Here is a 144,179-nt window from a genome sequence, read left to right on the forward strand (position 1 = left end):
AGTTCCCAATTGCTCTTAAGAAATGAAAGAAGATAAAAACCCATTTCTCTCTCTTTTTTTTTTTATAATTAGAAGACTCTATCTTCTATAAAATATGGACAGCCAAAAGTTTCATAAAAGCATGTATATCAGGCTCTTTTCTTACAAAATCTCAACATGGCATAATTAGCCCATGAATATAAATATATATACCTTATAAGTATCACATTTTTCTTAGATATTCAATTTAGTGTCAGAAGAGAGTTCACAGCCAGAAATCAAATAAAATCCTCAAGAAATCTCTTAAGTGTCTCTTTGAATTTAGAAGATTTAGTTTGCTTCTTCACATTTCACTGGTAATTGTTACAATTTTGTATTGAAATGTCGATGGAGTAGCCATCAAGTATTGAATGCTTACTATACCAAATGCCATATTTAGTATGGCAAAGTGAGTGATATTATCATAATATTACAGATGAAGAAATAGAAGCTTACAGAAATGAAGTAATTTTCTCAAGTTCACTAAGTTGGAAAGTGGTGAACGTGGGATTTTTTTTTTTTTTTAATTGGACAGAGAAATCACAAGTAGGCAGAGAGGCAGGCAGAGAGAGAGGAGGAAGCAGGCTCCCCGCTGAGCAGAGAGCCTGATGCAGGGCTCCATCCCAGCACCCTGGGATCATGACCTGAGCCGAAGGCAGAGGCTTAACCCACTGAGCCACCCAGGCACCCCAGTGAACGTGGGATTTAAACCCAGGTCTGACTGACTTCCAGACATTTTCCAACATGTCACCCCGACTCAGCACAATTATGTGAATGTTTTACCTATACTCCTCAGATAAACAGAATTGAGTCAGTGTGAGAATTATAAGATCACCACCCACACAAATATACATTTTTCACTTTACTCTTTTGCATATCTTTAGTATGAGAGCTTGAATACAGAAATTTGTTTTTAACTCATTCATGCCACTCTAGGGAGTATCACTGGGTTATCTCATTTTCAAAAAGTTAAGAGGAAATGAAATAACAAATGAGTGTAAGAATAGAAAAAGAAAACACTTTGCATGCTAACACCTAAATCTCAAATGGCGCATCAGTTTGAAAATGTGTTAAAGTAGATTAGCTTTAAAAGGTTTAGCCATTAGGGATTTTTTTCCATTGCCAGTAATATGGTCAATTGAAACTAGTTAGAATATTTTAATAGAAGTTTTCTTTTCATTAGAATTATTTCAAGCCTGGATATAGTCTCCAACTAATAAAGATAATCATAAAATATTTTAGGGCCCTATTTAAGAAAATGGGAGTGAGTAGGGCAAGTTGCAGATTTTATTCTTGACTGAGAAGGGAAAGAAGGCATTATTTCTGCTTTATATGGAAAATTAACTGTCCAATTGTGATGCCAGCATGAAAATAAGAGCACAGAGCAGTAACAATCTGCATCTCATGGGGAATTTGTGTTCAGTTCTCCCTGAGCATAAAATGGCACAGGCTTTCTTTGGCACACAGCAAGTCAGAGGAACGTGGTCTCTGAAGAAGTGAAAAACAAAAGAGCATAATGATACACCCAGCCACTCAAAGCCCAAATAGCAACATGATTTATCTTCGTACATGGGAAACCTCAGTGAACTTGGAAGCATTCTTTCTGTTAGGTCAAGAGCAGATAGCAAAATGATGGTGTACATGCCCAGCTTCTAAATGAGACCAGTTAATCTAAAGAAATTAGGGAATGTGCACATGTGACTTGAATCAGCTTTTCTTCTCCTTGAGGTTTTTCTTCTGAGAATATTAAATAATGTTGCATGCACACATGCAGAAAATCTTCTTTCAAAAAATTAGGATGTATAAATTATAATTTTGGACCCAACCAAAAATGGGTTGTGAGCCAGGACGCTAATTATGACACCTTTGCCTTTAATATCCTCCACCTAGGAAATAGAGATGATGACATCTCACCATATAGGACACACTACAAGGTTTTGCAGGTGACCATGTGCTGAATGGTTTTAACCCATCTGCACATTCTAAAAGTGAGGAGGAACAGGCTCATTCTGCAGGGAAACAGGGTAACAGGAGTCTGAAGGGTTGAAGGACTCCCCATAGATAATAGCGACATTGTTTCCAGCCCCAGAAGTAAGGTTTGTGTCACAGTGTTGGCCTGGATGTCTGGGCTCACTGGCCTCCCTGGCCATGGCACAGGCACCAGAGAGCATCCTCTGAAAGCCCCTGGTTCTGCCTCTGTGGGGATCAGAGGTCCCTGTGGCTGAGTTCCCCGGACTCTGCAGCCACATGGCTGCCCACTAGCTGCATTTGCAAGCGAAAGGCTCTTTTTTTTAAAATAATATGTCTATCAAATTCCTTGACAGTATGGTAAGGATTGATTGATGCATCGAACTGGATGATCTGAAGAAACTCAAGAAACTGTCTTTTATTTTCAGAACATTTCAGAGTGCATGCCTTCTCCATCCCTAACCCCCTTTCCTAAGTGGGAAAGGTCAAAGACAGAGGAGATGTAGCCTGGTTCATGAGGACTATGGCATCCATTCTAAGAGTCCTACAGAAGAAATGATGGGGCGGGGTGGGGGAGTGGATTGTAGTGCACATCTCAGGTTTAGGGATCGTATGCCAGAGTGATAAAATTCAGGATGTCTTTATATCATTCCAGAACCAAAGTCAGGTGAAGAATGGCTTTAAGTGGTGAGTTGAGAATTAAATGACAAGAAATTAAATGTAACACAAAATAAAACATAGAATGATCTTGATGGTCAATGCTATTTATGCATTCATACTTTTTTTGTTTTCGGTCTTTACGCCAGGAAATTCTATGGGACACTGTGCCTTAATTTGTGCTGGCTTGTCACAGGCCAGATGCCGCTTGTATTCATTTCACCCAAGGACCTAAAAATCTGTCAAAATTTAATAAAGTTGACTAGAATGCAGGCAGAGTTACAGTGAGAATGTGTTTGAAAAATTCAGCATTGTAAGACTGTATCTCACTTTGGTCAGGAGGTTATAAAATAGCTAGGCTACCTTTGCCTGTGGCTTTGTCTCAGAATCTAGGGCCTGCACACCTTATAGCACATGTGAGCCTTAAACCCAATGCAGAATAAACATGGTGGGACAAATGTGCATTCATATGAGTGTGCAACCACTTTGATTGTTGTTTTGTTATGTTCATCTAGTAATGTGCAGCAGAATCAGTAGCAGTTAGCAAGGAGTTTTTAGTCTGGCTGATGAGATACAATCAGTTAAATATATCTATTGATTTAAAGCTACTGAGGAACTTATAATTTAGTAGATATATTCAGTGCTGGTTTATATCATTATTCCCTCCCGTCTGAGTGGAGCATATTAGTTTGCTGGGGCTGCCATAACAAAATACCACCGGTGAGTGGGTTTTAAGAAGAGTTTATTTTCTCATGGTTCTGAAGTCCACAAGTCCAAGATCCGTGTATCAGCAGCACTGGTTTCCTCTGAGGCCTCTCTCATTGGCCTGCAGATGGCCACTGGCTTGCTACCCCTTCGCATGGTCATCCCTCTGTGCATGTGCACCCCTGGTATCTCTTTGTGTGTCTCAATTTCCTCTTCCTGTAAGGATGCCAGTCAGATTGGATTAGGTCTGCTGAAATCGCCTTGTTTTAACTTAATTACTTCTTTAAAGGTCCTATTTCCAAATACAGTCACGTTCTGAGGTTCCTGGTATTAGAGCTCCAATATACAAATTTAGGGAGAGACACACCATTCAGCCCATTACAGTAGTAAGTGAAATGAATTAATTAACATGGCTGGATCTGCTGAGCACAAGGGAATAGAAACAGGAGACTATAGAACTACTTGGGGAAAGTGCCTGTTGGAGTGACATGTATGGTGTTGATTTTATGGCCACAGAGTAAATAAAGATTGATAAAAGCAATATGAAAATCATAAAAATTGTTGATGTATTTTCTTCCCTAGAAAATGGTAGCTTCTATTTTTTATTCAATATTTAAACCTGTTCTGGAAGGAGTAATAGAAATATCATGAGAACTAATGAATCAGTTTTTTAAAAAAAGGAATTGTTGTATAATGCTTTAGAAAAATGCATATTTTTCTCATTTATAGATAATAACTTTAGCATTCCTATTATTTCTCCTGTAGATCATGGATTTCTGTTTGTTTAAACATTTAAAAATTATGGAAGTTATTTTGTATTTCAGGTGCTAAGTTCTATCTGAAGAGACATTTAAAAGTATTGGCGGTAAAGTTTTGGTTCATCATGTGTAAATTTTGTTTTCCTTCTCTACCCAAGGGAGTTAGCCTGTTTCCTTTATGTCTGCCCCTTTCACTCTTTGAGACATGTCTTCCCCATCTTTGGACATTTTTAGATTGTATTTTCTTCTGAATGCTTTACGTGAATATAAAATCCAAGTTACTTGAGTCCATTCAACAAACATTTAGTAAGTATCTGCAGTGTTCAAGGAAAGCAATGTGTTAGATTCCATGTGGGCTATAAAGATGAATAAAGTATGTTCTTAATGAGCTGACAGTGTAATGGGTAAAACAAGATGTGTCAAAAAGGACTAGCATACAAAGCAGAATGGAAAAAAGGCACTAAAGAGACTGCAAATGCTTGAGGAGTTTTGACATAGGAGGGATTGATTACTTTTAGCTGTGGCATTACAGGCAGGCTTCCTAAAGCAAGTGGCCCTTGAGCCTCAAGGGAAAAGACAGTGGTAATTTCTGTAGAAAATTATGGCAAGTGGGGTCATTGGAGAGTGCTCTTTAGACAAGTACACATGAGCACAGGAGGAACAGAAAGTGCAGAGATGATTCAGGGAACACTAGGTGTTGTTTGAGAACAGCTAGAGGGATGGTCCCTCACACCAGTGGGACCTGGCAGAGCCAGGTTAAAAGGTTCTAAATGCCAAGTTATTGAGAAGTTCCTGGGAAATGAGGCAGCCCAGTTAACCCAGCAGCTAAACCCCACATCAAAATTCTTTATCAAGTGTGCTTAAAATGAGGGAGTGGTTTCTCTTGGTCCTTCTTGGGTGACATGCACCTAGAGTGTGATCATATTTGTGACAACCATTATGATCTCCCCATCTAGTTATTGTATTGGCCTATTTCCTTTGCTTCTGGTCCTGGATGCTATGCAAATATAAAATGTCATGAGATTTTGAAAATTTAGCTCAATGTTTCTTAAATGCTCACTGTGTATAAGGCATAATGCTGAGTTATGAAGAGGAAGAAGACACACAACAGTTACAGAGCTGATATTTCACCTGCCATCCAATTCTAACCCATATTACTTCAGTTTCCAGGACAAATTATACTAGATAAATCAATAAATTACACTAGCAAGACACGCTGATGTGGCAATGAAAAATACTGACTTAGAGCCAGGACAGCTTTTGAGACCTAGGTTTATCTTTTCCTATTATATGGCCTTGGGCAAGTCACTTAAGCTCTTCAACCTTAGTTTCTCCACTATAAAACGGAGGTAACTGCCTCAAGGTACACTTAGAAGTATTAAATAAAAACGATGTACGTAGAGCAGAGCAATCGCCACAAAGTAACATTAAAGAAATGCCAGCCTTGGGGCACCTGGGTGGCTCAGTCGGTTAAGCGGCCAACTCTTGATTTTGGCTCAGGTCAAGATTTCAGAGTCCTGGGATGGAACCCCATGTCTAGCTCTGTGCTTAGCATGGAGTCTGCTCCCTATCCCATTGCCCCTCCCTTGTCTTCTCTCTCTCTCTCTCAAATAAATAAGTAAATCTCTAAAGAAAAGAAAGAAATGCTAGCCTTTATGATTTCTTCAAGGAATATTTTTTCTTCATTTTCTTATGTCTGAGTAAAAAAATGAGGGCCACACAAGCTGAACAATAGGATATGAACTGTGTAAGGATAATATTTTCTGGCTATTTTTTAATTACATAACAAGCCACTCCCAAAATTTGGTGACCTAATACAATTTATTTGTATTTCTCCTGGTTGTGTGGGTTGCCTTGACTCTACTGGGCAGTTCTTCCTGGGGATCTTCCCTGCAGTTTCCATCTAATGTGGGCTAGGGCCATAGTTCATAGTTATCTGAAGGCTCTACAGGACTGAACAGCCAAAGTGGCTCACACACCCTGAGGTTTTGATGCTCCTTTCACCTGGGAAATCAGTTGGGACTATAGAATGAAGCACCCACAAATGATCTGTCCAAGTGGTTTGAGCTTTTCAAAGCACAGTGATAGTGTCTGAAAGGGAGCATTCCAAGAGACTTGGCTGGAAGCTGCAAGAATTCTTCATTTGCATATTGCATGTGCTGCCTGCTTTCTCTCCTCACTTTTCCTCTCCTGTCCTTCAGGGCTTTTACTCCATGGTAGTCAGTTGTAAGCACACCTGCTGTACTCATTAGGGAAAGCGGCCACAGGGACTACCCTGATTCAAAGAGGTAGAGCACTAGACTACTTCTCCACAGGGGAGTGGAAGGTGACATTGCACGTGAGCATGTGAGTGAGGACTACTGTTGTTGCTTTGCAGAAATTCCTGTAAAAGTCTGTAAATGGGGGTAGATGGTGGTTGTCTTCATTTTTCTGATGAGGAACCTGAGGCTCAAGGATGTTAAGAGTTGGCCAAGGTGAGTTTGTTATTAAATGGAGTAGCTTCACATTGAACTCTGGCCTTCTGAATCCAAACTGAGTCTTATGGGAAAACTACCGTCTGCCTTTCCTCACATAACTCATCATGAGCTTTCCTCAGAAATGAGAAAGACCACTAAGGCTCATAGCACTGATCTCGTTCCCACTCCGTACACATCTCCGTATCACCTTCACCTTCTATGCCTTTGTCCATCCCATTCTATGAGCCTGAGTGTCATCAACTTTAAAATGGGGTAATAGGACCTTCTCGTAAAGTCGAAATGATGATTACGTGAGTGTAATACATGAAAAGTGCTTAAAACAGTGCCTGATATGTAACGAGTATTCAATATTCTCCAGCTTTTATTATTATTATGAAAATTCAAATTCCACTGGATTAGGATAGGTATTTATATCATTGTCTCTCTTCATTATCAGTCCTTTCTAGACGATCTACCTTATCTAGTTTTCCTTCTTTGGTTTTTACCTAGGTCACCTCATAATTGCCCAAACCAGGGGATATGGTTGGTTCATTGATTATTTTCCTCTAAACTCCCTGCTGCCTTTAAAAATGCCCTACATGCTTGGTGTTCATGGTGTTTACTCTTCCTTGAAGAGGGTACATATACAGTTGTGCAGATTGTAAGCTACCCAAGGTCACACATCTGAGGGAAAGAGGTGCACGTCAAAAATAAGTAGTGGCACTTCTAGTAGAGCAATCTCCAGCAGGTGGCAGTAACATGTTCTGATCTAACAAAATCAGTCTATTGTGACAACTTTCTGAAAGACAAGAGTGAAGTGTCTTGACGAAGAGGCATCTTTTTACTAATTCACACAGAGGCACCATGTGGGCTGGGAGTGGCCCTGCTTCTGACTCTTCCTCCTCATTGCCTCCCCAGATACTCTTCCTTTGCCTGTCCCTTGAATGCCACTGAGCTGCTTTTCTCAGCTCGCTGCACTTATTTTACATGCTCTAATTGAGTAATTTAATAGACTCTTACTATTATAACTATCACCTTCTTGCTAATGAATCCCAAATCTTTCACTCCGACACAGACTTCTCTTTTGAGAAATCTAACTGCCTCCTGGGTGTCTTCATCTAGATGTCTCATGGAAAACTCATATTCAGCGTGTCGAAAACTTCATTCACTGCCAGACCCTCAACAGTGAAACCCAGGCATCATTTTTAAACCAAGAGAATGTGGTGTTCTTTATCAGTGTTTCCAGAAAAAGGTTCAGCTTCACCTTCATGTGTGAAATGTATATTGGGAGGAACAGAGGACTATATGTTTGTGAGACTCCTCCCCCTATGGCTCTCAACCAGAGTAGTACTGTCACAAAACTGATGTCCCAGGGTCCCTGCTAGATCACCTGACACATTGTCATGGGTCCAGAAGGGAAACTGAAATTGACTTCACTCACTGAGGCTCTGATTGTTTGGGGGAAGAGATTCATCTTTATATATTAATTTCAAAGATCCACCAAATTAGAACATCTATGAGTTATGCTAGAATTTTTCCACTCCTCCTACAAATTACTTTATCCTACAAATTACTAATTTTATGTTCACATATTTTTTTAATGTGTTCTCTCTCTCTCTCTCTCTCTCTCACTCTTACTCTCTCTTCCCTCCCCTACTCAGTATTTGTTGTAGGCTTTTTCTGTTTCCTCATTGGAAATTTTAATAAATTCCTTACTACACTTAACTCTACACGATGTTGCCATCTTATCCCATTAGTATATAGTTTTTGTATAGCTGACAAATATATCTATCTAAAGTATAAATATAACCCTGTCACCCCTATTTAATTCATGTTCAAGGTTTCCTGTTACAGGATGGAGTTCAACTCTAGCCCATGATTCAGCTCTGATACAACTTTCTTTAGGAAGTTTTCTCATACCCAGAAATCCTCCTTCTGTGTGTCCATGTCTCCTTATTATTGTATGTGTGTCAATGTTTCCTTATTATGTGCCTATGTTTCCTTATTATTACACACTCATTTTTGTACTATAAGGTTCGGTCGGTACATCTGTCTCTGCCACTAGACTATGAGCTTCTTGAGGACCCAACATGCACCTTAATTATCTTTGTATTCACGGTGCCTCAAGCAGTGCTTGAGACATATTAAATGTTAAAAAATGTATTTTGAATGAATGAAAGATGAGTATAGAATCAAATGATTAGAAGAGCTTCATAGAGGAGGCTTCACTGGGTTATGAAGGAAGGGATACTTTGAGTATGAAGAAGGAGGAGGCAAAGTCTTCCAGGAAAGGGACTGGGAAGAAGGAAATATAAAACAGTCTTCTTGGGGTGCCTGGATGGCTCAGTCAGTTCAGCATCTGCCTTGGGCTTGGGTCATGATCCCAGGGTCCTGGGATGGAGCCCAAATCGGGCTCCCTGCTCAGCATGTCTGCATCTGCTCTCTCTCTCTCTCGCCCACACACTCTATCTCAAATAAGTAAATAAAGTATTAAAAACAACAACAACAATCTTCTTGTTCATTCATGCATTGTTCAAGCCATGATTAGAGTCCTCCTTTTCCCCACAGTGTAACAGAATTCATTATGAAAAGATCTCTTTTCTTGTACCTTGTATTTTGGTAATTTCCCTTTCTTTCTGTCTTTCTTTCTGCCCTTCTCTTTATATCGGCATAAAACTTCCTACATTTGCCTTGTTCAACATTTTTATTTCTCTAAAGGCAAGAACGCACTGAGTTTGGGAATGTGCATGAACTAGCTCAGCATTTTAAGTATAGACAAGTCCAAACAGTTTCATTTTATTAGTCTGTGTTCATCTTTCACCTCCTCCCTCCTCAGTGACTTCTTCACTCAAGGATCCAAACTAAGATGAAAAAATATAAGGTAATAAAGCAAACCGTTTTCTTTTTAAATGCCTGGTAAGATGTTCTGAATATTTTAGATGATCCTACACAGCGCCACGATCTCTTGTGAAGTAAATGGTAGCTCATAATTAAAGGTTGTCATTTTCCATTCTCATATTATAAAAAAATACATAATTTATCTTCTAAGATTATAATTATACATTATGTTAAAGAAAGAAATGTACATAAATAACAAAGAAAAGTTATCTCATTCTCTTTTAAGCTTAAGTTTTCCATATCTTCCTGGTTTCAAGATGTCTTAAAGCTAGAAAAAATTATAGACATTATTGAGAAATTTTATTTATTTAGATATTATTTAAGCCAGAGCTTCTACCAGTGCTTCTGGTATTACTTCTCCATAATCAGCAACTTCTTCTGTATCCTCCAATTCTTCTCTAAGTGCTTCCTCTACCTTCATGCTTAAAAGAAACATGGCTATCCCTGAAAACCTCACTATCCCTGAATCCTCATGTAATTTGAGACCATTGTCTTCTGAGTTTTTAGCTTTTCTCCTGTTTAATGACTTTCTCCTCTATCCTCTCAGCTTCCATTTTGGTGGTCACAACCAGATCCTAGCCATTGTAACTGTTCTACTACTCAAGTCACCAAAGCAGACATCTTGGTTTCCTCTCTTTCCAATTTGCTTTGCCAAGTATTCACAGTACCAGCAGTCTTTAAATTCACCATGATTTCACCCTGTTGATCCTTTTACAGTCTACCCTTCCTTTACTTTCTTCCCTTTTAACCATCTTACATTCCGTGGTGTATCATTCCCAGTCACTCTCTCAACTGTCTTAACAGGAACCTACATTCTCTTGTGCCTGCCCTCCCATGTGGACCTTAGCCTACCCTGCACCACACATTTTCTTTTCATTTTTTCCTCACAAAACCTCTACCTGGCTGAAGTCATCTCCCTACTTCGTCATCCCCTGAAGTAGAACTGTGGAGAATTTTCAAACAAAGTCACTCAACAGGATCTTCATGTAGCCCTGTAATTTTAATATCATCAACTCCAAATGAGTTCCCAGTGCAGCATTACCCATGGTCATCTCTGTCTGCTCATCTCACTTCTCCATTCCCCACAGCAATGAAATTAAACTTTCTTTATTCTTTACAAATACTCCTCCCACTTTCATCAGACCTCACACCCTATCAGAGAAAATAATGTCAGACATGAGTGTACTTATCTTGAGGCTACTAAGCATACAGATTATATATATACATTAATGTCACTTTCCTTCCCCTCAGTGATAACGAGAATGCCTTATGTTCTCTATCTTTGGGTTATATGTCTGTCTGTGCTTTGGGTTCCATCTTCTTGCCCCTCTCAGGACTTTTACATTATTAGTTTTCCATCTTTCTTCTGTATAGCCAGAAGTCTGTTAAAATTAGTCTCACTAAATCCTTCCAGTTGGTTTTTCAACATACACAGCCTCTCCCTTTAAAATGAAACTATACAAAATATGTCTTTCAAGTTATTGCTCTATTTCTCCTTACCACTTTAACACTAATTTATTCAAGAGCTTATCTACACTCACTATCTCCCAGTCAATCCTTCACCCACTACAATCTGCCCTCCAACCTTTTTACTTCCCCAAAATCATTTTGCTCAAAAGTTTATATCCAAGTTGTTAAACGCAAAGGACATATTTAAGTCCTTACTGAATTTACACTCTTAATAAGAGTTCAATATTGTTAAAGATATCCTTTCCTTCTGATTTTCTTGTTTCTTCTTGTCTGCTTTTGCTCCTCTACTATAAAATTAAATGTCAGAATTTTTCAGGGCTTGGTCCTGGACTTGTTTCTCATCACACTCAAAGCAAGTTCATCCATATCTGTTGTTTCCATTACCACTAAGAGACAGACGACTCACAAACTGCTAGTTCAGTTAGGACCTTGCCTCTAAGCTCCAAGGCTATACATCCAGATGCCATTTGGACATCTTGATGCCCAACTCATGATCTGTCTTTTATCCCAAACCAGCCTTCTTCCGGTGCTTTGAGTTGTTTAATAAGACTATAATCCCTTTCATTGTATTTGCCAGAAAGAAAAATGAAATTCTCTCCCCTCAGACTTAATCCATTAGCTAACCTTGTCAGTTTTGCATCATAGCTTTCCACTTAGTTCACTCCCCTCTATCTCCATCACCACTCTGTCCAAGATGGGTATCACTTGCCTGGAGCACTGTCATAGGCTCCTCACTGATCTTCCCATGTATAATTTGACCTTCCTCCAGTCTATCCTACTCTAGAACTATCCTCAGACAGGAGTGATTTTGCTCCCTGCAGAAGATTTGGTATGACTGTGAGGGGTAATGCTACTGGCATCTAGTAGGTAGAACAGGAAATGTGTTAAATATACTGCAATGCACAGAATAGGCTCCCATAACAAAGAATTGTTTGTTTCAAAATGTCAATGATGCCAATGTTGAAAAAACCTACTCTAGGAAAAGACTGAACTTTTCACAATGCAAACTTAATTATGTCGTGTGTGCATATGCATGTGTGCAGGCACGAACACACACACGTGTGCATGCACATACTTGTTTAAAATTCTTCAGTAATTCCCCATTTGATTAGGACCACAATAGTTAATTTGGCCCTCTAGATCATACTCTAACCTCTACCTACCACTGCAGGTCATCCAGTATCTTGTTCTCTTTCAGGCTCCTTGCTTCAGTCTCATCTCTATCCACTGAGCTTCCTCCCACCCCAGGACATTTGCACATTTTGTTCTCTCCACCTGAAAAGTTCTTCACTTAGTTAAGCCCCACTTCTTCAAATATCAGCTGCATATATTTTCCCCAAGGGAGTTTTACATGACCTTTCTCAATAGGTTAGTTCCCCCAGTTTAGACATTCACTGTTTATATACCTCTTTTCTCTGATCTGTACATAATTGCATATTTACATTGATTTATGTGCTATATTACTGTCTCCCTCACTAGAGTAGAAGCTACAAAAGATGAATAATAACCTTTTATTTTGTTTTATTTCAGATAAAAATGCACTACAAATGGTTGGTTGTTGAATGTTAGATATTTAGTGACTCAATCTCTTTACAGAGCATATGAGAAAGCTTAGTTCCAGATACATCAAGGAACCCAAACAAGGTCACACAGCTTCATAAATATTGAGAGGGCTTGAGTCCACGTTTCTCATCAAGTGCTGCATATTTTCCCTCTAAAGTGGTGTTTTGTGCATTTGTTTAAGCGTGTAGATTTTTACTTAAAGTAAATCTTTTTGTGGAAACAGTGCGTAAAACAGATTAAAAGAGATTAAAGCAGATTGCTGCTGTAATTAGAGACAACCCAGTTCAACCTTATTTAAGATCCTTTCTGTCCCTACACAAACCTTCCCTCCCACTTGACTTAAGGAATTTACTCTAAGGAACTTGCCACAGAATGACTTGGATCTGAAGGTCAAGGCTTGGAAAAAAGGTCTATCGTGTTCATATGTGGACTATGGGTCTTTTACCACCTTGGCATATGATGTATCCTTGGCATTTGTGAATTTGAAGTTGAGAACACCAATATAGCGTAAGTTAGTGTCATCACTGGCTGAGATATTTTACTGAACAGTTTCACCAATTCACATTACCATATTTCTATATTAAACAGAGAGGTGATCTTTTTATGTCAAGAACTGAGTCCAGGGACCATTTTTAGCATTCCACCCTTTGTCAAAACAAAATTTTCTGAACAGGAATCACTGCTTTTTAGGCATCTTCATTTTCTTTTTATCGTCTTTTATTTTTGCTTGTGCTATGAGTTGGGTTAAATTGCTGAAACAAAGGCAAATGAATACTGCATCCATTTTGTAGCATTCAGTTTACATGACCGTGAGAGAGGATACCAGAATGAACTGAGGTGAGGATTCTGCATGTTCAATAGTTAAGGAGCTCACACCCCCATGCCAGGCATGTCTGACATTGTGTCTCAACAGCATTAACGTCACTACTGTTATGGAACGTTGGGTTTTTTATAGTAGTTGCAAGCACAAATGTTAAGGGCAATGCCCTGAAAAAACGGAAACCCCTTTTCCTCTGTTTTTCTCTTGTGAATGTTTTTAGTTCCAGACCAAGTTCACAGTAATGAAGATAGTATATATCATGTATTTGGAGGGTATTTGAAGATGAGATGATTAAATGCATACCACTATTTTCTAATTATGTATTGATATATACATTTGATATGATGATATATGTAAATGGATGTGAAAATTAGAAAACATAAGCATGCTAAGAAGTTATTTTCCAAAAGCCTTGCCTTTCCATCCTATCATAGACATAGAAAGTGTATATCTATTCTAAGAGATATTCTGGAGTTTATAGCAGTCTCTTAGACTTAACTCATTCCTTCCAGTATATTTTAGATGTAATGAACGTGAAGAGCAATTTGTCACATCATTGTTTGAATTGCTGTTGTTTAGAAAATATAACTTCATATACAAAAATCTAAAATGTATGAGTAGCTATTGAGACAATTTAACTATATTACGTGATTTTTTAAAAAAAATATATATATACTTTTGCTTTTCAAACTGTCTTAGCTCATTTACAAGCTTTTTACAGTTTTTTATCTGAAATAATTAATCTGATTGATGTGGTTTGTTTTATTAGATTCTGTTACTTAATCTATAAAATAAAGAATAGTAGATTCCCTCTATTTGAAATATTCTTTATCCTTTTTTGGGGGGCGGGACTTTTATCGCTTGGATTTTAAGTCACTATCTTGAAGAAGTAATTTTACAATCTTTATGAATTGCCAGACTTACTTACTTACTATGTGGTGGCTGAATGGGTTTGTAATTTGGGAGCTCTATAATTGCTAAGATTATTATTACATGGTAAGCATGGCATTTAAAAAAAAAAAAAACACCTCATTTCCTTCTCTTTTAAGCATTTAATGTCAATATATTGCTATTTTTTTGAAGTCCCTCATGGACATTTCTCATGTCTTGGGAAGTTGCATCTATTAACATATATTACATTGTATTGTGACCTTTATTTCCACTTTCTCTCTTTTATGAGAGTAAAAAAAGGCACATGAAAGAAAAGCTAATTCAAAAGTAGAACTAGTGGCAGAAAAGTAAACTAAGTGTCAGATATGTGTTTGCAATTCTTGGCTAAGTTCTAAAAATTTTACCCGAAGCATATTGGAAAATATCAGTCATGGGACCCCCCCCCATTCCTGCCTCTAAACCCCCTGAAAACCACATCTGTTTCCCACTGATAGCTTTTAATATGCATCCCTTTAATGTCTTCTAACAGGAAGTGGAAATTGAGAGAAGTTTACGTTCACCAACATTTAAGAGTTACCCGGGGAGCCAGTCCGATGATTCTGTGAATGATTCAGACAAGAAAGGCAAGGAAACGTCCTTTGACAAGATGTCACCTGAAAGTGGTCACAGCCACATCTTTGAAGGTTAGCACAATATTTTGATGTGATTTCTTGGGATTGTATATTGTACAACATGAGTGCTTAATAAGAAAATATTTAAGGTTTTGTTTTCAAAATTAAGAAGAAAAAAATGAGAAAATATAGCTCGAGAAACAATTTAGGAAAAATAGAGTTAGATTTAAATACTTCTATCCCTATTATATTTACTTTAATTTTTAAGGCTAAATAAAATATATTTTAATTGATTCTAAACTAGCACAATAAGCATTTTCAGTATTAGACTTTTTGAACAATCATTTGGCCATCATCTGACTGTTTCTTCTGTGAAAAGAAAGGAAACGTATTTGTCTCTCTCTCTGGGATAATAAAAAGATAAAATATAAGCAACTGTCAATGACAAAATTTAAAAAAAAATTAAAAATGCCTTCAGCATCTCTTTTTTCAGACAATTAAACTAAATGTGCCTAATGAATTTGGAATAAAAAGTGACATGAGAGTGTCACAATTTAAGAGAAAACCTCATAAATTAGATTAATCTTTTACAAATGTCATTAAAAAGTTAATAGCTCATATGTTAGAAATTGCATGGTTAATAAAGTTTTCAACTATGACAGAAGTGCAAAATACAAATAATTTGTTGGAAATTATATCATTTATTATTTCTGAGTAGTTGCATTTTGCTTTCTTTTCATTTCAGCCAACTAATGCATATTATAGTATTTGTGATATTTGTTAAAGGTCATAATCAGTACGACTTTTAGGAAGTCAAGTTGCCAGTCAGCATGGACAGGCAGTTCACAATTTGGGAAAGCTAATAATGCTCAGCTTTAAACCTTTGTATTCAGAGTATCAGCATCACCTGGGGGCATATTAGAAATGCAGAACTCTGGGCCTCAGACTAGTCCTGTCAAACCAGAATCTGCATCTTAACAGGATCCTCAGATAATTCATGTGGCACATTCAAGTCTGAGAAACTTTATGCACTTCTGGATAATTTTATATATGATTCAGCCCATTCTGATGCTAATTGATTGAGTATTGTAATTTGGAGTGGGAGGTGGGTATGGGAAGACTAAAGGGGAGTTTGCCAAAGATGAACTGGACGGACATGGATTTCTAAATACAGGTGATTTGGGATTTCAATTTCTAGCTTTCATTTTAAGTTCATTTATGTATGCCCATTTGATATCCTCATACGATTAGTATCAGTTTTATGGAATTTACTCCACATATTTAGGGCTTGTGATTCAACTTTATGGGCATTTGGCTGAATGCAATAGAATTAGATTAGAAGAGGCCAAAAAAGGGAAGCTTTAGGAATAATTTATGTTCAGATGCTGCCCTGTGGAGATCTTAGCATAGGGAGGCAAAGATGAGGTTGGCAAACTGACCAGTGCCACACGACATAAACACCTTGAGTCAGCCTGCCTCGCTTCTCTCCTCTGTTTTCTTAGATCCCATGCAAAGACTTTTTCAAAAGCCTCTTTATTTTACACACTTAAAAAGGTATTCTGGAAGGTAACCATTATTGAGTGTCAATATATGACTTAAATTTAAGAGTGACCTCAGGTTTCAATTTCCCAGTATATTGAAAATATCAAGAGCTAAACTGAAAAACACTGGGTGGGAAAATGGCACTAAGGATGAACATGGCAGCTAACTTTTATTTTATCTGCACAATGCACAAGCACTGTAATTTCTACATGTCACTGCTTGTAAAAGAAAGAAACTTCCTTCATTATAGGATCCTTTTAACTCTTCCAAGGTGCCCCAAATTCCTATCTTTGGTGGGACAAAAGTATGGGCCCTTTTAATACTTGTAGTTAGCTTTGACAGGCTTTGTATGAGCTTGACAAAACCTACACAACTGAAGAGTACACTGATGTTGCTGTTCTGCTGCAAAGAGAATTTGTTCCAAGAAGATAAACATGTGTGTCTGAATAAAAAGTGGGAACAAAGATGTCAGAGTGTAGGATCAGATGAGTAATTGTGATAGCTCACATGCTAAACATCTTAAGTAACCTCAGGGGTTTCATACTTGAAAGCAATATTTATTTATAGCTCTTTCATAAACAGTAGAATCTTAGAAAGAGACTTCAATAGATCATCACAACGTAGCTACCTAATGACCTGCGTTCTTAGAATTAAGTCAAATCAATGCAAATGGTTCAAAGGATTCATCTCAGGACTCAGGAATAGCAAGGGCTGTTGGATTAGTTCCCACTGCTTATCCTCAACCACAGGTCCTGGGTAGCTGCACAGAAAGGCACTGGGAACCCTCCAGATTTCTTTCTATGCTTGATAATCCATCCACTCCCAGGTTGTGTTTAATTGCTTCCACTACCCTCTATTATGTTTGCTCCATTTTCCTTACAGATACACGTGTCGAAAAAAATCATAGTGCTTCATGTGAATGTTGGTGCATTCCATTCACATTTACTTTGGGATGTACTCTAATTGTTAGCTGTTCCAGTGATTCTAGGAAGACTCGGCTCACTTGAAATTAAATGTCAAGCATGACAAATCCATAATTTGACAAATCTGAGTGATGTAATAGATACAAGAGAAACAAACAAATTCATATAAATGGTTTGACTAACTGTACCACAGTGATATAAAATCTTATCTGTGAAATTTCTTTTAGATATTTTAAAACCAGTAAGTTGGAGAATGAATATTGGGAGTCTTAGATAAATAAGTATCTATTTAAGTATCTATCTTATTTAAGTATCTATCTTATTTATATGGTTTGATCTACTTCAGTTTGATCTACCTGTATGTAGAGTGAGACATTTATTTTTTCTGCAGAAAAACTCTGAATCAAAGGGGGCTTCAAACAGCATAGGTGATTGGGTAATGTCCATCAAGTTTAAATGTTTTAATATGATAATTACCTGCTTTTCACTTTTAGTCCCTAAACCATAATTTTAATATTAATCTTCTAAGTCATCAACATGTAAAATGCTAACAGATAAAATATACAAAGTCTTTCTTTCAAGGCTTTTGTAATAAACCTTAGAAATTACCTGTTTCTCTTTCATTTCTCTTTTTTACTTCTCTTTTTATTCTGCTCCATTAAAGCAGATTCATTCTTTATTCTAAGAATGGCCATTCATCTTCTCTGATAGATTTTACAAATCAAACTGAGGGCTCTGGTTTTTCTTTTTTTCAATTTTCTACTGCTCTATAGGTGGTGGGATCCTTTCAGTTTTCAGTGTTTTTGAAATACTGATATATGTGCAATACATGTGTTTATGTCTGTTATTGTTTATATATCTTATTTTTTCAGTTAAAATCATTTTAGAGACATTTTAGAGAAATGCTTTTGTATTATAGAAGTGCTCCATATGTTTGCTTTCATATATGTGCTAACCACTAGCCACTAGCACACTGTGGCTATTAAGCACTTGAAAAATCACTAGTGCAACAAAGCAACTTGTTGATTTTATTGAATCCTAATTAATTTAAATGGTCATTGTTTTGGACAGCCTGCTCTTTGCAGATGTCATTTCTCCAAAGAACTCGTCCACCCTTTTCATTGGAAGGGATTCAGATGCTAGTTGTTGATTTTAAGTTACCCTTTCTCTGAGATTTACCTTAATTAAAATGTATGTGGATATGTGTAAAGATAATCCATGTTTGTAAAATAAATCGGTATCAATAATCCACATATTAAAAAGATTGCCTTCAAAAGCTAGTGATAGTCTCCTCTCTGTAGTATTTCCTAGTGATAAAATAAAGGAAAAAACCAGTTCACCTCTGTTTCCTTTTCAGCATACTGAAAAACAATGTTTTTACCATTGGAACAGAAATATCTACTGTGAGGTTATGCATTTTTCTGTAACGTCTTTTCTAGGGCTTAATTTTCTTGGGAATATGAATCCTCTCAGGTCAGGAAGCAAACCATGTTCTAAATACCTAAAGTCAACAAATTTAAAGGAAATGCAGTAATAGGATATTTTAAAATTAACAGAAATATTCCTTTACTAAAAAAAAGGACTTTGTTTGGAAACATAAATAAATCAGACATTTAGTCACAGAGCAGCTCCACTGAAGGCCATCGGCTCTGACTGATTTGTTCTGTCTAATGAGACTCAGACAACAGGCTTTAGGCCTAGTCTCCATACAAATACCACGGTGGACCCAAGACTCCCAGCACAGGCTCCATATCTTCTTTCATGCTCCAGACAATCTCCTATAAAACACCCTTGTCGTTTTAATTCACATAGGAGACTTTTCATTAGTAAAAATGTTGTCAGTGAAGCACAATTTAAAATAATCCTGAGGGGGGTGCCTGGGTGACTCAGTTGGTTGAGCATCTGCCTTCAGTTCAGGTTGTGATCTTGGGGTCCAAGGATCAAGCCCCATGTTGGGCTCCCTGGTCAGTGGGGAGTCTTGTTTCTCCCTTTTGCTCTGCCCCTCCCCCTGCTTGAGCTCTCACTCTCTCTCTCTCTCTCTCAAATAAATAAATAAATAAAATCTTAAATAAAATAAAATAATCCTGAGATAACACCCTTTACAAAATGAAGAATCCTTTTGTCATATCATAAGTATTTGGTATGTTTCATGTGTTTATCAGATGGTTTCCCCCAACCCCCTCTTTCTTAAAGTGGGTTTTGCCTGCAGTTTTTCAATGACTCCCACATGTTCCTTTCAGTTGCTTTTATAGTCTGTGAGTCAAAACAAATTCCAGAGTTAAATCATGGGCTCTACTGGAAGGGGCAACTGGGAGTTTGCTATTCTGAGGAAATTGTAATGAAAGGTCTATTCATGAGGTCTTTCACATGGAGGCTATAAATCAGCACCTTGGAATGCTGGATAATTTCCATTGATTAATAATCAAAATCCCAGGACCTCATTTTGAGCTTGTGTATGGTCATACTTAATTTTAAAACATGATGCCATCAAAGAAAGAGAACAACAAATATAAATATCCCTCTTAAAACTCACTCATTCATTTTACCTCTTTGCAACTGGAAAGAACTGTTATTTTTAAATATTCTGATTATAGAGTCAGAATGTATATCTATTCCTAGAGAACATTCTTGATGTGGTATTTTTCATTTGCCCATTTATTCATTCACTCAGTAAGTATTTTTTGACTGTCTAAATCTCCCAGGTACTAGTCTAAGTAATTGGGGACATCGATGAATAAAACAGACCAAAAAGAGAGAGAGAGAGAAGAAAAGAAAAGCCCTGCTTTTGTGTGACCTGTATTATAACAGGCAGAGACACACCCTAAACAATAAAATAATGAAGAAGTAAATTACACACCAGAAGATAGTAAGTTCTATAGAAAAGACAACCATGATAAAGGGAACTGGGCATGGTGAAGATTTGCATTTTTTTATTAGAATGGTTATGATCAGCCATAACACAAAGATGACATTTAAGCTAAGACTTGAAAAAAATATTTTCCCTTTTCTTTCATTCTTTTTTTTTTTAAAGATTATTTATTTATTTATTTGACGCAAAGAGAGAGAGAGATCACAAGTATGCAGAGAGGCAGGCAGAGAGAGAGGGGAAGCTGGCTCCCCGCCGAGCAGAGAGCCTGATGTGGGGCTTGATCCCAGGACCCTGGGATCATGACCTGAGCCGAAGGCAGAGGCTTTAACCCACTGAGCCACCCAGGCACCCTTTTCTTTCATTCTTAAAAGCATACAAAGTTTTATTTTGATGATATTCAGGAAGATTTTGAGCAGAATCCTCCCTCAGTGATCTTCTTTCCCATCAATAGAGCAACTATACTGCTAGTTTCTACCTAGTAACTTGAAGCAGAGGAAAGATATACATCAATAAAACCCTTATACTTTATCGCTATTGCCAATGCAAAGTGTATGGAACTACTTCTCCCTTTGTTCCTCAGTTTAGGTCTTGCATATTTGAGGTATTTTTTGCTCTCTTGTGGTCTCCAGAGGACAGATCCAGATAGGAGGCAAGGAGTACAGGCAGAATCACAGAGCTGGCTTGAAGAGGTGGAGTCCATACATGGGAGCCAAACAAGGAATTGGTTATTCTAGGGAAAGGGACTTGAGAATTACCTAATAGTTTGGAATTAGAATGTTAGCGCAAAGGTGAAACACAAGAACCCAACATCTTAAACTGAGTTTATGATTCAATGTGTTTATCCAGGTTGGCACAGCTCATATAACAATCAGTGTTCCAAAATAAAGGCAACGTTAGAGGTTCATGAATGCAGAAGGTCCATACTGGACACGTTTGGTGACAGGTGTTGGTGATGCAATCCTAGTTGGGTTTAAGGAAGAAAAGCTCTGTCACTAAGGATTAGCACATGACTAAGAGGATGCATTGGGGCAATGGTTTTTAATGAAAGGAAAGAAGGAAAAAAGAAAGGAATCAAGAGTGAGAGGGAGAGAGGAGAGGACAGGGAGGGAGGAAGAGAAAGAAACAAAGAGAGACAAAACAAGAATGGAGAGAAAAAATTAAGAAGAGAATGGGAAAAAAAAAACCAAAAAAACAGCTCTATGAATCTTTTGAGAAGTAGCTAGAGTCCAGTTATTAAAGAATTATTTGTTGTTATTGGTGGTGGTGGTGGTGTCAGAAAGAAACACAGAAAGGAAGTAGTAGCAATATCCATAAATTCAATAAACATTTACTGAGAAAGAAAGGTGAAAATTCCAGGTAGATCTAGCAAAATCATGAAGGAGCATTGAAAGTAAGAAATCTGGGATGAAATAGGGATGCTTTTATATGTTTGATGCATAGAAATTCAATAAATGTCTTTCTATCCCCATGAGGTAGGGCAAGAGAAAGTTCTAGATTCTAAGCTTATAGTAAAACAATTTAGGTTAATTATACTCAGCTGTCGCATTAACAAGGATATTAGGTTTAAATGAAAAGGTTTAAATAAAAGCACTTTTGTGCTTTCAGAGTTGATTAAAATGTTTGTTGACATGTTTTAAAAATGTTACAAAAGTAAAGGAGAGCAGTATTTGGCTATTTTTCACTACGATAAAAAACTTAACATTCTAGGGGCAATCCTAAACTCTAGATATCCCCAGATATGTGAAGAAGGCAAACAGCCACCCAGAGTATTCACTAATTAACAATTTTTTTAAAATCCATTTTTCAAAATACATGAAATTTGTGATGTAATTATATTTTCAGATTTGGGGCCAAATATATTTATTAAAAATGTGTATTTTCCCTGTAAAATTTGTATGGATATTTAATATTAGAAATTCCTTATTTACTTGAAATTAAAATTAATTACCAATACTTAACTTAAAACTTCTTATTCCTGGTTAATGCAGATTCATATGCCCTTTAAAATATATAGAGTCTGTGATGAATTCTAAGAATAACAACCTATTAATAATAAATGTGAAACACAAATAATAATAGCACATGAAACTTTCTCTTTGTGAAGAAATACATGATTCTATATTTGACTCTTTTTCCACATCTATAAATATGGGGATGGAGCTAAAATAATGTTCTATGAATAAATTCTGCAGGTCACAGTTAGGATTCTTATTTGCAACACCAAACTGATGAAATAGTATATGAGGCCTCAATTAGAAGAGTACACAAAGTCCTAGCCAGAGGGTCTCAGAAATTCTTAGAGAATACCATAAACTTTGTATTGCCTAAGACAAAGAACCAGTTGTTCCATTTGTTTAAGAAAACAAAAAATCCTTTCTTGCCAAACTCATTCTGTTTAATAGTTATTTGGTCTAGTATTTCAGTACTTAAAATTCTAGATAGTTCCAGATTTATTAGAGGATATGTAATCACTCTCTTGTGACTTGGTAGGACCATTGCTTTTCATAAACATCAGGGAAGAATTGACACACCACCTTCAAACTTATTTTATACCAACAAGTCATAATACTTTTGACTCATTGCTTGACTATCTTCATTCTCCATTCCTAAGGCTGACATACTGTACTATGGGAGATGGTATTAGAACAGGTAGTCCATTAGTTTTATTTATATTACAGACAGGAAACTATTAAGGAATTTTAATATTAATTTATAATGGATCCAATTTGGTAAATGACTAATAGAAGCAAAATATAAATCCTCTCTGGAGAAATGTAGCTTCAACTGGGGCCTCAATAAAATACCAAAGACAAAGTTCCAATGAACGTGAGCTCACAATAAAAAATCACAATATAGATAAGAAAAAGGGCTACATAAGAGCCAAAACAAGTAGGGGTTCCTGGGTGGCTCAGTGGGTTAAGCCTCTGCCTTTGGCTCAGGACATGATCTCAGGGTCCTGGGATTGAGCCCCGCATCAGGCTCCCTGCCTGCCTCCCCACCTCTCTCTCTCCTTGCTTCTGCCTACTTGAGATCTGTCTCTCTCTGTCATATAAATAAATAAAATCTTTTAAAAAAAAGAGCCAACAAGTATAATAAAGTATAACTATACCTACATAGACATCAGGTATGAATCAGATTCCAGAAGGGGAACCCTGTATCCTATAGAATTTAGTTTGTAAAGCATTTAGCATTCAAGTTCTTGAAAATGGATAGACTAGCACTGAAATAGGACTTGGATAATTGTCTGTCAAAATAAATAAATAAATAAATAAAATCCTGCATTTCATCATACACAAAATCCCTTCCAGATGTTTTAAAGTGCCAAACATAAAACTCAAAACTCTAACATACATTAGAACAATTATAGAAGGTCATATTTATTAAGCCTTCAGAGGGGGAAAATAATTCGTAAGAAACACTAAAAACAGAAACCAGAAAGAGAAAATATGAGATTGATATCACAAAAATAGTTAAACTTCTGTTCTATGAACAATATATTAACTAATTTAAAAACTAGAAAAAAAGAAAGAAAATAATATAGCACATATAAGTAACAAAACATTAATGTCCAGGATATCTATATCTATATCTAGATATAGATATAGATATATGTCCAGGAAGCATATAGAAGACACAAGCAAATTTAAAATTGGAGCAAAGTATGTAAACCAAAGCAAAACTACAAATGGGTAATAAACATATGAAAATGTGAAGAGCGTTACAAATAATTGAAAAAATAAAATTAACATAATAAGCATAATATTTTTCATCAAAATGAAAAAAAAGTTGTGTAACAATTCACATTTGTATCATATATAAAGAAATAGACCCTGTCATATGTTGGTGGTGGTAGAACAGAAATGGCATGCTCTCTTGGAGGGACAATTTAATAGTTTTAATTAAAATTCAAAATATCAGCCAAAAAATTCCATGTCAACTTTTATCTATTTATGTAAAAGAAACATTATGCATGAGTACAACCAACAATGATGGAGGGTATTTATTGCAGTATTGATTTTATAAGAAAAAATTGGACAAAACTTATGTGACTATTAATAGAGGAATGAGTAAATTGTGGTTTGTTCATATCACAAAATATTATACAGAATTTTAAAAAAGGGATAGTTCAGTTGGTACAGATAAGGAGAACTTTCTAAGATGTATCATTTAGGTTGTGGTGCTGTTATAATTCTTAATAGCAAGAAAACACTGTTCATGTATTACTAACAAATTTTAAAATAGAAAAATCTCTAAGAGTGTGACAACATTCTAAGTAAATTCATTAAAATTTCTGTAGTACTATGATACTAAAAATTTTATAGCCTATATACCCATGAGCTTAAGAACTGTAAAAAGCTGTAAAAATTTTTGTTTAAATTTTTTAATAATAACATGAACAAAAACTATCATATTAAAATATGGTCACTTGGGCAATGAAACTGTCCTTTTGTTGTTTAATTGCTCATATTTTTAGATACCACTGTTTTAATTTCTGTTCAGTTTTGTGAAAGATTATTAGAGATTCACAATTTTAAAATAGTAGTGAATAAAGTATTTTAGGAGAGTTAATATAAAATCATTTAACTTGAAATAAAATTTATTTTTAAGAACATTTCAATTTATGACATTGCATTATCTGACAAACAAAATCTAGATTCTTCTGCTGGTTTGTAAAGGAGTGAATTCAACTTTTATTCATTTGTCACTAAGCAGTTTGGATGGGTCCCAGTGGCTATAGGACTTTGCCTAAGTTTTTGTGTTCAACTGACTCTCAATAAATAATTCAGATATCTTAAGTGACATTGGAAGTTGCTAATGGTGTAAAGAAGGCTCTTATTAAATATAAGTCAATAGGTTGAATTTCTATTGTGGCCAAGCCAAAGCATAAGACAAGAAATAATAGGAACTGAATTCTGTGGCAGAAAGAGTTTAACAAAAGAAGATATATCATGAAAAAACAGATTGCCTAGGGAGCATAGACATCTACATTTTAAGGGAGGTTGTAAACACCAATTATGTGTCAGACATAGGCACTGACAGTGCAAGGTTGCATAAAACATCCTTTTTAGACTCCCAACTCATGATCTGGCCCAGAGGTTCTCAAATCACCCTCCTAGCATGATTATTAAAATTCAGATTTCTCTGTGCAACCTATAGTTTAGAGCAAAATGTGGCTTACTCTCAGTGATTTAGACTCTCTGAGTATCAGTGCATTTTTATAAACTTCCCAAATGATTTCTTGCACTCTAGTCTAGTAAGCTATTATCTTGGATTTTTGTTTGCTAAGGGAAATACCACTGAATTCTCATTTGTACCAAGATCTAGCCTGTGTTTGGAGAGAGGCTGGAGTGGGGCTGGAGTGGGATCAAACTTTCAAGATTTGGGTACAGGTCAGTCACCATGGAAGTGACTAACAATATAAGGCACATAAACACAGAAAAGTACAATAAAAATTCAAATTAACAAAAAGTTTCTTTAGATGGAAATAGACAAAACTATTTTCAGTAAGTCCTGGGATCTTCCCTCTCTCTCCACTATAGTCATTTGATGAAGTTTTGTCTTGGAATTGTCTGCATCAGTGAAGCAATGTTGCAACATCCGGGGGGAATTAACTCACCAAACCCTAAATGGTTGAGTATCTCTTTCAGAAGACACAAATACAAGTTAAGATTATAATCTGGTTCTTACGGATGTTCTTCTCTTCTTTTGGAGAAGAAGGACATGTATACAAAAATATTGAGTAAATACTAATAGAACTATGAAATCACTATTCATTTTTTTCAAGCAGCAAATTCATGGAATGACCCTGTGTATCAGGTACCTGCTAGACCATGGTGAACAAAAACATGTCTCCTGCCCAAATGGGACTTTCATTCTGATGGAGAAGGTAGACAGTAAATACATAATCCCGTACAAAATAGTCAGTTATGAACTGTGAGAGTAAAAGTAAAAGAAAACTGGGTCCCCTGAGTGGCTATGAGATTATTAGGGACAAGGGAACCATTTAAACATAATTTTTAAAATTGAATTTCTAACTGGATTTCAATAGAGTTAGCTCTTGAATCTGGCAAGATATTTTCTGAATTCTTTATGTGCTAGTAGGCTGTCAGATGATTGTAGAAGTGATATCAATCCTCTTTTCCTGTTGGCATATTTGTAAATCAATCTACAGCAGTTCCTGAAATAGCTCCTGTGCCTGATACTTCTTTCTGTAATAGAATTGTTCCAACCATCTATTTTCTTTCTTTTTTTTTTTAATTTTATCCATTTATTTGAGAGACAGTGAGAGAGAGCATGAGCGAGGAGAAGGTTAGAGAGAGAAGCAGACTCCCCATGGAGCTGGGAGCCCAATGTGGGACTCGATCCCAGGACTCCGGGATCATGACCCGAGCCAAAGGCAGTCGTCCAACCAACTGAGCCACCCAGGCATTCCCCCATCTATTTTCATTTCATTCAGCTCAAGCTTACTTTTTTTAGTCCTGCTATTATTGCTTTTTTTAATACTCTTCATTTATACATTTATAATCATTTACTTCCTCACAACAATAGATTTGGTATGTCTTCTATGCCCAGCATATCCTGGACTCAAAAAGCAAGACAAGTCAAACTATCATTAATCAGGACTGGAAAGACAGTATGGTAGAAACCTCAGCTCTAGATATGTGAGTAGCTGTTTCAATAAGAGACATTAGTCTGTGGAAAATTGTTCACCTCTTTGATGTCCCCCTATGTAATCACTTTGAGAAGTACAGGATTCTACAAAATAGAAAATGCTGAATGGCTTAAAGGGAAGTTGGTGTCCTGAGCCACCGGCATTAGAGTGACAGATGACGTGATCCCAGGATGTCTCCTTCTGATGCTTCCCCAAATGCAGGCCCTCCTTCAAATGCACCGTCATCCTTTACATATATCTATATGATGATTCTGGTATGTTCTACACTGTGTTATGATTTATTGTCTGTGTTATTCACAATTACATTACAGTATGTGCCCTGTGTGGAGTATATATTCAAAATACTTAATGAATACATTACTTAATTTTGAAATACTGAGAATCACTGAACACAGCTATAATTTGTGAACATATGAGAGTATCCTTTTTCATATACAGACTCGTGTGATAAAATTTTTGAAAATATACTTTGGTGGGGCGCCTGGGTGACTCAGTGTGTTAAAACCTCTGCCTTCGGCTCGGGTCATGATTCCAGGGTCCTGGGATCGAGCCCCACATCAGGCTCTCTGCTCAGCAGGGAGCCTGCTTCCTCCTTTCTCTCTGCCTGCCTCTCTGCGTACTTGTGACCTCTGTCTGTGAAATAAATAAAATCTTTAAAAAAAAAAGAAAGAAAGAAAGAAAAGAAAATATACTTTGGTGATAGGCAAGCCCAGGCTAAATCTTGTATTTGGCATGTAAAAATTGTGCAATCTAAGAAAGTTAGTTCAATACTCTTGGCTTTAGTTTTCTACTTTTTAAGATAATAAAGTTATTAGTAGTATCTCTTGGACATGTTGTGAATATTACCTGGAATAATTACGTGAAAAGTATGCTGCATAGCATTCAAAATGGCAGTAGTTTTAATAGAAATTTAAAACAGAGTTTTTGTTTGCCAACCAGGGCAAGTGCATTCTGTAAACCTCTATAAGATACATTTATAATCAGAGTGAACTATTTTAAAACATCTCTGTAAGATGTTTGTTTCCAGGGGCGCCTGGATGGCTCAGTGGGTTAGGTTTCTGCCTTCTGCTCGGGTCATGATCTCAGGGTCCTGGGATCGAGCCCTGCATGGAGCTCTCTGCTCAGCAGGGAGCCTGCTTCCACCTCTCTCTCTGCCTGCCTCTCTGCCTGCCTCTCTGCATACTTGTGATCTCTCTCTCTGTCAAATAAATAAATAAAATCTTCAAAAAAAAAAAAAGATGTTTGTTTCCAGGTTCTTTGAATCAATAAACAACCTTAAGTTCATCAAGTGCAAGACAAGTTGTATTTGCCTACTCTGTGCCTAGCACACAGGCAAGGAATATTGTTTGTGCGAATACATGATTTCCCACTTTGAGGCAAGGTAATCAACTGTGGACTGTGCTTCTAATACAACTGAAATGATGAGCTCTCAAGAAATTTTGTGTTAAACAGAGCTGCCAACACCTATGTTTTTATGACCTGTCAATAGCATATTGTTTTTTTAAATGACTGAGGCCTGAAGAGTAAGAGAAACTGACCTATCAACCTAAAATGATAATTGAAGCAAAACATGACCAGCTGTTTGGCTAGTCAATAAACACAGATGAGGAAACGATGTTCAGTTAAAGCCTCAAAGACTCTGACACCAGCTGTTCTGGATTTCCCTCTTCCATGCCCAGTGACTTTTTGTTTAGAGTTTTATTTCTTCTTGCTTATTTTTTCAATTCACTGTCTAAAATGCCTATGCTAAGCCATTCTTACATATTCTCCCAATTCCCAATAGAAACAAACCAAATATTACTTAGAAATGTTGACTATGCTTTGTTATTAACAATAACAAACGCAATGAAAGATGCAAACGTTCTTAATAGACACACAAAGCAGTTTATGACATTCTTGGAAAAAGTGGTCAATTCATGAGAGGGCCCAATGTTCCTAGTTATGTGTTGCTAAATCTGTCCCTCAAAAACTGTCAGCTTCCATTTATTCATCCATTCATTCATTCACTTATCTATTTATTTATTACATATTTCATAAGACAAATATGTGTTTCAGGTGTGTATTTGATTTAATTCATTATTCTTGTTCGGGATAGCATGAGATTCTAGAACATTCAGTGGGATGTTGTTAAATCACAAAGTCAGTATCTCCTTTATACAGATGTTGTTCTTAATTTATGTGAAGCAAAAGGGAAACGTCTACACATATATTACACTGTGTAAATATAAGCATATGATGGCTCAGAGGTTTTCCTTTGTCTCCTTTCTTTTTAGAAACATCACAAACACACGCACGCGCGTGCGCGCGCGCACACACACGAAGTCCCCTAAAAATAAGTAATTTTTTATTACTTTGAGAAAAAGTGTTTGGAATCCAGAATCCTTGCTTTTCTTTCCTCTTTATAATATGTGCAGCTTGTAAAATGTTACTAATTCTACACTCTTAGGGAAAAAACAAAGAACAATGAAAATCCTTGACAAAGCTGCTGGAGATCATTAAGAAAAAAATGTTACAATGGAAGGAACAAACAGTGTATATGTACACAAACCCATGTACTGATGAAAGAGGGAAAAATTATACTATGGCTTCCTCTCGGCCATAGTGACATATTTTAGCTTGATATCTGTCTAAACTTTTTGGTGAAAATATTGTAGGAGAGACTATTGAGAGTGAAAAACAATTTATGAAAGTAATTTCTCTTCTCCCTAAAAATAAAGGGCATCAAATCTGAAGTTATTTATCCACTTAATGAATGCCTTAAACAGTTTTCAAGGTATGCCATAATATAAACAGTTAGCCATCAGAAACTATCATTTTCACTTAAAGATAACAAAAGAAGAATTATAGTCAATTATATGTGTCTTATCAGGTTGCAAAGAGTGAATAACATTACAAAATGCACCTGAAAATAGCTAATTAAATTAAACAGTGCACGAAAGTTTTGGTCTCTGATCACATAGTTTGCTCCATATTTTTTATCTTTGTTTATAACAACATATATGTTTGAGGCAAGATTCCAGAAGACTTTGGGATATAGTTGAATAATATTATGTATATTTTATGATATAATATTTACCTTTTGCAAAGTTGAAAGCAGTTGATTTATGTGACATTTTTGAAATTCAGTTCAAATAGATCTAACAAAAATGAAACGAAGTAATAGAGATGTGTTTATACATCTGTCTACCAAACCAACATGTAGTGAGCACCCACAGTGTGCCAAGCCCTGTGAAAGACAGTGGGTACTGACGAATGGCAAGATAGAAATGGGCCCACCCTCACAGATGTTACTCTCTCGTAATAATAACTTGCATTTCTATTGTGCTTTCACACCATGTAAGCATTTTTACAAACATTTGTATTATCTACTCCTATCCTTGAAGATAGGTGTTATTGTTTCTAGCATATAAATGAGACTATTGAAACTTGAACATTTTAAGACTGGGAGGTTCAGGAATAACCACAAATACACATACAGGATATTCAACCACAGAAATAGCCATTTGTATTTTATAGCATTTAATGTTTTTTGTTTTTGTTTTTGTTTTTCCAGTAAGAAGTCAATGAGGAGGCAAGAAACATAGAGTAAATCTAAAGGGGGATGTTTAAAGAATCATTAGCTATAACAGGAGATAAGAGTGATGCGATTGGGTACAAAGGCCTAAATAGAATTCTAAGAAATGTGCAAAAAGCAGATTACAGAGAGCAGCTATGACCTCTAGGGAAACACCAAGCACCCAAGGAAGAACCAAATATGGAAACGGATCCCTAACCTGTAAGTGTGAAAGTCAGACTGCACTGGAAAGGGCGTTACTATGCCCACTGGATGGCGGACAAATTCACTGAGGGGCTCCACTGAAAAACTGACCAGGAAATCACCTTCTCAGGTGCTAAGAGAGGTCCCGTGGAGAGGTGCCATGTGCTGCTGGCCACAGAGCACTACAGGAGCCTGCCAGTAGAGAGGATGTGTAGAAACCAAGAACAGTTTCTCCGCCAGGATCCCTCCAGGGTCCTCCACTCATGAAACTTACTGTCTTGCCAGCTGGCAAGGGAGAAATGTTCCAGTATCCCAAGCAGAGCCCACAGAGGGTAGATCTGCCGCTTAGAGGAATAGAATGATAAATGCACACTGGTATAGCAAGAATATTTAGATAAATTATATCACATCATTTATTTGTTACAACTACACTATGGGGATGTCTATTTTATTCTTATGGGTGAAGTCATTTAAAAACATTTTATGAATTATTTCTAAAAATATTATTTCTAAAAGATAAAGAATTTTGATATTAAATGTTTTGCCCATTATAGTAGAGAACAAAACTTACAACCTGGCAACTGAAAGCATTGAATTTGGCACCAGACTGTTTGGGTCTAATTTCTGACTGTTTGGGTCTAATTGCTGACTGTTCAGGAAAGTACGCTGGGAAAAATATTAAACCTCCCTGTATCTGTTTCTTCATTCAAAAATAAACAAAAACAACAAAAAAAGCAAAAAGGGGGCCTTTTTTCATATATTTCTTATGAATACATTGGAGGATGTTTGAAATGTGTTGGAATTTAATTGACTTATACATACACATACTTACATATACTTCCTTATACATATACTGACACATACTTATTTGTAGACTACTGTTGTTATTATCATATATTATATACTTCTTCCATTAAAAAATCTGAAATATCTAGGATAGAGAATAAAAATCTACAAGCATCCTGGAAAGAAAAATCTGTCATATACAAAGCAACAAAAGTTAGCTGCCCAGAGTATTTCTCCAATCTATAAAAATGCTAGAAAATAGTAGAATGACATGTGCAGGTTTGGCGTAGAGAAGATTGTTAATAAATAATCCTGTAAACAATCTAGTTGTTTCTTATGTATATAGACAACAGAAAAACAAGACACATAATCTCTTGCCACAAAAAGTTCATCTACTTATAAATACATATTGTCTGATGGCAAATGACAGCATGTTTCTTATTTGAAAAAATGTAAAGGGGGTTTATTGTTTGGTTCTTGTTATAAATCCACTATGTGGTTTTCTATTAAGAGATAGAGAAAATTTAAAGAAAATAAAAAATGATTGATATTCCCACTTAGTGAGAAACAGGTGTTTTTCCTCCCAGTTTTTGCTCTACATATGGACCTGTGTGTGAGCATACAGAAATACTCATTTTTTAAAAATGGTGTGCTGCTAAATGTGTTGTAGTATTCTACATTCTACTAGATGTGTGGTGGTATTTGATTGTGCTTCTACTAATTATAGTAATTTTTGGAGTATTTAAAATACATAATTTTGTTATCTATGAATAATGATAATTGTACTTCCTTTCTCATGATTATGTCTCATATTTCTTTTTCTTGTCCTATTATACTGGCAGAACCCTCCAGTACGATGCCAAGATAAGGGAGCAAAAGGAGACATTTTTGTCTTCTTCTTCTTCTTCTTTTTTTTTTTTAAGTAAGCTCTACACCAGGGGTTTAACCAGGGGTTAAACTCATGACCCTGCCATCAAAAGTCACACACTGTATGAACTGAGACAGCCAGGTGCTCCCATATCATTCTTATTAAAGATAAAGCATTCACTTTATTTTTTTTTTAACTTATTTGACAGAGAGAGAGAGAGATCACAAGCAGAGACAGGCAGAGAGGCAGGCAGAGAGAGAGAGGGGAGGAAGCAGGCTCCCTGCAGAGCAGAGAGCCCCACGCAGGGCTCAATCCCAGGACCCTGGGATCATGACCCGAGCCGAAGGCAGAGGCTTCAACCCACTGAGCCACCCAGGCGCCCCTAAAACATTCACTTTATATCATTAAGTGTGGTATTAGCTGTAGGATTCTATGCACATGCTGTTTGCAAAGTTTAAAGTCTCCTTTATTCTTAGTCAAAAGTTTTTAGTCATGAATAGGTGTTGAATATTTTCAAGTATGTTTCTTCAGGTTTTTTTTTTAAAGATTTTATTTATTTACTTGACAGAGAGAGAGAAGGAGAGGGAGCATAAGCAGGGAGAGCAACAGGCAGAGGGAGAGGGAAAAGCAGGCACCCCGCAAAGCAGGCAACCTGATACAGATTCTATCCCATGACCTGAGCCCAAGGCAGATGCTTAACCTGCTGAGCCACCCAGGCACTCCTGTCTCTTCACTTATTGAAATGATAAATAACTTAAAAATTTTTTAATATTTAATTATGGTGAATGACGTTATTCAGTTTGGTGACAGAAATGGATTTGCATCATTATTCAGTAAAAATTAACACTGGGTATATAATACTCCCATTTGTATAAAAATGAAAAGTATGGTTTTATATACAGACATATATGTATACATATGTTTTATGCACATATAACACATACGTGTGCTTTTATATACAGAGAACATTTCAGGATTCATAAAAAATTTAACAGCAATCTGTTTTGCATATGAAAAAAGCATTGTGTGTCTGGGCTAGGAGAAAGTTTTTATTTTATGCATACTCTCATGCTGTGTGAAATGTTGACTATATATAACTTTGAAAAACCATACTTCTATTTCTTATTGTTATTTGTTGCATTTACACTTAAGCATTTTATTAGCTTGGAATATGTTTTGAAGTATAAGATGAACCTTTAAATTATTTTTTCCCTTAATTATTTAGTTGAGTTTCCAAACTCTGGGGAAAAAAAAAAACATTTTTTTACATTTACTAAGCACTGTTGTTTAATTCAGAATGATTATTTTTATTCCAATAAAAGGAAAGTTGATTTCAATGGTAATTTCACTACATTTGAATTCATGTAGCTTTGTAAATTATAATTTTTGTTAGAGTTAGTATGCCATATTGGTTTATCAAGTCCTTTGCCTCATTCTTTTTGTTACTTTTTGTATTTATTCTGACAGAATTTAAAATTTGGTCAGCACCTTAAGGTGCTTACCCTGACTACTCAAATTAAAGTGTTCACTTTTCCTTTTTGTACCACTGATTTCTTCTCCTTCATAAACTTATCCCACTTTATATATATTTCTGTATTTATTTGGGCCCATGAATAAGAAACATTCTCATGGGCCCAAATGTTATATGTTACCTTATTAAGACTGTATCTAGCACAGAACTTGACATACAGGTACTCCATAAATATTTGATGACTTATTCACTCAATGAATGAATGTATGAATGTTTAAATCCATCAAACTCCAAAAAAAAAACCTCAGTTTTATTTCCCTTGCTTTTCTTCACTTTCCACATTTACAGAATCTATTTTAATTTGTGATTAGAACCCTGAATTATCAATTATTAAGATAAGATAAATGTCATGAATATCTGTAATATATTCTTTTCCATATACATTTTTAAAGGTTTTTTTTTTTGCATTTACATTCAGTTTTGCAACTACATTTATAATATTAGTTTGGTTTTAATTCAAATAATAAGCCTTTTTATAAAATAAATTTCCTATTCTTCTATTCTTAATTTGGAACCATCTTTTGCATTCAGATGCAAAAGGCATAGTATCTTAGTTTCCTCCCCAGTGAGGATATATCAATAGTTTTTTTAATCTAAGAATTTTTTTTCATGTTGAAAAATATGACTCTAATCCCTCATACATAAATAATAGAATCTTGTCTATAAAGAGAATTCTTCATACAAATTTATGTCCATCATGAAAACAAACAAAAGTAAAACACCTTATACAGAATATTCTACTCTATCCCAAAAACAATGTCTTGGTGAAGAACTTTGAGATCAGCTTGTCTTTTTTATTATTTGCTATATTTTTATCTTTAAAATTCAGAAATTTATAAGGGCACATCCAGGTATCTTGATGCACCTTTGGTTTTGTCCTCTCAGATCCTTCTTCAGCTTGAAAACTTTTCTTTTAAGTTTAATTTTATATGTCCTTGCTCTTTTTCCCTTTCTTCCTTTGAAGCAGTTTTGTTCCTTTGATCATATCTCTATCCTTCATACCCATCATTATTTAGGTCATCGTTCTCATCTTTTGATTTTGTTCCTGTGTTACAGAAAGATTTCTCAGGTCTTTCCCCACTCCATTGATGGAATTTATTTTTTTCATAAGTGCTTGTTACTATCTCAAATTCTATTTTAATTTTCTCTTAAATTTTATATCTTCTTGCAACCTACTTTAGCCTTTTTTCCCCTTTCTTTTATTTTATCTTATTCACTCTTTAATTACACCTATAACCATTCTGTAGAAGCTTCTCTTCCTGAATCTTTTTGCACACATCAAGAAATATAACATGTAAATTTTTCAACTATTTCAAAAATGAACTAATTTTAAAAGCTATGTTATCGGTTTGCCTCATCAATTCAGTGCCCCTTACCATCCTCCAGCAGTGCTTCTTTATGATATCTTGACTTACTTACTTTACTTGCATTATGTTGAAATTGATTCAAGTGTGGCATTTCTTTTGGATAAGGCAGGCAATCTTTTTTTTTTTAATTTTTTTTTTAATTCTATCATCACTGAACACTTGACTCTTATAATTCCTCTCAATTTTTTAAATTTTTTTTCTTCTGAACTACATCTGAAGTCTTTATTTTTGGTCCTATCCAAATTTGCTGAGTAGAGCTTGAAACTTCTAACCCATACCTTACAAGATTAACTTCGGTTGTCAGATATAATGTGTAAACTATCTTTTGTATAGTACGAAGCATTAAAAATTATGCAGAGTTCCACCATGTGTCTCTAAAGTGCTTCCTTAAGAACCTAAGGGCCCACTTCATCTTCTCCCTTCTGTTCTGAGAGATGTGGTACATGGCTGAATACATACTGAGCGGGGTAGGAGTGGAGATGAGTTAGGACTAGAGCTTGGGTGGGTCCCAATAGTATCTCACGTGGTACTGAGGGAAGACCTCATAGTTTTGGTCAGAGTAACATGAGTCAAAGTCTTTTTCTGTTATTTGGGAAAGCTCTGTGCCCCCTTCTGATTCAGAGGGTGCTCAGTGCAATGTGTCATCCTAAAGAGATTCATGTTTGTTCTCAGTGATAACCACTATTGGAAATTCTGTAAAAATTTCAGCATATTTTCTCCTCCTCCCCTTTCTCCTCTTCTTTCCTTCTTCTTCCTCATTTTCTTCTTTGTGTTCATCTCTCTTATACAAACAAAAAACATACAAATTCTCTCTCTCATTAATAGCAATTCATACTATTTTATCCTGCTTTTTCCTACTTATTTTCTTATTTTATTAAAATTTAATAAGAAGTCTATCAGGAATATATAGTCGTCTGTCCATTTTTTTAACCAGGTAGTTCCCTAATTACAACTTACTTCTCTTTTTTTTTCTGGATCAAATTTCATAGGTTCCCTGGAGTTCTTTAATTCACTCCAGTCTCTGTTATAAGGGACAGGTTTAATCCAAATTATATTTAAACAATAGGAGTTATCCAAACACTGAAGTACCTTGGAAAGAACTTTTTTTCTGTTTTCTTTTTTATGCTGGAAGCCAGGTCACTGGAAATCTGCCTACATGTGGACACCAATGGTGAGTCAAGAGAGTCCATGTTTGGCTTATTGTTGGGTGATTCAACGTCCCTATTTTCCCTGGACTGTCCTAGATTGTGCTAGGATGATTATTAATAGTGTTCCTTTCACTCGTACAACCACCTGGTTTGCATGACAAATCATATGATCACCCTACATAAGATTATGAGATATGATTTAAATATGAGTCTATATGCCTGAAGGCTTTATTCATGCATCCTTAACATCATGACACAGTTTTAACAGAATTACACTTGAGCAGGTGAAAATTACAGTTAATTAAATTCAACTACAATTCAGTTACTAGTACCCCAATTCTGTTTTCATGACAACTGAATGGGTTATATCCCTAACTGTCCAAAGCATATTGCTCAACTCTACCTGGGGGGGCTTAGATAATAAAGTAGAATTTGAATATTTACATATTCAATTTCTTTAATTCTAAAAACTCTAAAATTTTTGTTCTTCAAAAAATCTTAGATTGACCCCATTGGTGCAGGGATTCCATCTCAGATGACTGAAGTTTAGTTGTCGCAACTTTAAAGCCCTCACTCATCCATTCATCTTGTTTCTAGAGTGTCCACTCATCATTCACTTTGTTACCATGTAAAAGAAAGGCCTTATCAGAGCCTATATACTATAGATCTACCCTATGCCTAGCTATAGGATTCATTAATATGTAAAAGAGACAATCCCTTTCAAAGTATATCATCCAGCATACATAATAGTGACTGGATGGAATTTTTTAGATTAAGGTCAGGATATATAATATATCCCAAATAATCCAAACATTTAGAAGCAACAGAATTGAGTTCAATCCCCATTTTTGCTGATGATCAACTTTTGTCTTTGAAAAGTTTAACTTCATTCATCCTCAATTTCTTTATATGAAATGGGGATAACACCAACTTTTTGGGATTACTGTGACCAAAAGAGAGAACAAATGTAAATCACCCACTTAAATCCCTGGCAGAACTCTTGTATAGATATAATTGTTAAGGGAAATTTGAAAAATAAAAGAATATTCACTAGCTTTTCTTGGAAAGCTTTAATATTAATGAACAAGAAAAGAAAGTAAACCAAATGAATTCTGAGATGATGTCTATATTTTATGTCAAGGAGAACAGGCTTTCAGCCCCAAATGGTAGTGCCAGCAAAAGTAGGAAAGGGAACAAATTCAAGATGACTGATGACCTAGTAAAGAAGCACATAAAATTTTGAAATCCCTTAACCAGATATGTCTTATTTCAGGTTATCAAGAACACCTACAAATGCAGACACATGAGTAGACCTGAACTCATATATGAGTTTCCCCTCAGAGGGAGGTCTTTAGGAGTAGCCTGACTTTATATATGTTAGAGGCTCTCTTCTATTCAATATCTTTTATCACAGACTTAGATAAGACATATATTGCAACCTGTGAAGAGACCAACAATACTGGATGCCAGAAGCAAGCTGTAATAAGGGGGTGGCACTATTGCCCTTCACTTAGGCATAAACTAAACAAATACAAGAAACTGTAGATGTGACTTTCAGTAACATATGCAAAAAAGACCTAGATTTTAATGGACTGTAGCTGTATGATCTAACAGTCTTATATTGCTGCAGAAAATCTGGTGAGCACTTTTTGATATTCAGTATAAAATATCCAAATCAAATCTTTCTATTCCTTAACCATCTGTTTTCCAGATTTCTAATCTTGTCTTTTGCTGTCTCCAATCTACTGTTAAAATTTCCATTGAGTTCTTAATTTCTGATAATTGTATTTTTTTAATTCCAGATGTCTGTTTCAATATCACTTTGGAATTTAAACTTTTAATTATAAAATTATATAATTTTATATAGTTTTATTATGTTAATATAATATATAATATATTTTAAATATATATTATATAATTGATATTACATTAATTATAAAGTTATATAATTTTAATTATAAAATTGTCCATATCTTCATATATTTATTTAAGATTTTATTTATTTATTTGACAGACAGAGATTACAAGTAGGCAGAGAGGCAGGCAGAGACAGAGTGGGAAGCAGGCTCCCTGCTGAGCAGAGAGCCCGATGCAGGACTTGATCCCAGGACTCTGGGATCATGATCTGAGCCAAAGGCAGAGGCTTTAACCCACTGAGCCACCCAGGCACCCCAATACCTTCATATATCTTGTATGTTATTTCCTGTATTTTATAAAATGTATCCATCATTATTATTTTGAAGTTTTATCTGCAAACTCAAATATCTACATCTGCTTCTTTTCCGTTTTTTTTTTCTTCTCCGTTACTAGTGACAGTGTTCTCTTTGTATGCTTACCCTGCTTTTTTAATTGAAAATCAGACACTGTGTTTCCAAAAACAAAAATGAAAAATTTCCAGGTGATATTATTTTCATCAGAGAGGTTCAGCCTTTCCTCTGCTAGGCAGATGGAGTGGAGGGGGGAAGAGGCTGACTACCTTAATTTAGGGTTTCATTGAGAATCTGTCAGATCCTATTTTTGTTCTACTTTTCAGAAGTCTTCAGCTTGGATATTTAGCCTCACACCCTGTGAAGCTTCAGAATTTGATAAATGTCTTGAGGGGGAGACTGTTTGTGTTTGAGTGTACTCAAGCCACCAATTTTATCACCCGAAGCCAGATCAAGTTCCAAAATCTTTGCTATTTCATCCCCTATCTTCCAGTAAGAATCCTCATTCCTTCTCTAGCTAATTCCATACTATTAAGCACCTGCAAGGACAAAGCAGTTATTGCAGATTACTTTAGTCATTTCTTTCCTTTGAGGTCTTTCAACTGTCTTGTTCTCCTAGTAGATCTTGTTTCTGAAGTAACATGAACATGTGGACTATTCCTTTTTTTTTTTCCCCCCGTATTTGGGCTTATGATGATACATGTTATCCCATGAAATGTTGGAATTTAGCAAATATTTTGGAAAGAAAACCAAATTTGAGGTCCCACTACTCTCTAATTTTGTCATTCCAGTCCGATGGAACTGCCAAAAGTTGTGTTTTCTTGTTCCCCAGCAGCAGAGCTTTTCCTTGCTGAGCGTGGATTCTCAGCCTCTAACTGCATCCAGATCAACAAATAACCTCCAGGGGCAGCCTCAGATCCTCCGCTCACATTCAAAGTTCTTGCCTTTCTTGAATTGTACTCCCTCTGGTCCTTATTGTTTGGCTGATCCCTGATGATACCTACATATGTGTATGTATATATATGTATATATGTACATATATATGTATGCGTGTATACACACACACACACACACACACACACACACATATTTGTAATTGATCCAGCTTTTTAAAATTAGTCTCAGTGAGGGCATTGGTCTGATCCTAAGAAGCAATAGTCTTATGTAGGCTTCAGCTGACTACCAAACAGGTTGTAACAGATACAGGTATCAGGCACTGTGAAGATAATTTAAACTACTTTTGTGTATTGGACAGGGAGCAAATGTTCCACTTCAACTTTCTAAAATTGTTTTTAAAGATTTTATTTGTTTATTTGACAGGCAGAGATTATAAGTAGGCAGAGAGGCAGGCAGAGAGAGAGAGGAGGAAGCAGGCTCCCTGCCAAGCAGAGAGCCTGATGCGGGGCTCTATCCTAGGACCCTGGCATCATGACCCGAGCCGAAGGCAGAGGTTTTAACCCACTGAGCCACCCAGGCACCCCCTTTCTAAAATTTTTGATACAAGGAATCACCTTATGGATCTTTCTACCTGCCTATTTATCATCTATCTATCTACCTACATATCTATCTTATAATCCATCTACCCATTTATCCATCTACCTACCCTCCTATCAGATGAAGAATGAAAATCAGTATCTGAAACAACTAAAATAATAAATGGTAAGGAAATCTAGGTGCTGATGTTTTCATTGTCTTCATGACTAAAATGAGTAAACCAAATTGTGTGATCGCTAATCAGTTCTATAACTGCAAACTTTTGCTTTATCTTAGGTCAATTAATTTATGCATGCTACTATAGAGCTGACATTTACTGCTCTTAATCCATTACCAGTTATATCATGATGTTCCACCAAGTTTTCTTTTCCTATCTGGTTTTTTTCCTTTTAGCAATGTATAATCATTGAATTTTTGGATGATTATAAACATTGGAAAATTTATAATGAGAAAAAATATGAAAATAAAATTTTATTTATGTATATGTATTTAAATCGAATATATTTCCTTCCTGAAAGGGTAAAAACAGGAGGTTTGAAGAATGGTTATCTTAAGTGAAATTAAAGAACCAGTTGAAGAAATCTAACACACAGTGGAATGAGAAAGCAGGTAGTTTTGAATAAGAAGAGAAAATGAAGGAGCTATCAGTCATATCTTTGAGTAATTGACAATATGTAGAAAGAATAAAACCACTATAAACATCATTAGCATCTGTATGCAAATATAAGAGTAAAGTTGACCTTATACACATTATAGGATTGATCTTCATAATTTCAATCGAATTACTGTGATTTTAGATCTAGTGCCATTTTAAATATACAGCAAGATAACATAACAATAATCATTTTAAAATAAACATTTTGTCCTAGATTTAGACTGAAATGAATATTTTACATATCTTATTTTATTCTATTTACAGTTTATTTATTTTTTTTTTTTATTTGAGATAGAGCACTAATGGCAAGGAAGAGCAGACGGGGAACCAGTCTCCCCACTGAGAAGGGAGCCTGATCTGATGCAGGGCTGGATCCCAGGACCCCCGGATCATGACCTGAGCCAAGGCAGATGCTTAGCTGAATGAGCCACCCAGGCGTCCCTATATATTACAGCAACCATTTAAAGTAGTTAAATTTAGTTGTGTTTAATCGCAGATGAGTGAAGTGAAGCTTAGAGAACATAGGAAACTTGCCAATCCAAGAGGTTAGTTCGTATCAAAGCTGTGTTGAAATCCTGTGCTCTCAATCAGCATTGTCTCTAGAATCTTCTGAAATGTGCTATATAGGCACTAAGGCATTGCCACTAGCCACAAGTGGCAATTGAGTACTTAAAATGTAGCAAATGCCACAATGAAGAACTGAATTTTTAACTTTACTTAACTGTAATCAAAATTTAAATGGCCACAAGTGGCTACCACACTGGACAGCACAGTCTAAAATAATTAGACTATACTGGCTCCTGGCCCTGAAAGATCTCATCGAGTGTACAGGAACACCATTTTAAAAGGTTTTTCTTGGAGTTGATCAGCCAGGATATCACTCCTTGACCTACTTTTAAAAGAATTCAATATTGTGTATGGAAAAATGGAATTTTACTGTTCTTTCTTAGTAAGTGACATGGGAGAGAGCTCGCTTGTAAACATTTTGTACAAAAGAGAGTATATACATATGTCAAGTCTTTTCTTAAGTCAAAGGGCAATTTCCTTGTTCCTTATTTGGGTTTGCTATGAGGCCATAAGCATACACACCTAACACTGCATAAAGAAAATAATACAAGAGAGGAAAGATAGGGAAAGCTGGTTGTTTTTTATTTACTTAGGATGTATTAGGTCTTGGCATTGTGGAGCTAAATAACAATTCTTGGGGAGTTCTACCTTCTTCTAGGTCAGGTCATGCTGAGTAAGTAGGGTGGCAACACAGGACATTTAATATTATGACCCCAGGAGCATGTGAGGTGACTCTTTCCCCTGACTGCTCTTCCTCATGCCAAATAATTTTAAGCTAGAATGCCTTCTTAACCCCTTCTTTCCTCGCTTTTTTAACCAGAGCTCTTTCTTTACTTCTATAAACACTACAATAATGTTATCTTTGCATGTGAAGCCTCAAAAAGCAAACATTTTCCATACCTAAGCACATTTTCTAAATAAAAATAATGCTTCCTCTTTCCGAGAATCCAAATTCCACTGGGATACATTAGAACTTTTTCCTACGTGGTTTATCTTTGTATTCTTGACTCTTAAAAGATTGAAGTTTTTCAAAGAGATAGGAGTAACTCAAGGCCTTTAAGCCCTCTTTTCCTTATCAGTGCTGGTTGTCGTTTAGGCTTCCTTTCGAAGTTGAGCGCTGGCTCTATGGTTATGGCTTTAGAAGGGGTTTGATTGACTGCACATGTGTTAAAGCCATGCATACATTACTGAGGACACTATGAGGCAGAATGCCCTCAGAGGCACACTTCTGAAAAGAGTGGTTGACTCAGGCCCCACCTATACAGAGCTCAGTTCCTAAAAATAGGTGCCAAGTTGCACCCTTTTGACGCAGGGCTAAAATAAATTCAGCCGTCCCATCGACTTGCTTGATAGACCCTTCAGTGGAGCCGGCCTCCACGCCGATTGTTTTCAGGGGACTGGGAAATTTGCTGTACATGAAACCAGGGAGGAAGTTCACCAGTGAAGAACTGTAAAGATATATGACATTTTCACTGACTCGGAGTTAGGTCTCACTTTTACAGAAGGTATGTGCGATGATCGTCATTGAGACATATCCGCTTCCTGGGTGTAACGTGTTCTTACTGATCGCTTGAGATCAATGAAGACCATAGGTCAAATTGTAATTGTTATAAAAGAAAATATCCAACCAGATTTTGTTTTTAATATTTGGTATTACTTTATATTATGAAATGTGAAGTTTCGTATATAAATCTCTGCAGACAGTTAGCATGTTTCGTGTTCAGTGTTGAAAAATAATGAACCAGACTCCAAGCTAGAAATTTTCACTGTGAGTGAAAATTATACTTCAGCTTATAGCTAAAAGAGAAAACTGAAAAAATTAGTGTATCTTCTATGACCATAAATTAATAAAATATACAATGAATATAGTAAAAAAAATACAAATTGTGTTACTTGGAATTTGGTGAAGGAAAGGAAGAGTTTAAAATATCTTCAACTGTCGCAACTTGCTCAGAAAAATGTATTGAAAATGATTCTTTCTCCAGCCTCAGTTTGATTTTGTACTTCTTGCCCTAGCCACAGTCTCATCTCCTTTGGGAGTATTACTGGAGTAAGGATTAAAGAATCAGGTTCTTAGATGTTTTGCAGAATTAAGAAAACCACCGCCAGTTGGATCTGCCAGCCCTAATTATAGTAACTACAAACTTAAAGAGAGAACACTGAGATTTTACTTTAAAGGTATCATGGCCTATATACTGTTTCAAATGGATTTTTTCTGTCTTCGATTGCCTGTGAACACTTTAATTTGATCCTGTTGTGCCTGAAGTGTTTAGATGTTAGAGGCTGAAGTGATTTGGGACAGGCATTATAACAGAATATCTTAAGACACCAACTAAAAGCAAGGACACTTTAAGATTACATAATACAGGGTTTAAATATAGCCAGCTGGTGCTGAACTGAAAGATAGTTATTTTTACCAGAACTCCATTTGGTCACTGACGAGCTGTAGGTTGTTTAAATTATTTTAAAATTTCATGTGCAGAGTGCCAAAGGACGAGTAAAATATTTACCTCAGCTACATTCAGAGCCATGAATTTTAATATGAAAGAGCACCTGTTTTGAATTTTGAAGGTATTACCATTGAGTGGCAAAATATTGGATCAGAAAGGAGGGAGTTTTGAATTCTATGGTTAAATATTTCCTACTGCTCTGCCTAATCTTTGAATATTTTACCTCCTTACTATTAACGTGTAAATGCACAACAAGTCCCATTTTTTAAAGTCATCATTTTGGATGTCTGCAAATATGGCAAAATGCCAGGTGTTTGGGGATAAAACGTAGTCTGGAGTAAATGTTTCTGCTTTCATCCGATGTTGGGCATCTTTAAGATACTGCTTCCTTCCACCTCCTGAAAAATAAAAGTAACATTCTTTAATGATCACAGAGGGTTTTACTTCAAAAGATGCTCATGTAAAAATGTCAGCCCAGGCCTCAAGTCTTCTGTGAATACAGAGGAAGAGAGGGTTGGTTGACTTTCCTTTGGTTTATTTTTGGGTAAAAAGCCCACAGAATTCATAGATCATTTCCAGTTATCTACCATTGAGAGCTATCACTAGTCAGCCAGCTCCCTGGTTCTGTCTCTCAAATTTTCCACAACTTAACAACTTATGTACATCAGTATTCTTTCTACTCACTTGGTAAAATATTACTTATGATGAGGTCATTTGGAGCTGGACTTTCCTGACAATCTTGGTCCTGGAAACTATTTCCTCTCCTCTCTGTTTCTCTCTGTCTTTGCCTCACACAGACACACAATTCTGGACCCCAAGAGACCATTTTGTAAGACTTGATTCACAGATGGAAGTTATGTCTAGATTCAGTAATTTATGGAGCAGGGCAGACAATAAATGGTTGGAAGTGTAATTCCAACATTTTTGATTGAACAGTCTGTGGGGGACAGAGCCTAATTGACATTACATTGTCCTTTTTATTTGTTTCCCACCTCTTATTTTTAAAGAATTCAAGTTATATTTTGAAAATTTAATTAAACTGTAATTTGGTTTTTGTTTGTTAGTTTTGCTTCTGAGAGAGACACTTGGTCATTCAAATTACAGGCTCATCCCTTGTGGAATGGCAGGGTAACTTCAGCTTTTCTGATTCAGGAATAACTCTTTTAGGGCATTGATTTATTCCACATAGGTGCATGGTTTTTATATGACTGTGGGATATGTTGCATTTTTTTTTTCCTGACAACAGATGTGTGGTATTTTCTGGCACTAACCAATTCTCCAATTCTCTGACACCAGTTGGGTATACAACTTAATTCAATTTTCGTACTCATTCCCAGAGTTAGAGCAGACCCTACAGATTGTCCCCATTTCAGCCACGAATTCAAGAACAGCCAAACAGAAGAGATGCATAGGGCAAAGCGGGTGGAGGAGAGTGGCACAGAGCCCCACACTCTCTCTGGGCTCCATACCTATCAATGTGTTCACCAACCTGGAAGCCTCCCAGACCCTGTTGTTTAGGGTTTCCATCGAGATTTCATTACATAGGATGATTGACAAAATCATTGGCTACTGGTTATTAGATTCAATCTGTAGCCCTTCTCTCCCTTTCCAAGGTGGGAAGTGGGGTTGAATGTTCTAACTCTTTAATCACTACGTTTTTTTTTCTGGCAATCAGCCCCCATCCTGAAGCCATTTCTACTCCTCCTTAACCCCCACAAGAGACCAGGAGTCATCTCATTAGCATACCATAGACAGTACTCAAGAGTTGAAGAGATTCCAAGAGTTGTAGGAGCTGTGTGCCAGGAGCACATATATCACATAGGTCTGCAAAATCTCTTCTTTGAAATGCTACCTAGGAACTCCAGAGTAAAACTTTCATACTACTTTCCTAATAATTAGAATCCTTCTTTCACAAACATAACTAACCTGGGTATTTTTTATTTGTACAGCATAACCAGTCAAAGCACAAAGGACAATAACAGTTTGGCGACAAAAAGAGCAAAGATTTTATTTTCTTAAAAATGTTGAAAATCGGCAAATTCAATGAATTATTTGTATCAGTTTAGATACAACAGATGATGGTGTGGCTATATTTAATGAGATTTTTTGAGCCTAAATGATGGCATAAAAATAATCTACCAGTGAGCAGTGCAGTAGGTAATCCAAATTCTTGGTAGAGTGGCTGGACTTCTTAAAATATTGCCAAGAATAAAAGGAATTTATCACACAGATAACCCAGAAAACCTCAGTGACTATTTGGTGTAACGCTTTTAAGTTCTAGATAAGAAAACCGAGGCAAAGGAACATTAACTAGTAACTCTTACTAAGCACAGAGAAATAGAAGCCAACTCTCTTGACTTCTATTTCAATGCTATATGTCATTCTACAAAGATTTATGCCATGACATCAACCCAATCCCATTCTACTCCCATGAGTTACAACACCTTTTTAGGTATACCTTAGTAAAGTCCTTTTTTTGCCAGTAGTAGGCTTTTGATACTTTTTGTTTTGTATTTCTTATTCTCTCAAAATTATGAAAAATTGTGTGGGGTGTCTGGATGGCTCAGTGGGTTAAAGCCTCTGCTCAGGTCATGATCCCAGGGTCCTAGGATCAAGCCCCGCATCAGGCTCTCTGCTCAGTGGGGAGCCTGCTTCCTCCTCTCTCTCTGCCTGTCTTTCTGCCTGCTTGTGATCTCTCTCTGTCAAATAAATAAATAAAATCTTTTAAAAATATATGAAAAATAGTGGAAAAGGAGACCTGATCCACGTATTCAGTTAAAATGAAAAATATGATGATTGCTTTATTTTTTTTAAATTTTACTAAGTATGTAAGTTTGCTCATCTTCTGTGTTAGATGAGCTTTCCCCGTCCCCCACTGTCTTCTCATTGGCACATGCTTTTTCAATACTTTTTCTGGCAGACCTTCAAGTAGATTTGTCTTTTCCATTTTTCTAATTGTATGTAGGATATATCCTGCTGCCTGGTGAACTGAACACTTTAGCTATATCTGACTGTTCAAAAGTAAGTAATTGCCAACTTGCTCTAGGCATACACATGATTTAAAATAAATATAATACGCAAATTTATTTTGGGAAATTTCTCTGTTTGTAAAATATCCAATAGCATCTTCCTAAAGAATCTGAATATATCAGCATGTGTATTTCTAAATGCATTAACTTGGTAGTTACTACCATTGAAAACCTAAAAAAAAAAAAAAAAATCCTATCACCATTAATTTTACAAGCAAAGTCCAGCATTATAAATGGTTTCCAAACATGTTCTTCATTTAAAGTTCAGTAAATGTGGACTGAATATAAACTAATATTTGAATATCATTTACTGGGGTGCCTGGGTGGCTCAGTAGTTGGGCATCTGCCTTCGGCTCAGGTCATGATCCCAGGGTCCTGGGTTCAAGCCCCACATCAGGCTCTCTGCCCTTCAGGGAGCCTGGTCCTCCCTCTCCCTCTGCCTGCCACTCCTCTGTTTCTGCTCTTTCTCTCTGTGTCAAATAAATAAATAAATAGAATCTGAATATCATTTACTTTAATTTTTTAACTCATAGGAACTTAATTGCATTGAAATAAAATGTAGGTAGAATTTACATTATAAAGAGACTGGGTTTTTTAACTATATAAATTTTGATAAGTAGAGTCACATTTCCCCGTTGAATTGCATTTAACTTCATAGGTGCTTTATCACTATCTCTGTTTTTGATGATAATTTTGTTTGTTTGTTTGGAGTCAATACTGTCGTAATAATTTAGCTTTACCTTATCTAGCCAGTAAGCCTTTCTGTCAAATAATTTGTGGTTCATAGGTAACATAGTAAATGAGTGCTCCAGGGAAACAATGAAAAATCTTTTCATAAAACTAGGGGTCACCTTTTAATGTACCTGTTTTATAAGTTAGAATTTTTGACTGTCCACACAAGGGATTTATTGCTAAATTGGAATATTTCTGGGAAAGAGACAAGAATAAAGTGAGTTTGTTCACGTTATTAAAGGTTGTCAACTCCAGCTAAAAGTGCCGTTTAAAATTCACTGGGCCTGCTTCTGTTGGATCCCAAGCCATTTTCCTGAGTGCTATATAGAATGGAAGTCGGCTGTTTCCCTACAGGGGTGACGCCCAGCTGCAGTTTTCCTTTGGAACACAGGGGCTAGAGCTAGGGATGCCAGTGGAAGAGCAATGGACGGCAAGCAGCAGCTTGCTCAGTTCCTTCTGTCCTCAGGCCCATCCCGGGATGCTCAGAGTGGGAGCAGAACCTTATCACAGCCCTGACTTCTTCAATAGAAACTATGCTAGCTCCCTGAGTCCCAGAAGATGCAAAACCATGTATTCTTAGGAACGTAACTGTATTAGTCCATGTCTGCTTCAGGTCCTGACTCATCCTGGAATGGGAATAATTTTAGGATTCATCACCCATGTGTCGTCCAGAGCCGGACAACAGCCCCACCTTTTATGCTCTAAAATATCAGAGAAGCGAAATTGAAAAGAAAGGCATGAGTTTGTATTTAAGCTACAATCTCTTTATTTTCCTGAAAAGATCTAGTCTAACTATTACAGTTATCGACTCAAAACTACTGTTTATAGTTTCTAGTACTCCACCCTTTAAATAGAAGCTGTAAAATACCACACACTTCAATGCTCACCTCTTTTCACTTACCTCACCACTTCAACCCACTGGTCCCAGCTTCTTGACTATGTCATTACATTATGTTATTACCATTTCTTCCCATCATGTTTCATTATGCTCATATATCTATGCATATACATACACATATATATGTATGTGTATATTCTTTTCTGTAAAGAATGGTGTTACTGATGCCTCTGTATTGTTTTCCATTTCTTTTACGTTCTTGAAGTGCATTTGCATGTTTAATTAAAGAAGAGTAGTCTTCAGACCAAAGCCAATAACCACAATATAATCCAGAATGACATTTCTTTTTACTCTTTGCAGAACATTGTATGGAGAACGTGACACAAAATTTTGTAAACATTTGTATTAAGAAAGTGCCAAATGACATTTTCATAACAACAACAACAGCAATAATAATAATAAACATAAACTTTTTCTTTGGGATTATTCTCCCTTGGATAGACTCATTTTAAAATTTCCTGGAGCTGATGTATAAAATTTCATTATCGATATCATCTTTACATTTTAATCATCTGAATAATTCTTGAAATCAGAAAGATTTCTTAAATGATGTAACATGTTCTCCCATCTTGTCCTTCCTCTTCCTTCTTTTTTATCTCATTTCTATTAAAGACCTCTGAAATATATTCCTTAACCTTGAAACTGAAATTATCCTTAACGTATATGCAATGTCCTCAGTTTATCAGAATCACAAAACACCATCTCTTAGGGCCAGAAGAGGTTCCAAATGAACAACAGATAACACTTTATTGGGAAATCAGAAAATACTGTCAGGTGAACCCTAGTTAGTTGAACATAGACTTTGGAACCAAACTGCCTGGGTTTGAATTTGGCTCCTACACTTACCAAGTGAATGACTTCAGGCAAATTATTTAATACCTCTGTGTCTATTTCCTCATCCGATAATGGAGATACTGTTAATATCTATTTCATAATGTTGTTTGGAGGATTAAATAAATTCATAGTTGTAAAATGACTTAAACAATAGTACCTGATACATAGTGTCGTATAAGCTTTTGCTATTACTGCCATTATTATTATTAATACATGAGGCCTTACAACATAATAATCATTATCTCTTTCTCAGAGAACAAGAAAATAAAGTACCAAGTTTTCCTAGACACTGACTATTCAAAAAAAACCACCACACTAAAAACTGTTGAAGAGAGAAAATCAGCTTCCTGATTTAATAAGATGTTCTCTTGTTAAAGGCATCCTTACCTTGCAGAGATGCACTTTTCAGCTCAAATTAAATTTCTGTCCTCTCTAGAGTTGTAGAAAGCTATTAAGTGCTCTCTTTCTATTATAATAATTTCAACACTTGAAACTAATAACCTTCCTGTTATTCTCGATGTCAACATCACATTACTTCAAGGAATCAAAGTCTTCAACTACCCTCAAACCTAATGACTCTGTTTTCTTTCTGATGGAGCTGCTCCCAGCCACTTATTGGACCTTGTCATTACTTTGACTTAGTTCTTGGACTCTTGACATAGAGACCACAGTTTTCTTTATTTTCTACTAAACCTGATCTTGGCCCTCAGCGTAACCGTCCCCTCCTGAACACATTCCACCCATCAGCTTCTCTGCTTTTGCCTCATTGCTCTGCATCTTGGGTCCCCTTGCAGTGTCTGTGAGTGAAGATGGAAGAACACTCATTCAGGAGGGAGGCACAGAAAGATGGGGCTGGAGGGACCAGACTGTTTATTCAAGGGAATCTGATCAGCAAAGGCAAAGAAGAATCCAATAACTGAAAAGAAAGCCAAAAATTGGGACTCCTGGGTGGCTCAGTCGGTTAAGCATCCAACTCTTGATTTCAGCTCAGGTCATGATCTCAGGGTCGTGCAATGGAGCCCTCACCATCAGGCTCCCCACTCAGCAAAGTAAGCCTCTCTCCTTCTGCCCCTTTCACACGTGCACACACCATCTCTCTCAAATAAATAAACAAATCTTTAAAAAAAAATAAAAGCAAAGATCATGAGCCAATGAAAGGTGCAATGCATCATATTTGGGGGATACAGATAAACTATAAACAGGAAAATAAATGCCAAGGTCAGAAATAAGGAGGACTAGAAATAAAATAGTATTAGAGCCTGTGATAGACCCAGGTATGCATTTCAAACTAAGACCAAGAACAATTCAGGAGTATTGGAGGCCTGAAGTTAAGGGATCCTGTATCCAGGCTTCAGGGATGGGTATAATAGTTTAAGGGAACCATACTAGACCTAATGCCCACTCAGCCAGGACCCCACTGTCAGCTGCAACAGTACAGCTTCCACTGATGCCCCCCCCCATTTCATTTGTCCCTATGTTCTTTTTTTTTTAAAGATTTTATTTATTTATTTGATAGAGACCACAAGTAGGTAGAGAGGCAGGCAGAGAGAGGAGGAAGCAGGCTCCCCGCTGAGCAGAGAGCCCGATGTGGGGCTCGATCCCAGGACCCTGGGATCATGACCTGAGCCGAAGGCAGAGGGTTTAACCCACTGAGCCACCCAGGTGCCCCTGTCCCTATGTTCTTGAGCTAAATTTACCTCAACAAAAACCAATTCAACATTTTCCCCTAATGTATGATTTTTGCTTCCATTCTAAGGCTGCCTTTCTATAATATATATATATATATATATAAAATATATGTTATATATGTTATATACACTCCTTATCACATTCAACATTATTCCTGACCATCCTAGATGTTGTCTATTCTAATATACAACTGGAAAATTTGAGAATGGAAACAAGTTCGTGGGTAATACTTTAAAAAAAAAAAGTCTATGTGGATTTTTAAATGTTTGGCAGTGTACAATTGGGGCTTAAATAGTCACTAGAGATAGACACTGGGTATAATATAGATGAAGCCGAGAGCTGATGGCGTGTGTGTGATAAGACAAAAACAGAAGACTAGGGATGGAACCCAGGAGATTATACATGGTTGGGTGTCAGGGAATTTTTCAGGAGACTGGTCATGATAGATAAGTGTTATTTGTATCTGGTCTAAGCTACTCACCAACTCCATACTCAGGTTTGAGATTTTTTATAAAGAACAATGCAAAGAGTGCTGCAAAGCATCAGCATTTTTAATTCTTCCATCTGAGATACTTTCTGTAATGGCAAGTGTCAGGCTTGGTGAGGTTTATGACATTTTCCTCAGGCCCTGCACTGCTGGTGAATGAGACCTAGGGCTTTCTTTCACATCTGCTTTCCTTGGCAAGCTTCCAACTCGGAAGTGCACTGGGACACCCTGAAAACTTCCTGAGGTTCTCCTCCTAGCTCTCACAAAACAAACAGGATACTACTTGTGATTAAATGGTCCTCCAAGGAAAAATGTGTGTATGTCAATGTTTGCATGTTCTGCCTATACTCCTGTGCTTGGCCCACTGGACTGGGGAGGCTAGTATTTTCTTCTGGACCAAACTGTAATGGAGACATGAATGTATCTGGAATTTTTTTAGCTATAATATTTTTCTAATTGCTTTCTGAAGATATGTAATAACGGAAGAATTTCTGGCAGAGATTTAATTTGGCAGAAAGCCCAAAGTTGACTGGTTTCACTTTTCAAGCAAACATTTTTGTATGGTTCTAATTTTCACTTGCTCATGTGGTATCCTGTGGAGCATTTTTGGTGATGAGCTGGATTTCATTGTGGGAGACTTACAGGTTCACAGGCAAGGAATTTATTTTTGCTCCCTCCTGGAAGCTCTAATCCCAATTTTCACATCTCCGGGCTGCTTAAACAACTTCTGTTGCAGAATTTGGAATTTGTTTTCTACCCTTTAAAAAGAAGTAGGAGAGAGAAAGTAACAAAATCTGTCAACAGGAACCATCAAAAGATGGGTCTTGGATCTTGCACTATTATTTCTAGACAAATTCATTTGATAAATGCTTCATGATCATCCACTGTGTATCAGCCATGATGTCAAATGTTAAGGAACTATGATGTTGGCTGTCTGACTCTCAACTGTCCATCTAGAATTTTAGTTTTAGATGACAATAAAAATTTAATAACTGCTTCAGCAAAAATGTTAGGAAAGATTCTGCCACTCATTGTTGGGGAAAGCACAAGCATATCATTCTTAGACATGCTTTATATTCTTCCTATTCTCAAATGAGAGCCTATGAGGAGTATTGGGGGCCACTCAGTGATGGCCATCCTTCCATATACATAATGTATGTGTTGCCATTTTGTAAACTGATGAAGCTAAGAGATTCTTTGACTGAAATCATGGTAGATATGGTTAAGCAGACAAGACTTAAGAGATGGAAACTGATGCTGAGCTCTTGGCTAGTGGTTGATAACCTGCAATTGTCATCCTGTGTGTAAAATTTTAAAAATAATATCTGAAGACCAAGAGATGCTTAACATTACATCTGAATTCTTCCCTTTCAGGTGAGTTGTCCTGATACTGTAGCAGGTCACACTAAGTTGAAATGCATTGTCCCTCTGCCCAGGGCTTTTGGTACCTAAAATGAAGAGTCTAGGGAAGTGATTCTATTTTAAAGCTTCATATGGAATTTTACAATGAAGCCCAATATCTAATTTTTAAATTGCTTTTTTTACATTTCACTCCCCCCAACTTCACTCTTTTTACCTTCTTTCACACTTGACTTTAAATACCATTGGTCTAAGAAAACTTTTGTTTGCAAGTTTTAATTAAATTCTTTGTTGTTCACAGTTGTCACTGTCTTAATGTGCATGGAAAGAGCAAGTTTTAATCTGAGTAACATTTAAAGGGTGATTTTTACACTTCACTCTTTAAAAACAGGAGTGAAATAAGCAGCATAAAGTGATGGTGCATTTATAGGATTAGGTTTTGAATCTGAGAAAAGAAACAAATGTCAGTGCCAAATTTGTAAAGATAAATAAGTATAAATAAATTAAAGGATGATGAGACTGACTAACTATGTACTTCATGGGTATCTTAAGCAGGGCAGACTATTAAATTACGTCCACTCTTTGGACCGATTCTAGTACCGACATTTCATTAGGAAACTGACATCATCTTTTTCTTTTGAAGTTACAGTCTGCATTTATATGCAAAGGGCATGGAGGGCACCTTAATGGTGACAGGGAGAATAACCCAGCACCTGACTGATTCAAAGTTTTGATACATTAAAATTATTGCACTTTAACTTATAAACATCCCAGTTCTATACTTAAAAGACTGGTCAAAATGTACAGAGCATTTTCTAGTGCCCCCTACAATAATGGGGATAATAACCAGGAAGTATATGGGAGAGTACAAACATGTGAAAAAGATGCTGATTACCTTTCATTTTAGAGCACATTAGAAAAACCTATAGCTTTGGTAAGAAAAATAGTATTCTACCAGATTCTTAACATTTCTCCTGAACATTAGCACTTTTGTCTTCCTACCCGAGATTAAGTGATTAAAGAGCACATTGTTTGAAAGCATTCATTCTCTTAGGTGGAATTTTTCTAAGTACATCACTGCTCTGGAAAGGTGAACTTATTTCCGGAAGAGTCAGTTATTTACTGAGCAATATGTTACATTATTTCAGCATTTTCTCTTTCCCCTCAATTGCTTAGTTTTTCCAAAAAATGTTCAGTAAAGAAAGTATGTAAATCAGTGTGGTTTCCCTTCTTTGATCAAGCCTATGAGCCATTAAATTCAAAAGGAAAAAAAAAGATATCAAAGGATCTGGGCAGAGAAAGCACATTAAACAAAGACTTAAGGTCTTTGAAAAGAGTTTATGTAAATTCAGGGACTGACTTTCTGTAAGACAAAAGGCCTAAATTAAATATATTTTATTATCCAGAGGAAAAGGGTGATTAGTAGGAGAAAAGCTGCCACAGTTTCAATTGCCTAAATTGGTGAGAGTCAGAATCTGATGGTTTGGGCTTTCTTTTAATATCCTTTGTCACCTGCTAACCTTAGGAGAGAGGTGAAATTTGGAAAAAGGGAAAGTATCAGAGAATTCTGAAGGAATACTCAATAAAGAAGAATATCTATATTTAAAACTAAATGAATTTAGCAACAACTCTATTTAGGGCTTAGTTAACATCTAAATAAAGGTACTTAGTAGAGGTATTTAGCAGGAGTACTTAGCAGTACATAGGTACTTAGCAGAGCAACTGTGGAATGGATCACAGATGAGGAAATCTAGGACCCTTCTTTTTGCCTGTGGTAGACAGCCACAGGGCAGCAGAGACTAGGGCAGGCCCCCATCCTTCCTACCTGGCTGGTCCAGACCAGGGTTTGCTGTGTTGTGCCCACTGCTCAAAAGCCGCAGAGGGAAATGAAAAATGTTAACTGAGTGTTGGTTTCATGCTTTTACCTAAATTATGTAAAACAGGGGTAACCATGAGGAATATTTTTTAGGGGGAAAGAGAATCAATCTGTCCCTATCACGTGATACACTAGGGTGATTTCATGAACTTCACATTTTCAGAGTACTACCTTGTTGCTTGCTGGTGAAAAATTAGTGATTCATCAGCTAGCACCAAGACACACTTTGGATATCATAACATTGAGTTAGTAATTTCACCTCCTTCATATATTTTCTTCATCTCTGTGGCCAGATGGGTAGGACTATGCCAACTTCTTTGTCTCAATCTCAACATGTAGTTGTCCATTCCTTCATTATTGTTGTGTTGTCCTTGTTTTAGGAAACATGGTAGATACCTGATTTATAAAGAGGAATGGACTATCCTTACAGAAGGCTTTAGGGTTAGGTGGATCAGAGTCGAGTCCTGTCCTTTCCACTTACGGCTTTGAGCCTTGGGAAATTTCATAACTTTTATTATTCTCAACTTATATCAGCTCAGATTATCTGGATGATTACACTTGGGGGGGGGATAATAACACCTAGAGTGACTGGAAGCTAGTGAGCATTGATTATTTACTATGTGCAAGATATTCAGTAAACGCTACTTTTGTTAGATTTCCTTCAGTCCTCACAGTAACCCCTAGGTTCTGTTATCATTCTTAAGACATAGGGAAGAAGGAAGAGGCTTAGAAAAGTTAAGCAATTTGCCTAAAGTCAAAAGTGAGTGTCGGAAATAGGTTAAATAGTGGGCTTTCTGGGTCCAGAGTGGATAGTTAATCCACATGTGGGTCTGCATCCTGCTGGATAACAGCCCAAGACAGAGGCTGGAGCAGAACAAGTTTACAGAATTAACTTAGCTCTGCCCTGGGCTGGAGGGACTTGTATTTTGGTAGAAGGTGACAGAAGTGGGGATAGGGCAGGGGAGGGGACTCAAAGATACACCACAAAGTAATGTCATACAAATAGAAGTATAATTTTTTTTTTTTTAGAAGTATAATTTTTAAGTGGTAGGAGGGCAGAGCAGAGGGAGCTACTCAACCGCCTGGGTTAAGTGGGGGAAATCTGAAGGGAAATGGAGCCTCATGGCAGGCTACCTGTAAGGGGCTTTTTAATCCCATCAAATATGATTGGGCTTGATCCAGCTTAATTTATTTCATCTCGATATAAATAAATGTGGTTTTTGGGGGTGGAGATATGGAGTGTGTGCCACCAGGTTCTTCAAGATTCCCCTTCTAGGGAGGGCTGTGCTTGGTGTGTCTCCAGACAAGCCAACTTCCTTTCCAGGACCAGTCATCTGGGAGCCTGTTTTATTCAGAAGTCATCATGTTGGGGGGCCTGGGTGGCTCAGTGGGTTGAGCCTCTGCCTTCAGCTTGGGTCATGATCTCAGGGTCCTGGGATCGAGCCCCACATCAGGCTCTCTGCTCAGCAGGGAGCCTGCTTCCCCCTCTCTCTCAGCCTGCCTCTCTGCCTGCTTGTGATCTTTCTCTCTCTGTTAAATAAATTAAAAAATTTAAAAAAGAAAAAAGAAGTCAGCATGTTGAAATGATGCAACCTGTTTTATTCCTGTTTTTAGACATAAGACCAGATCAACACTTCTTAGAATACTGTATTTCTTGAGGATCTCTCTGGTGTTTTCCTTTTCTTCTCTCTTCAAGCAGAGCAGGGTTCTATATAATTTGCGCCCAGCCTGGAGCACTGTGCTTGGCCTACAGTGGAAGGGCAGTAGCTGTTTACTGAATGCATGACTGAAGCCTTAAGAAGAGAGATGATCAGACACCTTAATTGTATATCTGACATGCAGATTTAACAGCAGGACACTGTGATGGAAGCATGACACCAACTCTTATGCCCTGGAGCACGATAGATCAAGAGAAAATTAGGGCAGTGGTCCTTGCTTTGCATCTCTCTTCCCTTAGAGTGAAGTTCGTCCCTTTCCCTGCTTGGTCAGATGGATACCCAACCCTGTCTCAAGTTTGATCTCTGTAGTGACCAAGGAAGTATAATTGAAAAAGTTGCTTCCATTTCCAATTCTAAACTCAAGCTTATGAGGATGAAAAAAGAGCCAATTAGAGTCATAGATATTCAACTTTATTGGTCTCCCTTTGACTTATCCCTACATGCACTAAAATAAATGTTCAGAAAGGATTTGTGGACAGATGTTTAGGAAGCAGAAAGGAGGATTCATATAGCCTCAATTAAAAATGTACTTTCTAATAAAACACTTTATTTTAATTAAAAATATTTACATAGGGGGCTCCTGGGTGGCTCAGTGGGTTAAAGCCTCTGCCTTCAGCTCAGGTCATGATCTCAGGGTCCTGGAATCGAGCCCCGCATCAGGTTCTCTCTGCTCAGCAGGGAGCCTGCTTCCCCCTCTCTCTCTGCCTGCCTATCTACTTGTGATCTCTCTCTGTCAAATAAATAAATAAAATCTTTAAAAAAAAAATATTTACATAGGAGACTCCGTAGAGTTGAATAGGTAGTTTGGAAATACCTGAACTCAATTTCAGGCTCAACCACTTACTATATGATTTTATCTTTTGAATGTTACTTTATTCATTGGCTAAATGGAAATAATACCACCTATCAGATACGGTTCCTATAAAAATTAGATGTAAAGTATACATGTAAAATGCTTAACACATAATCAGTACTCATTAACAGACAGTTATTGTTATAATGAAATATAAATTTGATTATGCTAGGGAAATGTCTAACAAGGGACTTGGCTGTAAAAATATGCACCATCGATAGGCATTTAATAGTTCTAATTTATTTGACCATTTCAAAAATATTTAAGTCAGTGTATTCAATTATTGATTTTTGTAACTGGGCAATTCTTTAACTAAATTAAACAATTAATTTAAAAATATGTAACAGCAATATGATTAAATTTCTGAATATGCCCAAACTGGCAATATTACTTTACTAATAATTATCTAATTTCTGACTAAATTCTATTCATTCATAACTGCTTTAGTACAAGAAGTACTTCTTGTGAGATGACAGGAGCTGCAGGAAACAGGATGAGTCTATATGCTAGTACATCATTACAATTAGAAATGGCAGTTCTCTTACTCAGAGAGATTAAAATCTAAATGGACATCTAAACCCAGTCTTATCTATAAGAAGATGGATATTTCTTTAGGGGAGCATGAAGAATAACTTCAAGGATGTTTCTATTGCAAGGTGGTTTGTAGATATAAATTGGAGTGATTTGGGGGAGCTGGAACTAATATGATTTAGAGAGGATCTACCGTGTGGTGATCTCTGACTTGGAGACCTGCATGAATGTGTACTGTGGATGTTCATGTTAGTTTCTTATTGCTGCTCTAGCAAATTACCACAAAAGTAGTCATTTACAATGACACAATTTGTTATAGTATTGTACGGAGGTCTAAAACCCAAAATGGGTTTCACTGGACCAAATCAAGGTGTTGGCTGGGCCAAACTCATTCCAGAAGCTCCGGGGGCAAATCTTGTTTTCTTGCCTTTTCCAGCCTCTGGAAGCTGCCTGCATTCATTAACTTGTGGGACCTTTCCTCCACTTTCAAAGCCAGTAACATAAAATCTGTACTGTCCCCACCCCCTCTCTTTCACCCCTACCTCTGCTTCTGTCCCCACCTTTTCTTTCTAACTGTGACTCTCCTGCCTCTCTCTTTCATTTATGAGCACCCTTGAGACTATTATATGGAACCCACGTAGATAATCCAGGATAATCTCCCCATCTCAGAGCCCTTAACTTAATCACACCTGCAAAGTCCCTTTGCCATGTGGAATAATACAGTCACAGATTCTGAGAAGGATGTGAACATCTTTGGAGGACCAATATTTTGCTTCCAATGTTGCTGAATCTTGTCTTCTTCCTCTAACAGGCAATTGGAAATACAGCCTCTCTTCCAGTATCTGGTGAACTGGGAGAGTACTGGTTAGGGAAGGGTGAGTAAGGAGGCAAGAACTAATTCTTTGTATTATCCTGAGAGATTATCTGGTTTTGTTAATGTAGAAAGCATGGTGTGCAGATGAAATCAGATGAATGAATTGATTTGGGGGAAGGTGACAAGCGTACACACAACAACACAGTACACTTGGAGGGAATGGGACTATAGGGAGGTTAGTTCAAAACATGGAATCTGATTCACTCTGCTCACATGCTGGATGGATGCCAGAGCCAAGTTTATGTGTGGAAGTGTGGCCTACACGTCCACTCATTTTACTTTTTGCCCTTCTCCCCATGTTTTTTTAAGAGCTGTAAATGCAAGATTGTACTATATACTAACTCTTTAATTTTATTCTCCATCTATTTCTTGGTTTTATAATATTCAAATGGAGTAAAATATATAAAACTCAAATTGATTACAAACTTGGGGGTGCCTGGGTGGCTCAGTTGGTCAAATGCCCGACTCTTGATTTCAGCTCAGGTCATGAGATGAAGCTCCTCCATGGGCTCTGCACTCGGCACAGAGTCTGCTTGCAATTCTCTCCCTCTCTCTCTCTCTCTGTCCTTCCCACTGCTCTCTCTCTCTAAAATAAATAAATAAAAATCTTTTAAAAAATTGATTACAAATTTGACTTAGCAATAGTATTCTAGATATTTAAGAGAGATGAATTTTGTTATCAGCTGAGGAATATGAAAATATTAAGAATTCTAGAAATCTTATTCATGCTAATGGCTGTGAGCCAATGCTGTGTCCATCAGTATGATATCCTGGTTCACCAGTCCAAACTGGGTTATAGATCATATATTTCGATTTGATGGAATTTAGTTCATCACTCCCCAATATAGTTCTAAATCAATTTTTCAAGTACTAAGCAGTTGACTTCTTTATAACCCATCCAAAATACAATAACAAGACTATCGATGTGTCACCGGAAGTGTGTTTGCCCACTTGAAGCTGCTCTCTGTGTTTGCATCAGTCTCGTGGGCTTGTGGGGCATGCCAGCGTTCTGTCTGGTTCTTAGTATGTACTAAATAAAGATTTCTTGGATTGACTTTAGAAAAGTTCAAAGAAAAAAATCATTACATTCTCATTTATTTGCTCAAGAGTTCAAGTTACTATTAAACCTTAGAATTTCTTTTGAGTCATGATTATACACTGGGTTAGCGATCTAGGACTATTTTTTCTGTATTTATGGTATACGTGATAGGAGTCAGTTCACCCCAGAAGAAGGCACCTCTTTGTCATTTGAAGACTCTGGGAAGATGATTATTTGGGTTTGGCTTTGGTTTTTGTACACGTGTATTCCTTGAGAAGTAGCGCAGAATTGGAATGTCACAGAACCTGGAGCCAGACTGCGTGGCTTCCCCTTCCAGCTCTGACGCTCACCAGCCACCTGTCTTTGAGCAAGTATTGTAACCTTTCTGTGTCTCTGTTTCCTTATCTATAAAATGGAGATTAAAAAATAAAAATAGTCTCTACCTCATAGGATGGTTGAGAGCACTCAGTGGATTAATGTCTGACACACAGAAAACACTTCATATATATGTGCTCTGACTTTTTTACTTGTGAGTCATTCTTTTGAGTCCTTTATTGTTCAGTAATGTTTGTACTTTTATTTCAGATATGTCCATGTTCTTTACTAAAAAAGTAATATTTTCAGCCTATTTATTATAATTGCCCCCTCCAGTTTTCCTTTTGTCCTATAGTTATTTTTGTTTAAAAGGTTTCTTACTTCACACTATTTTTTAAGCTTAGGAACTCCAACTGAAATCATTTTTTACTTCTCCGAAGATTTTTCAACATTTCAAAAAGCATTTAGCTCTTTACTCCATCTGATACTCTGTAACGTGCTGCAAGGTGAGGAACTGTTGGATGTTTTCCACAAAATCATTACCCAGTTTCCCCAACATGCCTTGTTGGTAATGCTGCTGTCTCGTCCCGTTGCTCATCTACATACTCATGTGACCAGCTCCTTCATGATTCAGTGCAGACATCCTACTTCTCAGGATGCTTTCCCTGACACCTGCTCGTTGACACACCCGAGTGGATTATGTCCTCCCTGGGAGGCTCTCCACTCACCTGGTGCAAACCCATTAACTCTTGGGTTATAATTGCCTGTCTTTCTTTCCAACTAGTCTGAAAGCTGGAAAGCATAGTGAGTGCGTCATATGCTTACTGTAGATAACCCACAGTTGTTTAGTGGTAATGAATAAATACTTTAAAGGAAGCCATATTAATTATATAGTATGAATCATTTCCTTTTGAATTTCATATGGCAGGGCGCCTGGGCGGCTCAGTCAGTTAAGTGTCTGCTTTCATGATCTCAGGTTCCTGGGATGGAGCCCTGCATTGGGCTCTCTGCTCAGTGTGGAGTCTGCTTCTCCCCTGCTCTTTCTCTTACTATCTCTGTCTCTCTCAAATAAATAAATAAAATATTTTTTTAAATTTCATATGGCAAAGATGGAGGGAGATACATGAATGTCACCCACAGCATTTAGATTCCCATAGAGTTCTCCTTTTTTCTTTTTTTCTTTTTTTAGAATTTATTTATTTGACAGAGAGAGAGAGACATCACAAGTAGGCAGAGAGGCAGGCAAAGGGAGAGGGAGAAGCAGGCTCCCTGCTGAGCAGAGAGCCCGATGCGGGGCTCGATCCCAGGACCCTGAGATCATGACCTGAGTTGAAGGGAGAGGCTTAACCCACTGAGCCACCCAGGCACCCTGCAGTTCTCCTTTTTCTTGTTATTTATGGTGTTTACATGTTTCTGTACTATGCTAGTCCGCATGTAGAGGCTTACAGTGTTAAAGCTTCACAGTGGGATTAGTATCTTCCAACTGTCAATGGCCCTGCTATCTCATTTAGGACACTTCGTCTTTAATGTAATTTTGCATGAAAAGAATATAGCCACAATGACTTTCCTTCATTTTATATTTGCCTGTTACATTTTTACCCAATATTTTCTTTTTGAATTTTGTGTCTTGTTTTAGGTTGATGTCTTGTGGGTGGCATATGGTTGGATTTATTTGTTTGTCTTTCAGTGTGGAGTTTGACCTGTGTTTATTTTTATGACTATTACAACTGATCTTATTCCTACCTTGTTTAGGTTTTTAAAATTTAAAGCCCTTTGTTTTCTTTTCGGATGTCTTTTGTTGTATGGACTGTCTTTTAAGTTTGATGTTGACGCCAGTACCAACTTGGATTCATACAGACTATAGCTCAAAGAACTAAGTAACCAGTAACCAGTTTTCTAATTCCTTTTGGTTTTCAATATTATAAGGAAGGCATCTAAGGATGTCTGAATTTTGTTTCTTCATCACAGAAACGCTTCATAATTTTAAATAATTATAGAATTTTTCTCTTTCCTTGTAAAACTTGCAATGTTTTAAAAGGATTTACTGTTATACTGATGTTTCAAACTTAATTTTATTTCTGGATTATAGTACATATTTTAAAACTGTGCCCAAATTTTATTTTCAGTAATTTTTCTTCAAATATATCTTTTTTGTTCTGCCTCCCACTCTCCCCATCCCAGCCTCTCATTGAAATGCTATCAATTTACAGTTTGGATTTTGCTCTCCATTTTCTGTCATCGCCTTTCACATTGCTGTTAATGTTAGTGATTTTCTTTTCCACAACATATATTACACTATTTACTGCCCCCAGTGTGTATTTTAACTCTTCTAAAAACTTTAACACCCCTAGTTCTTTTCTCATCTCTGGCAGCTTTCTTTTCTTCTGACTTTATCTCAGCCAGGTGCCTGCTGTAATTCAGACACAGCTAATACCAGCTTTGCAACACTAGCAAGTGGTCTGTCAATGAAATGTAGAGGCCAAAGTATCTTACTTTATTCTATAGACTTCCACATAATCCATATGAGGTAGGCAAAAGAGGAAAGAAATAAGGTGACTCACAAAAATTTAAACAGTATTTGTGTAAGCCAGTTTTGAAGACCTGGGGTTTAATACCTACCTTTCATCGAATTGCATCCATTATAGTATTGTTATGTGGTCCTCTTTTCCATAAAACTTTATCAAGTTCAACTACAGTTTAGAAATGTGCCTCCCATATTTTGAAAGTAAGAAATTACATTTAGAAAATGTGCTGAGGTGGAATCTTGCTTTAGAAATAAGATCATGACAGAGCACTTGGCTTTGTGAACTGTGCCACACTGGGTGTTTTCTAAAGAGGCATTTTTCTGCCTTTGACCATATTTTTGAGCAAGGCACTGATCCCAGCACTATCATATCAAACATTGACCTTGACTTCCAAATTCTTACTCTATGAAGATCTTAGGATCATATATATAATTTATTACTCCAAATTTCTAGACAATTGTTTAATGGGAAATGAAGAGAGATGTTATTTCTTAATGTTGTAAGAACATATCCTTTTATAGACCACTGAATTCCAAACTTAAAATTTCCTGAACATCTGGTTAGAAGAATGGTTCATAATAATGAACCTTTTTTTTTTTTTAAGATTTTATTTATCTATTTGACAGACAGAGATCACAAGTAGGCAGAAAGGCAGGCGGAGGGTGGGGGAGCAGGCTCCCCGCTGAGCAGAGAGCCTGATGCAGGGCTCGATCCCAGGACCCTGGGATAAGGATCTGAGCCGAAGGCAGAGGCTTAACCCACTGAGCCACCCAGGCGCCCCAATAATGAACCTTTTTGAAACGCCAGTTTCAAATCTGTGCATATTTCTAAGAATTCTTTCACTGATAATAGAAGTTGTGAAATGAGAAGAAAATCCCAGAGTGTATTAATTACATTGACTATTCCTCATTGTTTTCCATATCTGACTTCTTAAAGCTATTATTTTACTTCATAGAAACACAGATGGGTGTCTACGCAATCCTTCTGTGACTGACTATAGGCATGTGAATAATTGGTCAGGAAAGGAAGAGCATTCTATCTTATATTATACTACTTTGCATATTAAAAAACGTTTAAACATGGACTCTCCATAAAAAGTAAAATTCAGGAAGGTATGAGTTTTGTAACTAGGCAGATTTTATTGGTTAATTTAGTTATCTTGTTTTTTAAAACTGCAGAAGAAAAGCACATATTTCAAGCTCAAAAAAATAGATCTGTAGTCATACAATCTCTCATGATTTAAGAAAATAGTACATGTAAGTGTACACTTATGTATGCTTATGTATATACATGTATGTATATTATAAATATGTATACTGATGTATGTATATAAGTATACATAAGTGGACATAAGTTAGATTTATGTGTAGTATATTACAAAAAATATAAAAATAATAATATAAATCTTTTCCCTAAGAACCTCAGAATTCTTATAAAAGACATTCTTATCCTTGGCATATAATCATTTTCATAACAGCTTGTATTTTTTAGTGTTTTATTTTCTTTCAACGTGCTTCCTTTATATGTTCCTTCTGCTTTATAGGATTTATTCTGTTCTACATAGAAGAACTATTTTGGGTGGGTTGGCAATTATTTTCTCATCAGCAAACAAAAGAGAACAGTTGACATTTAGGGTGCAATGGATTCTGTGTCCAGCTAAGCCATTAATTCTGGAGATTTGGGAGAATTCACTGAACTTCTTTGGATTTTCATTTACTCATCTGAACAATGAATTGCCACTAAGCCCTGGAGACAAGTCACGTCTAGTACAATGATTCTGTGTTATTAATATTTATAATGCTTTCTAGCAGAAATGGTCATTTGAAAAGTTTGTTTTCCCTTCCTTTTTCACAGACCACTTTAGCTTTGTCCCATATTCTTTCACAGTCTGATTTCTATACCTACAGGTATGCAAATCTCCCCCTATATTTCCATAGATATTTTATGAGCATCTTTACTTGTTCTTCTGTGTCACCCCTCTCTTTAAAGGTTCCCTAAACTCATTTCATGGTGTTCTCCAATCTCAGTTGCATTCAAGCCTTCTGAGATGTCACAGTAAGAGGTGGGGGGACCAATGTCCCTGTCTTCTTCCTCACCTATCTCTAAGAAAGGGGCTGTCTAGGGGTACTTGGGTGATGCAGTCAGTTGGGCATCCAACTCTTGGTTTTGGCTCCAGTCATGATCTCAGGGTCATGAGATCAAGCCCTGAGTAGGGTTCTGCGCTCAGCATACAGTCTGCTCAAGATTCTCTCTCTCCTTCTCCCTCTGCTTCTACCTACCCCCAACTCTCTCTCTCTCTCTCTCTCTCTCTCTCTCATTCAAATAAACAATCTTAAAAATAGGGGACTGTCTGATCAACCTTAAAAAGTTATATCAGGTGTCATCAACATCAGGATAGGAGCAGATAGATACAGTGTGTTATAGTACACTGGGCAAGAAAAATCACTTATCAGGTGACGAAAGGATAGACATTGAGTTAGAAGGTTAAGAAACAATATGGACACAGCTTGTTAACTCAAGGTAAGTTTTCTACTCAATGACTATCTGTGTAGGCAAATACTGATGGGAAAGAAAGAAATTAAGATGTAGTGTATTTTCTGTGATCAAAATGAAAGCCCACAAGGCAATGGAATCCGAATCTCTTAATAATCAGGCCATTGATTTCCTGACCATTAATCTTGGGCCTTTCCCTGTAGGATGAAAAATGATAAAAGTCAAATATCTGAAAAGTAAATACCATCTGTAAACTTTAGCAAAAATAAATTGCTGACTTTCTGTTAAGATAACTAAAAGAATGACATCTTTTATGAATAATATACAAAGTGAAATTTATATTTTAATGTGGAAAAACTTTATGGAGTCAAGTTCAGTAAAATTTATATAGTGATCATTCATAACAAAGTCATAGTATAGTTGAATAGAAACTGAATTCATCTGTGTAGATAGATAATCCGCAGGGGAAAATAAAGATATACTTTCTTTACATGTGAAAGACTTTCAGTAGCATGAGAGAAAGTCTTTTTATCAGAATCAACTGGAGGAATGTACTTTTGTATGGATATGAGGTTTTGAATGTCAGGTGAATTTCACAAATAACTGACATTTGTTATGAACAAATCAGTGTTGATCAGTGTTTTACAGTCATAGTGTGCATATATCACAACTTCGTATTCCCATATATTTTGTATTTGTGTAAAGTAAAATATGTTTACAATTTTAATTGAAATATGTGACAATGTTTATTTGAATAATAACTCCCTATGGAAAATCAGATACTCAGGGAGCCAAAACAAATAATTATTCATTTTTTCTGGATCACAGAAGTTGTTCTCATCTGTTGTGTGCATAAACCTTAAAAGAAACTAAAAATAGAAAAAGCAAACCATTCTATAAGATGGTTCAGTGTGGGAGCTGGAGAAGGAGGTAGGAAGAACAGGAAAGGGAAGAAACAGCTCGGTTGTCTCTCACCAGGAATTGTTTGGGTCTTGGTTTACAGTGATTAAATTAAACCAATCCAAATAACAAAGTACACTGAAGAGCCCTGCTCTTTGAGTTCCAGAAATTACCAGTCCTATGGTGAACGGCAGGGGATGCGTGAATGAGTAATGAATGTACATGATACTGACATGCATGCACCCATGGACATGTGTATCTCCATGTGGATAAGGGACCATACACCGAATGGTCCCAGAAAAAGCCCTTGCAATGATTTTGGAATTAGGGTTCTTTGAAAGTGAACAGCAAACCATCAAGCAAAGTGATAACAGCAAAGAATACTAGATTAGGAAGAAAATCTAGTTTTGAGTCCAGCTCTGGCACATGTAACTGAAGAACTATGGAGAGTCCTCGACTTCCTTTCACATAAGGAAACATTTAGTTAGACATGTTTCCATACGCCTGAAAGGAGCTGGTTAGAGTAGGTTAGACTGCATGCTCTTGAAGACCTTTCTGTTTCTAACCACTGTTATTCTGTGATCATGCAGTCAATCTTTTGCTGTGTTTCCAGGCATGCAATTCTTGTTACCCTGTATTTTTGTCAGGTAGGTGGCTTAAATGGGAAAATATCAGACCATCTGAAATGGGTGACTGACAAAGCTTTTTCTAACGGTACTATTATTTATTTCTCATGTAACACATGTCTCTGTGAATAAAAGAAATAAACCCACAGTCTATAATTCTCATGGCAATCCTTTATTTTAGCTAGCTCCATCTCCTCGAGTGTTAAAGGGTGGAGAGAGAAGCAAAGAGCAATTTTTAGACTTGCTAAAGATTTAGTCCACCCATCAAATTAATTAATTGTGTGATCATGGGAAAGTTTTCTAACCACTGTGACTTTCTACGTTCTTATCTATAAATTTCAGAAAAGAATAGCACCTACCTCATGAGGTTCTTAGAGAAGTAAATGAGATCACGCTCTTCACAGCCTTTAACCTAAATTCAACACACAGTTCCTCAGAAAGTTTCATTATTAACATTATGGAACTCTTAATAACTGTTTTTCATCAGAATAATCACAAGAGTAAGAGTAGAGACAATATTTTTGTTTGACGTGTGCATGACCATACGCCCCGTATAGGCATTTTGTAGCTTTGCTTGAAAGCTTGAAGAGAAGAGGGTGACTGTGGGACATTGAAAACACGGTACTGTGAAATGTCGCAGTCTGTCTTATGAGAGCAGATATTTAAAATGCCTTTACTGTTCATAAGATGATGGTATTTTCTTTTCAAAGCCCGAAACACATATCTGAGCGTGCTACATTTGCTTTCAGTGACTGTTGGCCCTAACAAACCTGCGAGTGGATTTGCGGAAGACGGTGGTGCACAGAGCGAGGGCGCGTCAGACCTCCAGGAAGTGGTGACCTTGAAGGAGCGGATGGAGAGGTACCAGGCAGCTGTTTCCAGGGGTGACTACCACAGCTTCTCTGCCAATGTAAGCTGCTCCCGGTTGGTTCTGCATGAGGCAATGGGCTCACTGAGGTCTGCCCTTTACACACCCTCCTTCCTTCGCAGTACAGGATACGGCAGGGCAGTGGGATATAGTAGAAAAAGCAGACCTAGTTTGAATCAAAGTCAGAGGATATGAGTTTAAGCTTCAGAGCTGCTACTTCCTCACTGTGTGATTTTGGGCTACTATCCTAACCTCTCTCTAAGCTTCAGTTTCTTTAACTGCAAAATGGGACTAGCCATCCAGCACAGAGGGTCTTAGAGAGAAGTCAAAGAGATAATTTACGTGTAAGCCATAAGGCAGGGTAGAAATGTGTTATTATTGCCGTCATTATCATTTAACCTATAGCTATTCTCCTCAGGAATATTGGGAATTAATTTCAGATTTTAATAATGTGGGTCTGCATGCTGCCCTCCTTGGTCTCATGGATAGTTCATTTAAATTCACTGGCGGTATCTTTTCTTTTTTTTCTTCTTCTTCTTCTTTTTTTTTTTTTTTTTTTTGCTTTTCTCATTTCTCTGTACGCACTAAATCCATTAGGAGTAGCTTAATCAACATAGAAATGAGGGAGATTAGCAATGTAGGCACTCTGCTAAACCAATTATGATTATAGGAAACAGCAGGATTCAGTAGGACCACCAATTTTTAGAGCCAAAGCATAATAAAGTCATATTCAAAAGAATTTGTTGGGTTCCATCATCTGTGGCCTTCAATCCACAGGGTTTGATGAGTCATTTTATTAGTAGCAGCTTTATAGCTTAATGGAATGTAAGGATACTCTTTTATAATTATAATCTCCAAATTAGCAAAGTTGTTCATTTAACCAAAAGAGAAAGAGAAAGAATAGCCAAGAAGAGTGGTGTTCTAAAATAGCCACTCTTAACATTCTTCTTTACAAATTATTTAGAGACAAGTCTGACTGTGCCAAACTCATTAACAATATTGTAATTCCAAATGACATTTAAGTTTTTACATAGTCATTAAAATCCATTGCAGATGCAGCATGGATTTTGAATGAATGTACAGAAATCACAGAAGTAGCTCGAGCTCTTCCAAAATAAACAGAATCACACCAGTGCCTCCTGCCAGTCTTCATAGATAGCGCCCCCTGCTGGATCATCAAGAAACTTTACTACAAATTAGTGTTTGAAATTGGAGAAAAGACTTTTGGGGAAACAAACAGATTTTGAAAGTACCCAGTGAGAGAAGGGTTATTCAGTAAACATTTTATGTATATATATTTAGGAAGACTTTTTTCTTTACAGGTACTAGGAGAATACACCATAAGACAAATTTGTTTTTATACAAAAAAGAATATTTAAATCGGGCACTAAGAAAACTTGATTATCCCACTATTTAATGCAAAAATGAAACGTTAATTATATCATAAAGGTAGCCTACATATAAATAATTTAATAATCCTTTCTTCTCTGCCCATTTACAGGCAAAACAAACTGAGGGGAAGTGATTTATGGGAGGTCATGCATTAGTAACAAAGCCAGACTAAATCCCTGGTGTCTGGACTCCCGTGCTCTTTTAACTGAATTCAACTGCCTCCTCTCACACAAGAAAGCACCTGTGGCCCAACAAATACCGTTATTTGGTTCGGCCCTAAGTTAATATTATGCAGGTGTTGGGGAGGAAGAGCGCATACATTATCTCAGAGAAATACTGGTAAATATCTAAAGAAAAACAAAGTAACTGCCTTACTCCCTTATCTGGTCAGACAGAACAAATGTCTGTTCAGTTACAAAATCGTGGAAACTGCCTTTAACAACATTTCTGTCTATACACATAACCAAAGTGTTTTATGTGTAAAATCTGGAGGTCTCTGATTTGGCCCCAAACTGAATCCGTTATGTTTCAGTCACACTGAGATCAGTTTCTCCTGGTCCTAGCCTTAGCCAGATGGCTTTTCGTCGAACCTAAATAAAAGTCATGCCTGTGGAAAGGCAGTGGTCTGCGGGAGAGTCCCAGAAGAGAAAGGGGAGGTGACATTTGTTAAGCGATGAATTAGAATGTCAGATTCTGTGCTGTGAGATTTTATTTCTGTTATCTTTTTTAATGCAAGAAATATGTGGAAAATATATTGTTATTCATAGTTTGTAAGAAATAAAACTTGAATTCTAGTCTGAGGTCATAAGTGTCAGAACTCGGATTTATCCAACCCCCAAATTATGTTATTTCTACTATGCCCAAGGACCCAACAATAGTTCTTTGTAAAGACAATAGATAATTGTGTAATATATTAACCCAAGTAAGTGTCAGGTAGTTAAAGTACCTTATTTTTTTTTTTTAAGATTTTATTTATTTATTTGAGAGAGAGCATGAGAGGGTAGAAGGTCGGAGGGAGAAGCAGACTCCCTGTGGAGCTGGGAGCCCAATGTGGGACTTGAGCCCAGGACTCCGGGATTGTGACCTGAGCTGAAGGCAGTCGCTTAACCAGCTGAGCCACCCAGGCACCCAAAGTACCCTATTATTGAAAGGAGTTAATGTTAAGTAGGTATTTAAATTAACTTGTTAATAAAATGACTTAATTATTATGGGCATACCCATTAGATTCCAAATCTTATTTCTGAGTCCAAGAATAAAAGGAAACATCACTGCAGCTCGTGCCCACAGACTGCTCCTTGAGCAAGTCCGGCCAGATCACATATATAAATGAGCTAAATAAAGAAACCACATCACCATTGCTCAATTATAATTCAAAAGACCTTCTCGTTTAGGTGGGTGAGCAGCAGTAACAGTGTAATAGTAGGACTACTGATAAAATTCATTAACTATATGAATTTTTGCATATGTAATATGGTCTGAATCCAAAGCACAATGTTAAAGAAAAGAATGGATATACTGGATTTTTAATCCACTTGGTAGATGAGAGGCAACATGTTCAGTATAGGAACTGATATTTTTGTGAAAATGCACTTATTAGGAAAGTATTCAGTCATTAGCATGATTACTGAGGCTTACTAGATTAATTAGCACATGATTTGGACCTTGTTTATAGTTGTTGGAAAGAGTAGGTTTTTTCTTAACAATAATTGCCTTAATTTCCATAATTTAATACTCATATATTATCTATGTTTGAACAATCACGGAAGGCCACTTATGTACATTAAATGTCAGGGAGGGGTATAAGAAATATTATGACCTTAATTCACCCTTTCCCTTCTTTATCTTAAATTTCAAAATAGATGACACACTTTCTCATGACCTTAACATGTATCAAATGGCAGTAACTGACCAGGATTTCTATTTGAAGTTCGTTGCAGAATTTATTAGAATATGTATCTAAAATACAGAAGGATGCATTCTTTTATCCCTTCTTCCCATGCAGCAAATATACATATTCTTAGAAAGCTTATAAATTTGTTAAAGCATCCATTTGGATTTGCTAGTAATTCCGATAATGCCGATTATTAATTCATTCTCCTATATTTTGGAATATGGGAAACCCCAAGATTATAGTTGTGTTTTTGGTATCTGAGAAACTACATATTGGATCATGATTTCTGGATCCCAGGAGTCCACAGTCCGTGTTAGGGGAACTTCAGTTCACGGACATGAAGTTACTTCCAGGTCTCAAGGCTTCAGGGTTATGTCAGGACTGGACCAGACCTCAGGAAACCTCCTGTGATTTGAAGGGTTGCTGAATCCCTTCCCAGTTTTAAGCGGTCCTGGAGGCTTCTTGGAGGAGGACTGGTTGGCATGGGGCCTGTTTGCTTGAGAGTTGTCATTCCATCTGGGCTTGAGTGCCTGCAGGGCTGGGGAGTGTGTTGAATCATCAGAACCAAAGCCCTTAAGTTACCGCACTTCCCACAGGGGCATAAGATCTGACAAGGCTCCTCAGTGTTTTTCAAGTTGCTCCAAAAGATGTCTGTTGAATAAGGCTTTCTGTTCTGCAAAATGCCAATAATAGCCTTAGAATCCTTCTAAGCTTAAACCTTCCAAGCTAAGTCCTGTGGTATGCCACCCCCAGAGTAGTTTTTCTGCCTGTCCTTTAGTACTAGGGATTAAGACAGACAGCAGTCATTAAGACAGATATGGTTTCAAATTCCAGCTTCTACTCACACCCCAGTAATGAGAACTTAACAAGCTGCCTTACGTGCTCAAACCTCAATTTCCCCATTTTAAAATGAGAATAAATGCCCATGTCTCACAGAATATGGAGAAACATCAAATGACAAGATATATGTAAACACATACAAACCACTCAGCACTAGTATTAAGTAGCTGTTACTATGACTGATATTGACATTTTTGCCTAAGAGAGGCTTATTTTATTCATCTTTAGTGATTTGAATACATTTTGGAATGAGTCAAATGTTTTTAATATTCTTAATAATGTGTTGTTTATGTAGATGTTTGGGATTTTAATGACAACCTTACTGTGAGTTAAAATTGAATCCATTATTCTAATTTCTTCTAGTCTGTGTATTATTAGAGAAATACATCCTACAATCCTACAGGTCTCATCTCCAGATATCAAAATCTATCTGCGATAAGGAGAACTAACTCAATATTTTGAAGGTCCTCTGACTTTATATCAAACACTGATAAATGAGAAAACAACATGAAGAGATTATTTTTTATTAAGGTTTTCTGTAAGGTTCTACTGAAATAATTGCGCGTATTCGCGTTTTTTAATATACCACCCATTAATAATTGTCAACTATAAAAAATAATAACTTGTAAGTCCCATCTTGAGCAAATACAAAGCTGAATTTTCCTTTTTTCTTAAATTTTCTTAGATGATGGAAGAATCTGGAATGTGCACAGTGCCTGGTGGTTTGGCCAGAGTGAAGAAACAATTTGAGAAGGACAAATTAGCTTCTTCTTGTAATACCTTGTCTCAGTACCAATACCAGCACCACAACAGATCTGAGCAGGTAATGTGACTGCAGGTAAACGGATAAATCACATATGGTCTAAGTGTTCTCATTTCCGTGCCAAAGCAGAAAGACCCCTGTTCGCTGGTACATTTATTTTCATTACTCATTAACAAATATTGTAATTTTAAGATGCTTTAGAAAATCATCTTTAAAGCATATCAATGTATTGATTTGTTTACTTGGAGCATTTTGTCATATTTCTAGGAAACCAAGCTGGAATATTTTTCTTCTCCACTTCTCATGTTTCAAACATAAATGAAAATTAAATAGCCTGGGTTAGTCAACAGGTAAATAGAAATGTTGAAGGCCACGTTTATATTGAGCCTCTGCTTCTAGGTTATAATTCATGATAAACTATCCACTGGTTGTTTGCATAGATTTAATGTGAAGCATTATTTAGCTGATCATTGTGGTTAGTTTTCTGTTTTCTTTAAAATCATCAAAAATTGAGTAATAGAACCCAGATGTTACATAAAACTGCATAATGCAACTACTATATTTTATCTTATATAAGAGATTTTCCCCCCATTTCATTCCTCCATTATCATAGATCACCAAATATTGTCATGGGTTATAATGATTTTTGAATGTGAGAATCTCAGTAATAAAACCCATTAGACTGAGCTCGGCACTTTGAAAAATAGTAATTGCACTGTAAACAGCTGTATTTAGGTCCATGTTTTCCATGAGGAAGAGAGTAACTGGGGTACTTCTAAAATTTTGTAGTGGAAGATAAAAGGTGGGTTTTTGTTCATTTGGTTTTTGTTTTAAGAAAAATCTTTAGGATATTTGGAGTTACCTATGTTTTTAAAATTAGGGCAATTGTATGGTAAAGTATGGGTGGGGGAGGGAGGGGGAGAATATATCAAACAGAACGATTAAAAATCTGATATGTGAAATAGTATTTGTTTTCTTTTTCTGGCTTTGTCTGAGAAGTAAAAATTGCACAATATAAATAGCTCAATGAATTTCGGGGAAGAATTAACTTTGCCTAAAGGAAACAAAATGTAAATAAGAAATTAAGACTAGATATATTTGTGGTCTAATATATAGCTGTTGCAGCAACATGGGAGTCTATAAGTGAGTCAGTTGTGTGTTTGCTTAAAACGGATCAACAATATAAAATGTTGTTAGTTATCATTAATAACTTAAGTAACAAATTCCAGATGGTAATCTGTGTATGGACCGATCCTTTTTTTTGTGAGGAAACATTGTGAAAGAGTGTAAGAGCTATGGGATTTGTAGATCTAACTTTAGAGCCCCCCTGCCCCCGCCCTGCCACCTACCAGCGGAGTGACACTAACACAAGGACACCTTCACCGTCATGGCCCTGGGGAGTCCCTCAGGGCCGCATTCTCAGAGGCGAGCGGTACTTAGCTTAATGCTTTGCTATCATCATCTTGAAATTCTTAATACTTTTAGAAAAAGGGACCTGGGCCTGTCATTCTCATTTTGCTCCAGGTCTGGAAAATTATATAGTCAGTGCCACATAGACCAAATTCATCACCCCTCAACTCTCTGTTTCTGATTAAGATGCGGTATCTGATGAAGGATTTGTCCATATCATGTGGAGGTCTCATATGACAAAGAGCAGTTTCCATAAAGTATTTCATTATCCATGAAACCTGAAGTCAGTTAGGACTCCTTAATATTGCAAGAGAGAGAAAGCCCAACCAACAGTGGCTTAAGCCAAATGGAACATTATAGATTCACAAACACACAGTCTTGTGGAAGGGAGATCTGGTATCCACTCCAGTGATATATTGGAGCAGCTGGCTTGTACCAAGCCTGTGGTTATTAAGTGTTTAGGAATGTTGCAAACCAGATAATGTCATGTTAATAGCTTGAAATCCGCCACAGCCAGAGTATTTGAAATAGAGAAATTGGCAAATACAACAAATCAGGGATATTCTTTCTTTCTCTCTTTCTTTCTTTCCTTCTCTCCTTTTTATCTCCTTTTTTCCTTGAGAACCCATTGTTAAATATGTATTTCCTTACTATTAATGTATGGTTTCAACAATGTCCCTAGCATAGTAGTTAAGAGCATAGAAACCGGAGCCAGATTACTTGCGTCCAAATCCATACTCCTTCATCTATTAGTTGTGTGACATTAGGCAAGTTCCTTAGCTTATCTGTTACTCAGTTTCCTCAATTATAAAGTCAAGATTGTAATAGTTCCTACCTCATAAGTTTGTTAAGAGGATTAAATGGATTATATTTATAAAGTGTTTAAGGCTATGCCTGGCCCATTGTAAGTATAACACAGTATGTATTAAAAAATTATAATAAGTATCACCTTCAACATATTTCTTTTCTTTCTTTCTATTTTTTTTTTTTTTTTCTTAACCTCACTTTTTCTGGGCTGGTCCCCTTCTCACCCAGGTTTCCCCAGATAGTAGTAAAAAAGATATAGAGAAAAAGTGAGATCTTTTTCCCAGAAGTTTCAGGACCAAGCCTTACTGCATCTAATTGACTCTAAATGGAACACTCACGTTCTTCCTAGAACTAATTGCTACAGCTGGGGGACACTGATTGGCTGAAGCCTCTGTACCTGTTGACCTAAGTGGAAGTTCTCGGCATTCAGTTATCAAGGGAAAATAAATGGATACTGGGTAAAAGCACAACCCACAGCAGCAACATATAAATGTTACATACACACACACATACACACATATACACCCCCCTACTATAAGCTCCTTGCAAATGGAATCTATTAACATAAGCGGTAGTCCCTCCTCTGGAACATGAAATATTAATGCCTATGAGTGTAATAAATAAAACCATGTACTAGAAGTCTGAATATCTGCAGGACTCTGGGCAAATAGTGACCTCTCTGAACTTCAGTTTCATTATCTACTTGTAGACATACTAATAATATGCAAAAATTCCATGGGGAACGACTAACCCTTGGTCATGATGCCATGTAATATAAATAATATATAAAGGAAACATGTTAGAATAAACTAGTAAATATCTTTTATTGAACTGTATGCTGAAGTCTGTGGGAAGATGAAAGAAAAAAAGTCATCTGTACTTAGAAAATGAAATGACTAATTTATAATCCTTATTACAAATTTGAGACACACATCAAATTTGATTATAGAGGGGAAAACATAGAAAATCATGTCTTAGATATTCACTTAAACTTTTACAGCTATCTAATGTATTCTAAAAATTGCTTTCCTTGTCAGCGGGGATTGAGGATGTTTACAGGTAAAGGCAGATAGTAAATTCTGTCTTCCCAAAGATGTCCACCCAGATGGTATTTTCAGTCTGCTTGTTGAAAGTACTTGAGATTTACTTCTCTGCTACGTCTGCCCCTGGCCAAAAAGAAAAAAAAAAAGAAAAATTTTGTTAACATATAAAAACTAATACTAATTTGAATATCAAATTTAATTAGAGTTAAGAAAGAACATTTGTTTTGAATTTCTGACAATATTTGATGTCACAATTACTGATAATCTTACAAGGTGTAATAAGTTCAATATGCCTCTCTCCTTTCTAATATACTAAAGTCAGATGTTTCAGGGTAATTAGCTATTTGGTAGTCGTTTGGGAGATGAACAGCAGGGCTAGACAAGTTTTGGAAATTAAGCTATCTCTCAGGTTAAAGACCCCTCTGTCTGCTGATTGATCAGACTATTTTACCAGACTGCCTTTTATTCAAAAAGAGATTCTGAAATAGAAAAAAAGAGGAGGGGGGGAGATAAAATACAGGAACTTCATTTATGCCGTCTGGGATAATGTCCTATTTATATATTCTAGACTTGTCATGCTTCATGGTTCTGCCTGTTTCAGTAAGCGGCATCACCACTGCTAGCCTGTGGAGAATCCTTATGTAAATTAGAAAAAGCAGCCACTCTGGACCATCAGAGCCACTGGGGGAGGGAGGCGTGGGGCGAGGGTTCAGCTTCTTAAAAGAATGTGTTGAGGAAATGTTATTTAATCTTTTCCCGAATTCTTAAAAGGGTGCCTTGAAATACGCTGCAGAAAGTATTAGAATGCATGTGTTATTGATGTGAAACGGCCATCATCTCTTTTCTGAGTTCATTTTCACTTGCCTATACTACAGTTTCTGTGTTTTCAAGACTTTCCTTTCCTTCTTTTTTCTTTTTTAACAGCCTTATTGAGATAGAAGTTGCATACCGTAAAAGCCACCCATCTTAAGCGTACAATTCGGTGGCTGTGTAGTGTCTTTACAAAGTCGTACGGTGTCACTGCTATCCAATTTTACGACATTCCCTGTCACCCCCAAGATAAATCTTGGACTCATTAGCAGTCTCCAACATTCCTTTTTGTGCCATATTTTCACACTCAGGTTTTGACCTTCATCTTCTCACAGGAATGTCTTTGTTTTCTTTCGCCCATACTTACACCATCCTGAGTAGCTCTTTGCTTATTAATTTTGGAGTCCTGGAAGCCTGTACTCTTCTGAGGTTGCTTGGTTTGGTTTGGTGTTTTCTTTTCTAAGTGGCTTAAGTGGGAAGGAGCAGATGGAGCCCCCAAAATTTTGGAAGTAATCAGTGCAACACAGGGTTTAGGCAACTGCTTTTATGTGAAAATGGCTGCCCGAATCCATGTCAAGAATGTGAGGTCTTCCTGACCACTCCTGCGGCTGCCCCTCACGTGGACCATGAGGAAGCTGCAAGCCAGTACACATCTTTCTGGATATATCTGCTGTCTCAAAAACCCGAATGCAAACATTAGCACTCTGTAAAGTTACGTGGATTTGAAACAATCCCTAGACAATTTTAGGTTGATAGAAAACATTTTTGACAGCTTGTGACAGATATAATCTGACATCTGTGTGTTTTAGACTCTTTAAAGGTGACCCATAATTATTTTCTAGCAGACTAAACATTTTTCATCAGAGAAATGTCCACATTGCAAAGCATTTCTCATGTAAGTGCTTTAAACCTACCTTTAGCTTTCTGCCGTGTACATAATTCTTCAAGGTCGTAGATTTCTATTGACAGCCCCAACCTAACCTAGATCTCTATCGACAGATAAGTTTCTGATCAAAAGTGTGTCTCATATTGTATTTTAATTGTGTATGTTATTTTTTAATAGTATTTTTTAATGACTCCTACAACTTAAAGTAACATCATGCAAACAGGAATCCAGAGTGATGGTCAGGCCTGCTGGCTCCAAAGCCAGACAGCCCAGGTTAGAATCCTCTGTGTTAGCCACCCGATCTCTGTAAAATGAGGACGAAGTAGCGGGTGTGTTTTAAGAATAGAATAAGGTGCTCCATGTAAAGCTGTTAGTAAAATGTCTGGCATCTATGAATTGTTCAATAAACACCAGCTATTATCATCAGCAATATTTCCACTAAAGCTAAGAGAGCATAATCAGGTGGTAATTATTCTCAAAGGAAAATATGATTCATAAACATTTTATGTATATGTAAAAAGACAAAGAAGGATAACATTGCTCTATGCCTCACAACTCACACACTTCAATTTATTTATTTATTTATTTTCTAGTTCTTTGGCCCTTGGAGACAGAATCATTTCCTAGGAGCTCATTAAGTAATTAAAGATTAGTTTAAAATTAACATCTCTCTGAATGCTTTGGGCATCTGTTGTTCTGAAGTAGTCAGTAACTTTAGTGCATATTTTAAAAAATTATAATAACAGGTCTCCTTCTGAGGAAAAAGTGCTTAACCCCACACTCTAAGCAATGACAAGATGAGGGGGATCTCTGGGAAAGCCACAGAGGGGAATGTGTATAGGACATACTTTGCACAGGTTCACTGCCGCCCGGGGATGCCGTTATGAGTAAAAGCATGTTTTTTCAAGTGGGAGCAAATGAATAACATAGCATTTGCTTTTGAAGACTGCTTCATTCACTGCTTTATTGTGACATGATGTACTGAGAGGGAAATATAATTAATATATGAATTGAATCAGGCAAGAAAGAAAAAAGCCTACCCTGCTTGAATAAATGAGGAAAAGAGAAAGAGTTGAGGCAGTGTTGATTTTTTCCATCTCTGCAAGTGCTATAGCCTCTCAGCTCGTTTTAGTTGATATGTGGAAGGGAGAGGAAAACATTTGTAAGGGGTAGAACCTACCTTGTGACATTTTCTGGTTTGTGCTTCGAAACAATGAAGGTAAAATACATTCTTCCAATTGTCTGAATAAAATATAGTAAGTGCTTTTTTCAACATCAATGCTAATATGTACAAATACTAAGAAATAAGGGCCCCTATTTGCCAGAGAACCATTTCTTTCCTTGGCACCAGCCAGGCAATCAGCCTGACCTTTCTCCAGATAGACCAGTGAATACATATAAATTTCCCACTGGCCAAACCATTTAAACCATCTTCTACAACTCTTTCTCAGCACCTATTGTGAGTGAGCTTTGGTACTGAAAAGAACACAATAAGATTAATTTTTGAATGCTGAGTCAGAATCAGAAGACCAAGAGTTTGCTAAATAAAGCAACCAATAAAACAATGGCCTTGACCAACTGAGGTCTATAACCCAGTAAGAGCCAGGCCTATACAAGCTGGTTTATGCAGAATTTGGTTCACTCAAGTTATTTATTAATCAAAACATCCCAGTTCCTGCTACCATACAGCAAACCAGCTTTGCCCTACACTAACAGCTCAGTTTCCTTTTTAGTTCAATAAGTAGAAATGCAAACTTTGATCCAGTTGTGGGTTTGGAGATGCACACTTGGTAAACTGAATTTTTCACCTCTACTTTTACATTCAAAACTATCTGTGTTATGTTCATGATTGGACGTTTCATTACTGCTTTCCACACCTGTGCCCTGGCCATGGCTGCCTTGCCATCTTGCCACCAGTGACCTTGCTATTAAATCAATCTCCACCTGTCTCTCCTCTTCCTATCCATGTCTACCTTCCTCTGGTTCTGTAGGTCTTGACGGAAGCCCATGCTTTTTTCTAGAGATATCAAATCGAAAAGAATTATATTTTGTAAAAACAATTCCTTGCTCAAGTTGCAAGGTAGATTAACCACAGTTAGTACTACTCACACCAGCTACAATGAAGACAAAGGCCAAAACACAAACTAAACTCTGTAAGAAGTTGTATTTCTCAGGACGAAAGAAAGAAAGGCTTTTCCTGCGGGCCCCCCAAACCCTGATTCCATTATGGCCTGCATGAGCCTGGTTCATCTAGAAGTGTGCCCCACCCTCCTTATGAAGCCCCTATTCCATGCTTCCACCCGAGGCTTCCTGTTTGGGGGTGCAGCAATGCAGTGGTGGTGGGTCTCCAATGAGTCCTCTGTCCACCAGTTTCTGCATCACCCCCAACCTGAAGCAGGATGGCTTTTCAGAGCCCTTGACTTGTCCCCTCCTACCTCTTTCTTCTCTGACGAGATAAGGATTTAGAATGAAACCATTCTCCCTGTGAGGCTGAGACACGGACGGAGTCTCTGAAGGAGCTCAGGTCCCCTGAGTCACTTAGGCCCTCGGTAAGGTTAGACCCTTAAGCGTAAATTAATAAAGGAACTCCCCCGGCAGCCCAGGTCATTCTGATTAAGTTGTTCTGGCTTGCGGTCAGGGATGGGGGAATGGTACAGCTCTCCGGGTCTGTGGAGAACAGAGAAAACAAAAGCATAAGGAAATCATGGTGAATATGATAAATGTCAGTCAGCCAAACAACCAATTTACTGGTACCCCAAACCCTGTTAGCTCCTTTGTTAATTTCAGACACTCTCAAAATACTGTTATTTGTATATATACAGTTATATTTCAATATTAAAATTAAACTAAATAATGGTATAAATGAACTAAGGAAAGATACATCAAAATTCTTAAGGAAAACCAATTAGAACAAAGATAAACTAAAAAGTGAATGAATTTATTAGTTTAGGCCACACTAATGTACCAATAAATAACTAAAACTGATACTTAACTTCTTATTACTGTAATCTTTTATCAAAAAAGCTTTAATTTTATAGGATTATACAGTCTGTACACCTAATGTCTCTTGAGTTTGTACCTTTGATATTTCTACGCAGTTATTATTTTCTGAAAGACATGGGATTTAATTGCAAAGTGATCAACTTTATTAAATAACATAGTAAACCTGCTCATAGTCGTTTGGCTCTTCACATAACTAAAGCAACGTGTCCACTTCCCCCAAGACACGAGGTATGCCCATGAAGTACAATTAAGACTAATGTCTGTGATCTACCGACATCAACAGCATTACTTTGGAGCCACACACTGTAACTCTCAACGGCGGCTGTCCCCAGATGAGTCGATGGTAATTACTAACTGCCTGCTGAGGTGTGACCATAAAGCCTTCGTCATGGTCCCTTTGCAACTTCCAATTTCAGCTACTTTCTGCAGAATCGGTTGGTATGTTGAGTTCTCCTGCTAGTGCAGAGAGGGATTCACTCCTACCTCCCCTGGGCAGCACTGCAGGACAATCCAGTGCATCATTAAAAAAGGAAACTCATTCTAACCCCTGGCAAAATGTTTGCCTTGGTCCTTTGTGGAAACTCTGTCCTCTTGATGAAATAACGCAGTCCTTCCAGTGTGTGCAATCAGCCTGGGCTCCTTCCCTATGCTGTTAATAACTAAATGAGCTAATCTGCCTGGTGACTTGGAGGGGGTGAGAAATATCCTACAAAGGGTGCCCTGGCACTATTTCTCAGGCTATCAGAGCCCGGGGGTTAGTACAAAAACCCGCTAAGTAAGACTGAGTTGCAAGCACAGGCACAAGTGCTTTCAAAAAATCCCGAACTGGTTGCTATTCTTTCTAAGATTCATCTTACTTGTGCTCCAAAATAGAATTTGTAGGAGCGATGTTTACCCCAATTATTGGAGTACCACTACCACAGCTTTTCTTCTTAATGGTATTGTGGGTTTCTGTAAACCTATTTGTTCTTATAGAACCCATTTTCAATTTCATTTGCAGAAGACAAGTGCACTTACAGATACACCCTTCACTCCTTTCAAGGAAAATGCATTGGGATTGCTTTAGGGGAAAAGGAGTGGGGTATTGTTTGTTCTTATCTCAGGGCCCAGGGCTGTTGAGAGAGGGTCACCGGAACCCTTTCCCACAAAACACAAAAACACCGCCCAGAGTTTCCTGTTCCCAGGGATCCCCCAAAGTATCTGATGTTGATGAAGATGTAAAAGACAGACATTGGGACATGATGGAATTTTATGTCATCTTTTACTTAGAGGAGGTGGGAGCCGCGGAGGGAAAGCTGGAGGAAGGAATGTGTTGATACAGCCCTTCCTTCAATTTGAAGTCTCATATTAGTTTAAAGTGGAAATGTGCTCTTTGTATAATTATACTTAATAGAATTCTTAAATATAGAAACAATACATTATACTAATTAAAGGTGCTTTATTTTTGAATTGTTAGAATGGCAAGCTGTGGGATTTTAAGTTCACAGACTTTGCTAGTTTTTGAGGAGCAAGGAAAATTATAGCAAAAGAAACCTTAACGTAACAGAATCATTATGCTTATAAAACTTGTACAAGGGGCAAAATGTTTTTCCACAGTTAGTTTTATGAAAATGGGTGTTTTCTGTAAGCACTTGACATAAAAATATTAGCTCTTTCTACTTCTTCTGGATCTAGTATTTCTCTAAATAAACCCATCCTCATGGGTCTTTGAAAATGATTAGAGATAGGTTTGTCTATTCTTTTGCATGTTCATTGATTAGTTTGCATAATTACAAACAAATTAGCATACTCCCCTCCCCACCCCCACCCCCAATAACCTGGGAAAAAACAAGGCCTGAGAAAAGGAAGAGATGTTAAAACATTCTGTCTTCAGAACCATTCTATTGCAGAGATAACTGTTTGGAATATTGCTTGGAAAATTTATTTTTTGCAGTTTCTATGCAGATCTCAAGATCACGGCACATGGAATAAGATCACATCTTCCAACAGCCTTGTTCTTTATCCCTCTCTGACCAGAGTCATCTAACATGGAAAGGAGCAAGTTATTATCTCTGTAGGAACCAGCTGAGGCTACTTCATTTCCTACCCCATCAGGACAAAACACATTGTAGACCAGCCACCAAATTGATACCAACAGGGGGAGCCAAGTGCTCAATCTATCTTCCTCCACCTCCCCCCCCACCCAGGGAAATACCAAGAGTGCTAAAGACATCGTCCTGCGTTTGAAATTCGTTTCTGTCTTCAGAGTACAAATCACAAAAATTTAATACTAGAATTCATATCACATGGTGTTCAGACATATTTTGGGGAGATCTGGGGGAACTTTAATGAAGTCAGCCCTTTAGGTTGGGATTCAGTTTGTGAACCTTTTATCATAAATATTTTGCGCCATAATTCTACAAATATCAACAGCTCCCCCCAATTATATTGTCTTTTTTTTCTTTTAGAGGATTAAGAAAGGAATTTTCCTTTTTTCCGCTCAACTCCTTTTCCTTCATGCTCTTATTTTTCTAGACCTTTTCTATTACAGGGGGAGTTAAGAAAATGACAAAGTATACCATCAAGTCTGGTTATAGAAAACAGACAAAGAAAAGAAGCAATAATTTGCAGGGAAGAAGGAATATGAAAAAACTATGCATGAGAGAATTGCAGACACATAGAGATCTACGTTTTCTATATCAGAACCAAATGCAAATATGTTTGTGTGTGTGTGTATATTGTTGTTGTTGTTGTTTTTCAAAATGTGACTTCGCTGTGAACCCTTGGCTGCCACAAGGCAGTTATCCCTGTGGTAACTTTTCTCTACACCTCCTGCTTAAAACCTAAAAAGTAAGAAGGATCGTGAGGCCCCGCTTTCATGGTGCGTATTAGTACTGAAAATCAAAATCAAACGAGCTTTGACCCTTCTGCTCCATGGGAGGTTTCGGTCCTCCCTGAGCTCGCCTTAGGACACCTATGTTACCGTTTGACAGGTGTAGTGCCCCAGCCAAATGCAAATATGTTAATTTCTTCCTATAAAAACAGTGGTGAAACAGAGAATATCTTTTCACAGAAAACGCAAGTTAAATCATTTAATAATCATGGGCTCTATGTTTGACACTTACGTTCAATATAATCTCTCTTATAATCTTGAGATAGGAGATCAAGTATTTATCTGAATATTTGAAGTAAGTTGTAAAGACCTATCATTCCTTTTTATCAATGCCTGTTTGAATCTCATCTGCTCTGATCCATCCTTAAAAAACAAACCTGATCTTCAGTTATGAGCCTCCAGCAGGTGGGTAGGTTTTCTGTCATTTACAGTGCACCGGTATTTATTAGCTTAATTGGAAGGACTTCTATTACAGATCAGAGAGTATGTCCTTAAATGTCATCTGATTTTTTTTATAAGTCTGTAGGAGTTAAATGGCTCAATTTTTTAAATAATTGTTGATTTTTTTTTTTATGTAAAATGAAACTACATAAGCACATACTTAAAGCAAATAGTCCTTGGTCCTTTTTAGTAGGAACCTCTTTTCAATTTTGAGACCTCTTAAACTTCTGGCATTGATTTTTTGTATTTGTCAAACCTTTGCATTGATGACCAATATTAAATTGATAGAAAAGATGTTTCACTGAATCAGCAGCCCTAAAAGAAAGAAAAAAAAAATGTGTAGTTACCTGGTATAATAATGAAAAAGATATTGTAGTGAAAGACCCAGTGATCTTTTAAGAGTTAAGACATAATACAAATTAGTGTACATGATTATTAATTTTGGGGTTCTTTGAAGGACTCTCAGAATTGTGCTGTTCTCCAAGATATTTAACTGGTTGAGGATAATGTCTTTCCTTTTCTCTTGTCTCTACCTTAAACACACTCTAAGCACATAATAAGAGCACATAGAATATGTCATTTACTGCCTTTAGGTGTTAAAAACATTGGTTCAAAATAGCTGGCTGATGGAATTCTTATGAAAACATTATATTTGTGGTGTATGTTTGGTGTTTTTAAAATTTGTGTATCATTCTTCCTTCAATCCCTTTTGTGTATAATCAGCATGTAGACTTTAAGAACAGTGGAGTTCTAAGGAAATGAGGTTTTATACAAGTGTGAAGCGCCTTGTACATTTCCTGACACCTACAACACTCAATCCATAGTAGCGCCTCATCTCTGTCTCCTTCAGTGCTTCCCCACTTTCTGTTGCAGCAGATTACAAATGAGGATTCTAAGTGAGGCTGAAATTAGTTGTAACTTATTTACCTGATTTATCACTTGAATTGATGACAAACTCCAGCTATAATCTAATATCCCTGTCTGCCACTTCAATCTCTTTTCATTTCCCATGTTGCTAGTAGATACATTCACCAGTGAAACTGCAATTAGTTACCCTTTTATTTTCCCCCATTTTTCCTTATTTTGAAGAAAACCCAAGTGATCAGAATAATTCAGTTGTAGCCATAATTGATAATTACACTGACTTGTTTGCACAGATAATCTTGAAATGGTTGCATCGGAGCCAAATCTATTTTATTGTGTTTCTTCCCTCTGTTTGGATTTTATATAAAGATTTAAAATGTCATTCCTCCCAGTGAACAAGACTGATGTTCACAGAGACACAGAGGGACAGTAAAAGGAGGAGGAAAGTTTGTATAACAGGAACTCTTTCCAACCTCTTGGCAGGCCAATTGTACTATCTCTAAGTCTTCCTACATGTCCTTGTCGTATCACATGGAACATATATTGCCAAGAAATAGGCCCAAATCAATTCCATTATAAGACATGAATAGTGTTTCCTACTATGTTATCTGTTGTCAAAAATAAACACCTTTACTTAACGCTTTTAGCTGGTTTCTGTTTGGTTAAGAAGACCTCAGTGTTCATGAATTACACTATTGTAACAAGGGTAATAGCCACTTTTCACTCTTTTTGACATTCGAAACTCCTTCTTTACTTGGGAATGCCTCTTACCAATGAGGCAGAACCAGCCTCCATGAGGAGAAGCTGCAAATACCACACACTTACTCTCCTAGGCTTCCTGGCAACTAGGACTCAGATGTATGAACTAGATTGTACCAATCAGATACCCCCAAATCAGACTTTGCATAAAGAAATGGTGAAATGACATGAGAAGCAGGGACCATGTGGAATTAATCTTAATTATGGCTGGTGGCAAGAGATTAGCAACATCCAATCTTAAGAAGTAACTATTCTAGAAGCAACATCCATTATGTAGTTTTGATAACTTCGGCAATGAACATGGTGTCTGGTGTTCAGTGACAACAGCATGGGTGCATTCACCGGATGGCTCTGCAGCATTATTCAGCTCTGTTACTGACTACAAAAACCTCCAGGTCTTGTTTTCTGAAATCTGGAGATTCCATGAATTCCACTCCCCACCTCTGCCACTCAGTTTCTCTTTAACAAATTATCTTTCCTGTTTAAATCGCTCAGATTCTGATGTTTGAAACTGGGAGATGTGACTGGATAAAAATATATATATATAGGTAATACATAAATCTTAACATTCTTAATTTATTGTCTAAATGATAGTCATACAGTAGGATCTTTAGGAAAGAGCAAGTATGAGAAGAAATGCATAATTGTGGATTAAATCACTGTGAACTGACTGTTCACTAGGTATGAGTTCATGAAAGATGGACTGAATAGGTGATCACAAAGCCACACTCTGGCCATGTCTCTCTAGAGTATTTCCACGTCCTAGCAGCCAGAACGATTTGGAAGAGTCCTAATGTGCACAGGCAGCTTTTGCTTCTCTCTCTTTGAATAAATCCCCCAAATCCACTACTTCTCTGGTGGAAAAAAAAATGTATATATTAGAACTTGTTTCCTTAGTTTCTGGGCTTAGTTCTATGATGAAAAATTCATGGTAAATTTCAATAGTAAAATTCATAGAGCCATAGACAAAATACTTTCATCCCATCTTTTTTTTTTTTTTTTTGCCTTGCTTACCTTGTAAATAGCTGACACAAAGTAAGTGTGCAATGGATATCTATTACATAAAGATAGCAAACACTAATATAACACTTATGAGCCAGGTGTTCACTTATATTAACTTCCTCCTCATAATAACTTTCTGACACAGGCACTATTATTATTCCCTGATTAATCCTTTTTATTGGTGGGGGAGGGTGGAGAGGACAAGAAATGGACATGTTGGAGGGTTAAGTAACTTTCCCAAAGAAAGTGAGCAAAATGATCCCAACTTAAGAAGGTTGCTTCTGGAGTCTATGCCTTGTTTTTTTTGTTTTTTTTTGTTTTTTTTTTGTTTTTTTAGATTTTATTGATTTATTCAACAGAGAGAGAGAGAGAGAGAGAGAGATCACAAGTAGGCAGAGAAGCAGGCAGAGAGAGAGGGGGAAGCAGGCTCCCTGCTGTGCAGAGAGCCTGATGTGGGGCTCGATCCCAGGACCCTGAGATCATGACCTGAGCTGAAGGTAGAGGCTTAACCCACTGAGCCACCCAGGCGCCCCTGCCTTGTATTTTTTTAATTCGGCTGATAGTCATTAAGCACCCACCATATGTTAGGAACAAAAATTCAGTGATGTGTATATTATTTTGCCCTCAAGGAGCTCACTATATCAGAGAAATAGACATATAACAAATAATTAAAGCGCAATTATTCTATGATAGAAAATATAAATGAGATTTGTTGGGACACCAGGAGGTGATAAACTTTACTCTGAATGAAAGAGGGCCAAGGAAGACATCTAAGAGCAGAGAATGCTCCAGCTGAGACTTGAAATAATGTTTCATGAATACAGAATTACATTCTAGGCAAGAGGAGCACCTTATACAAAAGGTAAAATAGTATATTTGTGAATACAGTGAGGCAAAACTGCGGTATGAAGCTGGAGATGTAAGCAAAGCCCAGATAATAAAGAAAACTCTATGTTGTGTTAAAGAACTGTTATTTTATTCGAAGGCAATCAGGAGCCATTGAAGAAACTTAAACAAGAGAGTAAGATGAATAGTGTATGCACTTAAGAAAGATGTTTCTAGCTCTATAGTGTTGAAATAAAGGGGGTCAATTAAGATGGAAGAAGTAGAGTTAGGAGACTACTGAAAGAGATTATACAAGGACTTACATGGGTCAGAAGTTTAGTGTAAAGACAGCATTGACTTGAGAGATAATTAAACATAGAATTAGTAGGGCTTAAAAATCTATTGGCTATTGGTAATATAGGGTGGTAATAAAGAGGCAGAATTCTTCTGTTTCTCTATTTTGGTTTGCATTAATTAACATAAGATACATGTAGCCTCTGGTTTTCTTTTTCTTTAAAATATTTTCATTCTTCTTACAAGCTTTTTATCTGTCATTTCAGTGTTCCTTGAGACTCAAAGTTTTATTCTCTTTTATTGTGCTTTTATGTTTATTTATATCCTTGTGGCACTTTGGTTTTAAGATGCTTTATGTCTATGTTGGATTGAAATATTGTATACGTATGTGTATCTTTAACACACATCTACATAAAACTTCCAGAGGGCATCCTTTACTGCAAATTGAATGTTTTTATGTATCCTGCTTTTTTAGTTTGTCAAATAAATATTGTTATTTATATAACTAATATGTTTGATGGCCCAGTTGAGAGTACATCTTTTATATGTTGTTTTTATGAATCTTCAGCATTTTTGGACACAGGGATATGGCTCTATAAATAATATTTTTTGAAACGAAGAGGACAGTCAGAGTTCTAGCAGTTAAAGCTGGCATTGTTTATTCAGAAATCTCTCTTTGAAGTCAAATATTTTTACTTTCAAATCAAGTATTTTTTATTAGAAAAGATAAGTTTTGCTCTTAGTAGCTAAACATGACCAAAGCCTAATTATTTTCAGTGAAAAAAAAGTTGTAATTAAATGAATGATAATACTTCTCCCAGAGATTTATGTAATAAAACTACATAATTCATGTACCTGTATTTATTACAAATCTTGCCTCAAGAGAATTTCAAGCTGAGCTTTTTTATTCCATTAAATATATATGAATACCTTTTTTTGTATTACTCAAATACAGAGATAGATGGATAGAGTGATGATTGATAGGCATTTAAGTAGATTGACATTTAATTGTAGAAACTTTAATTAAAACAATACTGACAATGCCTCGCACAATGTGATGGAGATAGTTGTTTGGTCCTTAGGAGCTGCTGGTTGAATAAATGAATAGGTGAAGCTGTATAGCATCACTTATGTTTAGGGATGCAATGGCTTCAAAGGAAAATGTCACCACCTTACGTTTTTAAGCTTCTTTTAATGTTTTGCACCATCAGTCTCTTTGGATCTGACAAGTCAACTAGTACATGCTCATAGCTTTACTATTGAGCCAAATGAAACTGGAGGGTTCACTTTTGAGTATATTGAGTTAGACAAAGAATTGGGACTTGCAACTGCCTTGATTCTTCTTTCCCCTTGATATCTTTCCCTATTTGTATAAATTAAAAATTAGGATAAAGTATTGTCTTTTCGTTGTCATCATAAATATCTCAACTTAATTTATGTCATAGTAATTCTGCTTAATGCATTCTGCTGTTTCTAGATGATGCTTGACAACACTTCAATTCCATCAACTCAATGAATACTAATTCACTAAAAAGAAATACAAACTAGTCTGTTTAATACCATGAGGAGTTTTTTTTTTTTTTTTTAAGATTTTGTTTATTTATTTGAGAAAGAGAGAGAGCAGGAGCAGGGAGGAGGAGCAGAGGGAGAGGGAGAAGCAGACTCCCTGTTGAGCAGGGAGCTTGATGCAGGCCTCCATCCCAGGACCCTGGGATCATGACCTGAGCTGAAGGCAGATGCTTATCCAACTGAGCCACCCAGGCACTCCAGCACCATGAAGATATTTTTATAAAAAGCCTATTTGAAAATATATTTTTCTATTTTGAAAGGTTCTTTCCCTTTGTGTATGTTTATTGTCTTTGTGCATGTTTTGGTTTCTTGGTACAGGCTTCTCCTCCCTCTAATGATGCCAGTTACTCCTTATAGCATCACCGCACTGCCCATATTCATTCAAAGATGTCCTGATCCCTAGCAAAGTTTTCAAGAGGGCTCTTTCTGAGAACTTTGTAAAGTGATTGACATGTTATTGTTATACACATCAGCTTCAGTAATTTCACCAACCAATTATGAAATGTTCACCGCACTGTTACCAAAGACTGTTAGCTAAAATACTAAAAAACCGTAGAATTATGTGGGAAAAATTTAGCCTCTCAATTTTTAAACTAGATTTAAAATTATAAAATGTTCATACTCTTGGAAAAAAATATGACTATTTGCCCATGCACTTACTCCTTGATATTTAAGGCTGCCAACAGGGGGGTGGGGGGAGCAGTCATCTACTATCTGCCAGGATGCTAAAACTGAGATTTGAGGATGCAGGACTTCAGTTAAATGAGAGATTGATATTGTCAAATAATGACTGTGAAATGTGATAAGTAGGTAATAAAGATTTGTACTGACAGGATGGAAATACAACAACAACAAAATAAGCAGGAATAGATGACTATAGAAAAGTCAGGAAAAGTTTTATTTTTTTTTTTAAGATTTTATTTATCCATTTGACAGAGATCACAAGCAGGCAGAGAGGCAGGCAGAGAGAGAGGAAGGGAAGCAGGCTCACCGCTGAGCAGAGAGCCCAATGTGGGGCTCGATCCCAGGACCCTGGGACCACGATCCGAGCCAAAGGCAGAGGCTTTAACCCACTGAGCCACTCAGGTGCCCCTCAGGAAAGGTTTTAAACAGAAAATAGTTTTTGAGCCATGATTTCAAAAATGTATAGTAAATGTAGAAAAGCCTTAACCTGAAGCTCAAACCCTAGGGAAATCAAATTTTATATTGTAAATTTTTAAAGAAAATTTAAAAAAAAATAAAGCCCATGGCCAAAGAAACAGGTTTGAATTTGAATATATCCAAATCTAGAGAAATACATTAACCAGAAATTGTTATGTTCATCACTTTAAAAAAAATTGCTTATTCTTTTAAACTTTGAATCTGCTGACAGTTTTGCTAACATAAATAGCACATTTTTTGGTATTGTTTATATCTGTTTGACAAAGATGCAAATAGCATTAATACGTCATAACTATTCCTAGTTTTATTAAAAATGAGATTAGTGAGGGCACCTGGGTGGCTCAGTGGGTTAAGCTGCTGCCTTCGGCTCAGGTCATGATCTCAGGGTCCTGGGATCGAGTCCCGCATTGGGCTTTCTGCTCAGCAGGGAGCCTGCTTCCCTCTCTCTCTCTCTCTCTCTCTGCCTGCCTCTCTGTCTACTTGTGATCTCTCTCTGTCAAATAAATAAATAAAATCTTTTAAAAAAATGAGATTAGTGATAGGTAAAATAGCTGAATTATTGGCATTGAACATGAACTGTTTTTTCCACTCTAGGGAGGCAGTTACTCCATACTATTCTACCAAATTTTTATCACATTTTTTTTTCTATTGGGTATACTTCCGAAAGTCACAATAACAGTGAGTCACCATAAAAAATAAATAAATAAATAAATAATTGGTCCTATTCTTTCCTTACTTATGCTACAGTGAGAGTGTGAATTTTTTTTTTAAAGATTTTATTTATTCACTTGACAGAGATCACAAGTAGGCAGAGAGAGAGAGAGAGAGGAGGAAGCAGGCTCCCTGCTGAGCAGAGAGCCCGATGTGGGGCTCGATCCCAGGACTCTGGGATCATGACCTGAGCCGAAGGCAGAGGCTTTAACCACTGAGCCACCCAGGCGCCCCGAGAGTGTGAATTTTTATTGGTTGGAATATACAATGCCTTTTCCGGTGCTGATAATAACAATGACAAGTTGGGTAGGCAGAACATGAAGTCTTTTCTGTGCTGGAGAAATCTCCTTAGAAGTATATATCAAGGACACCTGGGTGGCTCAGTCGGTTAAGCATCTGTCTTCAGCTCAGATCGTGATCCCAGGGTCCTGGGATTGAGTCCTGCATCAGGCTCCCTCCTCAGTAGGGAACCTGCTTCTCCCTCTGCCTGCTATTCCCCTGCTTGTGCTCTCTCTCTCTCTCTCTCTGATGAATAAATAGATAAAATTGTTTAAAGAAAAAGAAGTATATATCAAGGATAGATTTTTGTAAGATACTTGTCTAACATATGAGCTGACATCAGATTGGTAAGAACTATATAAGCATCATATTATTTTGAGATTATGCCACATTCTCTCTGTTAGACTCCATATTAGAGCACATATATCATCTGTTTCTCTTTCTATAAATGGGTGAAAGAGATGGAAAAAAAAAAAAAAAGAGTTCCAGTGTGATTTAGTGACTTACCCAAGATTACAACATACCTCGTAGAGGAGCAAGTTAATATAAAATCCCGTTTCTGACTCCTGGTTGATCCAACTTGTAAAAAAGACTGCATTTTGTCTCTTGCAGCCTGAGCTATATTTGAATTTAATATTCAAGAACCAATTTTATTAATATTTTTGTGTGAATTTATGTATAGTGTTCTTGCCAGAATTCTTTTATTACATCTTATTCGTGTAATTTGATTTCTCTTGAGCATTATGATGATCCGTCCTTTTACCTAACCCTGTTCTTTGTAGACACCAGCAACTGGGAAGAGTGAAAGTCAGATTTAAAATCCAAGCTCAATTATCATATGGTTTTGCTTATTTGTGGAGCATAAGAAGTAACACGGGGGACATGGGGAGATGGAGAGGAGAAGGGATTTGGGGGAAATTGGAGGGGGAGATGAACCATGAGAGACTACGGACTCTGAAAAACAATCTGAGGGTTTTGGAGGGAACAGGGGTGGGAGGTTCGGTGAGCCTGGTGATGATATTATGGAGGGCACGTACTGCATGGAGCACTGGGTGTGGTGCATAAACAATGAATTCTGGAACACTGAAGTTTTAAAAAAAAATAAAAACTTAAAAAAATAAAATAAAAATTTTCACAAGTTCAAAAAAAAAAACATTCAAGCTCAACTAGTTGCAAAATATGAAACACCATAACAATAGAAATAAAATCTTGGCATATTTTAAGAGAGACTTTATATAAATTACAGCAACCTGGGGGCAGGAAAATTGATGTGTTGACACTAACATACCAAACTCACATAGCAATTATAGTTCTGTTGAGTAATAGCACAAGTAGAAACGCTAGCCAAATTTATGTACCCTGGTACTGTTCATGTTGTGTCATCTCTTACAAGAAAATATATTTAGATATGATAGGCATGGATTGTTTTTACTCAAGTAGATACACATTCAGTAGAAAGTGCCCAGAAAATAACTTTCAAAATATGTCAAAAATACGTTTATTTAGTTTTTTACTCCCAACGTTTGCATTTGTCTTTCTCAACGTACAGATTCAAATCACTAACTCTATTCTTTCAGTCTGATAATAAGCAACAAGTGTAAGAAACTAGAGTTTCTATAGGTTCCAGGCAGGCTTTTTTTTTTTTTTAATACCAACTTGTATTACTTAGCGAATGATGGGAATAGTGACCAGCTGAAAAGTACATGTCCCAGGTAAAAATGTTGGCCACTACTTTATTCCAGCAAGACTGACTCACATGTTGGAATACAAACCCAGGACTGTCAGATCTTTAAAGTTTACAAAAGCAGGCAGAAGTCTTGATTTCTGTAAGTATTAACTAATTCTAAATTTAAAAACACCAACTGGACCAAATAAGCATGTCTCTGTGCCATAGCTTGTTCCATGGAACTGTAAATAGAGGCACGATTCTGTAGTAATGATCATGGTGCACTTCAGTAAGAACCTTCATACTGGTTAGGTTCCCACTGCCCTTTGTTCTTTCATTGTCTGTTCAATCAGCATCATAAGAAGGCCATAGAATATGTCCATCATAGCTTTATAGATGGAAAGGCTTCTCACAGTTGTAAACAGTTGTCACGGAAAAAATTGTTATTTGTGCTCATGCATTTTCAGTGATTGTTATTGTTCCCTACAGCCTAATGTTACTGATACCCTTAAATAAAATTTGATTATGCAAAGTTTCCTATTAAATCAAACTTTGGTTATTTGAACTTAAAGGAAAGGATATGGATTATTTATTTTCTGTACTCCCTCTTGAGAAAGTAGAGTACACGACTTGCTCATTGTTTCATCTCATTTCCAGGACACTCTCCAGCAAATAGAAGATTCAATGAAAATAATTTATTAATAGAAGTTTGCTAATTTAGTCATCCACTCATTAAGTAAACTTTTCCTTGGCACAAATGTATGCCAAGCATGTTATTAAAAATGATTTTATATATGTGGATTATTAATTCAGGTTAGAAAACCATTCTGCTTCAAGGGAAAAAAAATTACACTGGTATTCAATTTAATGAGATACAGTCCACATTTTTTCAGCCTTATTGAGGTATAGTTAACAACATTATAAGACATTTAAAGTATACATTATGGTGATTTGATATATGTATACATTGTGAAAGGATTTCTAGTTAACTAATACATCCAATGAAATATAATCTACATTCTAAAGTATAAACCTACATTTTGCCTTCAATTCTCTGTAGAACTTTTAGGAAGATGCCAACTGTTTTTCTTAAGTCTCCTTCCTAGAAAAGTATAAGATCAGATCGAATTATATATCTCTAAGCAGATGTCTGACAGCTGCTTGGTTAACCAGAAATTATACCCTGTATACTGAATACCTTTAGGTGGGGAAAGTCACACACTACAAGCCCACTAACTAAAAAAAATAAAAACAAAAAATCAAGGTCTCGTTAATTAATTTTAAATTTATTGTTGGTTTAAAGGACTAGAATTTGACAGCTCAAAACTATTTAACTTTGTGTAAAAAAAAAATTAGTGCTCCTATATGATGAATAATAATGGACATTTGCTCACCTGACTATTCTCTACAAAGGCAAATTTTTAAAAAATCATATCTCAAAAATAGTGTTTGATGGTAAAGTAGATGAAAGTGAATGCCCAACTTCAAACAAGTTGTTTCATGGGTTCTTGAAGAGTAATCTCTTCATATCCTTATTTTCTGATGTTAAGATTTTTAACAATATGCCAACTGACTCATCACATCAATCAATCAGTCAGTCATATACTTGTACCAGATCACAGTCTCTAGTAACAGCAGGACTGGATAACCAAAATAAAGAGGAGCTTCAAAGCATCTAAATCAGCCAGGGTCACCTGTACTAACTTAAATAAAATCAAAAGTAGCCCCATGTGTGAAGACAGAGAAATACACATTAACATAATATGGTCTGTTTATGTTGGTTATAGTCTTCATCTGAACTCTGGATGTGTCATCAAACTAGAAGGCCAACTTGAAGACTGCAGTGTCTTTCTGTAACATGAAAAGTTGGCTTGTAAATAACAAAATACATTTTTTTCATCAAGGATTTGCATTTTCTTTTTGAGGTTCATCTTTCTTACATTGTAGCTCACTAAGGGTAGTAGGCAGAATAATGGTTCCTGAAGATATTTACATCCTAATTCCCAAAATCTGTGAATATATAAGTTACATGCAAAGGAGAATTAAGATTGCAAATAAAATTACAGCTGCTAATCAGCTGACCTTCTGACAGAGAATCCTGGATTATTCAGATTGGCCCCATGTAATCACAAGGTTCTTAAAAGTAGAACAGGGAATTGGAAGAGAGAATCAGAGATGGCAGTGTGAGAAAGCCTCAGCCTGGTAGAGTGGGGTCATGAGCCAAGGAAAACAGGAAGTCTCTCAAACTGCAAAAGACAAGGATTGAATAGATTCTCCTTTAGAGCCTGCAGAAAGGAATACAGACCTACTAACACTGTCAACACCCCCAGTCAGGGCTTCTGACCTACAGAGCCATAAAATATTAAGTTTGTGCAGTTATAAGCCACTAAGTTTGTGATAATTTGTTACAGCAGCCAAGCAAACTAATACACTGAGGAACTTCCATTTTTTTCATTAATTTTAATTTTATTATTAAGTTTTTCCATTAATTAAAAAAGTTAACATTTTCAGACTTTTCTTAAAACATTGTATATTTCTTTATTCATTTATTTTTCAGGAGGTAATCCACAGTAGCCAAGTCAACATTTCAAGAAACAGCCAGGAAACGGAAAGAAATGAACAAGAAGTTTCCAAAACACACAAAAGTGATGTTCTTGGAACAGAAATGGTAACTACTTAGAAAGACAATACTTTCCAAACAGTTTACAAACCTGTGTGGAAATTCTGACCTTGTTGTAAGCAATTGCTTTTAATGTCCTTTATGTGTTTAATATCAATATATATCAGTGTCTATTTCTGTACTTTGGAGTTGACATTCTTCGAAAAATAAAACGAGCATCCTAAAAATATGAGTGCACTTTAGATGTTAATTCATATATATTATGTTACAGCATGAGCCCATGCATTAAAATAAGGAATAGAAGTTTAATTAGCATCTCTCAATGTTCACTGAAGTCTTGAAAGAAAATCACTGTGAAATGAAGAATATATGTATAGTACTAAAATAACTGACTTCTTAGAAACAATTATTGATTTAAAATTATCTTTAAACATAGGCCTCTCATCTTAAAAAGCACACTGAGGAAATAAGCCAAGCTTCTCAGCTCCCTCAGTATGTTCAAGAAACAGGTGAGAATCTGTTATTATTGGTCCCCAATATACCTTGCTCCTGCTGATGTGTCTGTGTTTGAATGGAAGACTTCCAAAGCACAGTCCCTCCCACTGAGTAAATTTAGTAACTATGACTCATGGTCCCAAAGGGGACAGAGTAGTATTTCTATATATAATTAGGTTCTGTGTGTGGTAATAGACGCAATAAGCTTCTGAAATAGTTCACTGCCCATCAGTCTTATGAATTCATCCTAAAAGCCTAGAAGGTGGTACACCAGCCACCTCTGAATTGCTTTTTGCCTCAGGGACCTAGAATAAAACTTAATGTTTATCAAGCTCCCTGGGAACAGAAATGTTATCTGGATTTTATTACTTCTAATAATGGATTTAAACACTTCTAAATTCAGTTTTGCAACCTACAGATATGACATTAAACTACAGAGAAATCTGTGCAAGTTTGCATAAGACCCAGTTTGTCTTGCCTATAAAAGGGGAATGAAAAGCTTTGTTGCCTTGAAGAGCTACAAAGGATGATTTAAGCCAGCTGTGACCCAATCATTACTTGGCTCTATCTATTTTGGCTTCATTTTGGTTTTCCTAAAGGAAGTAGGTCTTGAAACTTGAAAAATATATACAATTGAAATAAACAACAGTTTCATCACTTATGACTTCCTATCCAGATATAACCATCACCACTGTTCTTCCTATATTTCTTGACATATATTAACTGTGTACATATATTAACCATATATACCTTGAACCTTTTTATTTAACATATATTGTGAGAAGCTTCACATAGTATTACAATTTTCTTCTCAAACATCATGTTTATTTGTTATATAACACCCCCGGTATTATTTTCTGTTTGTAGTCATTGATACACCTGAGGACGAAGAGATTCCAAAGGTTTCAACTAAGTTTTTAAAAGAGCACTTTGAAAAGTCTGCCCAGGAAAAGGTCCTTTATTCTGACAACGAGATGACCTCAGCCAAGCAGAGTAAAGTAAGACAATTTCTCTACATAGAAATATGTTAAGTGTAAAACCAGATGTAGATGCTTAGCATTTTCAAATTATTGAATGTTTGATGTGGTTTTTGAAATAAATCCTGAGCCAGTACACCTCTGTTCCATAAGGAGGATATTAATCTACATGAGAAAAGCAGTAGAGTTAAAAACTTTCTTCACTAGAGAAAAATGGAAAAATTATATGCACTCTAAAGTTTAATAACTAGCATTAGATAAAATAATAAAGTCAATTTTAAATGTCAGATACTTTGCTTAAAATTCCAAGGAAAACAAAACAACCCTCAAAAGTACTTTAAGGCTTTTATTGTTTCCCTCTAGATTACTCAGCATAGCATATTAAGCAAAGGAGGAAGAATACTCAAGATTATGTGTAAATGTTAAAATACTGAACTGTTGATGTCTCGAATGGGGAATATAACTCTGAAAGCACAATGCATTATAGGAAAGATAGTAACAAATACAAAATATTGCTCCTAAGTAGGTCTCTCAAAGGAGTCTGTCACCTGTTGTTTCCAATGGAGGTATCATAGCACGTGGACAGGTGAGGGGTGATGCCTAGGAAGTCTTCACAACTACACCCATTTTTATAAGATTTGACTTTCTCTCCCTTAAAGATCGGAAATGAATATGAAGAGACTTTAAAAGCATCATCAGTTGTGGATACCTCTTCCACTTCCTGCATGTCGACCTGCCAGAGGAAGGAAACATCAACCACAAAACACAATGACCACAGTGCCACTTCCTCAACTCTGGTACAAGTTAATGCCACTGCTATGGGAAAAACAGAAGAATTTCCTCCTCCCCCACCTGATATATTTCAAACTCCAATAGATATGGCAGCATTTTCCCAGTCCCCTGAATTCCCCAACCCTCCTAGAATCCCACCAGTACCCAAAGAATTATATTCTAAGCAAAGAAATTTGTATGAATTAAACCGTTTATATAAACACATGCATCCTGAGTTAAGAAAAAACTTAGAAAAACATTATATCAGTGAGGTTTCTGAAATCGTCTCTAGTCAAGTGAACCCAGGGAGCTCAGTTTCAGCAGATGTGCAACAAGTCCGGTATGTTTTTGAAAATACGAATGACAGTTCTCAAAAAGCTCTGAACTCAGAAAGAGAACACTTGGAGTGGGATGAAATTCTGAAGGGGGAGGTACAGTCCATGAGATGGATCTTTGAGAACCAGCCTTTAGATTCCATCAATAACGACTCTCCAGATGAAAATAATATCAACAAGGGCATTGCTGATCAAGAAATCATTGCTGGTGGTGATGTGAAATATACCACGTGGATGTTTGAAACCCAACCCATAGATACACTGGGCGATCATTCTTCTGGCACTGAAGAAAATGCTGAAAAAATTCCTGAGCTAGCCAGAGGAGATGTCCACACAGCCCGGTGGATGTTTGAAACAACGCCGTTAGACTCAATGAATAAAATGCATCAAAAAGAAGAATCAGGGATAACTGCTGTAAAGGACATAAGTGGTGGGGATGTCAAGACTGTGAGATATATGTTTGAAACTCAACATCTGGATCAGCTAGGACAGCTTCATTCAGTGGATGAAGTTCACTTATTACAACTCAGGTCTGAGCTCAAAGAAATTAAGGGAAATGTTAGGAGAAGTATAAAATGTTTTGAAACTCAACCGTTATATGTTATTAGAGATGGTTTAGGTCAAATGCTAGAAATTAAAACTGTTCATAGAGAAGATGTTGAAAAGGGAGATGTGAGAACAGCACGTTGGATGTTTGAAACACAGCCCTTGGACACAATTAACAAGGATATCACGGAAATTAAAGTTGTCCGAGGAATATCCATGGAAGAAAATGTCAAAGGTGGGGTGAGTAGGGCAAAGTGGTTATTTGAAACTCAACCTTTGGAGAAAATCAAAGAAGAGTCAGAAGAGGTCATCATTGAAAAGGAAACAATAATAGGTACAGATGTCTCCAGAAAGTGTTGGATGTTTGAAACTCAGCCATTAGACATTCTAAAAGAAGTTCCTGATGCAGGTCCTCTAAGATCTGAAGAGATAATAGGAGGTGATGTCCAAACTACTAAGCATCTGTTTGAAACCCTTCCAATAGAGGCTTTAAAAGATAGCCCTGATGTAGGAAAACTTCAAAAAATTACTGCCTCTGAAGAAGAAAAGGGGGATGTTAGGCACCAAAAATGGATTTTCGAAACCCAACCTCTGGAAGACATTAGAGAAAATAAAAAAGAGTACATACGAACAGTGAAACTTGAAGAAGTTGACAGAGGAGATGTAAAGAATTACACACATATCTTTGAATCAAACAATTTAATTAAATTTGATGCATCACATAAAATAGAGGTGGAAGGAGTCACCAGAGGTGCTGTAGAGTTAAACAAATCACTCTTTGAAACAACACCACTATATGCCATTCAAGACCACCTTGGTAAATATCATCAAGTCAAGACAGTCCAACAAGAAGAAATCCTAAGAGGTGATGTGAGAAGTTGTAGGTGGCTTTTTGAAACAAGGCCCATTGACCAGTTTGATGAAAGCATTCATAAATTCCAGATAATCAGAGGAATATCTGCTCAAGAAATACAGACCGGAAATGTGAAATCTGCTAAATGGCTATTTGAAACCCAACCTCTTGATTCGATTAAGTATTTTAGTAATGTGGAAGAAGGAGAAAGTAAAACTGAACTAGCGACAGATATCGTTAAAGGGGATGTCAAAACTTGCAGGTGGCTTTTTGAAACCCAACCAATGGAGTCTCTTTATGAAAAAGTTTCATTAATGACTGGCAGTGAAGAAATTCATAAGGGAGATGTCAAAGCCTGTACCTGGCTCTTTGAAACTAAGCCACTTGACACCATAAAAGATGACTCTGAAGCAACAATCAAATTGCAAACTGTAAAACAGGAAGAGATCCAAGGTGGAGATGTTCGTACAGCATGTTTTCTTTTTGAGACAGAAAATTTGGACAGCATACAAGGAGAAGAAGGAAAAGAAATCAAGGCCATGGAAATGGATATCCAAGCTGGGGATGTCTCCAGCATGCGGCATAAATTTGAAAATCAATCTTTAGATTCTATAAGTTCCAGTTCAGAGGAAGTTTTGAAAAAGATCAAAGCCCTAAAGACTGAAGATATTCAGAAAGGTAACGTTTTAAATTGCAGGTGGCTTTTTGAAAACCAACCAATTGATATGATAAAAGAGAGCCAAGAAGGTGATGAATTAGTTAAGACAGTGACAGATGTACAAGGTGGGGATGTAAGAAAGGGGTGCTTTATTTTTGAGACTTTTTCTTTAGATGAGATTAAAGAAGAATCTGACTGTCTCAGCACCAAGAAAACAATTACTGAAGAAGTAATGAAGGGTGACGTAAAAAGCTACAGAATGCTCTTTGAAACCCAGCCACTCTATGCAATTCAAGACCGAGAAGGGTATTACCATGAAGTGACAACTGTTAAAAAGGAAGAAGTAATTCATGGAGATGTACGAGGAACTAGGTGGCTTTTTGAAACAAAACCACTAGACTCAATTAATCAGTCAAAGACTGTGTATGTTATTAAATCTGTCACACAGGAAGACATTCAGAAGGGAGATGTTAGTTCTGTCAGATACAAATTTGAAACCCAGCCGCTGGATCAGATTTCAGAAGAAGCACATGATACTATGTCCACTGTGGAGCATATTCAAGGTGGGGATGTAAAGACAAGTAAACAATTTTTTGAGTCTGAAAATTGTGGTAAGAATACTTATATAAGAACAGTAAGTGTCAACGAAATACAAAAGGGCAATGTTAAAACATCTACTTGGCTATTTGAAACCCACACCATAGATGAGCTGAGAGGAGAAGGGTCAGAATATGAACATATCAAAACGGTCACACAGGAAGATACACAGAAAGGTGATGTTAAGCAGGCCGTGTGGCTTTTTGAAAATCAAACTTTGGATTCTATTAAGGAAGCAGATGAAAACACCACAAAAATCATCAAGGAGGAAATCCCTCCCTCTGATGTCAAGACAACTACATGGCTCTTTGAAACTACACCCCTTCATGAATTTAATGAAAGTAGGGTAGAGAAGGTAGAAATTATTGGCAAGAGCATTAAGGAAACGTTAGGAGAACTCTACTCTCAAAAAGTTATTGCGGCTCCTGGAATCATCATTGAAGCTGATGAAGTTGGGGATGTTCGAATGGCAAAATACAAGCTAATGAATCAAGCATCTCCCGAGATACAGAAAGAAGACATTATCAGGGTTGATCTTAGAAATATAATGGTGAACCTGCTTTCCAAAAGAGACTGTACAAAAAAGGAAATTTGGGTTAGTGAAGAAGAGAAGGGAAATGTTAATTTGACCAAAACTCAATTATTAAACAGATCAACGGAATTTCATGCTGAAAAAGAAGAAATAGTGAGTGGTGATGTACAACAAGCAATAAAAAACCTGTTCTCCGAGGAAAGATCCGTAAAGAAAGGCATTTTAATTCAGGAAGATGAAAGAGGAGATATTAATATGACTATCTATTGTCTTCTTCATGAAAATGCTGGTGACACAGTTGAGCGTGAAGAAGTAATAGGGGGTGATGTAAAACGTACCATTCATAATTTGCTATCTTCCATATCAAACAATAAAATATCTGAAAGGGCTAAAATCAATGCCTCTGAGAAGGGAAATGTTCAGTTTTTCACAACATGCATAGAAATTGGAGCTTTGGATTATCTTAAACAACTCCAGATGGAGTCAAGTGAAACACTGACAGCTAGGAAACAAGAAAGAGAGGAAGAAATAATTGGTGGCGATGTGGAGGGTACAAAACTGTTACTAAAGAAAAGGCAGTCTCATGTTGAACGGACTGTTCGTGAAACTGACGTCATCCCAGGAGATGTGCATAATACAGTTAAGGTTTTTATGACAGAGCCTCAGACAACATGTTGCAAGACCCCCAAAGAAGAAATTATAAAAGGTGACTTGAAATCAACTCTAAATTCCCTCAGCCAGGCCATAAATCAAAAAACAGTGGCTAAAACTGAAGAAATTATAAAAGGCGACATGTTGGCCACACTCGAATCACTTAAGGAATCAAACCACCAATGGAAAGAATCTAAACAGCCCAATGCCATCCCTGGTGACGTTGAAAAAGCGATTGAATGCCTTGAAAAGACCGCGAACACAAGAACAGAAATCCTGAAAAAGGAACTTATCCGAGATGACCTTGAAATATCATTAAGGAATCTGAAAGAAGCAGAGAGAGCTTTCAAAGAAGTAGATAAAAGAGCTGTAGTAAAAGAAGATGTGAAAGGTGTGATGGGAGGATCCTCAGAAGAGCAGAAAACAAAGATTCATCAGGTGGCTGTCCAGAGGGACACAAGAAGTGTTCTTCAGCCAAGACCAGGACCATTTGAGCCAGCAGCCAGGTGGCAAGGGAGAGCAGACGTTCCTAATCAAACTACAGGCAAATCTTATCATGGGAATTTAATAGAAGAAAGAACTGAAGTTACTCTCCCAAAAGCCCCCAAAGGCACTGTAAAGATTGTCATAGATCGTGAACAGAACAATGATGCTCTTGAGAAAAGCCTTAGAAAACTATCTAATTCACACCACAAAGCTATTAACAATGTGCTGGAATCAGGGGACAAAATAGGCATCTGGACTGATACCACAACAGAGCAGCATCTTAGTGATGAACATGTGAGCAGACAATCGACTTCAACGGTGTCAGCTAAGGAAAATCTAAAAACTAAGAAGTCAGAGACTGTGACAGAACAGAAGAATGCTGTCTTTAACTCTATACAATCTGTCAACAAAACAGTGGAAAAGCAACAGACTCAAACTTGCAAACTGAGGAATGACCACCAGAGGACTGAATCTTTCTCTGTAAAGAGTCCTAAAAATACCAAAAACACTAAAATACCAACAGATAAACAAAGCCTTAAGCCCAGCCCAACCCAGGGTCTGGTCAACATGACAGTCGGGGAAACTTGTGAAGCTTCAGAGGACTTGCAGACACAAACTTTGTTAAAGCAAGAACTACAATGTTCTAATAAATATATAAAGAAAAAGACCATGAACCCTCAACCGACTTTGCCTACAGATCAAGACATATCAGATGTAACACAAGTGAAAGTCTCCCCCAAAAGTCATAGTAAATTTAAGGCAACTGACAAGAAGCAGGCTGATGTTCATCTGAAGAGCCAGGACTTTTTAATGAAGACAAATACTTCCACAGACTTAAAAATGACAATGGAAATGTCCTTTAATTCAATCAACGGCAACCCTGCAAATAATGGAAAAGAAAGGGAGTGCTCTCTTCCACCTCCATCTCCACCTCCTCCTCCACCTTCCAATGCATCATCTGAAATTGAATTTCCTCTTCCTCCTCCTCCTCCTTTAATGATGGTGCCTGAAAAAAATGCCCCAGAGATGATAAAGGCTGAATTTGAAAGTTTCCCAGGCCTCCCTCTTCCTCCACCACCAGAAGTTGATAAATCTGAAAGTGAATGTCTATCAGCATTTCTACCACCTCCCCCTCCTCCAACTCCATCTCTTAAACCAGCGCATCTCCTTTCCTCCTCTGTTCAAGAAAAGCACAGGGGAACATTCATACAATATTCCCAAGAAGCCTCTAGTTCTCGGCAAACTCATTCTCAGGCTAAAGTCTTAACGGGAAAATCAGGAGTACTTTTGCCACCTCCCACACTCCCTAAACCCAAATTTCCCAAACAGATAGAAGATAAAAAGAATCGCGGTTCCCCAAAAGTTGAGTTGGAAACTTCCCTGCCAGATACGGAATGTAAAATTACTCCCTCAAAGGGTCAGGAAAGAGTAATAATGGCGACTAGCTGTGAACAGACAGAGATAAAGAAGAACATGTCTAGAAGAAGTCTCGAAGAAAGAAAACAATTATCTATGGACTCTAGGAGGTCTCTCTCACAGACAGTTCCAGACACTTCACTACCCAAGGAAAAAACAACGGCACCTCTTATAAAATCTCATTCATTCTCAGCATATTCAGGACAACAAAGTCCAAAACCGTATATGAGAAAATTTAAGACACCTTTAATGATAGCTGAAGAAAAGTACAGACAACAAAAAGAAGAGCTTGAAAAACAGAAACTTGAGAGTTCTTGCTACAACACAGTCAAAAGAGAAAGCCCCAGTCAAAACATGCCAGAGCTACAAAAGGAAGTACTGTTACAAAAAACAAATGAGGAGGCTCCCCTACCTGGACTGGATTCAGGGGTCACTTTGGTTCAACCTAACCCAGACTCCCAAAGTCATTCTCAAGCCCTAGGAGTATGTATGGACAACCAGCTTTCCACAACACGAGCAGGGACGGTCACCACCGAGGGGCTCCAACATGTTCTAGCAGCCTCAGAAGAAAAAGCTACCATGAAAAAGGAAGTTTTACAGAGCTCATGGGACACGTTACAATCTATATCAGCTTGTGAAATTAAACAGAGGCACCAGGAGTATAGTGCACAAGAAACACAACAGAAATATCTGGAGGACTTGCATTTGCCCCAAAGAAAACCTGTTTCCCCAAGTTTCAAAGTTAAAACTATCAAGCTTCCTACTGCAGATCACAAATCAAATGAAGCAGACCACATCTATGAAAGCCACAGAAAGCAATCCGACGTTGATGTTCAAACCATTAGCAAAGAACAGTACCAGAAAACCGAGAAAACTGAAGCAAGCACTGACTATAGTAATAAGCAATCTGTAGCTGAAAAATATTATCAATTACCTAAGAAGGAGAGAAGAGTAACAATAAAACTACCTACAGAACCCACAGAGAAAAGCCATGAAAGTAAACTCAATATAGAATCTGAGAAGCAAAGAGAATTTAGAGAATCTGAGAGTGGGAAACCTCCAGGAAGTGAAAGAACAAATCAGGAACCATCAACAATTGGTCCAAAGGAAGAGAGACTAATGGTTGAAAGAAAACAAGAACATTTGAATAAATCATCACAGAAGGTAGTCAAGCAAAAGGTTACTGATGTACATCTTGATTCACAGAGGCAGAATTTTCAGCAAATGCAAATACAGACTTCTGGAAGTCAAGCTGAACATAAAAAATTGCCCCAGCCATATAATAATCTGCAGGAAGAAAAATGTCTTGGAGTCAAGGGCATACAACAGAAACAAGTCTTTTCTAATACTAAAGATTCAAAGCAAGAGATTACACAGAACAAATCTCTATTTTCCTCCGTGAAAGAATCCCAGCAGGATGATGGAACATGTGCTATAAATATATTGGAATTCTTGAGAAAACATGAAGAACTACAACAGATTTTGTCTAGGGTAAAACAGTTTGAAGTGGAGCCAGATAAAAACGGCTTTAAAACATTTCAGACCCTGCTAAATATTATTCCAGGATGGCTATTAAGTGAAGAAAAAAGACAATATGGTGTTTGCATTGCTATGGAGAACAACATAGAAAAAATCAAAGAAGAAATAACGCATATTAAAACTCAAGCAGAGGAGATGCTTGTGTCCTGTGAGAATATAATTCAAACAGCCATGATGTCCTCCAAAGCAGAAAAGCAGAGAAATAAACCCACTAGCCTTAATGAAACGTCATCTGAACTGTCGAACGTTAGTGAACGGCGAGAAAATACAATCGTGGAAAAGACAGAGCACCGCCAAGTAGCAGCTCAGCACGAAGCAGCTGCTCGCAATCACGTGAAAACCCATCAGGAAATCAAACTAGAGGACAGCAAGGTCCCTCCTCCGTCCTTGAAAACACGTCCACCGTCGCCAACTTTTATAACAATCGAGTCGACTGCCCGGCGGCCAGAAACCTCTCCTAAGGACGAGCTCTCTCAGTCCCCGAAAAAAGACGGTTTTGCGGCAGCATCCCCGAGAAGTCCTGGGCCACAAGCATCCAGAGCTGGCCCAGCAAAGGCGTCCCCTTCTCCACCCAGGAGCCGCTCTGAGCAGCTCTTCAGACTCAAGGACACCACCGCCAAGCTAGCCAGAGGGGCCGCCCCGTGTCCATCAGGGACCCCGGTTCCCCTAGTAGAGAAAAGGTCTGAGATCATCACGTCTCCTGCAACACTTCGGCGTCAAATTAAGATAGAAACTCGTGGTAGGGACTCTCCCCCGACGATCACCATCCCTATTAGTGTAAACCATGTCGACGGCGGCTCCTTCCGAGGCTCCCGGGAAGCTCAAGAGGAAATTAGGCAAGTCGAGAAGATGGCGACCTACGTTCACCACGACGCGGGGGACTCGGCGCCACGCCGGCTGCCGGACGCGGAGAGCTTCGACTCGGTGGAAATCATCCGCACGGTGCAGGGGCCACGGCGCGCCGAGCACGCGCAGAGGTACGACGCCGCCCGCCGCGCGGTCGGCATGGCTGACAGTTTCCTGAGCGACCGTGAGAATGAAATAGACAGGTGGTTCCGGGAGTTCGAGGCTGGCCCCGTGTTCGAAGCGAAGTCGACCAGGAGAGTTTATACAAACGGAGAGGCCGACCACAGCATTAAGCAAGAAAGTCGCTCGTTCTGTAAGGAGGAATATGGATCGACGTCTGTAGAAAACTCAAGTTTTACAGGTTTTTCTTGCAATCGTGCTAGAGAGCTGCAAGAAGGCATTCCCGTGAGGCATCCCAGCATCCGCTCTGAAACGAGGTCTGTCAGTGAATGTTTCTCGGGGGTGGATGCGTTTGAGGATCGAGTCGTGGGGTCAACGATGACCACGGTGTCTTCATCACATGGCTCAGAGGCTGGCAAATCCGGCTTTGACTTCAAACATGCCCCGCCGACCTACGAAGATGTCATCGCTGGCCATAGTTTAGATATTTCTGATTCACCTAAAGAGCTTAGGAGGAACTTTCAGAAGGCATGGCAGGAGAGTGAAAGCGTTTTTCAAAGTCTGGGATTTGAAACCTCAGATGCTTCTGCCACTGAGAAGAGAACCACTTTCCAAGAGGAATCTGCATTCATAAGCGGTAAACCAGCTGGTGGAGTGTGAAGACTAACCCATTTAAAGGCATCTGGTCCATAGCTGGGGTGATCTGCTGTTCAAAGGGTGTTTGGAAATAACTGAAAACTAACAGCTTTCCCTGGCTGCGGATAGCCTTCTCTTGACAATGCTTGCTCTTAACTGCTTTCTTTTTACAAAAGCACCTAATACAGGATTCATCTGCACTGTGTGAGAATAACAAACACTATTATATAGATTAGTGAGAGCTGGACTTGTCAAGTTAAATAAGACTGGATAAAGCAGCAGATATAATAATTGTTATTGTAATAACATTAATAATTATATCTAACTGTATATTTAATAATGGTACACCCATAGTACATTAATATTTTTATTAAAAGTTAATGTTTTATCCACTTAAGACAATATTTAATAATATCTATTGACCTGCTATTGACATAATTTAACTACCAGACTTAAATGGTGTTTGTGTTTGAATTCAATACAGCCTGGTAATAATCCCACAAACAATTTACACCCTCCATAGGTGCTTTAATGATTTTTATTGATTGCTATCTTTGACAAAAGTATAGGTATGGAATTAGGCTTTTTGTATATTTAATTATTGTTTTTAAGTCAGATGGAGTTCGCATTCTCTAAGGCTGCTAGTTTTTTTCCTATAAATAATTTCATTTCATCTTTCTTAAATTCCAATTGATAGCTCAGTTGGCCTCATTCACAGATGAATATGGACAATACATTAAAAAAATTGACTATATATTTAGAAGGAGGGAGATTCAAAACACATGAACTTAGTATTTTTTTAACATCAGAAAACAGTTTATTTCTTTATATTTCCCCACTTTTTATACTTAATGAGGCTTTACAGTAAAAGGATTTGACATAATTAATGTGCACCTTTAGGGTAGTCCATTCTTCTAAACAGACTGAAAGAAGTATCAAGCTTAAAAATAAAAACTGCTGAAACTAATAATCTTGCCTCTATCATATTTGCAACATATGTGTCTAGTTTATCAGATTAATATGATTTCTCAGTGTGTTTGCTTCTGGCATAATCAAGCAAAGCTGTCTAATTAATTTCAAATGCTCAGTTTCTGTTAAGATGACTAAAAGCATATAAAAACAAAAACACCCGGTGTTAAATATAGAAATATGTGTCCTACTGGAACCAAATAAACAAAGGAGATCACTTAGTAGCTCAAATCAAGCATCAAAGCCCTAAAGGACATTCTTATTTATAAAAAGAACCCTGAGCATATATGCTTTTATATATAACTAATATGAAAGCTTGTTCATTCGTTTCATGGGATTGTGGTGAGGATCAAAACAATACTCAAGTAAAAGTTCTGTGTCCGTTTGGAACCACTGTCTAAACCTGGTTGTAGATAGAACCACTGTGATTCCCAGGAGCCAGTTTTCACCTGAGTGCAGCAGCCTGGGGCCGCAGAGCAAGGGAAGAAGTAGGAAAAGTGTAAAAGGCAAACATGAGAATCCAAAGTGCCCTAAAATGGAAAGCCATTTAGACTGAGGGGAAATGGCCTTGAGCATCTCAGTGTATTCATGAGTTTCATGTATTTTAAGTTCAGAAATGATGTCACAGAGCCAACACGAAGTCATCAAGGAAATATTTAAATAAATACAATATCCTCAGCTTTAAAAGATGTGTAGGTACTGTAGAAAAATCTCTCCAGAATGCCTTAAAAAATGGAAACTTTGGTTGTTGATTGTGCTGAAACCCCAAATCTGGTAGTTGGCCTATGTCCCGAGAAGAAGACAACCGTCTTGAGGTTTGACTATAACTGCATGACCGGTCGATGTGCTGTGGTTTTGTTTTGGTTTTACAGTGTGAGTGAAGATAATATCATGTAAACTTTGGTAAATTTTTATTTTTAGAAGCTGCTACTCCAAGACAAGGAAATATGTATACTCTGTCAAAAGACTGTTTATCCAATGGAGTGCCTAGTAGCAGACAAGCAGAGTTTCCATAAGTCCTGCTTCCGATGCCACCACTGCAAGAGTCAGCTGAGGTAAAATGTTGTGTAGTCTGGGGCACAAATCTTGGAGGAGTCTGCAATGTACACATGTCTCGAGAAGATACAAATGTGTCTAGATCTTGTTATCATCCATTAAAACAACTATAAAGGGGAATGTGGCCAGGTTCTGTTATGTGTTTTCAGAATAGCCATGATTTTTTTCCTATTGAAATTTTGCTTTCCTGATCAAATCCAGAAGGGTCCCTTTTGTCCAAACCTGGAGATCGCATAGATAAGAAAAATCAAGAAATGCTATGCAGATCAGGATTTTTAAGTTACTAGTTTAGTCTAAAGTTTAGATTCTACTTTTGACCTTACTTTAAGTAAGCCCAATGTAGGACTTGACCTCAAGACCCTGAGATCAAGAATTAGCATGCTCTATAGACGGAGCCAGCCAGGCACCCCTAAAAACTAGATTTTAGATCAGGAGTCAGCAAGCTTTTTCTGTAAAGGGCCAGGCAGTAAATATTTTTTACTTTATAGGCCATACTAGTTCTGTTACTACACAACTTCCACAGATAACTAAACAAACAAGTGTGGCTGTAAACTAATGGGCCCAACTGTATTCCCATTAAACTGCGTATACACAATCAGGTGGTGGGCTGGAGTTTACCTCGGTCTGAGTATTCCATCTAAGTAAAAACTAATAATAATAATTAAGAGTATTGTCAATGTCAGGTTAGATACACTGCCCCCCAACACTCTGGTGCCACAGAAGCACCATATCAACACAGGTACAAATGAATTTTAGTGAATGTGGCATTTGGTGTGGCTAGAACCTGAGATGCTGAAATTGTCATTATTTTGCTAAATCTAATGTGTATCAGGCTATATCTTTCCTGGCTTTAACTGACAATGTCAAACACTCCTTACTGAAACATGTTTTTTCTTGGTTTCCATCACACCAGAGTATATGGTTTCTTCCTATCTCCTGGGTGTTCCTTCTCAGACTCCTATGTGGGTGACTCTTTCTCTGTCCATTATTGAAATACCATAACAGAGTTTCTTAGAATTCTGTTATGACCATTTATTCTTCTCACTGTCAATATTCTTTATCAAAATATGGGTTATTCCATCCCCTCCCATTACTTTAATCATCATCCATGTGGATTAACTCTGAAATCTGTACAGGTAGCCCAGTACTGTCATCTATCAGATGCTTATCTCTTAATTACTAATATTTATCTCCAACTACATTTCTCATAAGAATACCAAATTCAACATGCCCCATTATCTTCTCTCTACCAAAATTCTTACCTTGACCTATGATTTATATGATACTCTCTCAATAAATGACATTAACATTAACTCAATGACAGAAACATGAAGTTACCTTTGACTCCTTCCTCTTCTTCATGCCCCATGTCCAAGCAATGACCAAGTACTATAATTGAGGTCCCATAAATGTACTTTTCTCCATCCCCACAGACCAGGTATCCTCCAAATGTCATCTCTCACCTGTACTCATGCAACAGTCTTCCTAACAAGTTAGTCTCCCTGCCTCCACTATCTCTTACCTCCATCACCACAGACAAGAACTTGTCCCAATGCCATGCTCCATGCTGTAGTGAAAATGATCTTTCTAAGATGCAAATCTGAGATCACTTCTGTGTTTAAAACATAATGGTTTTCTCTATCAAAGTCAAATTAGCATCTTACTACGAATTAACAGGCAATAGAGAATCTTGTCCCAGCTCCTTTCCCAACACCTCTTCCTCCCATTGTGTGTTATTTTTCATGAAGACTTCATTTCTTTCAGTTCCTTAAAATCATTATCTTTCTCTCTCATATTTAGCTGGTCCCACGTATCATTTCCACTCCTTGTAGGAATTTTCTTGTGTCTCTTCTCCAGCTCTCCATCAGGCTAATATGTACTCATTCTTCTGACCTCAACTGAGAGTTCATGTCTTTGAAGAAGGCTGCTTTGAGCCCCACATAGGGATCAGGAGTCCCTCCTATGTGCTCCCAGAGCACCCCCCGGCGTGCCCATTCTTAACACAATCTAATGTAATTGTTATCCAGCTGTAGGAAATGTGTTCATGTTTGACTGTCAACACCTAGTAAAGGCTGACTTTCAGTAGGGACTCGAAAGTATTTTATGACTGATATTTTAAAAAAATCATTGTCCAAAAAGCCACAAATACAGAAAAACAAAGCAAATGTATGGTTTAATGAATGATTAGAAATTGAACATTTTGTAACCTGTACCAAGTTCAAGAAATAAACATTGCTAGTAGTTTCAGAAGCTCCTTCTATGTGCCCCACCCAAACACCACCTCTCTGTGAGTGAACAGTGTTCTTTTTCATCATTGCTTCCTTACATTTTTATAGTTTTTTAAATCCAAATATGCTCTTGTAGATACTATAGTTTTGCTCAGTTTTTTAAATTTGACATTTCTTTTAAGTCTTTTAAAAGGTTCCTGTCCATTTCTTTCATTCCTTACCATTTATTTGTGAAGAGCCCAAGATAACTGACCTGTAGAATTTTCTAGTCTGGATTTGCTGGTTGCACACTAGCCATGCCATTCACATACTCCTTTCTCTCTTGCATCTCTGAGAACCTGTCAGCTGAATCTAGATTCTAGTGTAAAGATTTGATACCTTTTGCAAGAACACAGGGAGTGTTGGCAAGAAGAGAGTAAGCACAGTGTCTGTCTGTTCCTCATTTTGTGATCATAGCAAATATCAAAGCTTAACACATATCCATTAATTGATATTTGCAAAATGTTGATATTCTCACTTTAGTCTTCCTTTTTCATTATTAGTTGGAGTACTTTTACAGAAGATGCTTCTCCTCATCTACTATTTGGTTACTTAGTGGTATCCTTGGTAGAGGAAAGGCAGAAGAAATGCATAACTTCTTCCCTTTATTTACCTGGTTTGCTAATGTATCAGTTATTTATTTAACAATGTAATGAAACAGTTCCTTATCATCCTCTAGAGGTAACCAATTTAAAAAATATTTGTAGTATCTTTATAACCTCATAGATTTGCATATATTTGATTGGCTCCAACTGGATGCAGTTATTACTACTGAAGCTCAAATTATTCTATCCTTGGCCTCTTCATGTTGTTTCCTGGTCTTTTTGGCAAGACTAAGTAATCTTTGATAGTTTCCTCACTACCTGATAGGACCAGATGTTACATGTTCATTTGGTACATTTACTTCCCCTGAACCTGGAATCAGTCATTTCCCAAAGCCCTGGTTTCTTCACATGAGAAATAGCATTTGAAGACTATAATCTCCATGCTCTTTTCACCTGGGTTGGTCACCATTTTAAAGCTGTCTTAGTGTTAAGAGCTATCAAATATTTATATATAAAGAAAAAATACATCATGAATTGGTAGGAATATTTCCAAATTGAATTCAAAACTAAATTGCTTTTGTTTTAGCCTCTTCTCTATTCCACGTCTGTCTCCTCGCTTTCACTTCAGGACTTCTGGTCCTCAAAGACAAAGGAGATGACAGAATTAGAATATCCCATATTTGTTTGAATAAGAATTTTGGAATAGCAAAACTATCAGCATCCCTAATTTAATTATGAAAACTTTAAAAAATGACATTTGCTCCCCACTCATCCACACCCCATTTTTTTTTTTTAAAGTGTGCTCTGTCTTTGGTGTCATATGACACAGCCATCATGTGTCACACCATCTCCCTCATAGTCCTCATCTCATCAGTTTATAGATGACAATATAGACAATGTTTGCCACCAATCTATATGAAGATGTTTCTGTAGCCCGTCTGGCTATGCAAGCTTATTTCTAGTATCTCCCTCAGAAAAGTCTGTCCTGTGATCTTGATAATGGGAAGCCTGTTTTGCTGAAAATAAAATCTTTGACTTATACTTACTTTCACTGAATATCTTAAATACATTATTCCATTTTTTTGGCATAAAATGTTGCAAATGACTGATAATCTAATTTTCTTTCCCTTATAAATCATATACTCTCTTTTTTTCTTTTTAGATAAATACAAAGGAACTTTTTTCTTTTTATTTAAAGTCCAAAAAATAAAAAATGAAAATAAAGTCCACTAATTTGACTAGAATAGTTCTTGATGTTGGTCATTGTGGGTCAACAAGATTAGTTGCCAAGTGTGCTCTATCAGTATGCAGTTTCAGACCACTTTATATCAGGAAAGTTTCCTTAAATTATAGCTTTTTAATATTAAACCTATTTCATTGTTTTATTTTCTACTTCAGGAACTCCTCTTATCCCTACATGGTTATTTTGTGCCTATCTTTAATATTTATCTTTCTCTCAAATCCTTCTCCTTTTCTCTGATTGTAAATTTTCATCTTTTTATTCCCCTAGTTCTTCTTAAAATACGTTCTTTTGTCTTTATTTACTCTTTTATTTCTTTCAGATTAGTTTTTATTACTGACTTTCTCTCTTTTACTTCTTTTTTCCCCTTATTTCTAGCACCACATTTATGATGTTTTCTAATTATAATTCATGTTGTTCTTTCAAGTCTCTATCATGTGTTAAGGTCTCTTAGTCCATTTTTTAAAATTTTGATATTGAAAACATGTTTCTCTAACATGTTTTCATTGTCTGTGGGGATATTAATGAATGTTCCTTACTCTGTTTTTTCTTACAATAACATTATATAATATTTGGCTTCAACACTCTCCTGTTACTTACTTTTTTATTGCATTTGTTTTCTCAAATCTTAGAAAGAGGCAAAATTCAGGATGGTTTTCCCAAACTTCATAGAACTACCTCTTCCAGTTTTCATAAACTGTCCAAAAAATATAATGTTTTGATTTCTGGGTTTTCCTGCCTTGATTCCTCTCCCCCATGTTAGTCAGGACCTTGTCTTTCTTTGCTGTCATCATTATCCAATTACATTTTGATTCCACTTCCACATTTTTTTTTTTTTTGTCAGTGTAAAGTCTTGTCCTAAAAGGAGAATCTCAATTTGTCAGCTTTGAGAGTTTGATTTCTCTATCCTCATCAGATTTTCCTACCACAGGGCCCTTGCACTCACTGGCTAATGGAGAAGGTAAAATCCCTCCTTGTTCAGCTACTATTCTCTGATTGGTGTATGATATTTTTCAGGAAACACTGGCTGGCTATTTTGTGGTCTCATATTTTCTGGTCTTTCATACAACTTCCTTACTCTCTCTGCTATCACTCACACAGATGCCACTATAGCTGTTAGTTTATTCTTTCCTCCTTGTGTCTTGGGGTTGGAAGGGGTACCTTGTCATTTAATTTGTTTATAAATTTTATCCATGGGTTTAAGTTTTACTGTCTAATTGGTCTATCTGATTGTATGTGAGATTCCGAGATATTAAAAATGATGCCTTTGACTAAACTGACTTTAATTTTAACTGGCACTCTATTTGTTAATCTCCCCAAAAGAGGCCAAATAAACAATTGCATGGGCAAGCTTTCGAATTCATTCAAAATCATGTTAACAAGGAAATTTAAATGGTTGATTTGTGTGTGTGTGCTATTCAGTATTTATTGAAAATTGCGGCCCCTCACATAAATCACTGGGTTAGCAGAGATTTAGTCCTATTATTTTTTACCATCTATAACCACACATACATTACACTATAATACCTATTATACTAATACTTGACATCTAGCATGAAATTCTAAATACTATAAGACATGCATCATGTGGGGTATTAGCAGTAACTGTTATCTAACAAGGATGTTCAATTAATAAGCACATTCCTATTGCCAGTAAGTTAACTGCACTGAATCTCTGACTCATTCTTGAAATAATTAATTACCTAATTCCCTATGAATTTGCAGTGTATATATGGAATGTTAAACTTTTTTTTTTTTTCTTTTTGGCAGTTTGGGAAATTATGCATCACTTCATGGACAAATATATTGTAAACCTCACTTTAACCAACTTTTCAAATCTAAAGGAAATTATGATGAAGGTTTTGGACACAAACAACATAAAGATCGATGGAATTGCAAAAATCAAAGCAGCTCAGTGGACTTTACTCCTAATGAAAAAACAAATACGTGTAAAAGTAGTGCAGAAAACGCTGCCATACTTGGGGATCCTCATAAACATTTAGACGATGGTCTCAGGAAAGGGCAAAGAGATGATTTGAGAAAATTCAGGGAGAGGGGAAAATTAAAAATCATTTGGCCCCCTTCCAAGGAGATGCCTAAGAAAACCTGCCCCCTTGAGGAAGAGCTCAAAATGAGTAAACCTAAGTGGCCGCCGGAAATGACAGTTGCTACGTCTGCTGAATTCAAAAGTGAATCACTGGTAGAACACATTAAAACTCTGGAAAATAAAGGACCAGCTCAAGATAACATTTCTTTCTTGCAACCGTGTCTGCAGTCCATCCATACATGTCAGAAGGAGGATGTTGTAGGAATCAAAGAAAAGGAAATGTACGAAGCAAGAAAAGATGAGAAGAAGGAAGGAAATAAGAATGTGCAAGATAAGCTGAATGAGGCTGAAGATACAAAGAATAAAAGGAAAAGTGAAATGGATCTTAATGACAACAGTAATGTGATTGTGCAGAGTGCTGAGAAGGAGAAAAATGAGAAAACTAATGAACCTGATGGTGCAGAAGTTTTACAGGTTACTAACACTGATGGTGAGGTGGTGCCAGAAAGTCGTAAGGAGAATTTGAATAAGAATAATAATAACAATTATGTGGACGTCTCATGTCTGAATAATTGCAGGCAGAAGACATCTATTTTAGAATTTCCTAATCTATTACCACTGTCAAGAGAAGCAAACTACACTGCAAATGAATATCAAATTGAAAATTTAGAAAATGCATCTAGAATCTCAGAGTTACTTGGCATATTTGAATCTGAAAAGGCATACTCGAGGAACGTACTCAGGATGGCTCTTGGAAAACAGGCTGACAGAGCTACTGTGGGCAGTCCTGTGCAGTCTGCTCCCAAACCCGGCCTCAGTGGCGGGTTAATAGTAAAGGAAGAAAGTTCTGTAACCTCTTCTGATAAAAATATCTTAAACATCAAAAGAAACCATGCAAATAACAAAAATCTACACTTCTTCTTTTCTAATACCATGAAAATCACTGCTTTTTCCAAAAAGGATGAGAATATTTTCGAACATGACTTCATAGATTCTGTAGACCACATGAAAAATATGCCATGTTTGTATCTAAGAGAACTGGGGAAGGATGTCAAACACTGGCACGATGAAACCATAGGAACAGCCCCTGTTAATGGGAATCCAAGTTTTGGTGCTCTGAGCAGTGAATGTGCAGCTAAGCCTTCATTTCCCAGAGTGGAGGTCCAGCCTGAACAACTCACTGTGGAAGAGCAAATTAAAAGGAACAGGTGCTACAGCGACACTGAGTAAAACATCTCTAGAGGGCCACTCGTAGTCCACACTTAGGTACCGAGAAACCTGGATGTCACGAAATAAGATGAGATTTGATAACATTTTGTTGAACTTGTTGTAAACTTGAGTTCAGAAATTTCATGTCTGTCACAACAGGATTTTCCTTATTAAGCTATACAATGTTTTCCATAATCGGTTTGAATCTACTTTTATTCTGAATGGAATGAAAAGATGAAACAATATGGCTCTGTTTTCCTGTCAAATGACACTTAAGGATATTGCTCTGTTTTTCACCATGCTGGATAACAACACAGGCAAGATTCTGTACTGCTGATATTTATCACAATTCTTATACCTTCTCTACAATTTCTGTTGAAATAAAATGAAATTACCTGGGGCGCAACCAAAATACTTCTGTAACTTTTTTCCAAATATATTGACATCTTAAGTATATATGTTTTCCATAATTTAGGAACTGTCTTTTCAGGGACATGTATTTAACACACACACATACACACACACACACTTGGAAAAAATAAAATACTAAATCAAAGCCACGGTATTATTAGAAAATATAAAATTTTCTTTTTTTAATTATGTTCAGTTAGCCTCTATATAGTACATCATTAGTTTTTGATGTAGTGTTCAATGATTCATTAGTTAGGTATAACACTTTGCTCTGTATTTTTTAAAAGATTTTTATTTGAGAGAGAGGGAGTAAGTGAGAGAGAGCACAAGAGGGAGGTGCATCAGAGGAAGAAGGAGACTGCCCACTGAGCAGGGAACTACCCTTGGGTTCCATCCCAGGACTCCCAAGATCTTGGCCTGAGCCAAAGGCAGAGGCTTAACTGACTGAGCCACCCAGGCATCTCATTTGCTCTGTATTTTTAAAGATATGATGATTATTATGTTTTTAAAATAATAACATATTAAAGTATCATGGAATATATCTATTAACATTTAATGAAAAATATCAATTTTTCTTCAAAATAATGTCCATACTCGGAAATTAAATGACAAAGATTTTGGAAGTTACTTAAATAAAGTAGGCAAATTGCATTTTTACTGCTTACCATATGTAATCAATAAATCTACGAATTATATTATTACTACATTTTTCAGGTTTTTGTTGTGTTTGATGGATATTGAGTTTTTCCATTACAACAATAGTCAGGAAAATTTATCTTCTGAATTTTCTGTAGTTTGCCTTCTTGCAAATATATTTGATGGTTTTGCGAGGAAAATATGATGTGAATATAAATGAGTGGCTTCTCATTCATTTGGAGCGTACATACGTGAAAACAGGTCTTATTCCCTATTCTCTAATATAAACACAAACCACTGAGTTTCTATTAAGTATGAAAACAATATAGTGTTGCAAACTATTTCTCCTTAGAAAGTATAACGAATTCTTGCTAGCATGTTCTCAACAAATAGATCTAAGACTCACGTTACTAGTTTTTTAGAGCTGCCATACCAAATGCCTTGAACTGAGTGGATTAAACAAAAGTTTAATAAAGTTGTTTTCTCACAGTACTGGAGGCTAGATGTCCAAGATTAAGTTGGCGAGTCAGTTTCTTCTGAAGCCTATCTACTTCACTTTTTTTTTTAATATATATTTTTTTTATTTGTTTGACAGACAGATTACAAGTAGGCAGAGAGGCAGGCAGAGAGAGAGAGAGGAGGAAGCAGGCTCCCTGCCGAGCAGGGAGCCCGATGTGGGGCTCAGTCCCAGGACCCTGGGACCATGACCCGAGCTGAAGGTAGAGGCTTTAACCCACTGAGCCACCCAGGCTCCCCTCTACTTCACTTTTTGATGGTCAGCTTCTCTCTGCACATGCACATTCCTTCTGTATGTGTCTGAGTCCAAAGTTCTTCCTCTTATGAGGACACCGGTCATATTGGATTAGGGCTCACCTTGTGACCTCTTTTTATTTTAGTTACTGCTTTAAAGACTCCAAATATAGTTGTGTTCTGAGGTGCTAGGGATTCAGATGTCAATATATTAATTTTAGGACAACACAATTCAATCCATAACATCAAGAAACCACATTTTACCTTCAGGGTTGTTTTTTTTTTTTTTTTAACATGTTAATGTTATGAAACAACACCTCAATTATTTTTTTACTTGATATTTAATCACAGGTTAAATCTATATCATATCTCTATTTATGCTATAAAAAGTAATATTTCCAGGAAGATAATTCTCTTTCAAGGAGTCAAAATGGGTCCATGATAAACCAAATGTTTTACCAGAGGAAGCTGTGTGATGGCAGAGCTTGGCATGTAAGGGCCTTTGCATTATTTACTTGAGACTGGGCCTTCCAATGAATCTTGTAAAAATGTTTTATCCCCCAGAAAATTGTGCTGAATTGTCTTTTGCAGCTTCCACACAATCAATCCTTGTGACAGATTTGGGGCTCTTGGGAAGCACATTTTTGGATTAGAACAATGGTTTTCCCACAGTGCAGTAAAACTATGGAATGCAAACCTACCACCCATTCCCTACTGTGCAACCAACATGTGCATCTGGCATATTTTTCCCCAAACTAACAATTTTCTATAAACATCTCTAGAGTAATTTCTAAAGGCACATCAATTTTTTAAGGAACTGGAAGATAGGAAAAATACTTTCTCTGCTGTGTTTTGATAGTTACTGACTATTGGTTACTCTCCAATTGAGGAGAAGAAAATTTTCCCATTGCCAAGAAAATGAACTTAGAGAAAGATAATCACAGATGTTGAAGTGAAAGAGAAGTGCAATACTTTTCTCTCTCTCTCTCTCTCTCTCTGAAAAATGTTATTGAGAACCAAGAGTGATTTCCAAATCTAATGTAAAAGTTTTGAAATCTTCAGGTATTAACAGTAATGTGAAATCTAATTTTAGAAAAATCAAATTTGCAGGGGGATCAGAAATAGGTCATGGACATGATACTCAGATTCAAAATAAGAGCTTTGAAAGCATATGAGAGGTGGTGATTAGTGCAGAGCTTCAATCCCCTGGAAATTAACTCTAATAGAAGATAAAATAAATTTTTAGATAAATATAATCTAAAAGTAGTTTAATCTCAGCTTTGATAGAGACCTTTGGAAAGGCTAATTCAATCTATTTAACATGGTCCATTTACTGTAGTTGTTTTCCCCTTAAATATGAAAAATTGTAAAACTTTAGGTATGCAAATGAAGTAGTAGAGGAAAAATAGTAATAGAATATCTGCAGTGTATTCATTATCTTTTGATATACTACCTTTTTGTAGAAAGTAGACTAATGGTTAGAGAGTTGGACAAATAAACACTGTGGTATCTATCATCCTGTCAACAGCAACTTAACAAAATGGAGTCTTTGGTATTTGTTGGCTGAGTGACTTTTTTTTTTTAAGGATAACTCATGGCATCTTCTACACAATCTCTCTGACTAGAAAAAGGGACATTAAAAAAAAAAAAACTAATTGAAGTTGATATTTATGTATGTAGAGGGAATCAACACAGGAAAATATATAGCCACAAAGAGTTCTCTTAAATTAGAAGACTTCAGAATGATAGTAAGTAAATAGGTGAAATTTTTTGGTTTAAAAGCTGAACTGTCTTCATTGTGTCATAGTCATAATTTACTTAATGTAATTATGTAGTTGAAGACTCAAGATCCTCCTTCAGGAATAAAGGTGTTCTCTAGATACTGGAACTGCTGCCCACAGAAAACCTTCAACTTTCAGCTTTCAGGGTTGCTTTAGTTGAAGAGAGTCACTTCCTTCACATGGACTATGTTCAATAAGTGATCGGTGAAGAAAAGCTCCACAGAACTCAGAAGGGTCACTCCAGTGTCAAATACCCCTGTAAGGTTGGCCGAGACCTCCACTGAGCCTCCATCACCTTCCCACTTCTCCTTATGTCAACCCTGCTTTGTTCATGTCCCTTCCTTTCCCTTGATATCAAGAGAACACCCTGGTAAACCTCCTCAACATTAATCCCTGTCTCAGAATCTACATCTTTGAGAACCCAACCTGGACAACCTTATGCTAGGAGTGGCCCAAGAAAGCAGACACTGGCATGATATTTTAGAGCTGAACTATTTGCTGCTGGCTGACAAGGGGCACAAGATGGCTGTGCAGTTGCTAAAATTCTCAGCAGTAGTAAACAAGGATGCCTATAGTGGTTGAAGCAAATGCATAGCTGGTACCATGTATCAAATATTTGAGACATGGTGGAGAAATAGCAGTCACAATGAAAATTGAATTGAGTGCTCATTGTTAACCCCTATCACTCTAGGAAAAAAATTAACACAAAGCTGGAAGTGTCAATCAACAATTTTGAAAGTAGCTGACACCCCATAAAAGGTTAAATTTTTGCCAGGGTCAAGGACTTGTTTGAAAAGAATGGGATCCAGAGCATGGATGGAAATAAGTTTTCAACAAGAATGTTGAAACCCCAGAGCTCTCCAAGCCCTCTGAGGCTATAGAAGTGGGATGTTCCTACATATTAAAGGTTAGTATCCATACTTTTGCTCAGAAATGATGCAGACACCTTTCTCCAGCTCAGTTGGGTGTTCTTGATGGTCTTGGCTGGCCTCACTCAATCATCAGCAAGTATGCTGGGAATTATGTTCTAGGCTGTGCTTGGTTGGGGCACATTAGCTAGAATAGCTCTGTATTAGATTATTATTGTCCTCTTCCTGTGACCAGTTAGCTGTTTCGAGCATGCCCTTCTCATGGTGAAGACAGAAGTAAAAGAAAAGAAAGGGAGATTTTGGCTCACCAGTAATTCTGCCTCCTTCTAATGGTCAAAGCAAGTCTTGTATTCAAAGAGTCAGATTGAGAGACAGCCCCAGAAGGCTCTAGTGGTATAGTGTTTACTTACAGCAAGAAGAGCCCAGTCCAAAAAATCCAGCCCCTTGTAATGCACAAGCTCTCCAAGGCCGGTGTATCTACTCCATCCAATGTGGACATTGTGGCTATAGGCACCCCACTTCATGCTGCAGATGGACCCCAACCCTGACCGCATGGGATCTAGAATACAGAAAGTTGGGTGAGTGCCCAAGAGCCATTTATTCACTTTACCTAAGCAGTTCCAAGAAAAGTTTACATGTGCCAGATACATAGGGAACAGGGATTGTACTGGTTTTGCTCTGAGCTCTTTGCATGCAATTCGATTTGTGAGTTTGTCAGCATGTCCTTTACCAAGCACAGGTTCTTTTCAGGAACAAAAGGAAGGTGTCCAGCTGTGCTTGGATCCATCCATCTCATTATCATTTCAACTTACATTTTTGATGAATGATGATTTAAAAGGTTCAAAGAGAAAGTAATTGTTAATGACCACTACTGTGACCACCTTTTAATTTACTGCATGTTTTATAAGATGGTGGCAGATGTTTATTTATTAATTATCATGATGTTCCTTTCATCCCCATTAAACCATTTCCTTTAGGAGAAGGACAAACTAGTTAAAGGATATTTCTGTTGAACATACCTTTCTACATTATCATTATTTGCCCATATAAGTATTTCCCCAAACAAATTAATTAAAAAGCCAATTTAAAATTAATTTATTATTTCCTGAACTCTAGCTGACCTAAAATATTTATTGTTCAATAAAAGTTTCAGTGATTTTGTAACTTAGATGATATATAAAACACAATTAATGCTGGCAATGTCTAAGAACAAATAATGAAAAAACTTATTAAATGCTCTGCCTACCTCATTAACTGATCTCTTTTAAGTCTCAATTTCTACATTTCATATGCTAAGTGCATATGTTCGCGTGAATGTTAGCGTGTGAATATGTGTTTAATGGTTAATGTCCAAATTATGAAAACATCAATATCAGCAGTTTTCAATGCTGTTCAGGCTGTTTTTAGCAAGCCAACATGTTCAGTTTTAATGCCGTCAAAGTCACCAACTTCAAATACATATTTGTCATAAGTTAATAACATTAGATAGATAAATATTATCAAATGGATACTATTTATGTTATCAGTTGTAATATTCAGATTATACATCTTACTCCTGAATTTTGTTAGTACCTGTGTCAATTTCTTGTTGTTGACATAGTGCTTATGAACAAATGCACATCCATCTACATAGTTTCTTATAACCAGTTTCTCAAAATGTTTTGCTAATCTCTCTTACTTCCTTGTCTATACTGTTCCTAGTAATTTTATACATGCCCAAGGTTTCAATTATCTTCATAATACCAGTGACTCCCAAATGTATATCATCTTCCCTGAACTGTCCTCTGAATGCTAGAATCCTGTAGATAACTGCCCTGCTTGATAGTTTCTCTTGGATGTTTCAATGGCACCGTAAATCCAATATATCCAAACCCGAGCATCACTCACGTCTCACCTCCAACCTCAACCTTGGTACTCTTCTAGCAGTTCCTATCTCAGACACCATTATCTATCCAGTTACTAAAACCAGAAAATGAAGAGTCATATTTTATATCCTTATTTCTTTAATTCATTCGCAATTAAAATCTGTCTCCAAATCCAGTTGATTTTTACTACTTAAATACTGCTCTCATCTTTTCTTCCTAACACATAACCACATTTACAATTGTACACATTTTTGTAAGATCTTGAAGAGTGCCCATGGCACTCTCTCCCATGCTGCTCCCCATACTGACTGGAAGCTTTACAAAGACAGGAACTGGGTCTGATTTTACTCTCTAGATCTCCCCAATTCCCAGCACAAAGTCTGGCATAGTTGGGCATTTGGTAAATTTTGTTTGAAGAGTCAATTACCATACAAATCTAAAACTTGAGCCACTGTACACAGAGTAACCTGTGAAAATTGATAAGGATATATCCTGGAGTGATTTTTGGATTATATGCTAAGTATCAACCACAGACCATGTTTATACCATGTAAAAATAATACTTTCACAAGAGCTGCCATTATGCTCCCAAATTGCATATCTAGATGCCAGAGACACCCCCATTGGATAGAACTTCAGAACAATGGCTTCATGAGTAGATTTCATTATTACAAGTAGGGCTAGGCAGATGTTACAGGAAAACATATTATCTTAAAGATTGCCAAAATGAATCTAGTACCTAAAGATACATAAATTCATTCATATAAACACACACAAACAGATACATGGACGTGAAATCTCTACTAGCCTTAAAATGTAAAATATACATTTTCCCATACCTTAGAAGTTAAAGTTTCCTGCACAATAATTTTTATAGAACATTTAGGTTGAATAGTTAAAAGCAAGATTTGTAGATATTGAGTTGTCTGAGATCACATGCTGGAGTATTGTGACACAAAGACATGAAAAAGAATTCTTGTTTTAAGTCCCATACCCTACCCTCTACCCAAGCAGCCTCTATAAAAGTGTTGTGATTTTGCTATCATTAATTTAATTTTTATCCTCTGGTTTAACTTTATGCTTTTGCATTTATCATTGTATATTATTGTACTGTATATATATGCATATATCTTATTTATGCATATAGGTACATTTATGTGTGTGCATATACATGTATATGTTCTAGAACCACATGAAACATCCATTGCTTAATTAACATCTTACTCGTGATTTGGCTGAAAAATATAATTTATTAGATTTTGTACATAAAGCATAATTCCTTAATATTTAGAAATGTAACACATTGATCATTTTAGTAAACTCATTTTAGTAAACCTGTAGAGTCCATTGGTTTGGGAAGATTTTTAACAAGAATTGAAAAAAAAAAAAAAAAAAGGTCTGGATTAACCATTCTTTAACCAGAAATTAGAGTTAGGCAGGGAACCAATTATCATTAATTAGAGAATGGCTATTCATGTCTGTACAAAAACAATATAAATTAGTAGCAGGGAACATTCATCTTTTGCTGTATTCTAAGCTCACAGCAAGGGTGAATACTGTGGTCCTTGATTTTATTTAATATTTACAAATACACAATGAGCATATTAATAAAACCTTACCTCTTATTAACTCTGGTGAAGAATATGTGGGTTAGGGAGTTAAGTTACTTGACTGAGTTTACCAAGTTACCCAGCTTTTAGGTGCAGATACAGGGACTGAAATTAGTCCTAACTGACCAGAAATATTAAATATGGTTTTCTACATCCTTCTGGCTTCCCAACACTTCAATGTGTGTGTAAAAATATATACATGAAATGTTCACATGTATACATATAAATATGAATCAGTAATTTGCCTGACTATATAAATTTTCATATTATAGTGAAATTATGTATTTTAAAAGATATTTTATTTATTTATTTGACACACAGAGAGAAAGACCATAAGAAGGGGAGTGGGAGAGGGAGAAGCAGGCTTCCTGCCGAGCACGGAGTCTGACCCTGGGCTTGATCCCAGGATGCTGGGATCGTGACATAAACTGAAGGCAGATGCTTAAGGACCGACCCACTGAGCCACCTTGTGAAATTACGTATTTATAATGTTTGTACACATTGTATTTTTCCTGTGTGAGTACATCTCTGTGTGTATGTATGTTTGTACATAGACACGCAGGTGCACATGTAATAGTGAGTAAAACCAGGTACCTCTGCCTGTACCTTCTGAAGACATTTATAATGCGAAGTAGAGAACAAAAAAATAAGATTATTTATTGAAAATGTCACCAACCGCAGGGAATGGAAGTGAAGGAAATACATCAATCCTCCCGCCTACCTTAAAGGCAAGCAGAAAGCAGAACTGCTCTTTTTAAAAATCGATGAAATTAACAAAAGCAATTGAATGTGGCAGAGAGGAGATGTCAGGTAGGAATAGGCACATGTGGGACCTGAAGATTGTGAATAACTTAGAGAAAGACATCAATGCCTCTGCTGCTAGTGATTACCTCACTCTCTGTGTAGCTGTAAAACATGGCAGCATTTGTCCCTGTGCCAGGAAATGTCAGGATATTAAAGGTTCAGCTCTGGTTATGTGAAACGGGACAGGGACTATTTGCCCTAAATACTAAACCTTTTAATTTTCAAAGTTCTAAAATATTTAAGCTAGAAATACTTCCAACACTGGAAGATGTTTAAATGGCTACTTTATAAAGAATAAAGGAAGAGCATGTGCCTATTTTTTAATTCATAAGAAAAGTATTAAATCACTAGCATTTCAAAGAGCCCACTTTCAATTACCCATGAAGAGATTGCCTACAGAAAATATTAAATTCCAGGCTGGCATCTCCTACCTACCCAGACCACTGCCTCCCTTCCACCTTCACCTGTGTCCTCGGGGAACAAGGACGAACTTCAATATCAGCAGAAGTAAAACATAATGGCCACATTTACAGAATAATTTCCACTGATATTTTTATTCCAAGGCAGGAGGAAGAGAGTTGTGAACAGAAATGGCATACCCTGAATTTTGGTTGCTCCTGCTTTCAGTGGCAATCCTCTACTAAGATCCAGCTGAAGACTTCCTCCTAAGGTCCTCCCTTTCATCTTCCTCCCGCCCTCTGGGGATACAGCCACTTACTCCCCCACCAGCTTTTCTAGATTTTTTTCATTAGCTATGGCAGTCTGCTTCTGTCTTCCTTAAGGGAGCAAATGATGGGCACTCAATGAATACTTGATAACTGAATGAATGAGCGAATGTCATAGGTTCCTGTGGGCAGCAAATGATGGCACTTCGCAGAAAATGTGTTCAGTCCTTTGTCCCCAAACATAGCTAAGAATATAGGTTAAGGGGAAAAGGAAGAAGGAAAGAAGAAACTTATACCCCAATGTTCATAGCAGCAATGGCCACAGTTGCTAAACTGGAAAGAACCAAGATGCCCTTCAACGGACGAATGGATAAGGAAGATGTGGTCCATATACACTATGGAGTATTATGCCTCCATCAGAAAGGATGAATACCCAATTTTTATATCGACATGGGCGGGACTGGAGAAGATCATGCTGAGTGAAATAAGTCAAGCAGAGAGAGCCAGTTATCACGTGGTTTCGCTTATTAGTGGAGCATAAGGAGGACATGGGGAGATGGAGAGAAGGGATTTGGGGAAATTGGAGGGGGAGATGAACCATGAGAGACTGTGGACTCTGAAAAACAATCTGAGGGTTTTGAAGGGGCGGGGGGTGGGAGGGTGGGGGAGCCTGGTGGTGGGGATTATGGAGGGCACGTATTGCATGGAGTACTGGGTGTGGTGCATGAACAATGAATTCTGGAACTTTGAAAAGAAATTTTAAAAATAAATAAAAGTTTTTAAAAAAGAATGCCTACATTTTGCCAAAGTTCAGGGTTTTGTTTTGTTTTTTTCAAAATAAAGACCAATTAATATCCATTTGATACTTACTTATATTAAAATATATAAAATACCTCTTAGTGTCATGATTTGGTAATTGAGTTAACTGACGTTCATCTGGTTTGACAACATAGTTCTGAGATGTTGTCATCTCTAGGTAAAGAACTGATGTTTTGAAGGGCTTTAACTACTTTCCCAAGGTTACCCTTGGGAAACCGCTTTCGAAAGTGGCAGATCACAATAAGTTGTGAGAGACCATGGGGACGCTGGCCAAAAATTAGTGTGCCTAAATTAATCTCAGGGAATTGAGAAGTAGAGTTATGTGGGAAGGAGTAAGGGAGAAAACTATCCAGAGAAAGAGTTTAAAAGGATATTTTGATTCTTTGTTAGTTTTGTTTTTTATTTAAATGAAGGCGGTAATGAACAGATGTGGGAAAAGTAAAGGTCATAACACCATCACTGGTGCTCCATCAGTGAGGATAGGTAACCAGATTGGTTCAGATTCTAGCATTGAAAATTTAGAAGCAAAGAATGTATTTAAATGTAATATATGGGTAACAGTAGCTCCAGGTGTAACTGATACACCCTGAAATCTTAGTGACTTAAGACAAGAAAATTTTAATTCTTGGTATATCACAATCCACAGTGGGCTGGTGAGGACTCTGCTCCATAAAGTCCTACAAAACTTCAGTCCTTCCTTATGGCAGTTTCATCATTCTCTGAAGCCCTGGAATGCCCTGAGCTGGAGGACAGAGACGGAGAAGAGAATGAGGCTCCCCAGTGGGAGGTTTCTATGGACTGAGCCTCCCAATGGGGTCTCTGACTTTTGCCTAAACTTCATTTTCCAGGACTCAGGAGCATGGCCACGCTGACCTGTAAGGGACCTGGGAAATGCAGACAATCTCAGACCCAGGAAGAAAATGAAAACATGCATGTTACTGAACCTCTGCCACTATGGTGGATAAAAGGAAGACCAGACTTTGGGTGCATTGGTGGCTCAGTTGGTTAAGCAGCTGACTCTTGGTTTTGCCTCAGGTCATGATCACAGGGTCGTAAGATCGAGCCCTGAGTCTGGCTCCACGCTCAGTGTGGAGTTGGCTGGATTTTGTCTCTCCCTCGCCTTCTGCCCCTCCCCCTGCTCACTCGTTCTCTCTCCAAAATAAATAAATAAATAAATAAATCTTAAAGAAAAGGAAATCCAGACTTTCAGATACCCAACCACATCTGGTTTTCCATAGCTTATTACTGGAAATGATTCTTTAAAATTTGTACATGTATGGTTTAAGCCTTTAACTTAGAAAGCCTCCCTAGATATTTTTATATGTATTAATGAATCTAAGTTAAAGCAAATTTGTAAGCAATATCTGGGGGGTTGAGCAATTAGTTCAAGGATATCCCAAAAGTCCAACAGCACTCAAACTCAGGAGTTAGCATCAGGCAAAGTGGAGACCAAGCAGGCAGGCACTTCACATTCCAGAACTCAAGAATTCAGGTTGGGGGATTTCAATCAAACTTGAAGCCTATGGAACACCTGAGAGTTCAAAGCAGCCCCCCTCCAACCATAGAAGGGTAAGGAGGCTGCCCAGGTAGGAGGCTTGTGGTCAGAGAGAGGCTTCCATATTGATTCAGCTATGAGAACTTAGAACAAGCTGAGAGCCCAGGTGAGAGCCCTGGGGATATGGCTGACTTGGTTACTGTTTCCAGAGTCGTTTGCAGGAGGTTTTCAAGATGCCATGCCGGAGACTGGGGAACTGCCGCTAAACCGACAAGAATGTGGAAAGCAGAGAAATGGTGAGAATAGAAATGACCAATGGGTTGGCAAAGATATAGCTCTAGCGCCAGATTCTGAGGGAAAAAGGGACAATTTCCAAAAGTCGATCATTAGCATTTTTAGATAAATGTGTTGGGCACAAAACATTCTAAATCCAAACACAAATGGTTTGGTATCGGCAGTAGCTACTGCTTCACATTAGCTGTGACCTCTGCCTTTTTGCTAGAGAAGATTACGGGAAATTCCACATTTTGGGAGGCAGGCAATGGTATACGACACACCCATGGATCCCATAACATGTTACTGAAGTTGCCACCAAGTGTTATGGCTCTGCCGCCTCTTCCTGCAAGGATACTTCTGAGTACTTGGCTACCTAAAACTATTTAATCTAGCCCTATAGTTTTCTCTGTATGCTTTGTGTGTTCCCTCATATTTTTCTTGTATTTATTCAAATTGGGTGCCTATTTGAGCTTATGGATGCAAAAATCTGGGAATACTTTGGCTAGTATGGTCTTTACTTTCAATCCAGGCCTTCCTACATGTCAAAAGATGATTCATACTCTGTTCTAAGAGGACAAGAAAGTGGTCTCTTAGAGCCCGGATGCATGGAGCAGAATATAGATAACGTTAGTATATAAATGGATAAATTTTTTTTCAAGTATTGAAATGCACTTATATTTATAGAGAAACCTGGCTTAGATGCCTAATCAGACACAGGTGTCTTCTAAAGCCTATTTGAATTCTAATTGTTGAAATACACTTCAAACATATTAACTAACAAGTTAATTCAATTCTATTGAACATGAAATTACAGCACCCACTGAGTAATGTGTTGAAAGAATTTAGGTAACACAAAGGAACACATTCTGCCTATGAAAGAGGAGTTATTTTCCCCCATCAAATAAATAAGTGACTTATGGTGCACTAAATAGGATATATAGTTAATAGACTCAGGTGTCACCTTATTATAGAGTTGACTTTTTCAAAGCTGATTTTAAAAATAAACTGTTGATCGGTCATACTAAATGAATTTAGACTTTTGAAAAGTGTATGGCGCTGTATCTATAGGTATAAATATGTTGTGCATATACTTCTCTAAATGGTGCAAGAAGGCTCTCATACTACACTTTTACATTTTATTTAACTGCATCATTATTATGGACAAAATGCAGGAAGCACAAGTTTCTCCTTTTCTTTTTTCCTCAATATCAGAAATCTCAGAAGCTAAATTATTGTTGAACTTTCCTCTTCTCTTCTGGATTTCTTCCTTCTGCCTCTTCAGGGATCTTGCTCCATAATTATATTTCCTGTTTCCCAAAACTTCTACCTGTCTGTTTTTCCATGTTCTGATCATTTCTATCTTAAAGGGGAACCAGGCTTTCTAATTATGCATCCTCCATTAGTTATAATGTGTCTTCTCTCTTTCACAATGAAGCTTCCCCAAAGCATATATATATAGATATATATATCTATATATATATATATATAGATATATTTGGGAATATATAGATATATTCGGGAATATATCTATATATATATATATTAGTTGCAGTTGATTCTCCCTCATCTTTCATAGGCAGCTCAGTCAACTATAACCTGGAATCACCCAGCTATTCTTAGTGACATCCTCTTAGGGAGCCTAAAGACCACTTTCAATCTGTTTGTCTCTGATCCTTGAAGCTCTAATACTGCTCTGTTTCCAGGTCCTATGAGTTCTTTTCTTTGTCCTTGTGGCTCTATAACTGCATTTTCATACTTTTATTGACCTTCCTAGATGTGGTGATGTTTTTTATTCTTCCCTTGGCTTCTGGAGCCTTGGAGCCTTTCATGATCTTTGGTTTTACCTCCTCTTTTGTGGTGGAGATCCTTTCCCTCATGGATCCCTGACCTGGTCCCCCAACTATGGACCCTCAAACTCTTCCCAGAGCTGGTCACTTCAAAATGGCCCCTGAAATAAGAGGGATGGCCCATTTCACTTCAATTTTTTGCAATATCTGACACTGTTGACTACACCCTTCTTGAAAACAATCTTTGACCTTAGTTTTTTGATACACATCTCTCCTAGTTCTCTTCCAACTCTCTAGTGGTTCATTCTCTGCCTTTTCCATGTGCAACTTCACCTCTATCTCTCTCTGGAATTTACATTTTTCTTTTTATCCCTCTCTCCTTCTGTCTTTAAACACTCTCCATGTTCACCTTGTATGAAAAATCCCACGGCTATGTCCCTAGCTCTAGAGTCCAGAACTTCCTCTTGAGCTCTGGCTGTTTGTTTTTAATTGTTTGCTTTTTCACAAAGACCTTAGATACAGCAGGTTGAAGTTCTCCACAAGCATTGCCCTTTTGTATGTTTGTATGCCACATACTGCGATCTGTTAATTGAGTGGGATGGTCACAGACTGAATTCAGCAAGCCAGTGATCATCCTTATTTTCCTTCTCTATTCTTTGTCTGTCTCGTCTCTTTCTTTTTCTCCCCATTTTTCTCTTTCTCTTTTCCTCTTGCTGTCTTTTCTCCCAGGAAACCCTTTCTCTAGGTTAATTCATACCTCACATGTTTCTCAAGATCAATTCTAGCATCCTATCATTTTGAAAAGATCCTTTTCACCACCCTAGACTGACTTAGATACCTGTCCTCTACACTTCATATTACCTTTGTGCATGGAAATACAACAAGATGTCAAGCATCTTGAGGCTGGGAAAATGTGTCTTTATCATGTCTGTATTCTCAGTTATAAGAATATAAGCAGCTAAAGGCTAGAAGATGAGAGGTACTGACTTAGGGTTCATCCACACAAAATGCATATGGATATGGATATAGATATGGATATGGGTGAAATTGCCTAAGCAGAATATATAGGGACTGAAGAATTGAAAATATCAAATTGTACATGAGCATGACAGTGTGTTTAGTTTTCAAAATAAATGATTGAACTTTTATGCAGTACCTATGAGCCCAGGATAAGACAACATTCGATGCTGACAACCTAATAAACCATCACAACTAAATAAAATAGAAGCATGAATATAAACGCTCAACAAGTAACATAAGTCAAAAAGAATAGGAGCGACCCAAAAGCTTTCAGAGACTACAGATCTAGTTTCACTCTAACAAAATGAGAAGTAATAGTTGGGGAAATATTTAGATACCAAGAAGAGGAGAGTTAGATAAGATACTGGAGAGGGGAAATAATGCTAAGAATATGATTATGAAAATTGGAATAGGATAATCAGATAAAGAACAAGTACGCTGAGGTAAATGTGCCCAAGGCATGTGGGACCAGGATTAAGACAAGAGTAATCAAATTTCCAAGTAATACAGGAAATACGATATTGCTTGTGGCACGCTTCCCTTTCATTTTTAATGTTTAGACTCTGCATATTGTGAAGATGCATTAGTTTTCTATTGCTTCTCTAACAAATAACCACAAACTTAGTGGCTTAAGACAACACAAATTTATAATCTTATATTACTGGAGGTCAGACTCCCCAGATGAAGATAACCACAGAAGAGATTTCCTCCTAGTGGTTCTAGGATAAAATCTGTTTCCTTGCCTTTTCCAGCTTCTAGGAGCCTCATAGAACCCTTGGTTCATGTAAGTCAGCAGAGTAGCAATCCAGGATAATAATGCCATCTTCACATCTCACCTGTGTAAAGTCCCTTTAGCCATGTAACATAATCACAGGGACTGAGGATAATATGTTTATCCTTGGGAGGACATTATTCAGCCTAACTCAGTTGAAAGGCAATAAAAAATAGGCAAATGCCTGAATTTCATTCATTCATTAACATTTGAGAGTCTATTTTTCATTTTAAAATAATCCCTTACATTAAGAGCTTTGTGTTTTTTGAGGCATTATCACACTCATAATCATACCTGAACCTTAAAACAACTATCTGAAAGGGGAGATATTATATCCATTTTATGGATAAGTTTATGCATGTATTCATAAGAGTTCAGTGGCTTGTCCAAGGAGACACAGCTAGTGAATACCACATCCTTGTTTTCTATCTATAAATCTAGTGTTCTTTCCATGATTCTGTAATTTTTCCTTGTGAATAAAAAATAAAGAAAAAATCCTGGATTCATCAGACATTTCACATTTCACGGGGGAAAAAAGGTAATTTAGATGTTGACCCATCATTATAATTTTTCCTAAATATATTCCTCATTTTGAATGAAACTGCAAAAGTTGAACATTTTTCAATCCCTTTCAAATTTCAGATTTACAACTGAAGCACAGAGTAGTCCAGAAGGCACAGGACATAGAAACTGGCATAGACTTGGTATACTGCTTGTTTCTCTCCTATAGGTCTGAAAATACACAATGAGGGGTAGCAAACACAAATGCCCATCAAGTCAAGCAGGACTTCTAAATAAGACAAGGGTTGATTTTAGAATGTAAGCTCAGTCATAAGTAGTAACTAACACTCACCTTCCACGACAAGGCAAAGGGAGCAGCAGGACCTGTGGCAACTGGAGTGTGCTTAGCTTATCAGAAGGGGCAGCTTCTTCTCAGTAAAAGACTACTGCCATTTTGGAGAATGTGGGCACAGTTTGGGGGATAGTCCTCTTTAAAAAAAACGGATAAGTCAGAAATCTGAATTTTTATGTTAATCTCCCAAATGTTAGGGTGTTTTAAGACACTGAATGACCAGAGCAAACATGTATGAAAACCAAAGAGAGTCCACAGTGCGTTTCTAGTTTGCTGTCTATCCTAAGACATTGATAGTACTAGCTTTACCTGTCCAAGAAAGTTTGGAAATGAAAGGATGAAAAGTCACTGAGTGCCAGCCAAGGGGGTAAAAAGTGGAATATTATATAGATTACCCTTTTCACATTCCTAAAAAGGCATCTCCTTCTTATCTCCTTTTCTAAATGTTATTGATGGAAACCCTCTTGGTAATATTCATGATTATTTCAAAACCAAACAAAAGGAAAATGATGTAGATACAAAAATAAGGCAATTTTTTTCTTGATAGTTTTCTAAAAATACACTCATAAAAAAAACGACAGAATTACCAAAATAGGTTTTGGTGTTAAAGACGGGATAAACAATTCTGGAACAACAAATCCTTCAGTACAGTAGGGGTGTATTGTAATATTCCAACCCCAAATTTGTATCATTTTTAAGAGATAAGAGCAAAATAAAAGAGAAATCAAGTGAATTCTATATAATGTAAGCTTAGTGTACATTTAGAATTAAGTGAGGATCCTCCCTGCCAAAACTGCTGGGCAGTCTGGGTAGATCAGAGCAGGGAGACATCCAGCAGCTCAGGTGCCAAGGAAAGCATGGATGACCTTGGCAACAGCTGTTTGCTGCTATGCACCAAAAAGCAAGCTAGGAGTCTAGTAAGAATTTACTTGGTAGGTAAGTGACAATGGCAATGGCCTCAGGTGGTAAGAGGTGGCAAATTGTAAGAAGACCATTTCCTGGTGTGTAACTTTTGGAGATGTAGACAGAAATGAGTGAGGTGTGCAGTGGTTCTAATAGTGGAAACTAACTTGGAGTGTGTTGGTCTTAGTAAGGAAAGTGTTCCAAGTTCTATACTTGAGTAATAATGGGGTTGGGAGAAGACTCCATGAGCCTGAGTTTTGAATAGTGGAAGTAGTATGAGCCAAGAAATCCCTAAGACAAGATTTAGAATTTATATAATGGTGTCCATCCCCCCCCCATTTTGATATAATTAAATTTCTTTTAAAAGTCAATGCAATTTCATAATCAAGAGGTAATTGTTATTTCCAGTTATGTATTTATAGAATTTTCATTCTGAGATTCACCAACCCCCTAAATGATTTCTTTCTAGTTTAATATATTAAGGTTTGCTTTTTCTTGTATAAAGGTCTATGAGTTTTTATAGGGGACAAATTGATGGTTACCAGAGGGGAGGTGGGTGTGGGGATGGATTAAATAAGTGATAGGGATTAAGGAGGGCACTTTTGTGAAGAGCACCAGATAAGTGTTGAATCACTATATTGTACACCTGAAACTAATATTACAATGTATATTAACTGGAATTTAAATGAAAACTTTAGGGGTGCCTGGGTATCTCAGTGGTTAAGCCTCTGCCTTTGGCTCAGGTCTCAGGGTCCTGGGATCGAGCCCCACATTGGGCTCTCTGCTCAGCAGGGAGCCTGCTTCCCCCTCTCTCTCTGCCTGCCTCTCTGCCTGCTTGCGATCTCTCTGTCAAATAAATAAATAAAATCTTTTAAAAAATAAATAAAAACTTTTTAAAAAGTTCTATGAGTTTTGAGAAGCATCCTGTCATGTATCCACCATTGTAGTGTCACAGAAAGTAATTTCAGCAACCTAAATTTCTTCACCTATTCAACATCACCGACCTTGAACCGCTGGCAACCACTTATCTGTCTGCTTATTATCTCCATCATTTTGTCTTTTCTAGAATATCATGTAAATGGAATAATGCAATATTTTAACCTTTGCAGACTGAGTTCCTTTACTTGGCATTATGCATTGAAGATTCACCCATGTCTTTGTATATCTTGATAGCTCATTACTTTTCCTCTCTGAATAATGTTCCATTACATGGGTTACTGTAGTTTATTCACTCACCTATTGAAGGTTGCTTCCAATTTTTGTGATTAAAAAGTTACTATTAATGTTTGTATGTAGGCATAAACATGTTGTGTGAGCATAACTTTTCAAATCGGTTGGGTAGATTCCAAGGAGTGTAATTATTGATGGTGTGGTTTATTGATACCATCTAGCAAAGCATAGCAAAGTTTACCTTTCTAAGAAATTTGCTACACTGTTTTCCAAAGTGGTTGAACCATTCCTTATTTCCATGAGTAATAAATGAGAGTTTAAGTTGCACCACATTCTCACCAGCTGTTGGTTTGGGGATTTTGGCCATTGTAATATGTGGGCCTTCACAAAGCCTACAATAAAGTTTTCTTGATTGCTATCAACCAGTGTCCTCTCAGTATCTCCCATAATTCTCATTTCTAAGAAGGTAGTTTTTAAGTGTGCCATTGTTCGCTGGGTTTGGGGATAGTAGATAACCAGTCTTTTAGTTTATAGTTTATGAGAAGACCATGCAGTACACATATGTCTTGGTTTTGAGCCAGATGCAGTATCTGGTTGGGAATTGGTTTATCTTCCTGATCATAGTGAGGATTGAGTAAAACTAAAGGAGGGCAATCTGTGGGAGAAACTGATGAGCCATTTACTAAAAGCATTTCTTTTTCCTCTGGGTGCATAATTAGATTGCCATTCCCATACTCCCTTGCAACTGATGGCCATGGCATTGAATTTTGGCAAATAAAATGTCTATAGAAATGGCAGGTGCTACACCTGAATAATCCTTCCTGTCTCATATTCTATCTTTCATCTGTATGTTGATTCCCAAAATCATATACAGCATTTTAAAACTATGTGTTGAAGATGAAAGACACTGAATGACTGGGTGGAGCAAATCCCTTTGTTTCTCCTCTTCTCTATACCAACAGAATGAGAATGAGTGAGAAATAAATTTCTATTATAGTAAGCCATTGATATAGTGAGGTTTATGTGTTGCAGGATAACTATCCTAATAAATACTTTAAGAAAGACTTCCCAGAAGGAAAAAAAAAAAAAAAAAAAAGGAAAGAAACTGATGTGGCTCCTGAAATTCACATGCAATGAAGAAACAGATCTACTTTAGTGAGGAAAGCGTGAGCAAAGAGAATGACTGGATTGATCTTTGAAAGAATGGATAGAAATTGAGGTAAGTCAACCACCTCACTTTTATGATAATAATGCTGATTTGATAATAATAAAGATGTTACAAATGCATCATGTTAGGGATCTGATCAATAATGACAGTTATCTGTACAGCTAATATATATTGATCAGTTATCTTCCAGTACTAAACACTCAGAATCTATTCTCATTTAAATTTCAAAGTCCCTCTAAGAACTAGATATTATTATTATCATTATTTTATACAATAAGGAACTAAGGCACAGAGATACGGAGTAACTTGCCTGGGTAACCCATTTTATAAGAGGTAGAACTAGAATTTCAACTCATTGTTAGTTGTTATGCCCCTAAAATCTCCATTCTTAATTACTTCATTCTATTTCTTAGGAAGTAAAACACTTCAAATTTCCCTGCCATTACCCACTTGATATAAATGAAAACGTGCACGAGATGACTGAGATTTTGTGGTTAAGTTTTCCAAACTGATCTGAACTGTGCTTTTGTTAAACACATTTTCCTTTGATCACCAAAACTAGTATTTGTCTTGTCATACCACTATTACTTAATGTCCAGAAAACCCCATAAAAATCTATAACTTATTTGTGTTTATATCATTGTATACTAACCACTCACTTCTAGTGAATATTGACATAATGTATTAATGACTTTGTGGTTAATATTCATTAGTTTCTCATTAAAAGTCAAGCAAAGAATGATACTTGCACATTTTTTTGGTCTTTCTTTTCTTCTTTTAGCTGATGTAAAATTGTGTTTCATGTAATTATCCTATTACTCTTCAGAAAATCATGATGTTCTTCTCCCAGAGGCTAAAGCCCAACAAAAAGGATCTATGGTCTAGTGCCAATACCAGCTGTTGGAAATTATCTTTCAGCTCAAATTCGATCTGTTGCTTTTAGATTCCAGGGTCTCCCGTTTAATTCTCAGAAATAACAATGTTTTCAAAGACTAAAAAGACACTAATTAGTTACATTAAAGTACTTGATTTAAATGTTCTGTTAAGGGATTTCCAAGTTGCTACAATTGCTGAGACTTTATATAGCATCTAATAGGTTGTCCTGTTACAGTATCTTTTGTATACTTGACCAGAGGATGTAACCCTTGGGTGCTGTTTGAAGAGTTTAGGATGGCATGTGGCTTAGCACTATATTTATTCAGGGAGATTTATACTGTAGACTTAACAATCACAGGTCAGTGGCTTTATGAGAGTTGACCACCCAGGAGGGTAGGGGAGATAGTTAAATACAAGCAAAGTAAAATACATTGTCATCATCTATCTTTCTTAGACATACTAACATTAAATCTAACATAGGATATTTCTAGAGTACCTAAAAGCTAACGGAGATGTTATAAATGTATAATGTTGGAAATCTGACTTATCTTATCCTGTGCACCCATGTTTGGCAATGTCCTTGTTATAAATATTTATAATTAATGTCTCAGTGGAGAAGTGCTTGATACAGAATCAGAATTGCTTCTCTAAGAATGAAGTCCTCAAGTCAAGTACTAGACTGGTCTAACTGGTGAGTTTAATATAAAAAAAAAAATTGACCACATAGTATATACATAAAATCTGAGTCAAAGCACTAAAGGATACAAACGTGGAAGCCATTATCATTGTAAGTTTTTTAAATTAAAAGAATTTTTTGTTCAGAGTCATTCACATAAACTGTTCACAATTCACATTTTTGGGGTGAGAAAAGTCATCTGTAGATGAATAGAGCTGTAAGTATTTTAGAAAGGATTGTAAGCCTGGAACATAAAAATTGAGACTACAAGATTTCTAATATATATGTAAGCTAGATTTTAAGAAAATTTTGAAATACGAAACCAGAGTTTCGCTTTATGATTAAATGAATGCTAATAAGGAAATTCGTTTTTTTTTTTTTAACGCTTAATTTAATTTACTTCTACTTTCTTTCTCTAATCACATGTAAAAGTGTTTTCTGCTGGCAGCTAAGGGCAAATGGTCATGACTGTGTCTACATGCAAAGTTAACTTACATTCTGTAGTGTTAAGCACATAAACACATGCTCTCAACTCCCTGTTTCTTTTCAAAGCCTCAAAAATTATTGGGATACCTGGGTGGCTCAGTCAGTTAAGCAGCTGCCTTTGGCTCATGGTGATGATCTGCTCAGCGGGTGGTCTTCTTCTCCCTCTCATTCTTCCTCTGTACTCTCCCTCTCTCTTCCTCTCTCAAGTAAATAAATAAAATCTTTAAAAAATAAAAATAAAGCCTCAAAATAACTTGACGTAGTGAGGGCATAAAATATTTTCTTGGCTATTTTTATAAGGTCTTTGACACTGAGATATGCAAGTCTATTTCATTTTTCCCTGTGAATGTAAATGTGTTCCATTGTTCTCACTTGTCTTTTGTAATCAACATGCAATAAAACAGAAATAGGGCTGGTTTGCATGCTTCACTTACCAACTAAACAACATAGCCCACCTATCCTTAGAATCACCAGGTCAACAGCCAGTATAATAGCAGACTGCAAATGAAATACTAAAATATGCTTGTGACTTAGCATTGTAGACAGACAGTCAGAGAAGTGGATTTAAAATATCAATCCTGTTATGAGATATTATCCCACTGTTAAATACACACCAAAGGTTACTGAATATAAAGTATGCATGCGGCCAACCTCCATAGTAATGGAAATCCAAAAAAAAAAAAAAAAAAAAAAGATTGCTAAAGGAAAACACTTTAGGTTTCTCTTACACAATAGTTACAAAGACTAAGGCAGGCTTTCAGAATAAAGACTAATTTTTTTAAGAAAGGAAAAAAGCTTTACAAACTTAATTTCTAGAAAGTAATTATCAAGCTGCATGGTAGCATAAAGTCCTATTGATCGAAATTTCTCTTTCTGTATGAACTTCACAGACTTGCATGACTTGGCATCAGTAAAAGCTAATGATGATTCATGCTCTTAGCTTCAGCAGCCACAGTCCCTTGGAACTCAGCTCTGACCTTTTATTAGCACTTTTCTCCCAAGCAGATAGGATCCTTCTCCAGGCACACTTCCTAATCACCTTAAAACACCTGGAGAATTAGTTAAAAGCCTGATGGGGAGGGACTGGGATACTAAGGGAAAATGAAAATTCAATGTAAGGAGAGGACACATTCTATTGTGTAATCTGACCAGAAGCCCTAGAAAATCCTGGAAAATAAAATTACATGTTAAGATTTCACTTATGTAAAGTTAAAATAGCCATAATCACAAGGACAATGTTAAATGTTACCAGTTGGTTTCAACTGTTAGCTGCAACCCCACCTTAACCCCTAAAAAATTCCCGTGCAACATTTATGCATTCATTTTTCCTTGATTAAACATTTATCGAGCTTCTAGCACTACACTAGGCACCTAAAAGCATTTTGTTGTAGTAATGTAGAAGTCATTAATTTTTTAAAATTAATTTTTTAGTGTCCCCTGCTTTAAGTGGCTTCTGAAAGAAGGATTGATTAATAAAACTGTGGAGAACTGCTCTGCAAATTACTTGTAAACTTTGCTCCTTCTCTCCTTAATTGTCCTAGTCCCTCCCTCACCCACCTACCATAGCTCCCCCACACATTCAACACACATGCACTTGTCTCCTTTCCACTTTTCTACTACATGACGGACCAATGTAATAGGCAGCTCCTTTTTAGTGATTAAGGCCAAAGGGGAAAAAGGAAGCTCATTATGAAAAGAGGTTGGAAACAAACTGAGAGTTGCTGGAGGAAGGTGGATGGGGGATGGGGTAACTGAGTGACAGGCAGTAAGGAGCGGGTGTGAGGGGATGAGCACTGGGTGTTATATGCAACTGATGAATCTCTGAACACATCTGAAACTAATGATGTATTCTGGGTTGGCTAATTGAATTTAAATAAAAAAAATAGGTTGGATTCTCTTATTTGAGCAAATAACCTACTTCAAAATCATAATTATTGAAGATGGACTCTATAGGGTATTTAAATAAATATCTTTTCTTCAATTTTGATGATGGTTTGATTCTATAACTACATACTCCCCAAAGGGCTGCAAATCTGCAAATGACTTTAATGATAACAATAAAGGCTCAATAATTTAAGACTTTAGGTCAATCACGCTTCTTTATATAGCCTTCTGCATAAATCAACTCTACTGCTATTTCAAAATACTGAACTTAAAATCACATAATGTAATAGAAATATATTCACTTGAATGACCATTTCCCCATTCTTTGTAGACCATTTTATCCTAATCACCCTATCATAACTGTCCTTTCAAAAGAAACCAAAGATCTCAATTAATCCATGATCTCTTGTCAATGCTTACAGTTAAGGTGATATATTCAACTTTCAGTCTTTTAACAAACTTACCTTTTACTGGAGTTCATGATACCAAATTACTTTTTATTGTCTTCCTAGATTTCAGATGAAATTTTGCCACCACCCCTTAACCAAAAAACCCCCCAAATCCTTACTTTCTCTTAACTATTAATGGTCTCCTAGGCTTGTTGATTTGTCTACATTTTATCCTTGAATATCTTTTTATGTTCCCTTAGTTTTCAATGACAACATCTCTGTTGATAACTCCCAAATCTCAGAAGAAAGGTATGATATGGTGGGAAGACTGTTGGGTTAGGAATGTGAACATTTGTTTGGTTTGGCGTCCTGTTGCCTGTAAAATTTTGATGAGTGACTTTATTCCACTTAATGAGTGCGTGTGTGTGTGCCTGTATGTGTGTATGTCTATGTGTGTGTGAGAGAGAATGCACTGGTTCCGGTATGAAGTATATTTTTAAAAAATAATCGTTGTGATGAACTAAATAGAATCTAATTCCATTTGGGTGGTTTTGTGTCTTGATTTTGGTTCAATCTTTTAACACGAAAGACTTAAATAGTAATCTTTTAGCATAAATAAGAGCAATATCCATTGTGATAGATGTTCTAGAATTTAAATATGAAAACAGGCTTTATGTGGCTAAGTTGTCTAATTAATTATATTATTTGGGGAAATAGCTTTATCCCAGGCTAAACTGACCTCGAATATTAAATGAAATGGTTTGTCCTTCATTTAAATTAAGGTGCCGACTTGAAACTTGCATATTTGCATATATTGGAAGTGGCAGAGTGAAAGAACCATGGGAAAAACATTTCTGCTGGACAACATCAACAAATAAATGAATGTACCTGATAGTCAATTCATCACAAAATTGGTAAAAGAACCTCTTTGGAACTTAATATGTTTCTTTGTAGAAATAGGTATCACTTGTCCTTGATGAATAGGCCATCCTGAGAATGAAGCTCAGCCCCACTGGAGGGAGGATAATAACATCATGAAAGTCCAGTGCTCTACCTTCTGGGAAGGGCTTTTCTGTGGCTTGCTGTTCCAATCATAAATTAATCCTCACATCTGGGAAAAGCAGCTATCAGGTTGATTTTGTTGTTAATCTCTATTTTATAGACATGGAATGCTGGGAAACTTGAAGTGACTTGCAATCACTCACCCAGTCATAACCGGAGCTGGAACTAGACTGATTTCTTTCCTTTCCTTCAGTTTTCTGCCTGCTAGATCTAGCTTTTTCCAGAACTGATTCCAGTGAAGTGTTCAGTTTCTATTATTGATAAATATATATTTCAGCACCAATTAATATAAATTTTTTTTATTTTTCAAGATTAGGTAAATGGTTACTGATTTAAGGAGTGCCTAAACAAATTTCTTCCTCCACTAACAAGATGAGTGAGTTCTCTCATTGCATGGGAAGAAAAACACACAAATGTAAGTAAGCAAAAAAAAAAAAAAAAAAAAAAAAAAAAAAAAAAAAAAAAAAAAAAAAAAAAAAAAAAAAAAAGGGAAACATTATTTATTTAATTCAATATAATTAGCTAATTAAATACTGATATAATTAACACTAGACTCTCTATCCAATGCATCCCATGAGATTTATAGTAATACATAAACTAGCATAGCATGCATTCTTTCAGCAACTTTAAAATTTTTAAATTTTAAAACGACTTTCTTCATTTTTATTTATTGATTTGAAATATTACATGGTTTTCACTGTTAGTATGTTCTTAATTGTGCAGGTTTGTTTTATTCAGAGCTGCTTATTCATAGCACTAGTGATATGATAGATTACTTTTATATCTGTGTGCATGCTGTTGATTTTAACTTTTTTGCTTCTGTAATATAGTCATTTCATTATCTTAATCACTAAGGAATATGGTATGTAGAACTCATATGTTTTCAGAATTAATATTGCAAAATACCAGAAAACATAAAAAGATAGTATATCTGAAAAATAATATACTTGTCAGGGCATGGAGAAGCGGTTAGAAAAATTATGTAAATACTGTCTATGCACATCGCAGAGTTTCTAAGCATACCACATTCTGGAGTTTGATAACATCTTTACATTTAACATTCTTTAGTCAAGATTTTTCTTTTGCTTGAAGATAATTCTTAATTTCTATCAGAGATCTAAATTGCCATTATGTTATAATTTTCTAATTTTAATACTTATTTAATATTTCTACTTTTTTCAAATATCAACTCTTTTTCCCATGAAGTTTGAATAATAAAACATTTTTTATTTCTTTTTCTACCACACTTAAACTCCATTGCTTTATGGATCACCTCATGTAGATGAGGGTATTCATTGTAAGTTACACAATAACAAAAATAAACAATAAATAATAGATAATTAGAAAAAACTAAATGACAACTAAAAATCTCTTTTTTAAAAAGCAATTTTTTAAAGATTTTTAATTAATTAATTAATTAATTTGACAGAGAAAGAGATCCCAAGTAGGCAGAGAGGCAGGCAGAGGGGTAGGGGGAAGCAGGCTCCCCGCTGAGCTGAGAGCCCAATGTGGGGCTCCATGCCAGGACCCTGAGATCATGACCTGAGCTGAAAGCAGAGGCTTAACCCACTGAGCCACCCAGGCGCCCCTAAAAATCTTCTCTTGATTAAAAATTCAAAGTGATATGTTACATATTTCTGGTTTTAGCCTAAGAAATAAACTTATCACTACCTCTTTTAGCACAATTGGTTCCTCAAGAAGAAATAGTCTAGCTCCCAAACTAGACTGGTCAAATGACTGAAGGTGGGGGGAAGAGGCACAAGAATTGTGCTCATATGCATACATTTTTGGTATACTAAAAGATGGCAATACACAACTCTATTTGCAATTGAATTTTCCATACAGTGCTCATAAAATTTAGGCAGGATTTATTTTAGATATCACAGGATGCATGGAGTTATCTTAAAAGGAAGGTAAATGAAGAAAGAAGTGATTATTGCCAGAAAAAAGGATCACTTAAAATATAATTAGAAACAGCAGCAACAGCATAGCTAATACATACTGATTCCAACTATCTGTCAGCCAATCCTGTAGCTAATTCATGTACTTGGTTTTTGACCTTCAGGACAACCTTGTAAGAGAGAAGATAGAAAAGATCACTTGGGAAAGACCCACACCTGTTTAAGTCTTCATGCAGAACTTAGTTTACTTTTTTTTTTTTTTAATGCAACATGAATTATAGATTTAGAACCCTGGACCATTCTAATGTATTTGCTTCACAAAGAAAGATCATTATATTGGGGGAGAACTGGTGTGGAAAAAGTTTCCCACATTAGTTTTCTTTTCCTTGCCTTGCTAAATCTAAATGACATCACTTATCTGGTGTTTGTGTCACACACACACACACACACACACACACACACACACACACATTCCTATGTATCATTTAGAAGTGATTCTCCAAAGAAAAAGAAAAAAAAAAGCAAACCAAGTAGACTGACTGCTTAAACTATCTTTCTGCATTGGTTCTTGAGGCGTTTTTTGTTTTGTTGAGTGGGGTGAAGGTAGGACAGTTTATTTGGAGGGAGGGTAAGGAAGGTCCACTCTGCCTACAACTTTGAGAACATTTCTCCACCTGCCTCTTCGATAGCTCAGACACACTTCTGGGCTGATCACTCTGAGTGGTTCGGCAGCTCAGGAGTACCACTCTGCCGCTACCAAAACTGCCAAAGGGAGAAGGACGGGGGCGCTGTCTGGTGACTGTTCGCAGGATTCCTTCAAGGCTGCTACCACCTCCAGGGATCCGTTCTTCCACATCGCGGGTCGTACTTGGGACCCACGACCGCTACACAGGGCTGCCAAGACGCTGAACCGCCGGGCCGAGGCTCTGGAGACAGAGTCACCGCGGAGCGCCCTTTGCAGCCAAACCGCGGGCTCCTGGCATTCAGAAAGCGCCCCAGGCCCACCTCGGCCGGCCCGGCTGTCTCGCCGCACCTTGGGCTCCCGAGCCTGGAGTCCCCCACCCAGCGCCACTCCCGCGCCTCCCCCCATCCCAGACCCCAGCAGCCTCGCCGCCGCTCCCGGAAACAAGCCTGCTGAGCAAAGGCGGAGGAAAACCTTGGGCCTTCCGCTCTGATTGGTCTCCCCCCGCCGCGCGGGGCGAGGCAGCGATTGGCTGCCGGGCGTTGTCAGTCGCCGAGGCCGGAGCCTTCGCCG

At 36.9% G+C, this 144,179-nt stretch overlaps 1 protein-coding gene across 2 annotated transcripts; it reads left to right on the forward strand.

Moving 5' to 3' along the window:
* Window positions 1-14,739: 14,739 nt before the first annotated feature.
* LOC111143516 (xin actin binding repeat containing 2) lies at window positions 14,740-116,447 on the forward strand. Of its 2 annotated transcripts, none has more exons than XM_022497339.1 (8): window positions 14,740-14,887; window positions 67,180-67,340; window positions 72,107-72,244; window positions 95,144-95,254; window positions 95,643-95,715; window positions 96,569-96,699; window positions 108,555-108,688; window positions 114,512-116,447. In XM_022497339.1, the coding sequence occupies exons 1-8, from the start codon at window positions 14,851-14,853 to the stop codon at window positions 116,016-116,018; spliced, it is 2,292 nt and encodes a 763-aa protein (XP_022353047.1). In that variant the 5' UTR covers window positions 14,740-14,850; the 3' UTR covers window positions 116,019-116,447. The 2 variants fall into 2 exon arrangements, with proteins under 2 accessions (XP_022353047.1, XP_022353040.1); XM_022497332.1 differs by lacking the exon at window positions 114,512-116,447 and adding an exon at window positions 97,338-106,665 and having other exon boundaries at window positions 108,555-108,649.
* Window positions 116,448-144,179: the final 27,732 nt, after the last annotated feature.

Source organism: Enhydra lutris, unplaced genomic scaffold (assembly GCF_002288905.1).
Source record: "Enhydra lutris kenyoni isolate GAN:26980312 unplaced genomic scaffold, ASM228890v2 scaffoldscaffold1, whole genome shotgun sequence".
In the NCBI taxonomy this organism is placed as follows: Eukaryota; Metazoa; Chordata; class Mammalia; order Carnivora; family Mustelidae; genus Enhydra; species Enhydra lutris.

What these genes read in the sequence shown, in the direction of transcription:
- LOC111143516 (XM_022497332.1), top strand. Translation starts at nt 14,851, where the DNA reads ATGTCACCTGAAAGTGGTCACAGCCACATCTTTGAAG. An exon ending in ACCACAGCTTCTCTGCCAAT is followed by an intron (nt 67,341 to 72,106) that starts GTAAGCTGCTCC and finishes AAATTTTCTTAG; the next exon opens with ATGATGGAAGAATCTGGAAT. An exon ending in ACCACAACAGATCTGAGCAG is followed by an intron (nt 72,245 to 95,143) that starts GTAATGTGACTG and finishes TTTATTTTTCAG; the next exon opens with GAGGTAATCCACAGTAGCCA.